Here is a 121896-nt window from a genome sequence, read left to right as displayed (position 1 = left end):
TAAACTCTCTCTTTCTTTTTATTTGAACACATTCTATTGCTCGTAAATGTTTCCATATCAAATTATATTCGTGTGATTAACTAATCTACTTCAAAAATGTAAATATATTCACTCTAATCTCATAGACAACAACTTTATGTACATATTTATCGCAAATATAGAGTAGATGGAAGTTCGAGATTAAAAGTTTATAAGTTATAACTTTTTCATTGATAGAACCGGTGGCGGCGCGTCGGTCGCGTCGAGGCGGCTATCAGTTGTTGTTGTTGTTGTTGTTGCTATAAAGCTAACGTTATCTTAAAGTCAACTTTGGTTTGTTCGATTTTGCTTGTTAAAAGTCAGTGTCACTTTTGCAAAATACAAACATGTTGTAGGAACATGCGAATAGCTACACTACCATACCGACACACCAAACGAACAACAACGCAACGGCAATGAAAACAACAACGACAAAACGAAAAAAGCTCAAACGATATCAGTTTAAAAGCTAAGGACTCGGCATTAACTTGGTCAGTGTGCTCGAGAAGTTTGCAAACTTCTCATCAACTTTATATTCTGGCTCGGATTGTTCTTGTATCGTAGAAAAGTGTCTTGATTTTATTCCGGTGAATTTGTGTTGTGCTGCAGTCTCACAATTCAGTTTACACTTTCAGTTGTATTTTAACTGTGTTCGGGTAAAGCAGTTTTCACCGCATAATTTCTTATTGGTTTCTTATATTTATTTTTGTTCTTGGCTTGTTTTTTTTTATCACAAATGTACCATAAACCATAACTTAAAGGTGTACAGAGGTACACAGCGCCAATAAACGTCTCTCAACCTTAACGTGATTTTGAATAAATCTCCTGGCGAAGGCGAGGCGATTGCCTGCCTGCCGGAGCCGGTTCGCGGTACGCAGTTGTTCGCACCGTGTGCCGAATATTATTACGATAATTTTATGAATATTTTATTGTTGCTTTAGGTAGTTTGCATTTGAGATTTTATTTTGGATACAACATTTTTATATATTTTTACTGTTTCTTTTTCACTGTTGATATGGCAGTTGAAAGACAGCAAATAATATGCGGTCTTTTTGGTGAAGTGTGAGCGATTTTTTAATGCTCGTTTAAGACTTTTAACTGACTTTTTAACACCTCCTTTGGTTTTAAATTTTGATGCTGCAATCTCTGTAAACGATATCAGTGCATTTTGGAGGAGGTCGAATCGAAAAAGTGATATATGTACATATGTGGAAAAGGGAACATAAACTTGTTAGCGATAAACACCCTTCAAAAGTCGTGCACATTTAATCTTATGTGGTGTGTTTTTTTTTCAATGTTTTTTCTTTTCAATTTTTCGCGGGGACTTGGACTAAGTGAATTTTAAAAAACGTGAGGTTCACGGTTTATGTGCATCTTATGCAAATTTAACTGCTTCGAGATATTAGTAGAAGTCACACATATTGGAAAAAGATGTTGTTTTTTAAGTTGTTTATTTTTGTTTAATTTTTGCAAATGTTTTATCAGATTTTATGTTCAAAACAAGAAAAGTTAAATTACTATAGAACTTATAACTGTGGTGTTCTTATTTAAATCTTGGCATATCTCAATCTCGATAAAAGTTGAAGGTATGCTTGGAATTTTTAAAAGTCAAACGAGTTTTTTTTTTGGGCCTTTTTTGATATTTTTGGTTAAACATATTTTTTTTTGCATTTATTTAATTCAATTCAGAAATAAAGTGTGTTCTTTATGAAGTGAAGTGAACTGAACTGTGAATAGAGAGAGTGAAGTTTCTTATATGTTTAATATGTTGATGACCATGATTGTTCGTTTTTTTTTTTAATAAATAATTAATAGAAATACATTAATAGAATTGTCTATATTCATAAATAAACATAAAAGATTAAAAAATATCGTTTTTCGAGTTAAACTTTCTTCTTCAAACACCAGCGAGAATATAATATCCAATTTATTAAGGTAATTTTATGTAGTTTTTTTTCTATTTTTGTTCTTTTCTTTTGTTTAAATATTCATTATCATTCATTTTGGATAAAAATCTACATGGATATAAAATTTAGTGTAAACTTTAGAATGATGCAATATCTTTTGCTAATTAAGTGCTATCCATAAATGTTTCTAATAAAAATCGTTTAAATTTGAATTTTTGTTGAGAATACAGGAAAGATGATCGGATTTAATTTTATGAACCAAAAGACGTGTGTTGTTTTTTTTTTTTAATCTGTTTAGGTAATAAATCTATTTTCATGTAGCTATAAACTTTTGATTCTTAAACAATGATTTTTCGGACGTGAAATTTATTTGAAATTAATTTTAAACATTTACAGTCTTATTTAAAAACGCTGTATAGAGCCTACATAAAGTTATGTTATCTCTATAATGCCTCTAAACGCAAAAATGCTATTTATAAAACTTATACAAGGTTGCATAGTCCCATAATAAGCTAAACGCGTTTTGAGGTTGAATAGAGCCTACATAAGGAAATTATTGTTATTATTATTTCGTAAATGTCATTTTGATTTCTCTCCTCTCTTTTTGAAATTAAAATAAAAACAATAATGCCTCTCGAGTTTAGCTCGTGAGCCGAAGAAACGAAGAATCTAAAAAAAATATAGATTTTCGAAAGAGAATATCATACAAATAATTGGAATTATTTTGTTATATTTTAGTTGCTATGACAACTAGCAGATTTTATAGTACTTTTGGCACTTTTTTTGATATAAGCATTGTATAACTAAAATTTATAGCAGATTTTTTTATAAATAGGAATTTTTGCAACGTTACATAGAGCCTACATAAATCCTTATTCACTGTATAACTATTCATCTGTTTAGCGAATTCTATTAAATAAGACTGTTAATTTGTTAATAAAAGAAAACACTCATACGCCACAGTTTACTTTTTTTTTTAGTAGGAGTAGTGATTTATTTGGTCCAATAATTTCAGTGTTTGGTACAAAATTGTTCAAGAGGACACAAGTCCACAGGTTTTTCTCAAAACCCACCCTTTGTCTATCAACTCCTACTCTCACCTCCCCGCGGTGAACATCGGGTGCCTAGTACCTCAACTGGAGATTGGGTTCCAAACCCCAGTGGAAAGTTGTTGGGGGCAGCAAACGAGAGAGGTGGGGAGAGGTGTTTCCACTAAATCACCTCTCCTTAGCCAGGCGGCAGCGGACGAATTCTTGAGATGGACTCAACGGTGGCGTCTACAGTTCCAGTAAGGTTGAACTACTTAGTGAACAATTATAGGGCTTCTTCGACATATTCGAAGCTCAGGCCTGTAAGGAGTGGTTTATCCTTCCCCTTCCTTGGAGTTATACTAAGGATCTGGCCCTCCAGGTTGGGGGTTGTGCCGTCGGAGTGACTTCCTGGCCACGTAAAAAATACCTTTAGTTGCGAAGCACCAACAAGCTTTGGATACGGACGGATTCACTGTTGACAACCCACGCAAACTAACTTCGGATATGCACGTGGAATGTTAGGTCCCTTAACAGACCACGTGCAGCCAAACAACTAGCAGAAGCCCTAAACTGCTGCAAGGCAGATATTACCGCCATCCAAGAAGTGCGATGGGATGGTCCGGGCAAACGCATACTAAAAGACTGCGATATCTGCTACGGCGACTGCTACCGAGAACAAAGACAGCGTCTATTTGGGTGTGGATTTGTTGTTGGAACTAGACTCAGGCAAAAAGTCTTGAGTTTCAACAGTGTGAGCGAGCGCATCACGACAATCCCCATCAAGGCTAAATTCGCCAACATAAGCGTAATATGCGCGCATGCCCCAACAGAGGAGAAAGATGAACACACCAAAGACATATTCTTCGAGCTCTTGGACAAGACACATTAGCAGTGCCCTGGCTATGACATTAAAATTGTCTTAGGAGATTTGAATGCCAAGCTAGGAAGAGAAGATATCTTTGGTGGCATAATTGGGGGATACAGCCTACACGACACCACGTCCAACAACGGATTCAGGCTAGTCAACTTCGCTGCGGGGCAAGACGTTCTGGTACTAAGTACGCAGTTCACGCATCTTAATATCCACAAGATGACATGGAAATCTCCTGATCAATCAGCCGTCAACCAGATTGACCACATTGCGATCGAAGCACGACAATTCTCCAGTATCCAGGATATCCGAACATTCCGAGAGGCCAACATTGACTCGGACCACTACCTCGTTGTAGCCAAGGTACGGCTACGGATATCCCGATCCAAGCCAAAACAAGGAAGTACTGTGAGAAGATTCGACGTTAGACGGCTACAATCGCAAGAGACTGCCATGTCCTTTCCCGATTGAGTCTCTAATAACCTCTTAAAGAGTCCTATGCTATCTGCATGTATTGAAAACCAGTTGCATCATTGCCTTGCAGCCATCAGAGATGCCGCCTCTGAAGTGCTAGGTTTCACACGGCCACCACAGTAAACCCCTGGTTTGACGACGAATGCCGGCAAGCGTAAGCAGTGAAACAAAAGGCATACAAAACGGCGCTGCACAAAAGGACTAGAGCTGCTCGCGAGCTCTTCGCGCAGAAGAGGAGAGAGGAACACCGGCTTCTTAGATGGAAAAAAGAGAGCATGAGAAGCACACGATCGAGAAGATAGAGGGATGTCACAACAGGATTTTACCAAAAGGTAAAAAAAACCTCCCAAGGGTACCAGCCACGAACCGAAGCCTGTAAAGACGATCAGGGGAACATCATAGTAGAACCGCAGTCGAAGCTGAGAATATGAAAACATCACTTCTCCAAATTATATAACACCGATGACGAACCGAATTCCGCTGTAAGGGAGATAGAACCACTCAACCTCGGCGACGCAGATCAACAATTCCGCCTACCCGACCTTCACGAAGTGAAGATAGCTATATCTAAACTTAAGTCAAACAAAGCTGCTGGAGCTGACGGCATTGCTGCCGAACTATTCAAAGCAGCAGGCGATGACTTGGTACGGAGCATGCACCAACTCATCTGGAAAATATTGTCGGAAGAAAGCATGCCCGATGAGTGGAATCTCAGCAAATTGTGTCCGATACATAAGAAAGGAGACCCTCTAAACTGCGCCAACTACAGAGGCATCAGTCTCCTTAACATTGTGTATAAGATCATCTCGGCCATATTATGTGAACGACTAAAGCCGTTCGTCAACAACCTGATTGGTCCTCATCAGTGTGGCTTCAGACCAAGAAAGTCCACTATCGACCAAATATTCACACTATCGATATACACCATCTCCTTATCGTTTTTAAAGGGGCGTATGACAGCATCTATAGGAAAGATCTCTGCCGAGCAATGTCTAGTTTTGGCATCCCTGTCAAACTTATCCGTTTGTGCAGAATGACGATGGAGAATGGACGCTACTCTATCAAGGTCGGAAAAGATCTTACCGATGCATTTGATGTCAAAAAAGGTTTTAGACAAGGCGATGAACTGTCATGCTACTTCTTCAACATCGTTCTGGAAAGAATTGTGCAAAACTCAACCGTCAACACTAGGGGCACAATCTTCCAAAGGTTCATCCAATTACTCGGATACGCAGATGACATAATTGACATAATTGGAAGATCAAAGCGTGATGTCAGTGGAGCGTTTTTGAGCTTTGCGACGGAAGCGAAGGAGATGGGTTTAGTGGTCAATGAGGGCAAGACCCAGTATATGCTGTCATCAAAAAAGGACATTGAACAACGACGAGTTCGACAAAACGTCTCCATGGACAGTTATAACTTTGATGTAGTTAAGGACTTTGTTTTGCTATTTACACAGACAACGACACCGGCGCTGAAATCAAACGAAGAATAACTCTTTCAAATCGCTGCTTCTTTGGACTTAGAAGGCAATTGAGAAATAAAGTCCTCTCTCGAGCATATATAAGACACTCATCATCCCGGTTCTCATTTATAGCGCTGAGGGCTGGACTCTGTCAAAGAAAGATGAGAGCGTCTTAGGATGCTTCGAGAGAAAAATTCTTCTTGAAGATTTGTAGGATTTCGTATAAAAACAGTGTGTTTTTTTCCCAGATTGCTCTTCTTATTGGGATAAGTATTGGACAGGAATCCACGAGTTGTTGTATACATCTTCCCTTACTCTTAAGTTGCACATAGTGCACTCCACATCTGTTTCATTGATGTTTCAGTTTCAGTTTCATGGCAGGTAATTTAAGTATAGTAGTTCTCCCCTGGTTTTAAAAATGGTAGATATCATATCTAGGTTAAATCTATCATCAAAATAATTCTTCGGACCAAGGTCATGCTGCAATAGTCTGTATGTTGTTCTTGACTGGCTTTGTTCGCTTTGGCTGGTTGGAAATTAAATTCATTTCGTGTAGACTCTTCTATTTTTGATATCAAATCTTGTATCTTCCTCCTTGGGGGCATCTCGTTATTGTATTCCAAAATGACGCCGTGAACGCTGCTTAGCATAGTTCATTCATTAAAAAATTGCAGTTTTCTCCTTTGGAGATACTTCAGTACTTTGAAAGGGAGACGGTTGCTCGGTAGTGCCATGACTTTCTGGATGTAGCTGAAATGAAGTTCGAGAGTGTGTATAACTTAAACTTATCTTTCGTCTCAAGCACGACGCATTTTGAAGACCGGGTTAATTCATCAGAGAATAATTTATCAAATGCTAGGCCTAACACACCCCTTTTCGACTTCTCTCCCATTACCCCGGAGGATGTAGTTGAGGCCCTTCTATCGATAAAATCTAACGGTATAGGACTCGATATGATGCACCCTAAGTTCTTAAAAATTGTGCTCCCTACCTTGCTACCATTCATCACACTCATTTTTAACTCCATCTTAAGAACACGTGAATTTTCATCACTATGGAAAAAAGCAAAGGTTATTCCTATACCAAAAAATTCCAATGGAGATGAGTTTAGACCTATACCTTTATTGCCTTTCTTGTGGAAAGTTTTTGAGAGAATACTTCAAAAGCAAATAAGGGAGTTTCTACCACGGTTTGACTTATTGACCTCAAGACAATCCGGGTTTCGAAAGAAAAATAGCTGCTTGACTGCCTTGTTAAGTGTTTCTGAGGATATCAGAAAAGCAGTTAATATGGACAACGTTACTTTTCTAATTCTTCTCGATTTCTCTAAGGCCTTCGATATGGTAAGTCACAACATTCTTTTCCTTAATCTATCAAATTATTTCAATTTTTCCTCCTCTGCAGTCGATCTATTGTTTTCTTATTTAACAGAACGTGAACAGGCGGTTGAACAAAAAGACCCTGACTTGGGAGGACCATATCAATAGAACTGTGGATAAGTGTTATAGTGTCCTTCGTATGCTTTGGCCATCTCAATATTTAATTCCAATAAAAATCAGAGTTCTTTCAATAAAAATTTTCTGCAAACTTCACTTCGAAAGCAAAAGAAAACTTAGTGTCGTCTTTAACTGTGCTGTTTGTTATGTTTATGGACTTAGACGTTTTAATCGAATATCCAATAACGTGATTCAATTTCTCGGAATGACATTTACAAATTTTCTTAAATATCGAACTATAACTTTTTTCTCTGATATTCTTCAAACCCGACAACCTGAATACCTTTATAATGAGATAAGATTTCTAAACTGAAATCGTTCCGCGTTTTTTTGTTTTGCGACATCTAAACGCCAGTTTTTTGTAAACTCTTCACGAATGTGGAATTCCTTACCACGTGAAATAAGAAGTTTAAATTGCGCAAAGAAATTAAAAAATGAATTAAAACTGTACCTTACCAAATAATTAAATTAAAACAATTAATAATATACTTACTAATATTTTTGGTATTATTATTCTCTTTCTTTTTTTTTGTAATTTGACGTTTTAACATTTTAACTTATATTTATTGTGATACAAAATGTCGTAGCTGATGTACACTTTAAAGCTATATTATAAATAAGAATTTATGTTCTTACAATATTAGCTAATCATGATTAATAAATACTAAAATGCTAAATATATAAAGTGGTGGTAAATCTGTTTCCAGATGTAGCATGTAGTTTTGAGTGTTGTATGGTAATCTGAAGTTTTTTTTGACAAAATATCTTAGAAGTTGTTCCACCTCTTCATATTGGTATATCCCTCAGACTTGTGCGGCACAGCACATTATGGATCTCATAACTGCATCAAAAATCTTATACTTCGAGCTCGGAGGGATATTACTCTTGCTCAACACTCCATTTCAGGTACTATTAATCGCGCGTTTAGATTCTTTTAGTTTTTCTTGCAAGTGTTTTTTGAAAGACAGTTGTGGTGTCATAAGTACACCTTGACTATTTCGAGATCTTCATTGTTCTAAGTCCATTTTTCGTTTCCAGCAATCGTCCTTGTCCTCAAGATTTTTGATTTGCTCGTATTGAGTTGAAGATTCCATAAGTAGCAATATTGCTGTAGTTTGTTGATCATCAATTGCATCACGTCGGGGCTCTCTGCTATTATGACAATGTCATCAGCATATAAAACCACCAGGTAGGGAATCTTTGAGATCATCAAGAAAAATTGAGAAGAGTATTGGGCTCAGAAGGCATCCCTGCTTGACTCCTGTTTTCGTCTGAAACCAACTAGACAAAGTGTTTCCATCCCATACCACCGTAAGATTATCCTTATATAAATTCTGCAATACCTTGAGCATTTTGGTTGACATCTTTAGGTTACTCAACTTAAAAAATAGAGCTTTCCTATCTATGAAGTCGAAGACAGCCTTAAAGTCAACGAAGAATGTGTAAAGTTTCTTTCCTCTATCCAGGAACGACTGCGCAATGCCAGTAAGGGAGAAAATATTGTCCACGGTGGAGTAGTCTTTTCGGAAACCCGCTTGGAACTTACTGATCAGATCGTTGTCTCGGATCCAGTTCGTCAGTCTCTCCAACATAATCCCAGTAAATATTTTTGTCACTGTGGAACGAGATTCCTCTGTAGTTGCTTGGATCTTTTGGGTCACCCTTCTTAAGTAAAGGAAATATTACATTTTTCTTGAAGCTTTCCGGTGCCTTTCCAAAATTAAAAAGAGGCTGGGATGCGACCCACACTGACAGCTTCCCATCCCGTCTGTTGAGTTGTCTTGCTTAAAACTTTGTCTATATGTACTCGTATCAATTTTTACCAAATTTGCGTATTATTTTTTGTAGATTTTATTTTTTATGAAGAAACGGACTGTTGGATTTTATATACAAATTATTGAATATCGAAAACAATATTTTCTGAGAAATAAAATAAGTTTGAAGCCAATATTTTTAATTTTTGAAAAGCTATTTGAGTCGAAAGAACATTTTTACCAAGTTTTAGTATTGTTTTTTTTTAGAGTTTTATTTTTTGTAAAAAAGCTGTCACTTCAATTTTTTTTCAAAATTTTATCGAATGTTAAAAACAATATTTCTTATAAGAAAAAATTAGTTTGAAGCCAATATCTCAAAGTTTTGAAAGATATTTGAGCCGCAAATCAATTTTTACCAACTTTTATTAATTTTTGTTTAGGTTTCTATTTTTTGTAAAAAAAAACTGTTAATTTGATTTTTCTCAAAATTTGTCCTAATATTGAAAACAATATTTTTTATAAGTAAAAATTAGTAAGGAGCTATTATCTCAAATTTTTGAAAAGATATTTGAGTCGAAAATCATTTTTTACCAACTTTTGTTAATTTTTTTTTCGGTCTTTAATATTTTGTAAAAAAAAACTGTCAATTTGATTTTTCAAAATTTTATCAAATGTTGAAAACAATATTTCTTATAAGATAAAATTAGTTTGAAGCCAATACTTCAAATTTTTGAAAAGATATTTGAGTTGAAAATCAATTTTTACCAACTTTTATACATTTTTTTTTAGGTTTTTATTTTTTTTTTGTAAAAAATTGTCAATTCGATTTTTCTCAAAATTTGTCCTAATGTGGAAAAAAATATTTATTATAAGTAAAATTAGTTTGAAGTCAATATTTCAAATTTTTGAAAAGATATTTGAGTCTAAAACCAATTTTTACCAACTTTTCTTAAATTTTTTGTATGTTTTTAATTTTTCGTACAAAAGCTGTCAGTTCGATTTTTCTCAAAATTTTATCAGCTGATGTCAAAAACATTATTTTTCGTTGCACAAAATTGTTTTGGAGATGGAATCATATTTTAGTCTTAAAATTTTGGAGGTGACAATATTTTTTTTTTGATTTATAAAAAAAACCGTTAAATGGAATTTTTTCAAAAAATATACTTGTTTGGTATCACATTACAGTTTATTATATAAAATTTAATTCAAGTCTCTAGCGTTTTTGGTTCGTCAGATATTTAGGGTTAACCAAAATGTTCACCTTTTTTTCAAATTGCTATGGTAAAAAAAAACACCCATGCAATTTTCTTGAGAGTCCTTTCTGCAGCTTTCTGTCTTATTATCTGTATAACAAAATTTATTTGAAGTCGATATCTCTTCTGGTTCTTGAGCTATGGACGACGAAAAAAATTTACGTATACAATACACGCAATAGGGACCTTGAAAAGTCGAGAAATGTCAAAATTTTCAATTTTACAAATCGGACCCATTACAATAACTTCCTATGGGAAGTTAAAAATAGAGTTGTAAGCCTTTGTAAGGTCTTCTAGAAAAGTTTCGGTTCAATTTATGAAGAATTCATATGGAATACGGTCTTCACCAGGAGCTTTGTTAGTGTTGCAGCGGGAAATGACTCTGCTCACATCTTGTGCAGTTATTGGGCGATCTAGCTCTTCTACTACTCCAGGAATTTCTCGAAATGGGTTGCTAACATAGAAGCATCAATTTTTATATTCTGCCCAAGAGTTGTGCCGTTTATTGTCTGCACGATCTTCCAGAAGGATCTGCTATCGTTAACATCCTTAAGTGTCAATGCTAGTGTCAGAGTGTATGCTTTTTGTTTTTGTTCGCACAGCGTTTTGTACTTTTTGTTTGCTTCTTGGTATAGGTATTTCGTATTTGTGTTTCCAGTATCCTTAAAAATGCGAACGACTTTTTTCTGGCTGCTTCGCAATCCCAATATCAAGGCTGTTTTCACTTTTCCCTTTGTCTCCATTGGAGTGGTATTGCGGCTATACAGGTTGTTAGCTCAGCTGTTCCGTTGATGGTTTTGATCAGTCTCTGATTTACTAGCATAAGTTCTTCATCCAGATTTGATCTTTATTTCTCTTTTATTTGTTCCCTCCATTGCAGCTTAAATAGATAACTGTGATCGATGGTGTTGCCATCATCAGAGCTATATATCATATTTAAAGATATTGGTTGGTGATCTGAATGAAATCATTCACCTTAAAATCATCGACACACTCAAGCCATTTCCCTTTAATGAAGCAGTAATCTATCGTTGAGCACGCAGCTACCTAATAAAAGTTAAACTTCCTTCTTTATCACTTTTTGAGCGACCGTTTAGCAGTTTTGGTCCGATGGTTTCACACATTTCTATTATTTTTTTGCCATTTCCGTCGATTTTTTTAAAGGTGTGCATTTTTCCTCTAATTTATTTTTTGAAGATTTAGTTTTCATGACAATGACTTCAATTAAATTAGCGTTTAGAAGAATTAGGTACATTTTCTTTTAAAAATTACTCGAAAACAAACGAAATTTATTCGTCTAAGAACAACATTTTTGAGGTAATAAAATTGTACATATTTTCTAACATCACATTGGCATATGGCCCTTAAAAAGTAAACTTAAAATATCGAAGTTTTTAATAAGAACTGGGTGTATGTCAAAATAAAATAAAATAAATTGCGTGTTTAATAACAACACACATTTTTTATTTTATCAATGACTTTGTATGTTTAACATAAATAATGGTTTTGCGTGTTTTCCATTTTGAACAATTGGAATAGGCATTTAAGAAAAACCCATGCAACCCTTAATTTTTGGTCGTGCAAAATGGCCATTGTGGACTGTAATAAATGAAATTAGAATTCTTACCGCCAATATTCAGTTTGACCTTAAAAACATGTTGAATGGGAATACAAAAATCTTTGCATGAGGTGTTTTGCTTGAAAATTATCCTTTTTTGGAAGGTTGCAAACGTATCAAAGAAGTCTAAAGTTTGGCTTAATTTGAGCTATGTGTATAATGAGGCTAAGTACGCGATTGGTTGATTTTACAATATTGTTACATCTGTCACTAAAAATTATGTTCAAAATGTTTTATAACCGTGTTGACTTAAAATCTGGTTTCCAAAATCTAATCCATTTTACGAAATCGGGGTACCCTTATATTATTTCAGGGCAGTTTTCCTTTTTCAAGTTTTCAGGACAGATATGGGAAAAGAGCCTTAAAAATGAAAGGTGATGCAAGTTATCGTTATTTTTAGAAGCAATATATATTTTCTTGAATTTCAACTTCAAAAAATTCCGCAGTAATACTAGAATCTTAGAAATGACAATCAGTTTGTAGTGAGTTCTATTTCAGACGCATTGTCTTATATAAAGATTCTTTTTTCAGCAGCACATCATTTCCATATTCAAAGCTTTTTAATCGTTTTGCACCAGCGCGGTGTGTAAACTTCAATTCTTCGCCCCATTTTCCTAACACTTAAAGGAAAGTGTTTAAGCATTTCAGGAAAGTATTAACCCCTTATTGCGTACAAATTATACGGACAGTAAATTGAGGGGTATTTGATGTTTTTGAACACGTCATTTTGCTGTCAGCTCATTTGGACATAATTTAACAGGACTAAGATATTACCCACAATATGAGGATGTTTTAAGGCGCCAGTTATAGCTGACGGTGTTTCCCCTTGATTTTTCTATTTCCTGAACAGCTCATACTTTTATGTTCAAAAGTAAAACAAATCGTTTCACTGATTTGTGTTCCAATTTCACATAATTCCAACGACAGATTACTGTCAGTAAAATTATTTCGGTGACTTTCAACCAGAAAATTTTTTTCAATGATAGAAATTTTTAATGATAGCAAAAAACGACCTGTCAAACTCCAATATTTGTTTTTAATGATGGAAATCAATGATAGCTATAACTGGCGCCTAAGGGGGCTGTCGTAGTTATTATTGGGTTTTCAGCATTGAAACTAATAATTGGATTTGTTTGACAGTTCTTTTACAGCTACCATTAAAAATGTTTAACATTCAAAAATATTTACAGTCATTGGAATTGAATGAAATTGAAACAGAAATCAGTGGAATAATTCGTAATAGAATTTGGCTGCATAAGTTAATGTCACTACTTTCTCCACATTTTTCGTTTTTGAAAACTTTGCCCCAGAACCTGCCTTTTGTACTAATTATAATTTATAACTTTACACTTACGTTTTTTCCATTTATTTCTTCTGGAAGTTTGTAATCAAAGCAATAGAGATCAATGCAATCCGAAACAATTTAGCGGCTATTTGAAATGTAAAAGTAAACTCTAATCGCTGATAATTCTTAGATTTTGAAAACCAGGTTATATGATTGGATGCGACTCGAAGCTTTTATTAACTTCCCATAGGAAGTTGTAGTGATGGGTCCGATTAGTAAAATTGAAAATTTTGACATTTCTCGACGTTTTAAGGTCCCTAGAATCGAAATAAAAGATTTTTAGAAAGATGTTTGTGCGTGCGTGTGTACGTACATATGTACTTCCGTATGTCCGTACGTCCGTACGTTCGCAACGTTTTTTCGTCGTCCATAGCTAAGGAATCAGAAGAGATATCGACTTCAAATTAATTTCGTTATACAAATAATAAGGCAAAAATATGAAGAAATTGCTCTTAAGAAAATTGCGTAGGTGGTTTTTTAACAATAGCAATTTAAAAAAAGGTAAAAATGTTGGTTAACCCTAAATATCTTACGAAACAAAAACGCTAGGGACTTAATTTAAATTTTACGAACACAAAATGATTATATCTCCCAAACAATTTTGTGCAACGAAAAATAACGTTTTTAAATCTGGTAAAATTTTGAGAAAAATCGAATTGATAGTTTTCTTAAAAAAAATTTAGGTTTAAAAGAAAATTTTACAAAAGTTTTCGACTTAAATATCTTTTCAAAAATTTGAGATTATTGCTTCCAACTAATTTTTGCTAACAAAAAATATTGTTTTAACATTCAGTACAATTTTGAGAAAAATCGAAATGATAGGCTTTTTTACAAAAAACAAAAACCTAAACAAACAAATTAATAAAAGATGATTTTCTACTCAAATATATTCTCAAAACTTTAAGATATTGTCTGTAAACTACTTTTATCTTTCAAAAAATATTGTTGTAAACATTTAGCAAAACAAAATCTAATTCACAGTGTTTTTACAAAAAATAAAATCCTTGCTTTAAAGTTTGTCTATATGTACTCGTATCAATTTTTAGCAAATTTGCGTACTATTTTTTGTAGATTCTATTTCTTATAAAAAAAACTGTCAATTCGATTTTTCTCAAAATTTGTCCTAATGTTGAAAACAATATTTCTTAAAGTAAAAATTAAATAAAAGCTATTATCTCAAATTTTTGAAAAGATATTTGAGTCGAAAATAATTTTGTACCAACTTTTGTTAATTTTTTTTCGGTTTTTAATTTTTTGTACAATAGCTGTCAATTCTTTTTTTTCAAAATTTGATTAAATGTTGAAAACAATATTTTTTGAAAGATAAAAGTAAATTAAAGCCAATATACCTCAAAGTTTTGAAAAGATATTTGTGTCGAAAATCAATTTTTACCAACTTTTATTAATTTTTGTATGTTTTTATTTTTTGTAAAAAAAACTGTCAATTCGATTCTTCTCAACATTTTTCAGAATGTTGAAAATAATATTTCTTGTAAAATAAAATAAGTTTGAAGCCTAAATTTCAAGTTTTTGAAAAGATATTTGAGTCGCTATTCAATTTTTACTAACTTTGAGTAATGTTTTTTTTACATTTTTATATTTTATAAAAAAAAACTGTCAATTCGATTTTTCTCAAAATTTTATGAGATGTCAAAAACATTATTTTTCGTTGCACAAAATTGTTTTGGAGATGAAATCATATTTTTGTCGTAAAATTTTCGAAGTGACAAATTTTTGTTTTCAGTTTTTTTGATTTATAAAAAAACCGTTAAATGGTTTTTTTTTTTAATTGTATTTGTTTGATAACTCGTTACAATATATTATTTAAAATTTAATTCAAGTCACTTTTGGTTCGTAAGATATTTAGGGTTAACCAAAATGTTCACCTTTTTTTTCAAACTGCTATGGTAAAAAAACCACAAACGTAATTTTCTTGAGAGCCCTTTTCTGGTTCTTGAGCTATGGACGACGAAAAAACGTAGCGAACGCACAGACATCTTTCTAAAAATCTTTTATTTCGACTCTAGGGACCTTGAAACGTCGAGAAATGTCAAAATTTTCAATTTGACAAATCGGACCCATTACAATAACTTCCTATGGAAAGTTAAAAAATCGAATTGACAGTAAAAATTGAATTTCGTATTGGCTTTAAGCTACTTTTATCTTTTCAAAAATATTGTTGTCAACATGCAGTAAAATTTTGAGACAAATCGAATTCAAAGTTTTCTTGGGTTTCCATCTAATTTTTTCTTTTAAAAAATATTGTTTTCAACATTCTGAAAAGTTTTGAGAAAAATCAAATTGACAGTTTTTAAAAAAATTAAAACCCTAAACAAAAAAATTAATCCAAGTTGGTCATAGTACTAGTCAAATATCTTTTCAAAACTTTGAGATATTGGCTTTACACTATATATTGTTTTTAACATTCAGTAAAATTTAAAAAAAAATCAAATCGACAGTTTTTTACAAAAAATAAAAAACCAAAAAAAAACAATACTAAAACTTGGTATAAATTTTCAAAAACTAAAAATATTGTCTTCAATTGTTTTTTATTTCCTAGAAAATATTGTTTTTGTTATTTAGCAGATTTTTTTTATAAAAACCCAAAAGTCCGTTTTTTCATAAAAAAATAAAATCTACAAGTAGTAGTACGCAAATTTGGTAAAAATTGATGTTCGGTTCTGATATCCCTCAAATTAATTTTATTCCTTCAATTTATAAAAATTTTGGAAATGCTACTCAAAATTGATAAAAATTTGTTTTCGACTAAAAATCTACTTAACAAAACTATATTTTCAAACTTAAGAATTTCTTTATATGACAAAAAAAATCAAATTAATAAAATATAAATTAAAATGGAAAGTTATCAGTGTGGGTCATCCCAGCCTCTTTTTTGGTTTTATAGCTATCATTGACATTTTTTTGTCATTCAAAAATATTTACTGTCATTAAAATTAAATGGAATTGAAACAAAAATCAGTGGAATTATTCGTTTAGTTTTTGGCAAAACAGATTCAGCTTGTTCAGAAAAATGAAGTTGTTTGAGGAAAAGTAATTATAAACAATTTTTGATTGATCTCCAATATCCAATATGCATTAAAACTTTTTTTCCTGCTGTTTTCAATAATAGATTAGACTAGTCAATTTTTGAACATTCTTAAAAAAAATTATTTGTTCCTGCGTAAGTCCTTGGGACTACTTTATAAACTTTTTTCTGTTTTGAAAACTTTACTCCAGAACCTACTTTTGTAATAATTTCAGTTTTACACTTAAGTCTTTTCTATTTTTTTCGATTGGAAAATCTTAATCAAAGCAAACGAAATCATTGTGATCCAAAACAATTTAAGAGCGGATTGGAAATGTCAAAAGTTACATAGGGAAAAAGGGGGCTGCGATTTAAGTACTATAAGAAAAAGTGGCATTTTATCACCGAAATGAACTTTTAAGTATTGCAACTGAGTCTGTCAATACGAAGATTATACGAATATAAATATTGTAATTGTCATAAGACTTCTTTCTAAAAAGTTAAGATCAAAAATTTAATAAAAATGGTTACAAAATAAAGGCAAGACAAGATGCAATGCATTTATGAACAGAAAAACTTCTGCAAGAATGCGGCAGATATACAATGTCAAAAACCATTTTATAAATGTCATCAAAGTAGATGCCTATAAAAAAAAGTATGAATGAAATAATTAAGTTTTTTCTTTGAGTTACGCTGATTTTGGTTTTTAGTGTCTTAACAAAATTCTTTCAAAATGTCCAATTATTTTATTAGGACTTATTTTTAATGTTTTGAATGCAACAAATTTTCATTCATTCATTTCTATTATATAACCTACACATTTTGTTCTGACATTTTCATGCAGAGCGGCTACGGAAATAAAATAACTACAGGTTTGAACGCATTTCAGCTGTCAGACTGTTTTTTGAACAGAGTTACCGGCTGCAGTAATGCAGTGTACTTACATTTATGAACGCAAATCTTGCATTACTGTTGTTTTAATTAAAACCTGGAGTAAAACAATGATGTAATGTGCTATGACATTTTTGTCTACTCGTCTACTAGAAGCTCAAAATTATTCTCGAATAGATTATGTAGATGAAAAGCCTTTTTTCCAATTGAAGTATATTCAAAGTGTTGCAAAATTATTCAAGATCTTATGCTACTCAAAACTTCAAACACGTTTTCTTTAATAGTGCTTTTTTTTAAATTCGCCAGACTCATAATTAAAGTTGTTTTTAACCAATGAACTTGACATTTTGTATAAATATTGTCCGTGGACCCTTAAAAACAGAAGACGTCAGCCCAAATATTCAAGAAATTACTTAAATCGCTTCAAAAAAATAACTGTACGCAGTCAATGATATTTCAGACTGCAGACAAGTTTCATAAGCAGACAAGTTATTTGTGTTGGAATAATATTCTGTCTGTTCTAGAAGTTGGCCCTAAAAGTACATAGGTGTTCTCCAAATAAAATCCAAGCTTCTTATAATATGTTTTATTTTATGGTATAAACTCTTGAGGTGGGTTGTTTAAAATCAGCTTCAAACCATAGTCTTTCATTCATTACTACTTGAATATGGGTCGTAAAGTCCACTGCTCGCCAGAGGAAGGAAATTAGTTCGTCGACTTAGAGATGCGGGCAAGACCTACACATTTATTGCGGAGGTTCTAGGCAGATCTCAAAATTTAATAACAAATGCTCTTAAGCTCAGAGGAATACGCGAAAATAGAGGCCGGCCGAAAAAATTTCTAGCTAAATCTAATCCTTTTATTTCGTCAGGGATTATAGGTGCTCAAATTAATAATGCGGTCAGTGCACGCTCGATCTGAAGAAAGCTTCAGAGCTCAAATATCCCAGGAAGAATCGCCGGGAAAGTTCCATTCCTTAGGGCAAGCAATATAAGGTCCCGACAATTATTTGCCTAATATTATTTGCTAATAGGAACGAACCAGAGGGCGTACAAAAATGGCGAAATATCTTGTGGAGTAATGAAACAAAAGTAGAAAGATATCGGATATCGACCAAAATGTATAGACTACCACCCCCGCTATACACCGAAAATTATTAAACACGCAGTAGGGAATAAAATGGTGTGGGGCTATTTTTCCTGGTCCTATATTCCGTTTCAATAACATCTTAACAAAATACGGATATAATGATATTTTGTATGATATCATGTAACCATTTTCTAAGGAAAACTTGCCCCTGCGCTGGCACTTTCACCAAGACAGCAATCCTAAACATACCGCAGGTCTTGTGAAAGATTGAGTTCGAGAGAAACAAGTATCCGTTGTCCTATGGCCAGGTCAATCACCTTATCTCAATCTTATTAAGAACTTGTGGAATGAGATTAACGTTAGTTGGGGATCAATATTTCACTAATGAAAACCAATTTTGGGAAGCAGTTCAAAGAGAATGGTATTTCATACCCCAGCAAACGTGCCAAAAATTAATAGAGTCAATGTCGTGAGGACTTTTAAAGGTTTAGAATAATAATGGAGGATACTTAATTATTAAAGTAAGTACAACAAAAATTGTGATAAGTTAAAAACGATAATATTACTAATTTAAGAAGACGCTCCTATTTTTTTGTCCAGGTGAAAAAACCTCCATCTGTATATCTATAATTGTAATGTATTTCAAGGCTTAAAAAGTTTTGTATTAAATTATTATAAGAGCTTTAAAAATATCTACGTAAAATTAATATATAACATAAAAAAGGAATACAAAATGAATTAATAAAAAAATTAATTATTACACTTATTTGTTTGACCAGCTGTGCATATAAATAAAACAAAGAAAGGTCAATTTTCTGCCATATCCTGTCGTGAAAATAAATCTATAGCTAAAATTTAGAAATTCTCATTCAAAACCTTTCGTTACTCAATTTAGTGTCCCACAGGGAAACAATCTTGGTCCTTTACTGTTCTCTCTGTCTATTATAAAAGTAACATCATGTTTTGCGCTCAAGCCATGGTAGGCATTTTTGTTTATAATAATAATAATAATAATAATAATAATAAAGTAAACAAATAATCACATTCTTTTCAAGGCTGACATTGATAGTTTTACATTTTGCTGCAGAAAAATAATAGCTATTCCCCCAACTTTTCAAAATGACACATAATAACTTGTGCTAAATAACGAATCGGAAGTATATTTGATTATTGTATTTCACAGCAAAAACTGTGTTGCGGCTTCACTTCAAAACATTTAGGTGTTTATTTCTTTTTTAATTTTCATACGTTGGGCAAAGGATTTTATTGATGACCCCTATGTTACTTGTTTCTTTCATTTAATCGTCTTTGTTTGTCCTCAAGTTTAGATTTAGGGCTAAATTTAGAGGTTCAGAGGCCTCGGGGCAATAAAGGAGCGGATGCCCCTTCGCCACAACTTATTTTCAAAATAAAGTAAACTATTTTTTTCCCTCGAGTTTTTCAATAAATAATATATTCATTTAGTATTAAACAAACACATATGTACATACATATAAATATAAACGGAAAAAAAGAATTATCTTAAATTTTAGGGTTAACGAACGGAACCTTTCGACCTTTTTTCGCCGAAAAATCGTTAACGCACTTTTGATTTTCGAGAATTTGGTAGTAAAATAGTTCCGGCGATTGATCTGTTCCATAGTCCTTTTCCTCTCTGTATGAGCCAATGAAAATCACAAATTGAACCAACTCATTACCAAGACTAGGCTCTAATTCATCCTGGCACACTTTCACCAATGCCTCTGATGCAGCGTGCAAATTTTCAGCATCCATCTTCTCGATGTGACTCAGGAATCCAAACTTCGAACGTACAGCTTCATAAGCATGCAATCTTTCAGTAAGAGAAACGGATAGCGGGTCAATCACTGGGATGAAGGCGGATACTTTGTATTTTTCCATAGGTGACAGACTTGTGTGTTGTGCTTTTCCGTAATCGTGGAAATTCAAGAAATTCACATTTCTCGTTCTGGTTCGCGTGCGTGATTGTACATATTCTTCAGTATGAGGCATTTTTTTGGTTGCTTCCTCTTATTTATGAAAATTATTTCGCTTTGATTCCACGAATGATTTCAATGATTCTAGTGCACGCATTGCCGATTCAAAAATAATTTTCGGGTCCTGCAACATCTTGTTTGTAGCGTTGAATCCATCCAAGATATTGTTCCAAAATGTTGCAAACAAAGCAGTTTCGAGACCACTCATCTTTTGTAGAAGGTGCGTGGCTTCATTCCTCACGATGTCTTTTTGCTCTTTATTAGATGAATGCTGGTTAGAGCTTCTTCGATTTACAAATAGCCGTTGACTAAGGCTTTCGTAGCTTTAGCTCTACAAGACCAACAAGTGTCGCTGAGCTATTTTCAAGACTAAAACCTGGCCGCTTTTTCTCTCCGATAATTTCTCAATCAGAATTAGGTGCCGCTAGTAGAGACTGGCTGTGAAAAACGTGTACGACTTCTGCACGACATCAAAGAATTGAACAGCCGATGGGCAAGAGTTAGCAGGATCGAACGCCGATAAATGATTTTTCTCCAAAATAAGAACCTGCATGCCCTTGTATTTGCCACTCATGTTTGCTGCATTGTCATATGATTTTGATATTTCACTGCCTGATTGGAGTGAACAAAAATATAGATCATGTATGTATGTACAAAGTACTGTAGGCTGTAGGTAAAGGTCAAAGACCAAAAAAAAATACGTATTAAAGGAAAAGGTGTTTACTAGTTGGAATTTGGAACAAAAATTGTCCGGTCTCTATTGTTGGGGCCCCCCGTTTGTGGAGGACCCGGGGCTCCCACCCCGTTTGCCCTCTCCTCAATTCAGCCCTGTATGGAATCGTCTAACGAAACTCATAAAAATCGTATTGAATCTTATGATCTGCCTTTTTGTGAAAAATTAAGCTCTAAGTCGAATAAACATTGTATATAACCTTAAGTAACCATCCATTGATTTAAATTAAAATAAATTCAGATTAAAATTATTGCCGCAAAATTTTAAATAACCTTTTGTTAAGGGTTTAAGAATTGTCTTGCAATTTGCCAAACCTTTCTTTTCGTTTTGCTGACTAGCAAATTTATATTTGCCTTTTATTGAAAAACGACCACCCAAACATGTCTAAAAAGTGACAGTTCGTGAAAATAAACAAAGCAAATACGCTTAAACAGACCTTTTAATTTGATTTTAATTAATTTCCAACTGTTGACTGGACCATTCCATCCACTGCTCTTATAAGAATAATTGCACAGATGTCATATGGATTTATCAAATTTCTAAGCAAATTGTTAAGAGATTTTAAAATCGTTTAAAATTAGGTAAATGATCTTTTAAGCTTAGTAAATAGGTAAGAGTGGCTTTAACATTTTACTAAAACGTTTGAAATTTTGTGCCATTGTTTAAAACTAGTGAACCACTATTTTAAACGTCTTGTTTTACTTTTTAGTCTTAAAAACTTCATGTAGATATTATGTTTTTTTTGGGTGTGTAAGGCTACTAACTAACTAACACATGCCTTTAAGACAATGGCGGATCCAGGGAGGGTCGTAGGGGTCATGACCCCCCCCCCTGGGAGATAATTTGTTTGCTTTTTCGTAAGAATTCCCTTCAATTCAAAACAAATCGTATTGCGTTAATGGATATGACCCCTATTATATTTTGAATTATATATTTTTTGTATATGAAAACAACATTTGTATTTTTATTCTTTAAACTTTGTTGCTAAAAGTACTACTTTTGACTGAAGATTGGACCAGGAACATAATATAAATCGAATATTCAGCCCTATTCCAAAAACACTGCACAAATTCATCATCTTTTGACCAATTGACGATCCAGGGGAGGTCATATGAGCAAAAAATCTTATACACTTAAGTTGTATAAGTAAAGATTTCATTTAAAGATTTATTAGTAATATAACGACACTCACAAAAAAGTGGTTTGAACTCTAATTTTGATTTTCCCTCAATTTAGAACTTGAAAAAACTTTAGTCATGCTTTAAATTATTTTCATAAAATTTTTTTCTAAGAAAAAGAGCAAATATTCAGGTTCTTAAGAAGAAACTTTGAATAAGAGATCATCAAATTTATATTAAGTTGCCTTTGAATTCCTTTAACTAGCATTCAATTTTAATATTACATTTTTTTGACACACATAAATAGTGATTATTGAAGTAAGTTTTTCACTAGTAAACAATTTGTCTGTCTTTCCTGGCCCCTACAGTCCAAACAATTGTTCTGATTGAAATTAAGATTTCCAGCTGATTAGTGTAGGGAGTTTTATAATTTTTTATAATACAAAAAATAACAGCAGTCCCCACTCAAATTTTTTGGTTCAAACATATTTTATTTTCTAAAACTTTCTTAAAATTTTGTGTTCTTAATTTCTACAAGAAAAACATATTTTCATATTGCCCCAGAAGGGCACACCTCAAAAAAATCTTTTTTTTGTTTTTAAGTTTTCTGAAGAACTAATGGAACGATTTCAAAATTCTTCTCTTTTGGTGCAAGCTCTTGCCAATGATCAAATTGATGATGATTTTTTATGATCAAAAATGTATTTTTTTACTTTTAATAAAATACTAATTTTATTTGCAAAACTCGATATTTCAGAAAGGGGACAACGTTTTTTACGAAATTTTAATGTAAAATATTCATATATTTATAAGCTCTTTATTTAGTGCTTATACCAAAAATAATTTTAAGACAACATTTAAAATGATTTTCGAAAAAAAAATAGATTTTTTGACAAATAAAATGGCATTTAAATTTTTGAGAAGAACTTATTTTGGAGGTACATTTTAAATCTTAAAATATAGGCAATATTTTTTTACAGACTTTTTGGAAGAAATTATCAAGTTCTTGCGACCCAGTCGTGCATTTCATTTCTTTCAAAATTGGTTTTCTGTTGAATGTTGTTCTAAAAAAAATTAAATAAATCTACTTTTGAAGTGAATTTGCTTTTTATGCTCTAGAACCGAGATTCAAACATGAATTTCAATAATAAAAATGACACTTTTGTTAAACTAATGGCTAAGTGAAAAGCATAAAAAACGTTTCATATCTATTGATATAAAAGCTTTGAAACGTGTAATTTGTGACGACTACAAAACTTTTCTTTCCAACTTATTTGTTTACTTACCTTACTTTGTTTTAATTTATTTTTTTAGATAAATTATGTTCTTAAATACAACTATTTCCTTAAATTCAAGAACCTTTTTGTCTCAACAATTTTTAAATTTTGTTGACACCTTTATAAGATCCAAATACGAGTAAGCAGATTGATAATGATAGTAATAAAAGACTCCCGGAAATTGAGTTCGAAAAAACTACGTCAAAAAAGGCCCACAATTTTACATATCAGATCCTCTCTCATTTTCTGGATTTTTAAAGTTTTGCAGCGTTCTTCGCATTAATAGAAATAAAAACAAGAAAAGTGTGTTTTGTTTTTGGAAAAAGCAACGTTTTAAAACAATTTCCTACATTTCTGCGCGAAATGCACCAAAAACCATCTAAGCTATTGTATTTTAGCTCCTTAATATGGCATATTTTATTTAGACAACTGTTCGAATCTTGGAATGCTTTCATATGAGTCATCCAAATTAAATAGTTAGACCAAATTTACTGGACAACAGTGTTCTAAATAATTTGATAACTAAAGCTGTCATTTTAGCAATTATTAAATTTTGTTAGCATCCTTTACAAAACATTATAGAACATTTTTAAGCGGTGAGTAAAAACTCATCTAAGTGTGTGACCCCCCCCCCCCCCTGATGGAAAGTCTGGATCCGCCCTTGCTTTAAGATGAGTTTCCTCTGAAATTGTGAAGTGTAAAAAAAATAAAAACTGCGAAATTAAAAAAAAATTCATAGTTACAAAATTTCCCAGATTAAATATCTTTAATGACAAGTGGGTCATTAAAGATAGGTCTTAAACACATTGCTAATTTCACTTATCAACTGTAGGAATACGTCTTCAGTTCATTTTAAAATATTGAACATCTTATTATTTGAATTCCTAACGTTCTCTACTTTTGTATCTTCTAAGTCAAAAGTTATAGGCATTTGAAATAAGTTGCTTTTCTTTTGTCAATTTGTTAAGGTTTAAATCATTTTTCAAAATGTCTTATACACGAAGAATTCACGAAAAACAATATACAATTATTCAAAAGTCTACAGAACGAAACAATTAATCTGTTTTGTGTAATAAGTAAACATGATGAACGTATCCTAGTAGGCGGCAAAATACACAAAATACCAATTTTCAATACTTAAAATTATTATCTCCTACAAACAATATCCCTTATGTTTAAAAATATTCGTTCAACGAAAAGGAAAGCTTTCCTTTCTTTTTTCAAATTTCATTATCCAATTCTCTGTGTTGTTTACTGTAAAAGCTCATCTCCGTGTGGCGTTATTTTAATTATAAAACCCGCCATAACAAAAAACACACTCGCATATTGTAAACTCGAAAATTTAGCGTCTGCATCACGCGCGCCAATATCTAAATGGATGCTCATGCTAGCCCAACTGTTGAAAAACCATGCTAATAAATTTGTTGTCGTCACTTCATCACCATCAAAACAGAGTCAATATACTTTACCTGCTTGCGCTTGACGGAGACGGTATACTCGTATACCTTCAAGCTTACATTATTTGCACATCACGATTTAAACGAAACGAATCACCATCGGCAGCGCATTGACAGCAACCAGCAACACCATTGAATTATATATTATCTCAATCAATTTTAAGCAACTAATCGGGCGGGCGGTGGCGGTGGTGGTATGGTGGCGCGGCGGGCGGTAGGGACAACGACATTATTTTTGAAGGCCACTTGCATGCCACACCGCAGCCGGCCGACCACGACCACGACCAAGATCGAAGTTGCCACTCAGTGATGGCTATATTTCAGTACGAGATATATATCTCGCTGTTGTCGTGCCTTTAACGCCTTTCCGTGTCCGGATGAAATTTTGGTAACTAGCTATCGCCTCGTAACTCGTAACGCGCGTTTTAAACTCCTTTTTTGACAACCGAACCTTCATTCTGGGAACGATGATGATAATGCGTTAAATGTCACGCAGACTTTTGGTCAGATTCACACGTTAAGGTACGTACATACGTGTACCTAATAAATTATCATCGCATGCATAATGCAATATTTCTCGTTGTCATCACAATCGAAATAGAATGTATGTATATTTATTTAATAAAAGGGCAGGCCCGATGTTCCGTTCCTGTTGGTAAGGACAGCAAACTGTCACTCGTGACAAAACAGAGGTGGTAATTTTTAGCAGTGAAAAATTGACACATTCTGAGTGGGTGAATTTTCATTTAGGTGGAAAATAATTTTGGGAAGTAGGAGAGTGTAAATTAAAATTCATAGCATGGGCTATTTATCTTGTATTGTTGTTTCTTAAAAACAAAATGTCCAACGACATCATCGTTTTGTTTTCGTCTTAAAGTGAATGACAGTCCTTGAAACAAAAAGAAAAGAGTCTCTTTTTATTCAATTATTGGTTTAAATAGAAAATTGTTTTAAAAAGTAGAACGATACATCATTCGTTGTTTTCGATACATCGTCGATTCGGCAACGTCGGCGGTAGTGGCGGGCGCCCCAGAGCGGTGCGGTAGAAAACGTTGCCGTGGGGCAGACAAGGGCATTTTATTTGAAACAGAACTATATAAACAAACACTTTTCTTAAGATAAATTTATCGATGAAGACGATGGCGATGGCGATTTCCCTTTCAAAGCAGTCTGCCAAAGTGGCTAATTTGGTTTTGTTTTCAGCATAGTTTTTCTATTCATCATTTAAACTTAAATAGTCACACACAAAATTAAGAGATTGATCTAAAAATTGAATATTGCGGAACTTCCTTTAGTTACACGATACAATTAAGTGTGAAAACAGTTCCAAAATCAGTGATAGGACATTGTGCAAAACTTATATTTCCTTGAATGTGGCTAATCACGTTTATAAATTGAAAAATATTTCGAATAAGTGGTAAATGGTAGTAAAACTTTAATTATGGTTTAATATTTAAAAAATGTGTTTGAACCCTAAATTTTACGTTTGACAATTGTGAAGTGAGTGATAAGGAAAATTCCAAGTAACAAAATCTCACTGAAGTCAATGTCACTTCGTCGGATGCAAAGTTATTGTGAGGAAGACAAATTTAAGTTTAAAAAAACTGTATTTTGCTGATGAAATCATTTCCGTAGTTTTAATGTTGAGTTGTAAATGTTTCTTAATATCTTTTTTAATTTTCCTCCACAAAAATATAAATGACAACCAAGTTATGTTATATGTGCATTAACAAGTTGGCTGACGGAAAAATCGGATCGAAGACTTTTTTATCTTAGAAATCTTCGAAAAAAATGAACGTTCCTTGATTGATATTTTGTTTCTTTTCAAAAAAAAATCTTGGGTTGATGGAACATACCTTTTTTGCCAAATAAAACACATCTTAATGATGTGGATAAATGACACTTTATGTCTGACTTCTGGCTGACTGTCCATCTGTAGGAGAAATCTCTTACTACACCAATCGACAGATTCCACAAACCAATAAGAAAAAAATATTAGTTCGAAATTAACCTGAATTTTAAAATATTGTGGATATGTGGATATGCATGTAAAATATTCAAACTTTGAACAATAAAATATTTTAAATAAAAATCTTCAGTGACACTATAGTAAAAATGTAAATAAAAAACAATAAATAAGATGAAACTGACATTTTACAAAGATCACTGAACAACATTGTCTGAATATGACAGCTGCCAAACTATTAAGCAAATGAGATTAATTTTACACCATTGAATTACAATTTTGCAAAGGAGTCTATATCAATAAAACTAATCCAGTTGCATCAGATTGTGAATATTTACAAAGGGTCATTCATTTTCCGTTTAAAAAAAGTATTTCACACACAAAAATATAAAGTTTGGGGTTTGTTATAAGTGTTAAAAAATATCATTAAAAAAGTCGCCTCGGGAAAATGTGCAGTTTTTGGCACCTTTGAGGAATACCTTGAAACTGAAAAAGAAACCAAACCATATTAAATTTTATTTGATCTATCCTTTACAGACCCTAAAATTCTTTAGTCTTTTGTGACCTATAGGGATCGTTTTCGGCTTAAAATGTATATCTTTCCAAACATAAAGCTCTTTTACACTTCCTTACTTACTTAAGGTGGCGCTACAGTCCGGGCCGGACTTGGGCCTCAACCAACATGCGTCCCCAACCAGCTCGGTCCCTAGCTAGCTGTCTCCAGTTTCGCACGCCAAGTTGGTTAAGGTCCTCTCCCACCTGGGTGACCAACCCGAGTCGTGGTCTTCCTCTACTGCGCCGTCCCTCGGGATTGGATTCGAAGACCTTCCGGGCTGGAGCGTTGATGTCCATTCGTTCTACATGACCTAGCCATCTAAGTCGTTGGACTTTAATTTTATTAACTAGGTCAGTGTCGCTACGGCCCGTACAGTTCGTCGTTATATCTTAGATACCAAAAATCAACCGAAGAATTTTTCTCTGGAATCCTAAGGCATCCTAAGACGCTCTCATCTTTCTTTGACAGGGTGCAGGCCTCAGCGCTATAAATGAGAACCGGGATGATGAGTGTGAGTGATTTTAGATGCTCGAGAGGGGACTTTACTTCTCAATTGCCTTCTAAGTCCAAAGAAGCAGGGATTTGCAAGAGTTATTCTTCGTTTGATTTCAGCGCTGGTGTCGTTGTCTGTAGTGGTGCCTAGGTAGACAAAGTCCTTAACTACCTCAAAGTTATAGCTGTCCATGGTGACGTTTTGTCCAAGACGTCGTCGTTCAGTGTCCTTTTTTTGGCATATACTTTGTCTTGCCCTCATTGACCACTAAACCCATCTTCTTCGCTTCCCTCGCACTGCTCAAAAATGCTCCACTGACATCACGTTTTAATCTTTCTATTATATAAATATCATCTGCGTATCCGAGTAATTGGATGGACTTTTGGAAGATTGTGCCTCTAATGTTGACTGCAAGGCAATGTTGCCACTGGTTTTCAACGCTTATTGCAGGCAGCTTATGGCTATTTAAGAGGTTATTAGAGACTCGATCGAAAAATTACATGGTAGCCTCTTGCGATTGTAACCGTCTAACGTCGAATCTTCTCACAGTACTTCCTTACTCTACCTTGGATCGAGATATCCGTAGCCGTACCTTGGCTACAACGAGGTAGTGGTCCGAGTCAATGTTGGCCTCTCGGAATGTTCGGATATCCTGGATACTGGAGAAGTTTCGTGCTTCGATCGCAATGTGAACAATCTGGTTGATGGTTGATTGATCAGGAGATTTCCATGTCCCCTTGTGGATATTAAGATGTGTGAACTTTGTACTAGCTACCAGAACGTCTCGCCCCGCTGCAAAATCATTCAGCCTGAATCCGTTGTCGGAGGTGGTGTCGTGCTGCCTGTATCTACCGATTGTGCCACCAAATATGTCTTCTCTTCCTAGCTTGGCATTCAAATCTCCTAAGACAATTTTAATGTTATAGCCAGGGCACTGCTCATATGTCTTGTCCAAAAGCTCGAAGAATATGTCTTGGGTGTCTTCATCTTTCTCCTCTGTTGGGGCATGAGCGCATATTAGGCTTGTGTTGGCTAATTTAGCCTTGATGCGGATTGTCGTGATGCGCTCGCTCACACTGTTGAAACACTAAGACTTTTTGCCTGAGCCCAAATAGACGCTGCCTTTGTTCTCGGTAGCAGTTGCCGTAGTATATATCGCAGTCTTTTAGTTTGCGTTTGCCCGGTCCATCCCATCGCACTTCTTGGATGGCGGCCTTGCAGCAGTGTAGGGCTTCCGCTAGTTGTTCGGCTGCACGTGGTCTGTTAAGGGACCAAACATTCCACGTACAGATCCGAAATTCGTTGTCCTTACTTCGTTTGCGTGCGTTTTCAACAGTGAATCCGTCCGTCTCCGAAGCTTGTTGGTGCTTCGTAACTAAAGCTCTTTAACACTAAAGATAAAAATATGACACGACCATTGGGATAACATTGTTAAGCTTGTTCAAATGCATAGACCAACAAACGAAAGAAAAATAACTTCACTTCCCTCCTTATCTATCCGCACTATCAATGTGCATAAATTTTTAAAATGATTTCTCTAAGAATTGTGCAGACTATGGTCTTTTTGAAAAGAAACCAAACTCTGTTTGAAGAAGACCTCGAACGTGTTTTACACACTCCACATCCAATCAACCCTTTATTATTCTTTTATAAATAATTTATATTCACAGTGTATGAGCACCAGGCTTGCCAGATTTGGCTATTTAATATAGATTGGGCTATAATTTTTTCAAAATTGCCGATGACAGTAGTATGACAGCCCAATCTTCGAACGTATACATGAACGATACAACCAGAACATAACAGCTATAGAAGATTCTTCTTCCATTAATTGTTAAAAAAAGTACAATAAATCGATAAATTACAGCATCGTTTCAATAAAGTATTTGGGCTAATTTGGGCTATCCTAATTTAGGACGTGGCAACCCTGGTTTGGGTAGCATGGATATCTGATAAAATCCAATCGTGCATTCTTCATGATTTTTTATTATTGAAATTAGCTTTTTCTTCAAACTTTATTCTATTTTTTTGTTTGTTTTGTTTCATTCCAGAGTGGGATCATCTAATCTCGATACTTGAGCAATTCCTCACCGCATCCCAATACCGGGACTATAAGAAATCAACAATTCATCGTTCAGTAAAACAAACAAACTATCGATGGAGAATAATATTGTCTTGCCATAGCTTAACTGGCTTGAGAGAAAACAGCGACGTCAAACGGGTGGTACTGGTATCAGTGGAGATGTGCTAAAACCAACTCTTTGCCTGTCCGTCGTCTATAAGCAGGATAAACAAGGATATAATATTGTGCTGGAGGACTTGTTGTTTTATTTTGTGCATTTATCTCTTTTGTTTGTACATAAAAATAAAAATGTCACTGATGGTTCCTTTTCCTGATGATAGAAGACGAGAAGAATGTAATTATTATTCTTTGAACGAAGGAATCACGTTGCGACTCATTAAAGTGGACACTCTTAATTAACATTGCAGTGTATACCTACCTTGTATCTCGTATAGTGTTTGCAGTCCAGTCCAGTCCAGTGTCCTGTTCCCCTGTCCAGTCCATGTCCATTTATTTTGCAAAGTGCATTAATTCCTGTACTGCCATCATCATCAACATAGAAAACAACACGCAGCAATGGACATCAAGAGTTTGTGATGATAACAAAATGAAGAACTAAAACTTGACAGCTAAGCAAAGAAAAACACAACAAACTTCAAGCTATAATAAAAACAAATCTGATAAAATAAAAATGCCGGAAAAGACACTAAATAACGGCTATCTAAGGACGCCACACTCTAATGAAAATGGCAATAGCAACGGCGGCGGTGGTGGTGGTGGTGTTGGTAGTGGGTTAGGGGGCTTAAATGGAGGTGGTGTTGAGTGTGGCCTAAATGAAGATGCGTCTACGAACGTAACAACGACATCACCACTCCTAGGTGGAGCCACCACCACCATTCCAACCGGTTCAACGCCGCAGGCAGGAGTTAACCTTGGCAGTGTGATGGTTGTGAATAATGGACCGTTAAATAATAAAACGCCGACAATTGTACACTTTGGGGCTGGTTCAAATGTTCCAAGGACATCACTTCACAACGCATCAGGGCTTACCCAGCCGGCCCATCATACAAGCGATTGCTTCTTCAAAGAGTCTACTTTACGTTGGAGGTTATTGGTGTTGGCTATTTCATTTATGGTCCTTGGGGCAGCGATTGGAGCATTGGCTATCTATTTTGCCGGAAGTTATCGATGTACAAGTACTACCAGTGTCAGTCATAGTCAGAGTCACAGTAGCAGTAATAATAGAAACAATATTGGAAATGGTGAGTGCCTAATAATAAAACTTGAAGCTTAATGTTTATAGTGTTTGATAAAAGTTATGCTTATCTAAACAATTCTATCGATTTTGTTATTAAATATCTTCTACGTTTATTGGGCTGTCTATACGTTAAGTTTTGCTCTTTTGGAGGTATGGAATATTTGAAACGCATTAATTTTATTCAAGATAAGATTTTTTTTGTATCTCTTTAATTGGAAAACAAAGATTAACGACCCCTTGTTTCTCCTATACTTATATCTTCTTATCTTTTGATGAGTTATTGTTTTCTAATAGAGATATTAATTAAATACACGACTGAGTCGTAGGTTGTTGTTCTTTTAGTTTAATTTATAAATTCAAACTCATCCAGAGTTCACTTTATGGTCATAACACACTTTTTACTGGAAAACAAATTTACAGGAATGCCACTTCTAAATGTCAGAAATTTACAAGAATTGCTTTTGCTTGAAAGGATTTATGATGAATTTTTCAAACTTAACTGAACAGAAACGTCAACACGGTTTGACATTCAAAATATAGACAATAACCATCGAAAATTCTCACGCAGCTTAGCAAACATACTACCTTTAGGCATTTAACCAAGGTTTGTACCTACAAGAGTTCACTGAGCCAATTCCTTACATATGGAAACAGAAAATATAAGAAGCCCAAATAATGAACGAAGATAAGATTTTGATCTTCAGATGCAATTTGTGCTTTCCAGTCTACTTGGAATTTTCCAATTACTCTCTTGACATTTGATGAAGATTAAACAATATTCCGATCATACTTTCATTTTTCGTTCGGTAGCTGTCAAAAGTTAATTCAATAATGAAAACACGCCCTTAACTATAATGTTGTATCAGCTGTCATATATCTTTAACCAGGTTTGGTAAAACTTTATTTAACTTATAAATAGTTTTACAATAAAGGCTGTTCGTTTTTTTATATATTTTTTAAGAACTGTCAATGATATTAGTATACCGTGACGAGTTAATAATTTCCGAAGAAGTACAGACTGAGGACGTCTTAAGCCCAAAATTCGCACTAAATAGTACCTTTGAATGCATTGGCATGTCATGAATCTCATGTGAATTGGTTTCCTCCCAAATCAGGTAATTTTGCTTGTTCACGTACCCATTCATCCCAAAATGGGCCTCATCGTTAGAACTGATTTGGGGATCAACTTCCAACTGCTTCAAAACCCAATTATCCCAGCTACTGGGTCATGTTGTGGTCTGCGACAACGGGCCAAGATCTTGTAGGCGACTGGCAATTGACTACCTTTGACTTTCACGAACAGCAGCGATGTTTTTGGCAAATCTGCTGATTGTTCTCTGAGCTGGTGGACTTGAATTTGGTAACCAAACCCGCCCCATAAAAAGGGCACAGCGCGTTTTTCCTTGTTGCTAGAGAAGACCCCTTTTCATAGTAAAGATTTTTCATTTGCACTCATTGCTTGACACTGTAACTGGCACCATGATGATTTGTCTTTAGTGTCTGATTAAAACAAGATATTTTGACAGAAAGTAAAAGAAACAAAATGGCCGATGCGAGCTGTCAAAATCAAACGGTAGTATTAGAAATTGCAGTTGTAATTAAACGTTAAAAGAAGATCCTTTCTTTAAATTAATGTTAATAAATCTTTAACATACTTGTAGTTTATGAATTTTTATTCAAGAATGGAAATTGTGGCCTTATTTTATAGTTTAGATACCTATCTACAAAAAATATATTGAAGCGTTTATGTAAATATGTACATTATATCGTATATGGAAGTAAATTTGATAAGGATTTATTTAATCGTCCGTACTTGATGGGGTTAAATTCTAATTGTTTACAATAAACAAATCAGTGACAAAAAAGATAATAATGTTTTGATAGGAAAATAAATTCTGATTTAAATTTGTATTAACTTTTTAATTTCCATACATACATACTCGTAAGTCCATAAATGTACTTCAGACAGATTCTTGTTTATCTAATAAATTAAAGCAGTCGTAATATATATTTAAAATATTTATAGTCTTATAAACAATAACATTATTGCCAACCATAATAACAATCTTGACATTTTCCTATAAAATAAAGAAAATATTTGTAGTTTATTTATACAATAACAAAAAGGAGATTTAAGGCAACAATGAATAATTAAAGAAATAAGTAATAGAACTCTAAGAAATGAAAGCGGGAAAAGGGTTAAAGTTCTAAAAATTAATTTATGAAATTGTGTGATTGGTATCACCGCAAAATTTAACCCTCTGTCACGTATTTAAAGCCCTTCCTCCAAATTCCTTTCATTGACTTCCTGTTCAAAATGGGGGAGATTTAATCAAATGATACGTGAAGATAAATAATTTGGTGGAATCTAAGCAAATGAATTTTTGAGTAATTTTTTGTGCTGTATCGAATATAAAATTTATAGTTGTTTGAATGAAATATTTTTATGGATGATATTACGGAGAATATTACCGGAATTGACTCAAATAATGTTATTTTAATGAAGCTTTAACATTTGTCATAAGAAACAGGAATCGAAGAGCTCATAAAAATGTCTTAGATAAAAGAGTGTTTTTTGAAAGTGTAGCGAAAATCGTAAGACTCATACTAAAAACTTAATTTCATTTGTAATAGACTGAGAAGTTAGATACATACAAATTCAGTAGACTTCATTAAATAATTAAAAACACAATTATTTAAAATTCAAATTGAAGAAAACTTCAGCGTAAACCACGTACAAACGAGTAATTATAACAAAGTGCAAACGATAAATCATGCAATTTTTGTACTGTTATGCACATTTTTCTATTTTATATTTCTGACGTTGACAGCTAAGTTCACAAATGTCACAATTAAATATGACAGTACAATCAATTTTAATGTTTGTACTATTATGGAATTTCTTCTATTTTATATATCTCACGATGACAGCTAAGTTCACAAATGTCACAATTAAATATGACAGTACGATCAATTTCAATTTTTTTACTATTGTGTAATTTCTTCTATTTTATATATCTGACGATGACAGCCAAGTTCACAAATGTCACAATTAAATATGACAGTACAGTCAATTTCAATTTTTGTACTGTTATGTAAATTCTTCTGTTTTATATTTCTGACAATGACAGCCAAGTTCACAAATGTCACAATTGAATATGACCATACGATCGATTTCAATTTTTGTACTACTGTTTAATTTCTTCTATTTTATATTTCTGACAGTGACAGCTAAGTTCACAAATGTCACAATTCAATTTGACAGTACAATCAATTTCAGATCACTTAGATGCGATCAAACAAACCCATAACTTCCCATTGGTGCATTATTATTTTGTTTGCAATACTCCAAATTGTCATTTAAAGAAATTTTGAAACATACGTAATCAATAAATTGAAGTTTAAGCTGTTTTTTTGGCGAGATTCTTGGCACGGAATTAAAGATAGAATTTTGTTTTTTTTTAAAGCCTGTCAATTGAATGTTTGCTAACATTTTACCGAAGATTAACAACTTTATTTTGTATGAGATAAAACAAGTTTAAGGGTAAAACTTATATGTAATTGCTCTCAAAATATTCGAATCGAAAATCACTTTTTATCGCCACATGTAGATCAATGTAAATCCTGTGATAGCCTGGAATATAAACTTCCAAAAACTTTGATATTAATGACTTGTCTTTCTCTAGCCTTTTAGAGGCTTTTATGAAGCCTAATAAGCTGCTTTCTGTATATCTTCAAGGTCCTCAAAATTATTGAAAAAGTGTCTGCCCTGTTTGCAGCTGCTTCTTTTGCACAGAGGTAAGAGATTCAGTATTGCTTCCAGTCCTGCTTTCTTACTGCTGTTGTACTGCCTATAAGTGCTATTGTTTTAAGGTTTTTGGTTTTTGCTAACCTATTTCACCATATTAAGTTACCAAAAATAATCGCAGGAAATGTCAGAAGATTCCAATTCCATCTTATCTCTTGTCTTCACCCCTTTACATAATGGTGCAGAGAGCTCAAAGCTTAGTTCGGAGGTAGAGTCCAAGTGTTCGATGTTTGATTCTTGCACTTTGTCAGTCTTGATTCGTGCTCTTTGGCAATTGATATTGATGGGTTAACCCAGCTATAGAAGAGGGCGGCTTATGAATGTCTTGCCAGAGACCTCCGTGATGAGAGTTTTTGATTCGTGTTCGGCGTGTAATCTCATAGTTTCCATTTTTTGTCAAGGAAGACCCTGCATTGTGAAGTCGTTTCGATTCAACTTTCCCAACCTCCTTACTGTTCATTTATTCTTAGAGTTTTTTTTTGATACACCCAAGGAATTGGAGCTAGCGACCGAGCAATTTTTACTGACTCTGTCAATCTTAATTGCTTCCATTGTAGACTCATCTCCCATGTCAAGATCAAAAAAAGGGTTGATTAGTAGATTCTCCTCTTACACTGTCAAGTTGACGTTGTTCTTCATGTTCACGTACCTTTCCATTTTCTTCATTCAATCTATGCAAAAGTTGTTATTGGAATGTCTGTCACATTCCCAATCCCGTTAATTTCTGACACATTTTTTGGGTTGAAGCTTAGTTCATGTAGTTCAATCCTCAAACTTGGTTTGACATGAAAGATAACCATCCACTTAAAACAAAAATGGAGTTACCACCTTCAAAGTATAGTCTCATATGTGTGGCAACCTCAAAATAATACAACATCTAGAAACAGTAACCTTTGATTTTGTTTAAGACTCCAGATTTTTTTAGTGGAAATTAAATAGAAAACCTAGTTGGAGATGTATTCTTTGATAAACAAAGACTTTGGAAAGTTTGCATTTATCCTAATTTCATGAAACTATGGGCAGGTTCAGACAACATAAGGGACTTCATTTGCAGTCAACTGCATACTTTCAACGAATATTTTGACCAAGGCAACTAGTGAGTTCTTGATGCGTTATTCACTTTAAACTCGGAACTTTACTTCACTACAATCAACATTCAGTTCTTACAACCAAAAACATTATTGTCTTCAAAACACTCTTCAGACAAGCCACGATTTATATTTTGTATTGTAAAGAAATATTACTTATTTTTTTTCTATTTCATAAGAAAGCTTTTTAAACAAACCATTAAATAGAATTGTGTAGAAAATAAATAAATCATAAAGTTATAAAGTTCAGCTTTCATTTGAACAAAAAAACATGATCAACTGTCATTTTGACTTAAGTTCGAGAGATTTTTCTTGACTAACTTTCCATTCAACTTTCCAATAAAGTTGCCTTAATTGGAAGGCAATTTTTTGACAGCTGGCCAATCAGATACCAGAAACTTGCCTTACTTTCAAATACCTTTCGTCGGTCGTCTGAACCTGCCCTATTATTCATTTCTAAATTTATACTCATGAAAACAATTTGCACTGCCACCATTTTATCATTCATTGAACAAAATTTTAAAGATTTTGAAGAGAAAGTGGACAAAATTCCACAATGAATACAAATTCTTGAGTTTAGTTCGACTTGGTCCTACTTTATTAAAAAGAATAAAATCATAAAAAAGCGTTTTCTAATATAGACTCTCTCTGTAAACGTTTTAAGATAAGAACTAATTCAAAAAAATTTAAATTCCCAACATACCAAAAACCAATATTGTAACAGTTTTAATCAAGCCCAGAGCTGTAAATTTACTCGCTTTACATATTTGCTAAATATTGAACACATCCAGAATATTTCAAAACAACAAATCATAGAATACCTATGGATGTATATTTTCCTGCCACCCTATAGATATTTATATACGTATAATATATTGCCTCAAGTTACACAAGATGACAGTAAAAATAATTTGCATATCGCAAATTTCATTTCATAAAGATACTCCCAATAGCTTTAAATTTATGTTGTCTTTTTTTCATCTGCTCCTTGAAACTCTTATACAGCTTGTATACAGCTTGTTGGCAAGGCTTGCATGCTAAAGATGAAGAGTATCACTCTTGGTCTTTTGAATATCAAGATGACGCTAACAAAATAACCTATATACATCATGTTCATATACCATATACCTCCTTTAGTTATAACATAACTTTTCATCGTGCCAAACTAGATAGAAGTTGGTAGAATGAAAGATATGAAATAATTAAGTTACACCACTCTAGCGGAGAATGACATGTGTTCCGATCTGTCAATATAATCAATTTATGATTATTTCTGAGATAGAATACCAACTAGTGTTATTGACTCAGTGTCGGATTGAGGGGAATAGACATACATAGGTGATTGTCAATACTTTCAGAGGAGCCATCTATTTTGAAGTTCTCATAACTAATTTCACCAAAATAAAAATGCCATTTGACACCATTTTCAAACAGTAATATACCGAGTTAGAATGGGAACTGTTTGATTTAAACACGCATCTGTTATCAAAACGTCATAAATTCTGCATACATAAATGGTCATCTGGATCTAGAGTCGTGACTTTCCTCAATTGTCAATCAGTGCGAAGGTGATTACAATTATTTTTCTCCTTGTCATTCTTTTAATTATATGTATTTAAAACATTCAAGACTTCAAAAACTTCGTACAATTGCTAAAAGTTGGTCACCTCGTTAAGCTCCGTCTTCAGTTTCGTTTGTAGTCATATTGCGGTGAGTTTAGTAATATTTATTCTATGGATTTTAATTATTTTGACAGCTATTCAGACGTCTGCAGCGCCACTTCTTTTGTGTCATATTCGTTCATATTCTTTAGTTACCTTTATTACCGCCTGAAGTAAAATACCTTTAAATTTCCTACTCAATCAATCCAACACTGAAATCAACAACTTACATATCTTCCTGCATGACTTTTATGGATATTCAATGCACACGTTATTTACTTTTACAGAAAAAAGCGTTAAAGCACACATTTTGCAGTGAATATGGAGCATTTTTGTGGGTTGGAAAATGTATATGGTATCACAAAGCGAACCTACACGTAGGTCGGCGCTATTTTCTATAAATGTCATTTGCATTTGACAGAGAAGTAATGTAGCAGTAACCTAAACATAAATCATGTAAAACACTGAAAAAGGTGTAGTTAAGTCAAAAAACAAACTTAAGCAAACTGTTTGCTTATCGCATCACGTCTCGTCTGTTGCTGCTTAAATAATTATTTTTGGTAGAATTTTATAATTTCAATTTTAAATGTATGTACATACCCTTAACATAAATGTGTACATAAGTAGTTGCGAATGTAAAGGGAGCTTTATCGTCTCACACGACTCATTAAGTCTTGACATGGGTAAATGTTACCTATTTGTACATTTTGCAAAGCTAACACTGCTTAAATAGGCAATTAAATTCAATAAACAAACAAGCTGGGGGAGAAATCGTTTTGGATTGGAAGTTGTTGGGTGTTTTGTTGAATCACGAAACCTTATAATCATCTGAAATAATTTGCGGTTAACACGCACCAACCGACCGACCGATAGACCATCGTTCAGCATACCAAGAGAGGAAATGCCTAGAAATGGTGATCCTTGCACTCTGTGAAATGACAGACATCATGTTGGGTAATTTGAAAATCACCTCAATAAGAAATGTTTTATGTGGTCAATTGGAAAATAATTTCAATTATTGTGTCAAATTGACTCATATATGTGTTTTTTAAAGGGTGTTTTAAAATATAAGCAGGATTTGTGTTTGCCGACAAAAAGAAGAATTTGACAGCTGACATAATAGGGTAGACAAAGCAATTTGACTTGAATGGCATTGTTTTTGGACGAACTTTGTGCTTCGTACATATTTGAACATTTTTTGCTTTAACTTCTTTTTAAAATTCGCGACACAATAAATATTACCTCAAACTGTCAACATTTTAAAATATTTCTCAACATTTAAAATAGTGTTTTTTGTCCTACTCTATTAAACTCTTTAAACTGTCAGCTGTCAAATACTTTTTTTGAAAAGATTTACAATTTAGTTTACTATGACAAATAAAAACTTGCTATAATCTTAAGACACCCTTTCCATTAGAAGTTATGTTAATGACGTTGATAAGCAACTTTGTAATTTCTTAATAGGGAAATCTATGTACGAACTTTTTACGTCGCAAATGATTCTATTTAGTTATAATAAGTTCATTGCATTACATGGATCTTTTAAAGAATTAATGTGTCGTGTTGAATAGCTGTATTTTTATATTCCTTATTGAACCAGTTGGATAAATAAATTGAGAACTCAACTGTCAAAAAATATAAAACAACAGCTGTTCGCAAAGAGCATTCAAACTTAAGATTTCGGCGTCAAACATTTTTGTTACATACATTTTTCAATGGATATGTCAAGATTCTGTTCAAAAACATATACAAAAACTGTATAGATGTCATTTAGCCAAAAAGTGTTTTTGACGTTTGTGGTTAAATTTTAAGGGCTGATGTTGAATTTGGATAAAAGACAAATTATTTCGGAAATTGTTGTCATTTATTTTTCTTATGATAACTAAATAATGTATGGAACAAAAGCGCGGCTAAATGCCTGCCTCGAACTTGGCGCCACAACTGTATTTAAGATGACCATTCACAGGTACTGCCTGACCGAAATTATTTTGGAAAATATACTGTCCCAAACCATAAACCGCACCAAACAGCCAGTCTTTGTGGGTGCATTATTTTTTCGACAATCACTCTTAGATTATTATTCGCCCAAATGCGGCAATTCTGCTTATTGATGATTCTTACTTACTTACTTATTCACTTAGGGTGGCGTTACAGTCCTGTGTGAACTAGGGCCTCACTCAACAAACTTCTCCATCTAGCTCGGTCCTAGCTAAATGTGTCCAGTTTCGGCACCAAGATGGGTGAAGTCACTTTCCACTTGTGCGCGCCACCTGATTCGCGGTCTTCCTCTACTGCGCTGTCCTGTGGGTGCGGATTCGAAGACTTTCCGGGCCGGAGCATTGGTTTCCATGCGCTCTACGTGACCCAGCCATCTTAGTTGTTGGACTTTTACCCTTCTGGCTAAGTCTACATCGCTGTACAGCTCGTCGTTCCATCTTCTCCTCCACTACCATTCGATGCATACGGGACCGTATATCACACGAAGAACTTTTCTCTCGAAGTGACCCAAGGTGCTTTCATCCGTTTTTGTCATGGTCCATGCTTCTGCACCGTATAGCAGGACGGGGATGATAAGGGTCTTATATAGCAACACTTTGGTCCGGACCGAGAGAGGACTTTAACATTCAATTGCTTTCTTAGTCCAAACAAACAGCGGTTAGCAAGAGTTATTCTTCGTTTGATCTCAGCGCTGGTGTTGTTTTCTGTGTTTACAGCGGAGCCTAGGTAGACGAAGTCCTTGACTATCTCAAAGTTACGTCCGTCGATGGTGACGTTTTGATCAAGACGTCGGTGTTGAATGTCCTTTCTAGACGACAGCATGTACTTTGTTTTGCCCTTATTAACCGCTAAGCCCATTTTTGACGCCTCTGCCTCAATACTCACAAAAGCCCCATTGACATTACGCTGAGTTCTTCTGATTATGTCAATGTCATCAGCATATGCTAGTAATTGGACAGACTTTTGAAAGATAGTGCCTCTAATGTTGACGTGTGAGCACTGAACTATTCTTTCAAGCACGATGTTAAAAAAATCGCATGACAGCGCATCACCTTGTCTAAAACCTTTCTTGACATCGAAAAGTTCTGTTAAGTTGTTCCAACCTTTATGGAGCAGCGTGAATTCTTCATGGTCATCCTGCACAAACGGATGAGTTTGACAGGGATGCCAAAACTAGACATGGCTCTATACAGCTCGTCCCTGTAGATGCTGTCATATGCGGCCTTGAAATCGATGAAAAGATGGTGGGTGTTGATTTGGTGTTCTTGGGTTTTTTCCAGGATCTGCCATAATGTGAATATTTGATCAACTGTGAACTTTCCTGGTCTAAAACCACATTGATGAGAAACTATAAGGTTGTTGACAATGGGCTTAAGACGTTCACATATTACGGCAGAGAAGATTTTATAGGCAATGTTAAGTAGACTCATTCCTCTACAGTTGGTTCAGTTTAGAGTGTCTCTCTTTTTCAGGATCTGGAAAACAATACTGAGGTTCCAATCATCGGGCATGCTTTCTTCCGACCATATCTTACAGATAAGCCTTCAGCGACTTCTGAGAAGTCGGTGTTCCTCTCGCCTCTTCTGCTCATAGAGCTCATGAGCAGCTCTCGTTCTTTTATGCAGCGCCGCTTTGCGTACCTGTTGTTTGACTGCATTTGCCTGCCGACATTCCTCATCAAACCAGGGGTTCCTTGTTGGAGGCTGTTTGAAACCCAGCACATCAGAGGCGGCATCTTGGCAATGTTGCCACTGGTTTTCGATACATTGTGTTGGCGGCAGAGAACTTCGAGAGAGGTTACTTGTAACTCGGTCGGAAAAGGATTTGGTGATCTCTGGCGATTGTACCCGTTCGACGTTGTACCTTCTCCCAGCACCTCCTTGTTTTGCCTTGGGTCTGGAAACCCGAAGTTGTACCTTGGATACAACGAGGTAGTGGTCCGAGTCGATGTTAGCTCCTCGGAAAGTTCGAACATCCATGATGCTGGAAGCGTGTCTGGCGTCGATCGCAATATGGTCAATCTGGATGACGGTAGATTAATCTGGAGAACTTTAAGTTCATGTGTGGATGTTGAGGTGTGGAAAACGCGTACTGGCTACCATGACGTTTCGCCCCCGGGGCAAAATGTTTGAACCTGAATCCGTTGTCGGAAGTGTTGTTGTGCAGGCTGTTTTTTTTTCCCGATTATTCCACCAAGGATGTCTTCCCTTCCTAGATTGGCATTAAAACGCCCAGGACAATTTTAATATCGTAGCTAGGACACTGCTCATATGTTTTGTCTAAGAGCTCGAAGAACATTTCTTCATATTAAATATCGCATATTTTCATCCTCTTTTTGCCCAGCCGAACCCATCGTATTTCTTGGATGGCGGTGATGTCTGCTTTATAGCAGTCTAGGGCCTCGGCTAATTATTCGGCCGCATGTGGTCTGTTAAGTGACCTAAAATTCCACGTACATATCTGAAGTTCGTTGTCCTTAATTCGTTTGCGTAGGTTATCAACAGTAAATCCGTCGTATCCGAGGCTTCGCAACTTTGAAAGCTTTTACGTGGCCAGGAAGTCACCCCGACGCACAACCCCCAACCTAGAGGGCCAGATCGTTAGTATAACTCCAAGGAAGGGGAGCCGGATAAACCGCTCCTTACAAGCCTGGGCTTCGAATATGTCGAAGAAGCCCTATAAGGTGTTCACTATGTAGTTCAACCTTATTGGAACTGTAGACGCCATCGTCGATTCCATCTCGAGACTTCGTCCGCTGCCGCCTGTATAAGGAGAGGTGCCTTAAGCACAATTCACATGAGCACGACCAACGAATAAACGAATATTCGTCGATTTTGACATTTCTTTCACATGAGAGTTTTTAATTCGTCGCGAATGAAGTTTGATAAGGAGCCACAGCCAAACACCATTCACCACTGAAACAAAACCAAGAATGATCTTTTTAGGTTAAGTACGCGGGATTATTTTATTCGTTGCAAGTGTGGATAATGTGGAACGCGAATAAAGTTTGACAGTTCGTATCAACTATAATTTTTTTCGCGACGAATAAATTTGTTTTCTTAAATTTATTAATATACGATATTGAAAAGTAAAAGTATGTATCATAAATCAAATAGACACAAATTGCAATCGTTTTGTTAAGAATTTGTGTGGAAATAATATGTCTTCAAACGTATATAAACTCACATTTTGTAATTCATTCGTCGTTCGTTGGTCGCGCTCATGTGAATACTACCTTAGTGGAAACACCTCTCCCCCCCTCTCTCTTTTGCTGCCCCCAACAACTTTCCACTGGGGTTGGAATCTCCAGTTGAGGTACTAGGCACCCTATGTTCACCACGGGGAGGTGAAAGTTGAGAAAAACCTGTGAAATGAACATGTCTATAATTTGAATATCTATTTATGAATCTACGAGGTGAAAATGTGCCTCATCACTAATGATGATTTTCTTTGAAAATTGAACATCAACTGGTGCCATTTCGTGCCACCATTCTGACCATTGACTACGCTTAAAATGGTTAAGAATCTTTAGTTCTTGAGTCAATTGCGTGTAAGTCTTTATGAATAATATTCACCAACGAATACCGTGAGTTTAGGTGGACACGTCTTTTCAGCCACACTGTCGCAAACAGCAGCAATATTGCTGCAGTACGAGCTGTAAAAGCATGTACTGGTGTTTTCACCCTTTCGTTTCACAGACCCGTTTTACTCAAATTTTTATGATAGTAGATTCAATTTGACGCTTAAATTGGCCGAAAAAATCACGAAGTGTTCGATATGTATTTTGATTTGAATAGAACGACCATTTTCATAACAAACCTCAATTTTCAATTTAAGTTACTATGAAATTGAGAAATGTCAAATGAAATGCAGAAAAACCTTGACGTTTAGGTGTGGTTTACATTTAATATTTGCCCCTAAAACCTAACCACTCGTTTTAAAAACAAACACCAATAGTTTTCAAATTCTTCAGTTTTACCTTACACAAATTTTGTTTTTTAGTCTTTAGTGTATCAATTGTTGAAGTTACAAAGATTCCCTCAAAGCTAAAACACGAAACTTCAGATTTTTTAAAAATAATCCGATTTAAAAAAACGAAATCTGACCAACTCCAACGCATACATATAGATTAAATTATTGATTTTTTTAAATGGCCGATTAAAGAAACCCATTTTAAGCGGGGAGGGGGAGGTTTAGATCCATCAATATTCACCATAGTCACCTTACTCTACTCAGGTATAAAATAATATCACGTTGATGATAAATTACATAAGAAAAGCAACAACAAAAAGGGTCAATATTCCTAAAATTACGGCTCTACATATGTTTTCTTATTCAAAGCTTATATATGGTAAACCGCCACCCGCTTCAGATAGCCTATAGATAGAAAGATATTTTATTGAATACTTAAAAATTCATTGATAAATTCTAAAATAGATGGAAATATAAAAAACATACATAAGGTACTATCCTGCGCTGTCTCATTGGAGCGCTACATAGCGATAGCGATAGCAAATTCCTTTGGCGCGATATATGGTCCTCAGATATTTATAACTTATAATGTAACATATTCGCAAGCATGTAAATTGGAATCGCTCCTGCTACATTGTTCCTGTTGCCTCAACTCGATTCGATTTGACTCGACCGACCGACACCGACGACGACGATGGAAACAACGACGCCGACTTGACTCGTTCCATTGGTGGTTTTCTCTTGAGGCACCCTATAAATAAGTAATATGGCACGCAGATCCCTAAGGAGGGTGTATATATCACTTCAGCGCGCCGCGCCGCCGTTCGTCCGCGTTCGCGTCCATCCGTTTAACGGTGATATACCATATTGTCCTTTAGTGGCAAGGAAAAGTTGTTGTTGTTTTTTTGCGAATTTATTTTTCAGCTCAATGAATGAGAGTGTAAAACCTTTGACTTTATAACTCTTATATAAGTACAAATGAGGTATGTTGGGTTTCCAGCTAAAGTGGCACCGTTTATTGACTACTTATATAACGAATATACCATAGCTATTCAAATTTCTGTGCCTCATCAATGATTCAACATTGCTGTTGAAGAGAGTACTTTCGACTTTCGAGTATCTATTAACAATCGGACTGCAGTTACAGCTAATGGGCAAAAGGTAAACATTTGAATTTTCAAGAAAAACCCTTTAGGTTAAGGTAGGTTGCTTTAGTACCTGTACAACAAGAAAACAAAATAAAATAAAATAAAGATTGTTTTCTCTGCTGCTTTGGCGTCTGGAATTTAGGGTGGAAGTGAACATTAGAATTATTGCCAGCTGAGTCAAAATTGTATTTGAGCTGTCAAAAGAATGATGTTGACTATTAAACGGCAAATGTCACATTTGCATGTCATGTGGACTTAACTTTATGCAAATTAACTTGTATATTTAAACTTGGGAATTTTTGTTGACAGTTCCTTATAAAAAGTCTTCTGTTGATAACTCGTCAATATCTGCAACATACCTTAGTTCTTTAAACAAAATTGCCAGAATATTCTCAAAATAAATAACACTCACAGCGCAAACTTTGACAAGGAAACTGTCAAATCAGTTGAAAGATGTGTCAGGATTTTTTAGTTATTTTTGACTTCGGTTTTAAATTCAAAAGCTGCGTTTTATATTTAAACCTTGTCATTACTGTGAGCTGAATGGATTCATCGTAGTACTAAAGGCCTGGTCGAACAGAAGACTTCATGAAAAACTGATTTTTTTTACAAAAATTCCTATCTTTTGCTGTTTAAAATGAACACTCAAATTTTTTGGATTGGCTTGCTGAATAATTTTTTGTCGCAGTTAATTACAAAAGCAACGAAAAGAAGAGTTGCTTTGTTTCTAGAACTGGGTAAGAGAACGTCAAAACTGACCGCGTTCTATTTGACGTATCAGAACCATCCCGCCGGGCCTCGTTCTGTTTAGCCAGGCCTATAATTGGAACGCACCCCAAAACTGGAAATCAAATGTTCCTTCCAACAAGAGAGAATTTGATATCCTCAGATATGTTTCACTAACATGGTTTAATGAATATTTGACGTACTGAAAACCATTAGTGTTAATAGTTGACGAAAGTGCTGTCAAACAACCCTTCATTTGAATTCTTATACCGACGAGGAACTACTCAGAATATAATTGACATTTTAAAAAGTCAACTTTTTTGCAAAAGTAGTACAAAAATTCCAAAAATGAAATAAAGGTTTGTCTACAAAAATAGTCCTTAAATCACCCTTTAAAATTAAACTTCGTTAGGCTTGACAAGTAGTACCCGTAGGGTGATGATTATAGCTGAAACACATACACGCTTCAGCTTCGGCTTCGTCTGCGTTACGTTAGGCCTGCTTCGAGGTTGCTTTGAATGACATTTCTATTATTTCATCCCTCCAAAGAGCAAATATTTTGTTTGTTGACATTTTTTTACAGCTGATGAGCTGTCAGACAAAGCAAATGTTCAGATTATTGAACTAGAGCTTCCGTTTGGAGTCACATTACGTTACATTACGTTCTTTTCCTTACGATTGTCAAACGAAACGTGAGGTCGAAGCTCCATTGTGATAGCATGCATTGAATTCCTATGGCTGAACTCGTAAACGTCAGGCGAAGCCGAAGCTGAAGAGTGTTTGTGTTTCAGCCATTAGTGCCTTGGACTGTCATGCAAAGGGTCTTGGGTTCAATCCTTGCCTGTTCCACCTAACTTTTTCACGAGTACTGCCTCTTGTGAGGAAATGACAAATTGTCCAAGAGTAATTCTTGTCATGAAAAAGTGCTTTCTTAAATTATCCGTTCGGATTCGGCATATAAACTGTAGGTCCCTTCCATCACACACAAAAATAGTTGAAAGTTGTAAGTCACTAGACCCTGGTTCTTCATGGACTTTTGTGCCACCTAATTTGTTTAGGCTTCACAATCTTGCGTTTATATTTTCTTAAATCTGATTGTCATTCTAGGGAAATGTCATAATATTTGATATCCGTTCAGCATATTTGCAAATCCGTTTGATGATGCGTTCAGATTTTTGAGAATGTGAATCCTCACTGTTGAGACTTAAAAATACATTTATTTTATATACTTATGTCAGATGCTTACTTTAATTTAAATTTTTTCTTTATTAAACTTAATTTTTAACATCGCTAAAGACTTCCTATAAAATTGAATTGAATTAAAGCACCCTGTAAATTAGTCTATGTTTTTTGAGTTGTTTACAAAGTAAATTTTATGAAGTATCAGAGCTTTTAAGAAAAACCCTTCCGGTTGTCAAAACGTAACAATATATAATTCCTTCTTCTTAATAAAACTGTGAACAAGTAAAGACCGTGTCTTTATTTAAATCTCTAATTAATAAGGCAATCCATCAAGATCGTATCTTGCATTGGAGTTTAAAGACAGAGAAACAAAAACGCTTGCTTTCTCTCAACATTATTTGGTGACCCCGACGTGATCTTATCACAAATTTCAACAACGTTTGTTAAACAATATTTGTTGCACCTTTCGCAATGACTGATGACTGCACTGCAAAGAAATCCACCGATTCAGAGAAGGGTACCACAGTCGAACCTATGGATGCCGCTACTCTAAAGGCCCAACAGAAGAAAATCAAAGGCTTAGAGGCTCTAAAAACTCGAAGATTTGTGGCCATGGACCAGATTGAAAGAGTGAGGTTATTTTCTGTTCAAGCCAAAGAAAAATCTGCTACGACGTCTGTGCCCGATCTGCAAGTTCGTATTGAAGCTCTAGAGTCTGCCTTTAGCAATTTTAAGGTGGCACAAATGAAAATTGAAGAAGTTGACAACGAGGAAATTACTAATCCGGAGCGCTCTCATAACGAAGAAGTCTATTATTCAACCATCGCCACCCTTAAAGTTCTTCTGAACACCAAACAAGCGAACAAGGATGAAACATTGGACGTATCCCAATCAATTTCTAATAAACATGATTCAATCAAATTGCCAGTAATTGAACTTCCTTCATTCTCAGGTGACATGACTAAGTGGACGGTTTGGTATAATCGCTTCGTATCATTGGTGCATAACAATCCCAAACTTTCCAAGCAAGCTAAATTTCATTACCTTCTTTCGAAATTAAGCGAAACGGCAATTGCTCCAGTTGAAGGGCTCAAAATAGAAGACGACAACTACGATGTGGCATTAGCAAGATTAAAAGAACGTTTCGAAAACAAGAAAATAATTGCGCAGGAGCATCTTCAACGCATATTCAATCATCCTAAGATTCATAAGGCTTCCGCACCAGATTTAAGAAACTTGGTGGATAAAATCAGCAACCATTTAACCGGTTTGAGTAATCTGAAGAGACCTGTCGAACATTGGGACGATGTTGTTGTTTTCATAATGACATCCAAGCTGGATCCTGCAACTCTAAGTAAGTGGAATGATGACGCACCAACAGATAGACTACCAAGTCTGAAGGAACTTTCAGATTTTCTTAAAAAGAGGGCTCAACATCTTGAAGGTAATGTTACAAATCAATTATTTGCTCTTGACTCTTCAATTAAATCTGATAATCAAAAAGGTCAGAAGTCTAGTTCAAAACACTGTGTAAAAGCATTTATTACCACAAAAAACACTTGCATATTCTGCTCAGTTCCCGGTCACTTTATTTATCGATGTTACAAATTTCAAAATCTTTCTATTCCGGAACGTATACACAAAATTAAAAATATGAATCTATGCTACAATTGCTTAAAGTCTTCAGATCACAGTAGCGCCAATTGTCCATCTAGTGGTTGTCGTCATTGTGGAAAGAAACACCACACACTTTTGCATCTTGTTGAAAATGCTACAAGTTTTGTACCACAAGCTCCACTTAGTTCAAGTAGTCACCCAGTGGCTTCTGAAAATCTCACTGGTTCTAAAGAAATGCCTGCTTCAACTTCTCATTTAATGTACTCCAGCTCTACTGAAAATAGTATTTTAGGAACAGCTGTCATAAATATAATAAATAAATTGCAGCACATTGTACCCTGTCGGGTACTTTTAGACTCAGGGTCCCAAACTCATTTAATATCTGAAAGGCTCATGCAGTGCCTTGGAACGCAACGTCTTCCATCCCATACCACTTTATCTTGTGCCAATAACGTTGTTACAATAGCTAAACATAAGACAATTCTTAACATTGGCTCTCGCATCAATGGATTTACAGCTACAATTGAGGCGCTTGTGATACCACAAATAACGGGACTGCTACCTGATAAGAAAATTGATATCAAAGGATGGAACATTCCAAACAATATTAATTTATCTGATCCACATTTTAATGTTCCTCAGCGTATAGATCTGCTTCTTGGCGTAGATTTATTTTACACTCTACTATGCGTTGGACAAATCAAGTTGGGATCGAATTCACCTGCGTTACAAAATACTTTATTTGGGTGGGTAGTGGCAGGTCAACTTCCAAAATCCAATAATCCGAGCACGTCCAACCGACGTAGTTTTGCTATTAGAAACACTCCGCATGAATCCGAATCAGATGGAACACTGAACAATACGTTAAAGGCATTCTGGGAAATTGAAAGCTTCAGCAGTCAAACAGATGTTATGTCAGCAGAAGAAAAGGAATGTGAAAATCATTTTGTGAAACACTATTCGCGCTTAGAGTCTGGTCGCTTTAGTGTCAAACTTCCCTTTAAACAGAATCCACGCTTACTAGGCAATTCCTATGACATAGCCAAAAGGAGGCTTCTGTCGCTAGAAAGAAGATTTCTTAAAAACCCAGACCTGTTCCAACAATACTCTGCCTTTATGAACGAAATGCTGCTGAATTCTCACATGGAATTGGTAAATAAAGTAGACCTTAACTCTCCACATTATTTTCTCCCTCATCACTGCGTAATGAAGCCAACAAGTTCATCAACAAAATTACGTGTAGTGTGTGATGCTGCAGCCAAGACAAGTTCTGGAAAATCACTGAATGATATTCTGATGGTAGGTCCTGTCATTCAGCCAGATTTGTTCTCAATTGCTCTGAGATTTCGGAGACACAAATTTGTAATGACAGCTGATATAACAAAAATGTACCATCAAGTGCGGTTAGATGAGTCTGATCGACGATTTCATTATATTTTATGGAGAAATTGTGAGAACGAAATTGCCATTTATCGTTTGTGCACGGTAACCTTTGGCACTGCCTGTGCCTCATTTTTGTCGACGCGTGCGTTAAAGCAGTTGTCCATCGACGAAGGGGAAAAATTTCCTGCAGCGGCTAAGGCTATTATCTCTGAATTTTATGTTGACGATCTCATCACTGGCTGTGACTCTCTCGATCAATTAAAAGAGTTGAAATCAGAATTAATATCATTGCTAGGTAGCGGTGGTTTCATTCTAAAGAAATGGTGTGCAAACTCTCTTGAAATTATGGAAGAAGTTCCAGAGAATGATCGTGAGCAATGTTTCAAAATAAAGGGTAGTGAGGTGATCAAAACATTAGGTACCTTTTGGAGCCCAGTCGAAGATATGTTTCACTATGAGATAACTCCCCTGCTTTCAACGTGCATAACAAAGAGAACGGTTCTCTCTGATATTGCTCATCTTTTTGACCCGTTAGGTCTGATAAACCCTGTGATTGTGCTTGCTAAAATTTTTATGCAACAGCTGTGGCGTCTGAAACTTACATGGGATGAAGCTTTGCCCCAAGAATTTTATCACTCATGGTTGAAGTTTCGAAAAAATCTGGGTGAACTCAACAACATGCACATTGGTCGCCGTGTATTTTTTGGTCATCCAGCTAACTATCAGCTTCATGCTTTTTCCGACAGCTCAGAAGATGCTTTTGGTACATGTGTATATATACGTTCTGTGGATGATAGTGGTACGGTGAGAACTAACCTTCTATGTGGCAAATCTAAAGTAGCACCTGTGCGTAAGGTAACCCTACCACGTTTGGAGTTATGTGCTGCAGTGATGATGGTTCAGCTTGTGCAACGATTAAAGGAGATTTTTGGTTCCATCCTACATCATATAACTTATTGGACGGATTCGTCAATTGTACTGAATTGGATCTCTGAGGAATCATGCAACTTTCAGACCTTCGTAGCCAATCGTGTTTCAATTATTCATCAACACTCTTCAGTTTCTCAATGGCGGCACATTTCTTCGGAATTGAATCCTGCGGACGTAATATCGAGAGGATCATATCCGTCAGCATTAATTAAAAATGAAATGTGGTTCAGTGGACCTTCTTTCCTGAAGCTGGAAGAAAGCACTTGGAATTCTTCAAATGTAATATTGAATGTTGATGATCCCCAGCTTGAGCGAAAAAGAACCAAAACTATTTTTAAAATTTGTGTAGAACCTGATCTTATTGAAAACATAAAATACCACAACAACTTTGAATCTCTGGTCAGAATAGTTGCTTACATTTTTAGATACAGACATAATGGGATTAAGAAGAATATAAACACATTTGGACCACTTACTGTTGAAGAACTAAACAAATCTCTGAAGGGGTTGGTAAAATACGTGCAGCTCGTAAGTTTTCAAACAGAAATCGAAACATTGTCCAAAGGCTATCAACTGTCCTCAAGATGTCACATCAAATCGCTTGCACCATTCCTGGACAGTGATGGTATACTTCGTGTAGGAGGTAGAATATCTAACTCTGCTCTGAATTTCGATGCAAAGTATCCTATGTTATTGCCAAAAGACCATGCATTCACCACAATTTTGGTTCGCCATCTGCACGAAAAGAATTTTCATTCAGGGCCCCAAGCGCTGCTCAGCATTGTTCGTGACAAGTTTTGGCCCATACATGGTAAGATCGTGGCTCGCAAGGTGGTTCACAAATGTGTACGATGCACAAGGGCAAGGCCATCACGCAATCTTCAAGTAATGGGTGATTTGCCACATCAACGAGTACATCAGTCGAGGCCATTTAACATTGTTGGGGTTGATTTTTGCGGCCCATTTAGTATACATTTTCGTCGTCGAGGTACATCTCCTATGAAAGCTTATGTCGCAGTGTTTGTTTGCTTCGTCACCAGAGCAGTCCATCTTGAGTTAGTGGAAGATCTAACCACCCACAGCTTTCTAGCTGCTCTTAAGCGGTTCATCGGCAGACGGGGACTGTGCTCAGTTATCTACAGTGACAATGCTACAAATTTCATCGGGGCACGTAACCAATTACATGAGCTCTATAAGATGTTCATGCAGAACGAGAACAGGGAGGAGATTATAAAAACGTGTGCGGCAGATGGGATAGAATGGAAAACCATTCCTCCTAGATCACCTCATTTCGGGGGTTTGTGGGAGGCAGCCGTTAAGAGCTGCAAGTTTCACATGAAGCGAACTTTACAAAATTCTTCTTTAACATATCCCGAACTTAACACTATTTTAATTCAAATTGAATCTATTCTTAATTCTAGGCCGATAACACCTTTATCTGAGAATCCTAACGACATTCAGGCGCTTACTCCAGGTCACTTCCTGATTGGAACACCTCTCACAGCAGCAGTCGAGCCGCAGTTACACAATTGTAACGTCAACACCTTAACGCGTTATCAGCAATTACAATGGTATTTCCAACAATTTTGGTTAAGATGGTCTCGAGAATACCTGCAAGGCTTGCAAATTCGCGCTAAATGGAGTAAGTGTGGGTATCCAATTTCTATCAACGATTTGGTTACCATCGAAGATGAAAACCTTCCGCCACTAAAATGGAGACTTGGAAGAGTTGTCCAAGTTCATCCTGGAAAGGATAATGTCGTGAGAGTCGTGACACTCAAAACATCCACCGGCGAAGTCCAACGAGCTGTTGCGAGAATTCGACGACTTCCTATTGAAGAACCTGAGTCCATTCAAGGGGGGGAGAATGTTGAGACTTAAAAATACATTTATTTTATATACTTATGTCAGATGCTTACTTTAATTTAAATTTTTTCTTTATTAAACTTAATTTTTAACATCGCTAAAGACTTCCTATAAAATTGAATTGAATTAAAGCACCCTGTAAATTAGTCTATGTTTTTTGAGTTGTTTACAAAGTAAATTTTATGAAGTATCAGAGCTTTTAAGAAAAACCCTTCCGGTTGTCAAAACGTAACAATATATAATTCCTTCTTCTTAATAAAACTGTGAACAAGTAAAGACCGTGTCTTTATTTAAATCTCTAATTAATAAGGCAATCCATCAAGATCGTATCTTGCATTGGAGTTTAAAGACAGAGAAACAAAAACGCTTGCTTTCTCTCAACACTCACAATCTCCTAGATAAGAATTTTGTATATAAAACCTGTAGCATCAAAGTTGAATAAGTAGAATTGAAAAAATAGTAGAAACACTGGACGAGCTAATGTCGCCGTAGCCAATCGGTGCATGCCGCCCCAGAGAGTATTCTGATAAGAGTACTATAAGTGTTATATGTACAAAGTTATCGACCGGAAATTGCTAATTGTGGCTTCCCATGTGAAAAATTAAAAATTTATAATTGATTTCAATATGTCAAAAACCCGGTTTTTCTCATTCACATTTCCACTGGAAAAAACATATTCAGATTTGATTTTAATTCAAAATTAAGTTTGTAGATATAAATTCTTTATTGCAACAAAACCAAAACGTTTAGCGGTGTTTACATTGGACTCTTTGGTAAAATCATTCTGACATTTGATCATTTTATCTCGCTCACACACGTATTTTGTTTTTATAAATAAAATTAAAAATGCCTGCCACACTTCCTTACCTCATTCAAACCATCAAGTGGGAAAGAGATGGAATGGTGATAAGATGTCAAAATGAATCGGTTTAGCACATTTCAAAGTGAACTATGTCTTTTGAAGTTTCCAAATTTGATGTTATTTTAAAACTTTAACCACATACTACATTACCTACATATTGATCTGTAAGCCAACTCATAATATCCTACCTGGTAACATTGTGTCCAAATGGAACTTACTTATTCCACTAGAATTCACTGAGGCGCGCAGGAATCCTCTTGAAAAGAGGACACTCATATAATACATCAACCTACCCAATATTCCACCTCCATCACCTGTTGCTTTAAAGCACGGTTGGATAGTTAAGCAAAAGCATTGGCAGGAGGCAGCAAAGCAGGGTCGCAGCAGAAAGGCAAAGAGGAAGAAAGGCAGAAGCAAAGGCAAGATGATGTTGATGATGACGACGATGTAGAGCTATATAGCATAGCATCATAGAACATATTATAGAGAGTTACTCTATTTAAAGTGCTTTGGCCTCAAAGAGCTATTAAAGTCTATTATATATTTTTATTCTTTAGCATACATATATATACATACCATGTACATATGTAGGTCCATAATACATATGTGCCATATCGCCTTTATTCTAAAAGGTTTAATTTGCTTTTCTCTTCTTTCGTTTCAGACTTTTCAATAGACCAGCAAAATGTGGTATGCTTGACGGAGGAGTGCGTCCGAACAGGTAAGGAAGACTATGATTTCCGGTTGCCTATATTAGATTGCATAAACTTAATTTTCATTATGAATATAACCATAATATACATTATATGTTCATATGAACATCGTAACTTCCGTACCTATATACATTATAAATTTCTGTTTGAAGGGTGAGTGGAGTATTTGTTTTTTTTTTCTTTATTTTTTAATAAATAAAAAGGGCGGTGGGTTTAAAATTGAAATTCAATTAACTATCATTTTTGTTTCTTGTTGCTCTTTAATTAAATGTTTATTGTTCTTTAAACAATAAAGGAAAAGTTAGAGGCTGAGGCAAAAGTTGAGTTTTTCTGTTTGGTTTTGTCATGTAGGACTTTAAAGTGAAGTAAGTTTTCCCCTTAAATCTCATGGTTTGGGAGACCTAATTATTGAATTTATGGTTACCGCCATCTGCTTGTCATCATTGTTTTACATGTAAATATTATTTAGATCCTTTCTATATTTTGTTTGAATTAAGAGACGTGTTTTATTACTACTTTGTATTTAATAGCCTTTTCACACTAAACCTAAAACCGGGGTTTCGCTAAAATGTTTTCGAAAACCCGAAAATCGTTCACACCGAATATATACATACACGTTTTCATTTGACATTTAAATTTATTCAACACCTGTCAAATTTTGCATTGATGACAAATTTGTGAGTAAAAAGTTGTATTCTTCTCAAATTATCTGTGAAAATAAAATGAATTCAACCAATTCAAATTGATTTTCACAACGAATTCAATCCAAAATATTGAGTTTATGACTATTGTTTCTGCTGGCTAAATGTGCTTTTAGAATCGCCATATATTGGGGCCGTCCGAGCAACTTATGGCTGAAACACAAACACGCTTCAGCTTCGGCTTCGCCTGACGTTTACGAGTTCAGCCATAGGAATTCAATGCATGCTATCACAATGGAGCTACGACCTCACGTTTAGTTTGACAATCGTAAGGAAAAGAACGTAATGTGACTCCAAACGGAAGCTCTAGTTCAATTATCTGAACATTTGCTTTGTCTGACAGCTCATCAGCTGCAAAAAAATGTCAACAAATAAAATATTTGCTCTTTGGAGGGATGAAATAATAGAAATGTCATTCAAAGCGACCTCGAAGCAGGCCTAACGTAACGCAGACGAAGCAGAAGCTGAAGCGTGTATGTGTTCCAGCCATTATGGCGGGGTTGAGAAGATTTTGAACGATTTCGTGTAGGTCCTTATGGCTGGAGCAGAATGCACTGAGGATCTTTTTGATGTTGGTAGGCTGTTCATCAAGTTGCGATATCCCACCGTTGTGGTTTTATTCACTGAAACAACGGTTCCCCCATTGTTGAATATTTTGGCGCAAATTTTCCTAGCCCGCTGCGACTTAGCGTCCACCAGAAATTTTCTTTCATACTTAAGGCCAAACTATAATAGGCATAATCTAGCATATGCGCGCATAAGTAAACGTGCGAATACAAAGAATCTCAATACGAGTGAACATAATGGAATCTAGCTCCGTTTCGTTCAATTTGACATGTAGATACGTGAGCAAAATTGCATTATGGCTATGCAGTAATTTCGCAAACTTAAGTGAATTTTCGTTGGGTTTTTGACATAAGCTTATGTTTGCTTATGCCTATTATAGTTGGGCCTTTATTCTCCTCCACAAATTAACTTATCGCATTTCTTATATCTCCCAAATCCTTGTGATTGAACGGAGTTACCAGAAAGTCTTTTTCCAGGTAGTTAGTGAAAGCATTGAACATATTTGTGGCGACGAGTTCGAAGACGCATCCCTTGGAAACGTCATTACACACTACGAGCAAGTCTTTCCCGTCATTGGGTTCGTCACGCCAGTAGCCTAGTGAATTCCGGTTCCTCGGTTAACAAAGAGCGTTTGAAATTTTGGAGGATCATAAAAGATCCGCCAGTGATGCAAATAGTCACCGGGGCTTTTATTCTCGACGTTGGCAAATTTTCCCGCAATTTTTTCTGTTGCCACGCAGCTTTCTTCCTTTTTTTGTTTTTTTTTTTTCTCTTTCATATTCTGTAAATAAAAAACAAAAAGAAACAATTCTTATTTTGTAAGGAAATTGAATAAATAAAATATTTGTTTTGAAGAAGCTATCAGCTGTTTTGTTTACATTATTTGAGCGCTGAATGTTTCGAAAGGTTTGTTTGTTTAGTTCAACTTTGAATTGCTACTAGTTTTCGAGAGGTTTTATATAAAACTTGTGGTTTGGGAAAACTTTTGGTTTACCAAAAACGTATGGGAAAACTTGATTTTTCGATGTAGGTTTTCGGGAAAAACCGATAATTTCGCGAAAACCGGTTTTGGACTTGGTGTGAAAAGCGTAAACGTGGAGTAAAACAATAATTCAAAATCCTGGTTTCAGAGATTGACATAAGTCAAATCAGTTGTTTTGTCAGATAGCGTCAACAATGCGTAAAACAAATCAGTTTATTTTTCAAATAGATCTGTCAAAACACAAATTTCCCCTATTTTTGCATTTGCATTGAATTAAGATCAAATTTCGAGATCTAAATTTGTCGGCAGATTAATCCCTGTTTACACTAATATTAAAAAATTGTTTAGCTGTAAATTTGATAACTTTATCGCATTCGTCAACACGCACACAAAAATACACTAATATATGCAATAACAAAAAAAGCTATCTAAATCGTGTTCCATACACCACAAAAAAATGTATTTTTGAAGAAAATCAGAATTTACCCATGGAAAACCCCGGTAGTAATACAATTTAAAAAAAATTGTTAAGCTGTAAATTTGACAGCTCTTTCGCGCTCGTTAACAAGTACACGAAGTTAGAATAATACAATTACAAACAAAAAATCAATTTCAATCATGTTCCATGTCCCACAAACAAAAATCAATTTTTGAACGAAATCTGAATTGACCCATTGAAACCCCTATAAGTGATAAAACGTCAAAATTAGTCTCTTCAAAACAATTCAATTTGAATATCGTTATAAGAGTAAAGAGATGAAATGCAACTTTGTTTATTTCTTTAAACATTTTCACATATTACCTTTGAAAAATCAAACCCAGATAAAAATCAAGATCCCAAGTATTGTTATGTTAGATGTTTAAAATTATACGTAATACGTATAACGCGTCTATTATTTATTATTTCCATTATATCCCTTCAAAACTGCAAGTGGATAATGTTATAATAATCATTACACTCACAGTTTTCAAACACGCGAACTGTAAATAGAATTAATATCGGCATATTTACTGCGAGGGTTTGCAACATTTAAAATGTCAAAAACAAATCATAAAAGGACTGTTCGATTTACCTGAAAAATAGTAATGCCGATTGATTTTCCCCCACAAAAAAATAAGGTTTTGCATTCTGATCAAACTGGTGGCTGTCAATTATTCTCTTGCAAGTTTGACTGAATACAAAGTTTATAATAAATTCTTTGTGCTGCTTGTCTAATACCTGTATTTTCAAAATCGGAGTTTTGAGAGATATATATTTTCTGTATAACCGGATAACCCCATAATAACAAATAGTTGTAATGTAATAATTATGTAATGTAATTAATACAACTAAGCACATCAGAATGCTTATGACAATTACAATAAATGTCAAAGTATGATGTGTTCTTTGACAGTAAGTTCAGTTGTAAGATTTACCTGGTATGATTATCTCCAAGTCCAGGAATTGCACAAAATGTTCTTTTATACATATTTTCAAAATAGGTATATAATTTAAATAGTTTCCTGGTAATTTCCCGTTATGTTTTGGCTAGCCAAACATGAAAAATTCGATTCAACTGACATTTACATTTACGTAGACAAAAGCATTCATATGAATGTTTACAATTTTATAACTACCAAACTGACAGTTTTCAAAATTAGATCTTATTTAATTCTATTTTCATCGCAAATACCAACATATTTATTTGTATGTATTTACATAAACCAAGACAAAACAACAACGATAGACGATGATGATGATGATGCATTTTCATCATGTCATAATAGTGAATAACTTAATGCAAAAGTGGCAACAATGGCTGTCAACTGCCGGTAAACTTTCATTTACTATACATTTCAAAACAAGAGCGAACGAGTATGTCCAGAGAATTGTATACTCGTATACCTTGCCATATTCCCTATGGGATTCCATTTATTTTCCTCCTTTGCTTGATCGGCCACATCACTTCCGGAATAATTTACCTAATGTCACTTGACAGAACATTATGTATAAGTGTCACCATATAACTACATAGGGTGCATAAAATATGAGTGATGGAAGAGGGATATATTTTGCCCTCTGAACAAGATAAACTATACAACTGATGTTCTTATCTGTCCTCCTGACAAAAATGAGGGTTTTTGATAATCTGCAAATTAAACGCCTTTGGCAAAGGGAGAAGTGATTTAGTAACTTTATTTTTACACAATGAATGAAAACACACACAAAAAATGAATGAAGAAAACGAGAATCATACTTCCGTTTCTCAATTGTCGTTTCGTCTTCATTGTTCTTGGTGTCCTTCGTAAAATTGAAAAACCCATTAACATGGCATTGTTCAATGTCCATGTCCATTGAGGCCTCTGGTGGTCAATGTCAGATGATGAATTTCAACAATCTGTGGCTTACCTCACTGTACACGCCATTGGTATTAAAAAAGGAAAAGCCTTTTTAAAGTGCAACTAGCGGTTTTTAAATTTAAAATTTTTGAAATTCAGTAATTCGAAGTCTAATAATTGAATTTAGTTTTTCAACTTTAAAATATTTGAATTTATTTTTGATTTAGATATGTCAAAATTAAGTTTTTTTCATTTTTGCGTTCTATTCGGCGGAATAAATTGATTTATTTTTGATTTTTAAATAAATTTGCAGATCTGCTCTAGAAATATTTTGCCTTAAACACGGAATCAGTAGTTGGTAAATCGAACCCATTATTTTCTTTTGAAATGAAGTACATGAAGAAAAAAATTGAAATTAGATTTGACAGCTATACCAACACTTATTCCATCTACAGGACAAAATACAAACCATTGAATCCAAATTTTCCAATGGAAAAGAACATTAGGTATTAACTGTCAAGTTTAATCTAGCCTTTGCTTTTGTGAAATACCTAAGCTTTAAGCTGTCATTCTTGACACTGCCATAACTTTAAATTTCTGGCCATTATGTTCTTCTGTAGTTTATTTATAGGGTTTAACTTGGATTTGGATAATGTATTCTTCTTCAAAATACCAAAAGTTAATTGAAACACATATAAGAATGGACATGTCAGAAACTTTAATCTCATCATAAAAGAAAAACTTTTAAGTTATCTCTGAGACCATTAAAGTACAATCCCTACAATGTTGTGTTCCATGAGCTAAAAGGCAATAAAATATCCTTTTTCTAACACCTCCAATCGTTCTTTGAAAGGCACAGACAAATTAAGTATAATATTTTCCATTATATTATTAACTCATCCAACTAAGTGTAAGAAAAATAACTTCCTTTAATGGTCAACAAAGGATAAATTGATAGTGGAGCACACACAAAAAGGGTTGTCAGTACTTTTCTTTTTATTTTTCTGTGGGAAGTAGGAAAAAAAAAAGTTTAAATCATTTCCTCATAATCAGTAAAAGCAACCAACAAACTTTCCCTTCTAGTTTACCTCCGCCTATATGCCATATGTATAGGTTCCTCTTCCTAACATCGTCTTTACGTACAGGGTGTGTCAAAAGTGACTTTCTAATTAATTAATTTTATAGATTTAACTTTTTTTGTAGTACCCGTGGCGTGATGGTTAGTGCGTTGGACTGTCATGCTGGAGGTCTTGGGTTCAAACCCTGCACGTGCCATCTTGAGTTTTTTTCACGGTTACTGCCTCTTGAGAGGAATGGAAAAGCCTTTCAAGAGTAATTCTTGTCATGAAAAGTACTTTCTCAAATTAATCATTCGGAATCGGCTTGAAACTGCAGGTCCCCTCCATTCCTCACAAGAATACTCGCACACAAGAATGGTTCAGAGTTGTAAGTCACTAGGCCCTAGTTCTCAAAGTACTGTTTAATTTTTATTTATAGATTTATCTTTGTATGTAGTTGAAAGTTGACAGAAAATGTTTGTAAATGGAACAAAAAAAAGAGGATGGGATGCGACCCACACTGATAACTTCCCATCCCGTCTGTCGATTTGTCTTGCTTAAAAGTTTGTCTATATGTACTCGTATCAATTTTTACCAAATTTGCGTACTATTTTTTGTAGATATTATTTTTTATGAAAAAACGGACTGTTAGACTTTTATATAAAAATTACTCAATATCGAAAACAATATTTTCTGTGAAATAAAATAAGTTTGAAGCCAGTTGTTTTTAATTTTTGAAATGCTATTTGAATCGAAAGTAAATTTTTACCAAGTTTTAGTATTTATTTTTTTTTAGAGATTTTATCTCAGATTTTTGAAAAGATATTTTAGGTTTTTATTTGTTGTAAAAAAACTGTCAATTCGATTTTTCTCAACATTTTTCAGAATGTTCAAAACAATATTTCTTATAAGATAAAATAAGTTTGAAGCCAAATTTCAAGTTTTTGAAAAGATATTTGTATCGGTATCCATTTTTTACCAACTTTGAGTAATTTTTTTTTTAGATTTTTATTTTTTATAAAAAAAACTTATATTTATTTTATCAGATGTCAAAAACATTATTCTTCGTTGAACAAAATGAACATGAAATCATATAAAATTATTTAGGTGACAAATTTTTTTTCAGTTTTTGTGATTTATAAAAAAAACCGTTAAATGGATTTTATTCAAAAAATATACTTTTTTTGTATCAAGTTACAATATATTATATAAAATTTAATTTAATTCTCGTTTTTGGTTCGTAAGATATTTCTGCATCTTTCTGCTTTATTATCGGTATAAAAAAATGTATTTGAAATCGATATCTCTTCTGGTTCTTGAGCTATGGACGACGAAAAAAGCGTAGCGAACGGACGGACGCACGGACGTATGAAAGTAAATACACACACACGCACAGACATCTTTCTAAAAATCTTTTATTTCTACTCTAGGGACCTTGAAACGTCGAGAAATGTCCAAATTTTCAATTTGACAAATCGGACCCATTGCAATAACTTCCTATGGGAAGTTAATAAAGATAAAATTGATAGCTGCACACAACCTCCATGACTTGAATCTAGCACATGACTCGAATCTAGACTGCTTTGAGCTAAGTATGGAAATTGGCTTTTTCTAGAGCGTTCTACTTGAACTGCGGGATAGTTTTTGTCATTCTAACGTACAACAGGTACGCCGAGTTGACAGAGCGCCTTCCACATTCAATATTCTCTTCAGTTTGGGCCCGTACAAATTGCCGTTTTATCTTCTCCTTCACTCACCTATGCATACGGGGCCATAGATCACGGGAAAAAGTTTTCACCTGAAACTATCCAAGTACTGTTATCCGCTTTTGTCATAGTCAATATTTCTTCACCGTATAGCAGGGCGGAGATAATGAGGGTCTTATACAGCAATACTTTGTTTGCTCGAGATAGGGTTTTACTACTTAATTGCTTTCTTAGCCCAATGAAACAGCGGTTAGCAAGAGTTATTCTTCGATTGCTCTTAGCGCTGGTGTTTTTCCGCATTCATAGTAAACCCCTGATGGACAAAGTCCTTAACTACTTAAAAGTTTAATGAAAATATGATTTAAAATCATGAAAATGAATATAAAAATAAATCAGCATGGTGTTTATATATGCTTTCGCCCCGATGTACATGTAATGGTTGGGCTCATCAGAAAATGACCATTACACCTTGTCTTGACGCAAAGTCTTTAAAGTTTCGTCTGATGTTTTGACAGAGACGTCGGTGTTGTAGGTCCTTTCTTGATGACTGCATTTTGTTTTGCTTTTAAAACCATTAACAAAAGTCCAATTGACATCACGCCGAGTTCTTTTGATTATGTCAATGTAATCAGCATATGCAAATAATTGGACAGACTTTTGAAAGATAGTGATAGCTTTCCACTGTTCTTTTAAGAATATTAAAGAAATCGCAACCTTTATGGAATAGCACGAATTCTTCATGGTCATCGTGCAAAAACCGACGAGTTTGGTAGGGATGCCAAAACTAGACATGGTTATATACAGTTCGACCCTGTATAGATGCTGTCATATGCGGACTTGAAAACGATGATAACGTGGGTAGTTTTTTATGTTTTTGGGATTTTTCCAAAGTTCTGTCGTAACCATAATATTTGATGGACTGTGGACTTCTCTGGTCTAAGGCACAACTGATAAGAACCCATCAAGTTGTTGACGTTTTCATTACCAGGATAACAATAGTGAATTTTCATTCATCGGGCATTGTGTCTTCCGATCATATTTTTATGATAAGTAAATTTTTTCAGCTTCTCTGAAAACCTCAGCATTTAAGCCCAGCGGTTTTTCTAGACTTGAGCTTACAAGTGGTAATCATATACATCGTCTAATTAGTGAGAAGACAGGATTGTTGATTTTAACATCTTTATTGAATGCATCATTTCTCCTGACAGTGGAATTCGGTTGATCTTCGCGGTTATATAATCGTCCCTTCATATCCTCAGCATTGACTGCGGTTCTACTATGATGTTTCCACTTTCGTCTTTGCAGCCTTCGGTTCGAGGTTTATGAACTTGTAAATTGCGTTTCACCTGCTCATAGAACTTTCAACCTTTACTGCTGCTTCTGATCCTCTCAACATCTTCGACCACACGTTTTTCATGCTCTCTCTTTTCACTTCTGAGAAGAAAGTGTTCCTATTTCCTTTCTGCTCATACTGCCCTACGCTTTTCTTGCCAATTGTTTGGTTTGTAAAAACCCTAAAAACGATGAAAAATTAGAAACAGAAGAGTTATGATTTTTGTCAAATTAAGAAGAAACTTTTGACCCACCCTGTATGCATTAAATGTGGAGGGAAATTGAAAAGTTAATATCTATCAGCAGAATGAATGGCTTTACAAAGTGCATGGGAAAACTTTCTCACTTTTACTCAATTCAGCACCCCTTTTGTGCCCTTGCTCAGATTTCTAGAGAAGTCAGCGAGACTTTCAAGCTAAACTATAGAAAAGATATATGTCCATTTTTTACTACCACAATCCATTATATATCAGTCAATGGGCTCAAGGCGACATCGGGCATCGGCGTTCGGTCGGTGGTGGGATAGGCAGGCAGGGCATAGGACAACTACGACAACGAGGACGACACAGGACACAGAAGACATCAGGGTAAGAGGGTTGATGATGAGGAACCAAAGTTGAAAGACATTTATTTCCTTTTGAAAAGATTTTGTGAAGAAGAGAAGAGTGAGAGTTCCTACAATGCTCGAAGTTTCTTACTTTTATTTGTCGTGCTCGGGTTATCTTAGGGGCAAAAGTGGATGAATACGTAACGTATATATCTAAATTGCAATATGCAGCGAGAAAGATAACTCCGTCTGAAGGTGACTATGGCTGACTTTAGCTTCCTGTAATCTATGTTATCGGAAATAAATCAACTTCCCTTTGTTCAATTGTCAGTAAATGGAATTTATTTAAATTTTGTTTTCTTCTTTTCTATGTTACTTTGCTCTGCAGCGTCCTCATTGCTAAATGCCATGGACCGGACAGCAGATCCATGTGAGAATTTCTTTCAATACGCCTGTGGGACATGGAATAAAAAGCATGTGATACCAGAGGACCGAAGTTCAATAAGTACTTTTGAGGTATGATATTCGATTTTGATTTGATTTTTATATTTTTTTTTTTTAGTTTGAGGAAAACTTTTAAATGGTATTGAATGGTGGAAGAAGATTCAATTTCTTTGAATTTTTTCTTTTTTGTAAAATAATAATTGGTTTTCCTTTCAGGTATTAGCAGATCAGCAACAAGTTATACTAAAAGGTGTCCTGGAGGAGGCGATAAATGAACAAGATAATAATGCAACAATAAAAGCTAAATTGTTTTATAAGACCTGCATGGATATACGTAAGTTTAAAATGTCAAAGTTACATTTAGACTTTACATTTGTTGACAATTTGTATGGTTTTTGTGTGAAAATCATTTTCTATAACAAATTTAAGGAACTGGGCAGGTTCATACGGCAATAGGGACTTACAATAAGTATAAAACAAGTTTCGAGTATCGGATTGTCAAGCTGTCAGCTGTCAAAAATTTCACTTTTCGATTATGACAATTTAATTGGAAAGTTGACTGGAAAGTTATTCAAGTCGATTCAATTAATGTCAAAATGTCAAAACAGCTAATCATGATTTTTCCATTAACTAAAAGCTAAACTTTTGTGTTATAGGGTTCTTTGTCAAATTGAAAAAGGAATAATGGCAGAAACACAAACACGCTTCAGCTTCGGCTTTGCCTGACGTTTACGAGTTCAGCCATAGGAATTCAATGCAAGCTATCAAAATGAAGTTTCGACCTCACGTTTCATTTGACAATCGTTAGGAAATAATGTAATGTTACGTAATGTTACTCCAAACGGAAGCTCTAGTTCAAATTTGCTGAACAATTGCATTGTCTGACAGCTCAACAGCTGTAAAAAAGTCAACAATTAAAAAACATTTGCTTTTGGGGGGATTCCCATTGGAGCACGACCAACGAATGAACGAATATTGGTCGTTTTTGACATTTCTTTTACATGAGAGTTTTTAATTCGTCGCGAATAAAGTTTGACTTTGACCACCGAAACCAAAACAAGAATGATTGTTTTAGGTTAAGTACGCGCGATTATTTTATTCGTTAGGAGTATGGAACGCGAATAAAGTTTGACATTTCGTATCAACTTCAATTTATTTCGTGACGAATATATTTGTTTTCTTAAATTTATTAATATATGATATTGAAAAGTAAAAGTCGTTTTGTTTGTTCGTCGTTTGTTGGTCGCGCTCATGTGAATGCTGCTTTATAGGCTGTGTAAGCTACTTCCGCGATAAGTTCAATTTTGTCCATTTCAGAACTCATATTTTTTATTTTGAGAAAAAATAACAGCCATTTTAGAAATGTCATATTGGAAGTCATTCAAAGCAACCTCGAAGAAGGCCCAATGTAACGCAGTTGAAGCCGAAGTTGAAGAGTGTTTGTGTTTCAGCCATAAGTGTCTAATATTTTTTTAAATTATAAAATACAAGCCGAGATGAACTCGCAGCTTGCATGAAAGGTTTTGTGTATTCAATTGTGTTTTTGTTAGTTTTTACATGATCAACTTATAGTAGAGGTTATTAAAGTAAAGTTGAGAGATTGAATTTTATGACACTTGACAGTTGCCTTGGTCAAAACTTACGTTTATTTTCATTGGTTTTCATTTTGAAAGGTAGAAGTTTGTAGTTTTTAATTTCATTTACAAATGTCAAAATTGTTACATAAGAGAATTGACATTAATGCCTTTCGTTATTGTTTTTACTTTTGATAAGAAATCATTTAAAAACTTAATTTCATGCAAGTTTAGCTGCAACGATTCAAAAATATAGTATGTAGCGAGTGAATACAAAATTTGTAACATCTGTCAAATCTTAAAAAAGCTATTTGTCTCTTTTAATGTTAACAGATTTTTGTTGGCACAATACAGCTATGCTATGCGTGAAGAGTGGTAAAATTCTGCTTGATCTTTTACTAACCAGCTTATGTGTATATATTAAATGCTTTTGACGTTTTATCATCTGTCAAATTAGTTTTTTTAGTTGGCAACATTGTTTTAACTGGCGACCATTTCATCAGCTGTCAAGTGGTGTGGTTTTGACAAGACTGCGCAACATGTTACATAGCTCGTGTCACAATTGATTCATTTAAGAAAACGTTTGGTAACTGCATAGTTTCTCTTTACGGACCCGTGAGTTGATCTTCAAGATCGTGCTATTTTATGCCGCTTGATTATTTTCTGTGGAGTCATGTGAAGTCGTTAGTCTATGCCAATAAGTTCGACATGTTAGACCACTTGGAGGACAACATTTGCCACGTTATTGTCTATTTACGGTCACAAATTTTATAAAAAGTCATCAAAAATTGGTCCTTCAGATTACAGTACGTCCGAGGCAGCCATGACAGCCATATGCCAAAGATCCTATTTAAATTTGAATGACTGTAAATTTTCTTTCGAACAAATAAATTTCACATCAATTAAAAAAAATCATCCATTTCAAAGTTCTATATCTCTATAAAATCACCTTTATTCTCAACCATTAAGTTAGAGCCAAATACAATGACAAGACGTCAAAATAAACCGCTGAAAAAGTATGTAATTTTATCGTCAAAATTAACTATGTTCACAAATATTTGTTTAACAGTTTTAGATTTCTAACATCCAGTCTTAAATTGAATACCCCAAAACGTTTTTTTAATATAATTCTTAATTCCTCTGAGTTCATTTAAAATAAAAATCTAAGTTTCAAAAGTCGATAAGACAGTTCAATTTTAGATAGCTTTTTGAGAGTTGCCAATTTTTTTTATTAAGTCGGTTACTAGATTGTATTTTGACACAAAAGATTTTCTTGTATTCCTCTTGATTTATCGTAATGCATTTATTAAAGGAAACAATTGGTTTACCATTTCAGCTCAAATACGAAAAGTTGGTGAGGGAAAACTTAAAGAAGTCCTTAAGTCTCTAGGTGGATGGCCAGTTATTGAGAAAAATTGGAGTCCACCAAATATCACAATGGAATATCTAATTGGTACACTTAGAGGTGAATACAATGAACCTGTACTGATAGAACTTTATGTTGGAGCGGACGACAAAAATTCATCAGTACATATCCTACAAATTGACCAATTAACATTAGCCCTTCCTTCGCGAGACTACTATCTTAAATCGAGTAGCGAGCATGATTTGAAAGCCTACCACAAATACATGACCAAAACAGCGATATTACTTGGTGCTAATCCAGAAACTGCAAGTAAAGAATTGGAAGATGTCCTAGACTTTGAAGTTCTTCTAGCTAATGCTACTTTACCAGAAGCCGATCGTCATGACACTAGCGCCATCTATAAGAAAATCACTCTGAAAGAACTCCAAAGGCAAATACCGCAATTAAATTGGACAGATTATTTGCAAACAACAGTTGGAAAAGATTTGAAACTTAGGGAAAATGAAGAAATCGTAAGCTACGCAATGCCATATTTAGTTGATATGGGTAAAATTCTAGCGAAAGCTGACAGGCGAGTTGTGCATAATTATGTAATATGGCGGCTGGTAATGTCAATAATGACACACATGATTGATGAATATCAACGAGAAAGAGTAGAGTTTCGTAAAATATTGCTGGGTATTCAATCGGAGCGAGTTCGCTGGTCGCAGTGTGTAGAATGGACGAACAAGAAAATGGGTATGGCTGTGGGAGCATTGTTTATAAGGGATAACTTTAATCAGGATAGCAAAGAGACTGCTCTGGAAATGATTCGTACCATTCGGGAGGCTTTTAACGAACTTCTAGCTGAAAATATTTGGATGGACGATGAAACGAGAGCAGTGGCTAAGGAAAAAGCTGACACTATGAATGAACGAATAGGCTATCCGGAAATTTTGACAGATGGCAATGAATTGGAAAAGGAATATGAAAATGTAAGTTGAAATTTGATTTTGTTTAGAAATAAAAAAAACAGCAAAATGGACATGTGCAGATAATTCAACACTTAAGTTTCGTTAACTTTGGCAATTTTCTTTGCACTTTTTTTCGTTAAGACTTAAAACTGTGATTACATTGTACTGTTTTTAGGTGATTCATTTTGACTTTCCATCAATTTCTATCGCTTTCACTTCATAGTCGAAAGAGATATGATAGTGAGGCAGAAATGTTGCGTTTTGTATTAAATGAGTGCGATGGAGAAAAAGTTATGAAACGTCAAAATTAGTCCTATGTTAAAAATGTCACGAGAATGTTTGCAACTTTTAGGTTCTCCCGTTATAATTCTAATATTTCACTTTAAGAAACAATGACCCAAAGCTATCGTAACTCATTTCATAACTGAACTAAAAATGGCTTCCATTAAGGAGTATTCACATGAGCGCGACCAACGAACGACGAATGAATTACAAAATGTGAGTTTATATACGTTTGAAGACATATTTCCACACATATTCTTAACAAAACGATAGCAATATAGTTTCCATTTGATTTATGATACATACTTTTACTTTTCATTATAATATATTAATAAATTTAAGAAAACAAATTTATTCGTCACGAAAAAAATTATAGTTGATACGAACTGTCAAACTTTATTCGCGTTCCACATTATCCACACTCGCAACGAATAAAATAATCTAAAAAATCATTCTTGTTTTGGTTTCGGTGGTGAATGATGTTCGGCTGTGGCTTCATTCGCGACGAATTAAAAACTCCCATGTGAAAGAAACGTCAAAATCGACGAATATTCGTTCATTCGTTGGTCGTGCTCATGTGAATAGTACTTAAATGTTAAATGCAGAGGTCACTTATAGTGCAGTTTGATAATGAATGTAATTAATTTATTAATGCCGGTTACAGAGTCCAACGTATGAGTTGCGAATGTACATGGATCGAGCTTTTGACATTTGGATGTGATAGAAATGTCAAAATTTACACTTGACTCCCTCCGCGTTCGGATTCTGTAATTCATACTATCAATTTGTTATATTATTGGCTTCATTTGTTGAGCTTAATGGATTGTAATATTTTGGTTTTAAGAAGTGATATTGAGCTTGCTTCATTTGGGTCCATGTACCACTTTCGTTGGGTCTTAATCTTAGTACAATATTCACCTTTTTGACACTTTTATATATTCCACAGCTTACAATAATTCCGGATAACTTCATGGACAACGTGTTGCACATTCTCAAATGGGATTCTGATCGAAATTTACAACTTCTCCGTAAGCCAGTCGACAAAGACAAGTGGGCAACAGAACCTGCTGTGGTAAACGCCTTTTACAATCCCAATAAAAATGACATCGGTAAAGACATTGTTACTTAATTAAAAGACAACTAAACTCTTATATGCATTACATCTTTGCTTTTATTTTAAAATATAGTTTTCCCAGCCGGAATTCTGCAGCCACTTTTTTACAGTCAGAACTTTCCAAAGTCACTAAACTATGGTGGCATTGGAGTTGTTATTGGTCATGAGATCACACATGGATTCGATGACAAAGGTATAAGAAAAGTTCAACAACCATTGAAAATACCTTCATTATGCACCTTAACATTATTTCCTCTTTTTTAAATCTACCCTCACTTCCTCCCAACAGGTCGACAGTTTGACAAAGACGGTAACATGATGCAGTGGTGGAATAATGCCACCATCGAGGCATTCCGTGAGAGAGCACAATGCATCATTGACCAATATTCCAAGTATAAAATCGATGAAGTCGATATGTACATGAATGGTCGGATGACACAAGGCGAGAACATTGCCGACAATGGTGGACTTAAACAGGCATTTAGGGTAAGATTTAAGTTCCTTCCATCGTGCGTCGTCTGAGTGGGTTTTGTAATAAAGTTTTTGTGTGATGTTTCTTTTCTTCTTTTAGGCATACCGGAAGTGGGTAAAACGCCATGGAGCAGAGTCTGATCTGCCGGGTCTTAATCTATCCCATGATCAATTGTTTTTCCTGAATTACGCACAAATCTGGTGTGGATCAATGCGTCCAGAAGACGCCCTAACTAAAATTCGTTCATCGGTCCATTCGCCTGGTTTCATAAGAGTTCTCGGACCCCTCTCGAATTCGGTGGACTTTGCTAGTGCGTACAGATGTCCGCTTGGATCGCCCATGAACCCAATTGAAAAATGTAGTGTGTGGTAGATAATGCCGACTTGACGGGCGCTTATTTTTCTTAGAGAATTCTATGGATAAATTGTTTAATTTATATATAAACTTCATTAAAATTAAAATTAAGTTTGTATAAAAGTATTTATTATTATTATATCTATACCATTTCATTTTTGTTTAAATTAATAAGAGCATAAAATGTTCATTGTTTTAGAATTTAATTATTTTAACAGTAATTTAAAAAAAAGAAATTTTATTATTAAATAAATAAATTAAATAAAAATAAAAATTATACAACATTATTAAGGCTAGGTACTATTTTTAATTACATATGTCACATAATATCACGAAATGTACAAATAAATAATCCATTCGTAAACTGAACATTATACCATTAAAACCAAGAGTACTTATATAATAAAAACAAAAAGAAATGCATAATTTGTATATAATAAATAAAATTTTAAATATGCTGGAATAAATAAAATTTAAACAAAAACTAGCATCAATTTAACATATAATTGGTAGCCTTTTATTTTATTCACTTTTTTACTCAGACCACAAACATTTATCACACGAATTCAGTTCAGAAATATCATTTTTATTCTCTCTGGACATATTCCCTATATCTGTCAAAGTTTGACACGTAGCACATAAATTCTTGAGCTAATATTTGACAGTTTTTCTTTGGTTTTTTGGTGCTTCGCAACTATTAGTTTCATGAACATTTGAAACGAAATTCACAGGTACCTAGAACCGAAGGCTTCAAAGACGAAATTGGAAACATCGTAGCATGCGGTTCCACAGTCGATTCTGAAGATATGGAAAGACCACTTCTGCAGACTGTATAACTGCGACGACGAACCGAATTTCGCTGTCATTCAACATATACGACGAAAGCCAACAATCACGTCCTCCCGACTAAGACGAAGTAAAGATTTTCATATCTAAGCTGAAGTCAAATAAAGCCGCTGGAGCGGATGGCTTGAAAGCCGAGCTCTGTAAAGTAGCTGGAGATAAGTTGGTTAGGAGCATGCACCAACTTATCTGTATGGAACCTCAGTATTGTTTGCCCGATCCTGAAAAAAGGAGACCCTCTAAACTGCACCATTTATAGATAAATCAGTCTATAAAATCGTCAACAACCTAATGGGCCCTTATTAGTGTGGTTTAAGACCAGAAAAGTCTGCAGTCGATCAAATATTCACATTACGGCAGATCCTGAAAAAAAAACCCAAGAACACCAAATGGACACCCACCATCTTTTCATAGATTTCAAGGCCGCATATGACAGCATCTACTGGGACGAGCTGTATAGAGCCATGTCTAGTTTTGGCATCCTTGCCAAACTCGTCCGTTTGCGCAGGATGACCATGGAGAATTCACGCTACTCCATAAAGGTTGTAAACAACACCTTTCGATGTCAAAAAAGGTTTTAGGCAAGGTGATGCGCTGTCATGTGATTTTTTTAACATCGTACTTGAAAGAATAGTGCAGAGCTCACACGTCAACACTAGTGGCACTATCTTTCAAAAGTCTCTCCAATTATTGGGATATGCTGATGAGATTGACATAATCGGAAGAACTCAGCGTGATGTCAATGGGGCTTTCGTGAGTATTGAGGCAGAGGTGGCAAAAATGGGTTTATCGGGTAATGAGGGCAAAACAAAGTACATGCTGTCGTCAAGAAAGGACATACAACACCAACGTCTTGGGCAAAACGTCACCATCGACAGACGTAACTTTGAGGTAGTAAAGGACTTCGTCTACCTAGGCTCCGCTGTAAACGCAGATAACAACACCAGCGCTGAGATCAAACGCAGAATAACTCTTGCTAACCGCTGTTTCTTTGGACTAAGAAAGCAATTGAGTGGTAAAGTCCTCTCTCTCGAGGGACCAAAGTGTTGCTATATAAGACCCTTATCATCCCCGTCCTGCTATGCAGAAAAAAAACGGGTGAAAGCACCTTGAGTCGCTTCGAGAGAAAAGTTCTTCGTGTTATCTATGGTCCCGTATGCATCGAAGGAGAGTGGAGGAGAAGATGGAACGACGAGCTGTACGGGGTGTACATCGACGTAGACTTAGCTAGAAGGGTCGAAGTCCAACGACTTAGATGGCTGGGTCACGTAGACCAATGCTCCGGCCCGGAAAGTCTTCGAATCCACACCCAGAGGACAGCGCAGTAGAGGAAGACCGCAGTTCAAGTTGCGCGCACAAGTGGAAAGTGACCTCATCCAATTTAGAGCGTGAAACTGGAGACATCTAGCTAGGGACCGAGGGAACAACCCGAACACCAGGAAAGGGAGAATGAGGGTTTAAGGGATGTGTGCATTTCGCTAAAGTAACTTTTATTCGAAACACACAAAAAAGTAAATTTCTAAAAATCTCTCGAAATCAAAAATATCACGTAACAAAAAAACGTGAAATAGTAAATGTCAAAAAAATTACTCTGGTGGACAAGATTTAGCTTCTGGCAATCGTACTTTTAAAATCGGTTTAAATGGGCTTGGTTCCAATCCAACACTAAAATTAGTCTTTGACGTCAGGTTTAGGGATACATATAACTTTTTAAAATTCGAAAAACACATTTGTTTGTTTTGAGGCTATGTTTTGAGTTATTGCATGAAAAGACTGAGATAGTTATAGGCTTTTCACACTAAGTCCAAAACACGGTTTTCGCCTAAAACTGATGTAAATCAAGTTTTTCCATACATTTTTGGTAAACCACAAGTTTTCGTAAACCACAAGTTTTATATAAAACCTCTCGAAAACTAGTAGCAATTCAAAGTTGAATTAAACAAACAAACCTTTCGAAACGTTCAGCGCTTAAATTGATATAAACAAAACAGCTGATGGCTGGGGTCAAAACAACTATTTCATTGTGAAATAAATTACAATTACAAAATAAGAATTATTTCTTTTTGTTTTTTATTAACAGAATATGAAAAAGGAAACTTTGGGGGAGCTGCGTGGCCACAAAAAAAAACGTCGAGAATAAAAGCGCCGGTGACTATTTGCGTCACTGGCTGTTCTTTTTATGATCCTTCAGAGTTTTAAACGCTCTTTGTTTAGCGAGGAACCAGAAAAGAAAGAAAATCTCTGGTGGGGGCTATGTCGCAGCCGGATAGGAAAATTTGAGCCAAAAAATTCCACAATGTGGGAATCGTTGTTCCAGTAAATTTAACCACAACAGTGTGCTATCGCCTCTTGATGGAGAGCGATGCCAACATCAAAAAGATCTTCAGTCCTTTGGACAAGCCAGACGAGTCCTCAAAGGAAGAAACCAAAGAGATTGTCATAGAGAAATTGAAGCCCATCATAACAGCTTCAGTAATCGCTTTGGATGAGTGTGATTTTGGTACGAATCTGGAAACTAGGAATTGACCTTTTCTGCTGCAGCCATAAGGACCAACACGAAATCGTTCAAAATCTTCTCAACCCCGCCATAATTTGCTCGGACGGCCACAATATATTTCGATTCTGAAAGGACATTTGGCCAGCAGAAGCAATAGTCAAGCTTAGTATTTTGGATTGAATTTGTTTGGAAAGAAGAAGAAAGTTTTTTTTTTAAATAAAATGAATTTTTATTGTAACAGTTTTGTTTGTTGTTGATTCTATTATATATTTTCTAGACAATTAGCTTCATCTTAGTGAATTCTTCGGACCGGTTGAGTAAACAAAGAGAATAGCTACAGCCTAGCGAACTTGTAGTTCTTGTTGGTTCATGTCGTTCGTGAGCCTATTCCACCCGTCCTCAGAACTTCAGTTGAAACTTTTCTTCGAGACGAGCTAGTGTTACGTTAAAATCAATTTAAATTGGTTAGATTAGAATTCATTTTATTTTCACAAATAATTTGAGAAGAACAATACTTTTTACTCACAAATTTTTTTCACAAATAAAAAAATAAACTTTTTGCCTAACACCCGGTTTTGGGCTTAGTTTTAAAAGCCTATTAGGCTATATCCAAACCAAGCCATCTCAGTTTTCCCACACATAAGCGATTTAGGACCGGCTGTGGTCCATTTGTCTCTATCGGCAGAATATAGTTGGCATTTCTAGACAAAAGGAAAAATATCCATTCAAACATTTACGAGATTTATTTAAAATTAACCCCTATCTCAAACCCTCTCTAATAACGAAATTTTGTTTCCATGAAAGAAATGTTTAATAATCGATATAAACGATCTGTCAAAAAATTGGTATCAGTGATGAATAGCAATGACAGCCGTAAGTGACAATTTGGAAAGTAAAGACAAAGACAAATTCGCATTTCACAATTGGTATGAACGACGCTGGAGACAACGCTTAGAGAAGATGCCGATTTTGCCAAAAAAAATCATCTCTTTAGATGAAGCTCATTTTAATCCTACCGGGTATGTAAACAAGCAAAATTGTCGCATTTGGGACACAGAAAACCTGCTCGCATACATTGATTAGCCGATACACCTAAAACGAGTCACTTTTTGGTGCGGATTTTGGTCCAGAGTCATATTTTTCTTCGACAATGGGGAAGCAGAGGCTGTTACAGTCAATGGCTATTATCTTCGGGCCATGTTGAACTAATTTATGTTCACAAAAATTGAAGAGGAGGAAGGATATTGCCAACATTTGGTTTTGACAGCCGAAGCTACACTCGATGTTTTCATAGCATTTTCAAAAAAAAAGTTATTTGTCGGACTCTTTAAGCACTATTCACATGAGCACGACCAACGAATATTTGTCGATTTTGACATTTCTTTCACATGATAGTTTTTAATTCGTCGCGAATGAAGTTTGACTTTGACAATTGTTTTTTTCTTTGTGTTTATCATTATTGTGTTATGTTTTGAAAACAAAAGATTGAGAAAATGCCGACGAAGCTATATTTTAAAAAAAAAAAAAGTTATTGGTGTCCTTGTTAATAAACAAAACAAGAAAAAGATTTCATGTGTATCCATTTAATGGAAATCGGAAAATTGAAGGAGAATATTTTTCCTTAATAATACTGCTGGAAAAATATCTATTTACCACCAAAACCAAAACAAGAATGTTTTTTAGGTTAATTACGCTCGAATAAAGTTTGACAGTTTGTATCAACTACAATTTTTGGTATTGAAAAGTAAAAGTATGCATCAAAAATGAATTAGAAACTATATTGCTATCGTTTTGTTAAGAATTTGCGTCATTCGATGGTCGCGCTCATGTGAATACTGCTTTAGTGTTTATTTCAATCAATAAATGTTCGTCTTAAAATTAGAAGTTTTATACAACTACGCCTAAACAAAAATGTTTTATGTTTTTTGCTGTTTATTTCATTAAAAAAAATTAAATTAATGATACAGGAATAATACAAAATTGGATCATTAAAATACAATTGAGTTCGTTTATCAGTCATCTGTTAAGTAAAAACGTTCTTTAAAATTAACCTTCAAATATGTTTTTTCTTCTTAAAATAAGAATTTATGTTGCTGCATCAAGTTTCTGCTCAAAATCAAAGTCTCATAAATAAAAAAATAAAAAAACAATATTGATGGAATTTGAATAACTATAATAACCCTCATGTGCAAAGAACCTTAAAGAACAAATCGAAATTATAACGCACCTCATGTGGAATAAACTTAAAATACAAATATTTTATCTATGAACGCAACCATACCAAGTGGATCGTATCTTGGAACTGTCATCGTGAAATGTTTGTTATGTTGCCAAAATCAAATTTTACATTCAATCAACTGTCAACATTCATGGCATCTCCCGGTAACCAAATCCAGTGCAGGTGTTAAGTTTATTTTAAAAAATTACAAACTTTGAGAGAAGAGTTTCAGTTTTTTGAAAATTCTAATCGTTCAAACGAAATGGCTTCAAAAAGTACATGACATTTTATAATGAAATTATCGAACATTTGATATTATTTTTATTTACTTTTTGTTAAAGGGCCTACTAAAGTTTGTCAATATGGTGAAAACTGCTATCGCAAAAACCCGATTCATTTTGGAGAATTTGCACATCCTCACCGTAAGCATAAACAAGCAAACAAAATCAATTTTACACGAAGAATTCTTTATCATTTCTTTTTATAGTCGATGATATCTACGATAAAGGTTTCGATGCATCAACAAAAGAATACAACATTCCCGATAAATTCAACTTGTCTGAGGATGTGATTCGAATTCAATTGAAATTGCTAGAGAAACTATTTCCCAGACCAAATGCCACATCAAAAGTATTAAATGAAACAGCGTCAACAAGTAAACCACCCAAACCAAGTCCTAAAGCATCAACAAGCAAACCAAAAGCATCTACAACCCCTGCTCCAAGGGTCGTCGAAGGAGGAGGCTATGTTTTAGGTTCTTCTAAGACAGAACCTTCAAAGGTATCGTGAAAGCTTGAAATTCCCTTCCTCCTAACATTTAAACCTATATTTGTTCTCTTTGCGTAGAAAATTGATGAAACATTTTCGAGCACTCGCAGTCCACAACCTGTTGCTGGTACTTCCAGAGCATTTACAAGCTCAACTGATGGATCGAATTTATCCAAAAAACCCAAAATAAATCGTGATATCAAGGACTACATTCCAGTGGTATTGCCAAAAGGACAAGCTGCCGCGAAGCTAGAGAAAGCTGCTCCCTACTATATGTTCCTCACGGCTATAACCAATTCGAAACCTACTCACAATGAACCATTAACAATTACACTTCAAGGTAAGTTTTAAAGGAGAATTCATGATCAAGCTTTTTCATAAACATCTAATTGTATAGAAATTCTCGATGAGAGTCTGGGAGAAATTGAGATGTCCTTGCAAATCAATTTCATGGTGGACATTGGTTGGCTTTTGGGTCATTACTACTTCGCTGGAATATTGTAAGTGTAATTTGCGGATATATACGTAATTATGTTTGTTTACAGTTCCAAATAATGTATTGTTTTGAAAGCTCTGGCACTCTCGATGAGTGGTATTTGCATGAAAGGTTCAATTAATCTCAAACTCTTTTTACGGTTACTTTAATGCAGTGTTTTTCACCGTGTGGATCGCGAGGTGAATAAGCGATTTCTTTCCTAACTTTTAATTTGTGCCATTGATGCAAATGTCAACTGGCACAGCTACGAGATGGAAAATGGAATCAAACACTTCAAATCCTCTAATGTCAATCCAGAATATTCTAATTTCCTTTTTAACCAAAATGTATCCAAATCGAAAGACTTAAATTCCAATTGCAGCATTCCATCGGCAGATAGATCCAGCAGACTTTCCTTGAGCTTGATTGCAAATTTTGATTCATTTACAGCTGCATTTAAAAACGGATTAAAGATCCACCTTGTCGATATCTCTTCCATTAAGAAGTAATGACACATTTCTTCTTTCAACTTTTCTTACACCATTTTCATACCAGGTATAAATTCCTTTATAAATATCTCACATCCGACTTCTTCAATAAAAGATTGTGTCGAGAAAAATAAATCTAAGGAAATAAAATAAAGGTTAAGAGACGATGACCAACATTTAATTTTGTTTGTAAAGTCATAGATTTTGTCTATAGCAGTGATGACATTTTCATCCCGCCCCCTTCAAGACTTTTATTCAAGATTTGTAGTTCCTGATCTAGATTCTAGAAAAGAGTACAAATAGCGTCAGAAGAAAAGACTAAATCGAGAATTCGTTTTTTTCAGTTTTTAATACAGCTTCTTTGCTGTAAGTCAGTAAAAAGGACTTCAAAGCAGGATCCGTCTTCAGATGGAATCCAGTCAATGTATGCTGGACAAATTTATAAGATATTCTAATGCCAAGGTGAGATCTTTATAAACAGACTCCAAACTTTTAGGAGTAATGAAGACGTTTAAAATGAAAAAAATCTTAGTCTGTATCATTATCTTTACACATACCAGTTCAATTGATAATTCAAATTTAAAAGATACAGAAGAAGAGAAATATGTATTTTTTACCGCTATGAGAACACCTCCACCTAAATCCTTTGCATTACCAACGATCGTTTCTGTAAACTTATAACTCTTGACTGAAAAGTTCTGTGTCGGGAAAGCTTAAATTAAGCCACGTTTCTGTCAAAACGAATACGATTGGGAGTTAAGAAAAATGTCAGCCTTTGAAAACTAACATTCTTAAATAAAATGATGAACCATGGTTTACGCAAAACATAAGTCTATTAATGCAACAATGGGTTAACGCATATAACAACTGGAAGCGATATCGGTGGACTTAATTGCGAGACTAACAGCTGAAACCCGTTTAACCAAATTCCAGATTTTGTCTAATCAACTAAGTTCTTCATTAAATTGACGTAGTAAACTGTGGAGGAATCTGCGTAACGTTGGTATTGATAAGGCAAGAAATATTTTATTATTTTTTTATTATTTTTTATTTGTTGTTTTACTTGATAAATCATTTACATATCTCAGTTGTATACGAAACATTTAGATCATTCTACTTCAGTTTTCGTTCTGTGCATGCTGCTGAGGTTGTTGAAAGTCAGGATTCTGTGGAATCAAGTGCTGTCGGTCTGGACAAAATAAACCCTAAATTTTTCAAAATGCTTTTGCTGACATACATTACATATGTTAAGTATAATACTATTTTGATGTCTGGAGTTTTTCCGAACCTTTGAAGGCAGCAAAAAGGCCGCGTCGGCCTCATAAGCAAACCTCGTAACTTACAAATTTCAAATTTTTCAGGAGAGACGAAAATGTCTCACAGAGCTTATTTGTAGCATAATATTAATTTTTCGTTGAATAATATATTTAAAAAAATAGTGTGTTTAATCTAAGACCATTGTTAAAGCGAAAATAGCAAAACTTTTGATTTTACTGGAGTTAAGAGGTTTTTTCATTGGTTTCGTCTCATGTTACGAGGTTTTCTGAAAAATTTAATATTTAGTCTTCGTAACTAAATTAACAATAAATTATCTTTTTAATGCGTTTTTATTGTTCTTAACATAAACAAAAAAGAAAACAGAGATTTAATCCACAAACAAATAAAGTTTTGTTTATTATGATAAGGAATATTATTATACAAATCAAGAAAATCCCTTGGTAACGAGGTTTCCAAGTCTTGCAAATCGTTATATTTTCTTTTAGTGATTTTTAATCTTGCTTGGTAAAGTTGAGGAAGAGTCCTCACAGGAACGCATTTTATTAGAATTTCAGGTCTTAAAGGTAAGATACACTGAATTTTAGTTTATATAAAATAGCGGAATCTGAATATTTTTTGCGCTACTATTTTAGTAACACATGCATCCTCCTCCTTTTTACCTGAAACTGAGAAATTAGGGGTGATCCAAATATTGTACCTCGTATGGGTTATTCTTTCTTGCTTTTTTGCATATATCATATATCTATAGATCCGTTCAATACATGAATGCATCGAGTCAGCTTCCATTTGGGTATGGCCTTTGCATAAGAATTTTTGTTCAATGGTTATGCTATGGGAGATTAAAATGTTAAGCATCGCATTAGCCAAAGAAGAGTTTCTATTTTGAGCAGTGCATCACTCGCTGTATAAAATGATTCGCCTTACAGAAGTATTTTCTATCTGCGCCGATAAAAACTTAATTAAAATGGTAGCAAACTCCTGGGCTGTTACGTTTCCTTCCACAAGAAGGAATAACCCTTTTTAGACTAAATGTCGAAGATCGTTAAATTGTGAATGACTAACTTCGCTTTGTCGTACATGGTAGAGTTATTAGATTTAGGGCTTAAGAGAACCGATCGCAATTCCATCGTCAAAACCATAACACATTCGTCAAAGTAACCTTTATCTGCCTCTTTTTCGTGCCTCATCCACCTTTTGTCGGTGAGGTTGTACACATTTTCCGAAAGGTTTTTGGCTTCAAAGACTCCACAAGTCTCATACCTATCTTTTTTTGGTAAAAACACGCAAGTGTTTTGGTTTTCAAACTCTAACCGAAAGGTAATAAGGGATAGAGGTTCCATGTTTCGGTTTTTGCACCATTATTCGGTATAAAAGTTAAATAAATCAGCCTTGGAGAGCCAATTTGATTCCAGGAAAGATTGTCTTCTTTCCGCAGAAAAACTTTTTTCCTTCTGACATTTGTTCGACAACATTTTCTTTTAAGGCATTATTGTGTTCTGTGACTTCTAAAGTTGCATCATGTTTAACATCGTCTTTTCCACACTTCAATGATGCTGACCATTCTCTTTCTTATTGATAATGTGTTCAAAAACATTTGCTTGCATACTCTCATTGTTGAGCCATAAATGATAACAAGCTGTCGATTTTCTTCTGCTTACTTCTTCTTGTTTTCTGTCACGGTGTCTTTTTGTGGGTTTTATATTAATAAGAAATTTAATTAGAAACTCTTTTTCATGGCATGTTCTTTCCCAAAAGTCTTTAAAAATTTCAAGTCTCTGGATCTCCGTGAACAAAAAACAATTTGTTTCCTTCTTATAAACAGGTATTTGCACCGGGGTTTAATAACGTGACTTTGCTTGTCATTCCTATATACCCACTTTCCTTCTTGTCTCTTCTTGCCGCTGTTTTTAAACCTAACTCCCTTTTTCGTTTTTGTTTATTGTTACTGCCAATTATCCTCCATTACATGCTGCCTTTTTGACTTGACCTTTTCTTTTTTGGTGCTGGTAAATATTCTTCTGCTTCTGCATCATCAGAAACGAACTCAGGGTCAGTTGTCAGTGTCTGCATCTGCATCATCAGGAATGAAATCAGGGTCATCAGGATTGTTATTACACGTAGGATCAGGGTTATCACTGTTTTCGTTTACAGCCCTCAAAGGTAAAATTTGTTTTGCCGTTTTGCTATCTGCCTCAGTATTTAAACTAACCTCTATAACATGTGTTAAGTCTTCTTTTTGAATTTGTTGGATATCCATAAATACTTTTTCACCATCATCGATATTGAAGGTTTGTTTAACGGTGGGTGTTGAACTTAATGAATTTTCTTCCAATCTGGTAGTTAAATTGTCTATTCAAATCTGAAAAAAGCATTATGCCATATATCATAATAATAATACTTACAATATATTAATATCTCTTAAAGATTTAGATGACTTATTTTGAGCCAGCTGCTTTCCCCTTGAATTCATTATTCTGTACGATTTTTAATTTTATGAAACTCACTTCGATACAACTTTTTTCCCCAAAACTAATGTGATGTAATTTAGATAATAAGAAAAAACATCAGGAATAAGTAGAAATTGAAAAAGCTTGGGATTCCCCGACGAGTTTGTACCAGTATTTACCTATTTTTCTAATTGTTTTTTAGCGGTTTTCTAGGTGGTGCAAATTCAACTGAATTTAATGGAGTTACGAGTTCTGCTATCCACAAATAAAACATACGAGAGTTTCTTAGCAATTTTTTTTTGTTGAAGTTACGAAGTCTGCCAGACAATTTAAGTTTAAAAGTATTGAGATTCGAAATTTTCTAGGTTGCTGCGCTGACGAATTTTCTATACAAAATCTAATTTTTTTAAAAATCATATCACTTCCTAAAAATGGTAAAAGAACTGAATATAATACCTATCTCAATTCTACCCCATTTTTTCTTTGCGAGAATTTCGCAGGTACAAACAATGTGGCTTCCGGAAAAAGTACAGCTGAAATAAGACGAGGCCTGAATAAGGCCGAAGTAACTTTCTTAATCCTGCTTGCTTTTTCATAAGCTTGTGACACTATCAACCATATCATTCTGTGTAATGAACTTATGAGCAGTATAATTTTTCTACAAATTCTGCTGAGCATTTATATTGATATTTAAATAATAGAAAACAAGCAATTTAAATTGGTGACTTTTTATCCAGTTTTTTACCTACTCCGCCCAGTGTTCCTCAAGGGTCCATATTGGGTCCTCTACTCTTTTGTATCTATGTTAACTAACTTCAAAGTCTTATCAAAAAATGTTCCTGTCATCTGTATGCCTTATGTAATGGGCATTGATCCCGGGTACAATAATTCTATAGCGTAATAGCCGGTGATTACGGCAACCATGTCATGACTTGTATGTTTATAGTCATTGTACTGTTGAAATACGAATCCTTGCTAGGTGGTCAATCTTCTTCTATTATCTTCTTGGATGCCTGCTTGTTTTTTTTTTCAGTAACTGGAGCCAAATAGTTGACGGGCACTCAAGGGGTTAAAAATACCCTTAACATGTATAAAGTTTAAACACAGTGCGAGCTTTATCAAAATAAGGAAGGATGAAAAAGGAGTTACCGAATAGGCAAAAACAGAGTTGGGTTGTTTATGTCCTTAACAAAAAATAGAACATTTTATTTTTAATAAATAACTTAAATAAATTAAAAGTAAAGTAAAAACTATATTAAAATAGGAAGAGTACAAATGACACTATTGAAATTAGGTGTTCCTGACATGACTTGACCCAAAGTCTTCCATTCGTTAGTACAGGGATTATACTCTGCAATTAAATCAGCAAAGCCTCCTCTTCCAGCAGAAACTACAATTTTATTCTTAATTTTCGTGGAATTCACAAGGAACATATTCTCCTCTGGCAATGGAGCCATTTCACACCAAGTATCATTGGTTAGTGTATATCGTTTCACTGTGCTCACACACTTAAAAAGATCCATATTGTAACCTCCAATAACGTACAAGAATCGACCAACTGCTGCCAGACCAAAATTCAGAAGTTGCGCCTTTGGTATATTAGTACAGGTCCATCTATCCGATGACAAATGATAAGACTGCAGGAACCCATACTCTAAATCAACAATATATAAGACTCCGTTGTGAGCAACGATCTTGCTAGATTTGCTTGGTATTACGCGAGGCTCAATTTGAGCCCATTCGCGCAATTTGAAATTATAAATATCTATTAGGTCCATTTGAAAGTGATTGTTCACTCTTCCGCCGAACACACACAAATTGCCATCTAAATTTGCCAATTGACTTTCTATACGCTCGTTCTCCATTTGGGGTATGCGATTCCACTTCATGGTGCTCAGAAACAGGCAATCTACGCTCCCTGTATGGTCACAATCGGTGAGGCCACCAACTATAATCAATTTGCCATTTATGACAATTCTCGAACAACCGGGTTTGTTTTTGAAGCGAGTACGATGTACATCGACCGACCAGGTACCCAGGTGGGGGCGATAGGATTGAATCATCAGATTTTCACAATCCAAGTCTGTGACGAGTGCAAGGTTGGAATTGTCCTGTTCGATTAGACGAGTCTCGGGAGAGAGATGCCATTGAAGCCAGCTGCAAATAAGTTCGTAACTCTCGACACTTTTACAAATTGAGTTTCGGTTTTCTACGATCATTTTGGGCGTGAGATATTCATAGTGAATATTCGAGAAAAGCTTGAATGCTGAATCTTGCCGATTAGCCTTATCGTAGTCAATCCAGGCCACCAGGGACAGAAAGACATACTCCTGGTAGTCTCCATAGGGATTTTGGCCGAACAGAAGATCCGATAATTCGTCTTGGGTGAGCTGCAACAGCTCTTTACTCTTTGATAGTTCCTCAAAATTATCGTAAGCCACGTTCAATGATCGTTTCTTGAGGTCCCGTAGGCATATTTCGTTGGAAAATCGAAACCACTTCAAGCAGTTGCAAGAAGTGATATGCTGAGATACGAATTCCAAGCATCCATTGATGAGATCGTGCATTATTAGAACCGTGCCCATTCGCAAGAAGCACTCCACATTTTCGAGACTTAGGTCAATGCAGCCGGTGTACATGAAGTCGATTATGGATTGTAGTGGTGCGGCTTCCATGTGTTTCAATTCGATTACGTTTGCCTTCGATAAATTATGACGAAATATATCGAGAAAGTAGAAACTTGAAGCGGCAAGAATAGTGGAATGAGCCCGAATGTTGATAGAATTGATGCCAGCAATGATGACGGTGTCAAGGAATTCATGATTCTCATAAAAATTTAGAAGTTTTTGGGAGATATTTGCAGCACGGTGTTCGCATTTGTAGGTCATTTTTTCCTCTTCAAATTTATTGTAAACCGGCATATTGAATTATTTTGTTTTGAGTCTGTAAACAAAAAATAAACAGACATTTTATTATTGTTATTTATTAAAAGGATAAAATAACATGGTAATAATTAATTTAATGACCCTAGCTGCGAAAACTATTAGCTCTTTATTTTATATTTTTTTTTTTAAATATTTGTGTAAATTGGGCTTTCGAGAATTTTATTTTTATAGATACATTTATTTTTAAATACATTTCGAAATTGTTCAAAATTAGAGATTTTGCGTTTGTGGAATTTTTTGAGGTTCATGTAATGATGGTGGCATAGGTTTCAGTCGTTGGTTATGATAGAGTTTGACACATAATTTTCCATCCATCAGCTTTTAGTTCGAGTTAGATGGCTGTGGCCTGATTATGGGATTCGCGGCGAATCGTTTTGCCGTTTTTCAATTATTCGCTTTCCTTTTGGAAGATTGTCTCTAGTGTTGACGGTTGAGTTTTGCACAATTCTTTCCAGAACGATGTTGAAGTAGTCGCATGACAGTGCATCGCCTTGTCTAAAACCTTTTTTGACATCAAATGCATCGGTAAGATCTTTTCCGACCTTGATAGAGCAGCGTGCTCGGTAGAGCTCTTCCCTATAGATGCTGTCATACGCGGCTTTAATCGATAAAGAGATGGTGGATATCGATTTGAAGCTCCTGGGTTATTTCCAAGATCTGCCGTAGTGTAAATATTTGGTCGATAGTGGTCTTTCCTGGTCTGAAGCCACACTGATAAGGAGCAATCAGGTTGTTGACGAGTGGCTTCAGACTTTCACATAATACGGCAGAGAGGATCTTATACGCAATGTTAAGGAGACTGATGCCTCTGTAGTTGGCGCAGTTTAGAGGGTCTCCTTTCTTATGTATCGGGCACACTATGCTGAGATTCCACTCATCGGGCATGCTTTCTTCCGACCATATTTTGCAGATGAGTTGGTGCATCCTCCGTACCAAGTCATCGCCTTCTGCTTTGAATAGTTCTTTAGCGATGCCGTCAGCTCCAGCTGCTTTCTGTAGATATAGCTATCTTCACTTCGTCAAGGTCGGGTAGGCGGAATTGTTGATCTGCGTCGCCGAGGTTAAGTGGTTCTATCTCCCATACAGCGGAATTCGGTTCCTCATCGCCGTTATATAATGTGGAGAAGTGATCTTTCCATATTCTCAGCATCAACTGCGGTTCAACTACGTTGTTCCCCTGATCGTCTTTACAGGCTTCGGTTCGTGGCTGGTACCCTTGGGAGGTTTTTTTTTACCTTTTGGTAAAATTTACGAACCTCATTCCTGTTGTGAAATCCCTCTATCTCCTTGATCGCTGGCTTTTCATGCTCTCTTTTTTTCCTTTCTCCACTTCTGCTCGTAGAACTCGCGAGCAGGTGTGGTCCGTCTGTGCAGGGGTTTCGCTGTGGTGGCCGTGTGAAACCTAGCACTTCATAGGCGGCATCTCTGATGGCTGCAAGGCAATGTTGCCACTGGTTTTCAATGCTTAATGCAGGCAGCATAGGACTTAACCTTAAGAGGTTATAAGAGACTCAATCGGAAAAGGACATGCCAGTCTCTTGCGATTATAGCCGTCTAACGTCGAATCTTCTCACAGTACTTCCTTGTTTTGGCATGGATCGGGATATCCGTAGCCGTACCTTGGCTACAACGAGGTAGTGGTCCGAGTCAATGTTGGCCTCTCGGAATGTTCGGATATCCTGTATACTGGAGAAGTATCTTGCGTCGATCGCAATGTGGTCAATCTGGTTGACGGTTGATTGATTAGGAGATTTCCATGTCCCCTTGAGTGAACTGCGTACTAGCTACCAGAACGTCTCGCCCCACAGCAAAATCGACCAGCCTGAATCCGTTGTCGGAGGTAGTGTCGTGCAGGCTGCATCTCCCGATTATGCCACCAAATATGCCATAGCAGGGCACTGTTCATATGTCTTGTCCAAGAGCTCGAAGAATATGTCTTTGGTGTCTTCATCTTTTTCCTCTGTTGGGGCATGAGCGCATATTGGGCTTATGTTGGCGAATTTAGCCTTGATGCGGATTGTCGTAATGCGCTCGCTCAAACTGTTGAAACTCAAGACTTTTTGCCTGAGCCTAGTTCCATCAACAAATCCACACCCAAATAGACGCTGTCGTTGTTCTCGGTAGCAGTCGCCGTAGTAGATATCGCAGTCTTTTAGTTTGCGTTTACCCGGTCCATCCCATCTCACTTCTTGGATGGCGGTAATATCTGCCTTGCAGCAGTTTAGGGCTTCCGCTAATTGTTCGGCTGCACGTGGTCTGTTAAGGGACCTAACATTCCACCTACATATCCGAAGTTCGTTTACGTGGCTTGTCAACAGTGAATCCATCCTAATCCGAGGCTTGTTGGTGCTTCGAAACTAAAGGTATTTTTTACGTGGCCAGGAAGTCACCCCGACGGCACAACCCCTAACCTGGAGGGCCAGATCCTTAGTATAACTCCAAGGAAGGGGAGCCGGATAAACAGCTCCTTACAGGCCTGGGCTCCGAATATGTCGAAGAAGCCCTATAAGGTGTTCACTAAGTAGTTCAACCTTACTGGAACTGTAGACGCCACCGTTGATTCCATCTCGATAATTCGTCTGCTGCCGCCTGGATAAGGAGAGGTGCCTTAGTGGAAACACTCCCCCCCCCTCTCTCGTTTGCTGCCTCCAACACCTTTCCACTGGGGTTGGAACCCAATCTCGAGTTGAGGTACAGCCCTGTGGAACACCTACAATTGTTCAAACCATTCTGAGAAGTCCGTTCCATCCCATACAGGTGCATTAGATGAAGCAAGAAATTTAGAGTACATGGTCAAACGGGAGATTCCTATCGTTGAAAGATTATACAGCAAAGCCTGCCTGTTAACTTTGTCAAATGCTGCCTTGAAATCTACGAAGCAAGCGTATAGTTTTTTCTTTTTATCAATGGATTTTCTAGTAATGCTTGTCAAAGCAAATACTTGATCCATGGTTGAGAAGCCCGACCGAAAACCAGCTTGGAACATACTTAAAAGGTTATTTTCTTCGATCCATTTGGTAAGCCATTCGTATAGAATCGAAGTAAGAATCTTCCTCAAAGTGCTTCAAATACAAAATCCTCTTTAGTTTTCCGGTAGGGTGTCATTCCGGCTCTTGTGATATGCAAAAATAACTGCTTTGTATAGATTGTGTGACACATAAGAATCGCTGTATAATCTGTTAAGGTATGATAAAAGGTAATTCTTGAATTGAATTTGGCTATTTTTGTAGAATTCTACTGAAATTTCATCTACGCCAGGAACTTTATTGTTTTTTATCTTATGAAGTGAAGAAAAAGATATTTTACAATCCAGTTCATCAACTACAACGTTTGGTAAAGCATAAGAAAAAGTATGTTGATTAATCTCAGCCGACAAGAGTCTTAAAATGTGCTGATAGCGTTTCAGCTCCAAGAGTGTTCACCATATTTAGATTACGACCACCCAGTTGACGAACGTTATTCCAGAATGTTTTTTAATTTTTGGATTCCGATAGCTTTTTAGCTAGATGTTTCAGGTACTCTTTTCTTTTAGATGCACACAGGGCTTTGTATTTCTTGTTGACTCGAAAGTAGATATTTTTGAAAAACAAGGCATCTGTAGCTTCAAATACACAAAAGATAATTTGCGTAGGCTCTTACCATATATTACGCAAACGGTTTTGCAATTATAGTGTCTCTTCGTACTACTGGTAATATATTTGTGTAAGTGTCCACATACACATCTGCGAGCAGAGATCATTTTATTATTTTTCGATACCCAGACTCCTTTTATCAAGTCTGCCCAATGAAATTTCAGTCGTTCAGAGTACACACCTCTGCCAACCCCTTCTTTGGTTTTTGACCCATCTGTGTAAAAATGGATTGACTCATCCTCCAAGAAAGTCCTATCCTCCCAAAAAGATCTGCTAGGTATAGAAATCTAGAAGTTTCTGTCGAATTGTAGGTGGGGGATGATGTAGTCTGTGTGCTTTGGAATTGATTCTAAGTACCTTAGAATTACGGAGTGGCCAATGTTGTTGTTAGTTTACTGCGACGAAGAATTGAGGCGAACAGCAGAGCTTGCAGCTATTTGTTTGCTAAATATGTCAAGAGGTGTAAGGTAAAGCAAGGTGTCCAGTGCCGCAGACGGGATCGTGCGAAGTGATCCGCTTATGCATAGGCAGGCTGAACATTGGACTTTATTTAACTTATCCCTGTTTATATCTTTCTCTAAAGCAGTCCATCATACTGCCACACCGGACGTTAAAATTGGTCTGATTACCGACGTGATTCTGGGTTGTAAACCCCATTTATTACCAATAGCTTTTTTGCAAGAAAAGAGAGCTACAGCAGCTTTTTTGACTCTTTCCTGCGTTTCCAATTTAGTTTTTTGTCTAAGACAAGACCTAGGTATTTAGCCTCGTCTGAGAATTTTAATTGGATTTCTTTAATGTAAGGAGGGTTGACAAATGGAATTTTGTATCTCCTCGAAAATAAGACCAGATCGGTTTTGTGTTGGTTAACACCCAGTCCACACCGATCAGCCCAAAGTTTGAGTCTGTTCAAGGCATTTTGTAAGAGTTCTTTTAGGACATTAAGATGCTTTCCTGAAACTGCTATAGCAACGTCGTCCGCATAGGCTACCACTCTGAAACCCTCCGCATCCATCGGTATTAATAAACGATAATTCCCAATTAAATTCTTTATAACTTGACCTTAAAATTAATAGTATGTTTTCTTACTTTTCAAGAATATTCCAGTGATGTTCAATTGGGTTAAGGTCCGAGGACTCAGTTAGCATTTCGATGACCATAAAGCAATTGTATTGTAGCGACGATCGAACAGCAAACGATTTTTGTAACTAAATGTTTAACGAAGTCCCATTTTTTCAGCGCTTCGGTGCAAATGGTTTGTTATTATGTCATTGGGTCATATGGTAAAAGATGAGAAAGTTATCAGAGTCAGAGCTGACGAACTTGATCTCGCATGTGAGATCGATCGAGCAGATTCGGACTAAGACTCAGTTTCATATGCAAAAAGCCAGTTCACTCTCTACTGTTTTGGGACAGTGATATGAGAACGACCTCAAAGCTCTTTGTATGCACTTGCACTAGTTTCTGTGGGCTCAGTCGAGTCAAGAAGGAATAATGTCTTCTGAAAGCGAAAACGAAAGTGTAATTATAAACAATAATGCTGACCATCTTAGTGAATTTCTAGTAAAAGAACTGAAACTAAATAAATTTTTACTGGAGAAGTCGCAGTTACCAGTTTTAAAGGCAAGAAAAAGAGATGCTATGCTTAAACCCATAAATGCATTAAAAACAAATTTGGGGAGGTCATAAGTAAAAAAAAAATTATGAAGCTTAAAAAGCAAAATGAATTTAAAAAAAAATTGGCAATAAGAAAATAATTCTTAAGGACTGGGAAAACGAATTGCTTATTTTGAAAGAGTCTGAAACTAATCCAACGCTGTACAATCCAGAGCGCCAATGGCGTCAGGAAACTCATATTTTCCAGGATATCCTACATAACGCAGAAAAGTCCTCATTTTTTCTTGATAGTCAAAGCACCACCACGTGTTTCCAGGGTTGGGCCCAAAACCTAATCAATATATCAATAATTGCACACCTATTCACTAAATTTATACAATTTTCGAGAAAATCTTTACCAATTGAACATCTCCTATTTTTATAAACACGACTTGTAACAAAGTTCGAAGTCACAGCTTGGGATCGATCTCGGTCTCTGTTTTTTGTGTGCGTACCACTATAAGAATGTTTTCAGAAAAGTGAGTTAAGAGCTTTAACTCATATTTTTGCATATGACCCATTGTCTCTTCAATAAAAAAACGAATTGCCAACACCACCAGTCAACACCCCATACCATACCTCCCAACCCAACCTCCTCCATGTTTAACTATCTTAACTAGGTTCTTTTTTTTAAATTCTTTATTTAAAACCTGAAAATATAAATTCTACGTACGTCTGCGTATATGAAGTTCCACCAATTAGTTAAAATCGACATTTGTATGCGTTTGAGGGAATTTTAATCTTTTCTTCCATTCTAAATGGTGTCCCAAAATTAACTCAAGATTTACGATGGTAGAGAAGTCGAAAAAAGTGGGTCCCGCGATTCCGTCCGGTCTGTTTTGTCTATCTGTCCACGCTCCTACAGCTTAAACCTGTGGGTCGATTAAGTTCTAACTTGGAAGTTTTCAGCAGATTCGCGTTAGGCGTTTTTTTCATTTTTTGTTTTAAGATCAAAGCTAACAGTGGCCCCGTACAATTTTCTTGGTCAAAAAACGATAATTCGAATTTTCTGAAAAACAAACCGATAGATTTTTTTCTTTAATTTTCTCTAACATTTTCTTTAAATAAGAAAAAAATATTTATGTGTTGCTCAAGAAAAAGAACCCTTATTTATTTTTTTTTTATTTTTTCAGCAACTTATAAACTGATTTTAATTTTTTTTTGAATAAGCTCTTTTATTGGTTTAACAATATTTTATTATCAAAAGTGCAATTTTTCATTGTTTGGACTTTTAAAAAAATAATTTTTTTTTTCAAAATTCTATATCTCAAAAACGGGTCAAAATGTTTTTTTATCTTTAAACAACTGCACACCAAAAATATTTTTAGAACAAAATTGAAAAATTGTATATACACAAAATTAATTTAAAAAAACCGTTTTAACGATTTTCAAAAAAAAAATAATTGAAAAATCAAGGGTTTTTTGATTTATAAAATGGCATTTAAATTTTTGAAGACAAACTTATTTTTCAGGTAAAATTTTGAATATTAAAATAGTTTTTTTTTTTTAAAAACTGTGCATGATCCCGAAAAAGCGCATTATTTTGACAAAATCGTAATTACGGGTGTATTCATAAACGTCAGCCTAACTATGAACTGCGTTATCTGCATTCATAAAGTCAGATTTTCGATCGAACTAACCTAGTCCAACTGCAGTACCTACCGTTCATAAACGTCAGACTGTCGTCAGCGTCAGGCAGATTGTGCAGCTGAATTTGTTTGGCTGCAGGTTGAACAAAATTTGTTTGGCAGCCATTTTTCTCTGACGTTTATGAACTCTGTTTACATACAAATCAGACTAAGTCAGACCATTTCGTTTATTTGCATACAGGAGCAAGTTAGTGCGACCCAGTCGTGCATTTTTTTTAATCTATGTGGTAAAGTGTATCTATTTATAATCTCGTCCGGCTAATAATAAAACCCTCATTGTGAGCAAAAGTCATTAGTTATTCAATAAAACATTTGATTCCATTGAGATGTCAATCAAAGCTTTTTTATAGTGAGAATAAATATCGATTATAATAACTCACGTGTTATACACTAAAATTATCGAATTGGTGAGAGTATTTTGCACCTTGAGAGCTACGTATGCATAAATGTACATAATGTTGTATAATGTATAGGGAGGAATTTAAGATGGTTTAATTATTATTGTCCATATCTGATATCATTGGTTCTCTATGGAGGATTAATTTTGTTTAAACTTAAATCTGAAAGCAGTTATGTACATAGTCTGTTAATTTTTTCTTATATTGAAAAGAATTATTTATATTTGGGTGTATTTATTAATTATTTTCAGAACCATGTGCTTCCTACTTTTATAAAAAAACGGGTCAATGTTTGAGTCATTTTTTGAATTAGTATTGAAATACAATTGAAGATTCATTTCAAATTGTTCAAATCCCATTGTTTTTGTAGGAGGATGTTGATAAGCTTTAAAGAACATCTCTTTTGTAAATTAGGAGCTTATTATTGGTTTTGAATGTAAGAGAGAGGTTTTGATGTTTGTAGAATTTGTTTGGATTTGAAGAACTGCAGGGGTTATCGGTAATAAAATTTTCCTCGGAATGTTTCCCATCAACGAAATTTAAAAAATCTCTTAAACGTCTAGTTTTTTGTAAGCTCAATTCCAAAAAATTGTAATAAGAGCCCAGATCCAAATTTACTCAAAAAAATAGTTTTGATGTTATTTCACGTTTCCATTTTTTTGGGAAATGGGAAAAATTTCAAGGGAAATTTTATCCCTGATAGCCTTCAATACTTTTTCAATAATGTTATCAGCTTCTAATATCAGCCCATGACATTTGCAGGACTGTAGATGTTTAAAATAATATTTCTTATCTCACACTTTTTACCGTTGGGAATAATTGCCAAGCTCCCAAAAAAGTGCGAAAGCTGTAGGGGACTTTGTTTTTACGTGAATTCGCCAAAGTAGTAACGAACAGTTTTTAAGAACGAATAAAAGAACATCTGGTAGAAAAACTTGACGCCAAACAAGTAGAATTCCGCACAGGATCCTCCTACATTGACTACATCAATATCTTGAGGATAATAACCCAACGGTGCATCAAATATCGATCGCCACTTCACCTCCTGTTCATTGATTTTGAGAAGGCTTTTGACAACGTCAACAGGCAGTTTATCTGGCTTGAAAGGATATCCCGGATAAACTCATGGCTAATTCACGTCTTATACTAAGCTAGGTTGTCAAAAGAGTTTGAAGTTCCAAAGTGTATTCAGACAGAACTACATATCGTTTGTCGTTTATATATGTCTCCATCAAATGGAGAGAGTAGCAGCAATCGTTAACTAGAAATCAATAGGGATATATAAAGGGTGTCCCAAAATTAACGCAAGATTTTTGAATTAAATAGAAAACGCCGTTTTTAGTCTTTTGATAGTTATATTTTTATTGACTCGTAAAGTACATAGGATAGGGTTATGTATGGAATAACACATCGGACAAATGGCCTCCACGGCTTTGCATGTACTGTACATGCGCACTCTTTTGTTGAAATTTTCCATGACCATTCTGCATAAATGTGGCTGAATTTCGTTGATGCAGTGCTGAATCTCCTCCTTTAATGCACGGGTGGTTGTGGGCTTGTTGACATAGACTTGTGATTTCAAATAACCCCATAAAAAGAAGTCTAATGGTGATAAATCACACGATCTAGGAGGCCAATTTTGATCACCGAAACGAGAGAGTAGACGACCTGGAAATGTCGCATGCAGTAATTGAATTGTTTCACGGGCTGTATGACATGTGGCACCGTCTTGTTGAAACCACATATTGGACACATCAATATCATCCAATTTTGGCAGAAAGAACTGTGTAATCATGTCGCGATGTCGAGCACCAGTAACAGTCACTGCTTGACCAGCATCATTTTCAAAAAAATATGGCCCAATTATGCCTCCAGCCCAAAATCCACACCATACAGTTACGCGTTGTGGATGCATTTGTTTTTCGACAATCACATGTGGGTTCTCCGAACCCCAAATGCGGCAATTTTGGCGATTGACAAAGCCATCAAGATGAAAATGTGCTTCATCGCTTAGGATGATTTTGCTCGAAAAATCAGGGTCCATTTGTTGATGTTCAATAATCCATTCAACGAACTCTCTTCTCTGTCTATGGTCATTAGACTTCAATTGTTGTGTTAATTGAATTTTGTAAGCATGAAGACACAGATCTTTGGTGAGTATAGAGTGTAGAGAGGTTCTTGAAATTTTCAATTCTTGTCCACGACGTCGAATTGAGGTTCCTGGATTGTCAGCAACACTCTCACGCACTGCTTCGACATTCACATTTGAACGGCTTGTTTTTGGACGACCAGTGTGTTTGGCGTCTCCAACGGATCCAGTCTCCATGAATTTTTCAATTAATCTCTTCACAGTTGACGAAGTTAAAACACTATTCCGACCATATTTTGTATGAAATTTTCGAACTGCAGCCGCCAAGCTTTCACTATTGTTGAAATATTCTTTAATAATGAAGACATGTTGTTCTATCATTTTTAATAACCCTATACTGTTAGCTGTCAAATTGCTTTTTTTTCAGGGTTGCCAACACTTCACTGCACAAATGGCGGCAAATTCAAATCTTGCGTTAATTTTGGGACACCCTTTATTATAAAGTATGACGAAAGGCAACTAAAGAATTTAATTTCCTTTAACTCAATTCATACATTTCGATTTGCGAAACTGGCGACCCACAAGGTTGCACCCTGAGTTCTTTGATATTTACCCTACTACTTAACGTTGTATGAAATCCCAGTTACGTTACAGCTTTAGATAAATAAAATAAAACATTTTTGTAATACATGAAGTCTTACTAAACAAATCTAAGGCATATACCTACGAAAAGTTGGATGCAAGATGTAGCTTATATCGAGGTTTTTAGTGAATTTAAGTTTTTAGGCTTAATTATTTCCCATAACTTAAGTATTGCAAAATCGCCTATAAATACACAATTTTTCGCAACTAATCTTATATTTACTTACTTACTTGGCGCTACAGTCCTGTGTGAACACCCAAAAAACTTCTCCATCTAGCTCGGTCCCCAGCTAGATGTCTCCAGTTTCGCGCTTTAAGGTGGGTGAGGTCACTTTCCACTTGTGCGCGCCACCTGATTCGCGGTCTTCCTCTACTGGGCTGTCTTGTGGGTGTGGATTCGAAGACTTTACGGGCCGGAGCATTGGTTTCCATGCGCTCTACGTGACCCAGCCATTTTAGTAGTTGGACTTTTACCCTTCTGGTTAAGTCTACCTCGTTGTACAGCCCGTACAGATCGTCGTTCCATATTCTCCTCCACTCCTCTTCGATGCATACCGGACCGTAGATCATTCGAAACGACCCAAGGTAGTTTCATCCGCTTTTGTCATAGTCCATGCTTCTGAACCGTAAAGCAGGACGGAAATGATAAGGGTCTTATAGAGCGGCACTTTGGACTTTGCCACTCAGTTGCTTCCTTTACCCAAAGAAACAGCAGTTAGCAAGAGTTATTCTTCGTTTGATCTCAGCGCTGGTGTTGTTTTCTGCGTTTTGACCAAGACGTCGGTGTTGTAGGTCCTTTCTTGACGACAGCATGTACTTTGTTTTGCCTTCATTAACAGTAAAACCCATTTTTGCCGCCTCTGCCTCAATACTCACAAAAGCCCCATTGACATCACGCTGAGTTCTTCCGATTATGTCAGTGTCATCAGCATATGCTAGTAATTGGACAGACCTTTAAAAAATAGTGCATCTAGTATTGACGTGTGAGCTCTGCACTATTCTTTCAAGTACGATGTTAAAAAAAATCGCATGACAGCACATCACCTTATCTAAGAAAAATCTATGCATCCAAGATTAAAGCCAAAAGTTTTTGATTCTTTAATCAACATCTGCTTGTGTTAGTGGAACAAATTAAAACTTCTGAAAGAAATGAAAGTTATTCATCGGTGCTTTTTCAAACGAATTCTTCGTTTAATGAAGAACGCTATCAACTACTCTGTAAACGTCAAATCCAATTAAATATTCAAGAAATCTGAAAGCACACGTAGACTTTCTCAGCAATATAGATTAATGAATAGATTTCACAGGAATACTGCTTACTTCACTCCCACTTTAGTAACTGTCATTTTCTTAACGCAACGTTTTACTAAAAATAAACGCCAACAACAGAAAAGAGTTGACAAATTTTTTAATCGTTATTGTCCTAAGGAATAACGACACGCTTGTTATAGTTTATGTAAAATGTAATATTTAATTTATTTAAAATTGTTATTGAAGATGAATTGAACTGAATTTTAGAGATAAACCCTTGATTGTACTCTATGGCGACGAAACACCTGAATTGAAGACCATCTCACAGCACAAACCTCAAGTGACAGCTATCAAAGTCAACATGCCCACACCCTTTGCTACCTCTCACACTAAAATGATGTTATTCGGCTACAAAGATGGCTCAATGCGAGTTGTGATATCGACAGCAAATTTGTATGAAGACGATTGGCATAATCGTACACAAGGACTTTGGATAAGTCCCAAGCTTCCCGCACTTCCAGAAGGTTGCGACACATCGATTGGAGAAAGTAAGACAAATTTCCGATCGGACTTGATGTTCTATTTGGTGGAATATAAATTGCCAAAGCTTCAGCCATGGATGGCGAGGATAAGGAAAACAGATTTCAGTGAAATTAAGTAATTGTTTTTTATTCAAATGGATTTTTATTCACCAACAACAGACTTTTGTTTTGTTTATTTCAGTGTTTTTCTGATAGCATCGGTGCCGGGAGGTCATCGTGAATGTAATCGCGGGCATCCATGGGGTCATGCTCGTTTGGGTCAGTTGCTGGGTAATATGTGTCTTCCGATAGACGAGAATTGTCCCATAGTTTGTCAGAGCTCTTCCATTGGTAGTTTGGGGCCCAATGTTCAGTCATGGGTGCAAAATGATTTTCTCAACAGTCTGCGTAAGGACTTGAAGCCTCTTGGTTTGCGAAGGATTCCCCAATTCAAAATGATCTATCCTAGTTATGGAAATGTTAAGAACAGCCACGATGATTTGCTGGGTGGTGGATGTTTGCCTTATGGCAAAAACGTCGATGACAAACAACCTTGGCTGAGGGAGTACTTGCATCAATGGAAGTCCAAACTACGACACAGATCTCAAGCAATGCCTCACATCAAGACCTATACTCGGTGGTCGGACGAGGGTGTCCATTGGTTTGTTTTGACATCGGCCAATCTATCAAAAGCAGCATGGGGAGCTTTTAATAAAAACACAAATATGGGACAATGCCTGCGAATTGCTAATTTTGAAGCTGGAGTTGTATTCTTACCAAAAGTTATGGTAAGTTAAAAATATATGCATTGTAAAACGGTCGTGATGATAAAGTTTTGTGTTTCAGATTGGTGAGAATACATTTCCAATGAATACTAGCAAAAATGGAGTACCACCGTTTCCAATGCCATATGATGTTCCTCTGACCAAATATGGTCCCGATGATAAACCATTTCTTATGGATTATTTAAGATCATAATTCAGTGTTTATTTTAATAAAAATGTTTTGTTACTTTCTACCTATTCAATATTATCTTCTACAGTTATACTAAGTTACCACAAAGAGCTGTTATATACCTCTGTTATATTTTTACATTAAAAAATAATAAACAAAAATTTTCAATGCTAATACATATTTACCTGACTTCCATTTCCTAAAGATTCTAAGGGGCTATTTTAATAAGGAGAGTATATTGTGCGTGCCCCTGCACGACCTAACAAAAGAGGTTGCGAAACAATAATGTGTGGTGTGACTTGAAGCTTAGAATAAGATGATTTAAACAAGTTAATAGTTTTGGCCATGAAGAACCAGGGTGTAGTGACTTACCACTATGTCAAGTAATTCTTAGAGCGAGTAACTTCAGGGATGGAGGGACCTACAATTTGTATGTCAATTTGAGAAAGTACTTTTGATGGCAAGAATAACTTTTCGAGGATTTATTAATCCCTTCAAGAGGCAGTGCTAATGGACAGAACCTTTTAAGGGGCACACAAAAAGATTGAACCCAGACCTCTGGCATAACAATCCTACATATTAAATATCAGGTGTTTAATTCATTTAACCGTTAAAATAAGCAGAAAAATAGTGAACAAATTTAAAGAGAGTATCATGTAGTATTTAGCTATTCGGCCAAATAATGAAACACGCTTAGACTTATATATATATCGGAATGGTTTATTTAATCTATAATTTTATCACACAGCCAGGCAGTTCTTAGACGGTCTTCTTCTCCTCGTTATCCCATCATGACTCGTGTGTGCTATGTGTATATACATCTAGAGTAGTACAGTACAATATCAGTATATGCTATTAGAGTGGCACGTTTTTGTATAGTCAACTTATGGAAACCCTGCATGGCTTAAAAGGGTAGCATCTTGTTCCTTCAGTCTTATTGACAGAGAAGTTGGATGATGATGAGCCTACGTCATCAATATTTTGTTTACTTTATTACTCCCTATCGAAAGAGTAGACATTTTCTTATCCCCTTTTTCGTTGCCGAAATCCGCCGGGAGTTTGTAATCTTTATAATTTAAAAGTGGTGCATCGTAGACCTTAGGGAGTTTTGAGAAAATAACATTGTCATTTGCATGAATTTTATGTTTTTATTTAATTTTTGCGAAAATGGACTTATGCAGTTTTTAAAGAACGACCACGCTTTCTTCGCTTTGGAAGATCGGATATTTAAAAATGTTAAACATGAATTAACTTTTTTGTTTGCGAAATTATCACTTACCTTATTTTGTGATTTGTCAAAAATGTTTGCACATAAAACGATGTTATAAAATAAGATTTATTTGTTTTTAAATTTAAATTCAAATTGAAGCAATTATCAATCACAATTATGAGTTTAGTTCGATTAATTTGATCTGCATCTGTCATGTTTTGTTTACCGGCCGGGTAAGTGAAGAAAGTAGCTCTCAAACTGTACGCAAAAGAACAACGGTATTCTATACGGAACTGCCAGGTTCGAATTTTTATTTTAGATTAGGAGAGTTCACATAGTTAAGTATGTTTGACAAATGTGGTTTAAGGGCCTGATCAAACAGAACACAATCCGGCAAGAAGGGAAACGATTGTGTCCGACGCGGGTCGAAACTTTGTTGTTTAGGCGCTGGAATTTTTTGGATTCTCTTGCTGAATAAATTTTTGTCGCAGTAACATATGGTTTTAATTGAACATTTCTGATGACAGGACTATCGGCTTGTCATCAAATAATCCAATAGAGACTAACAATCCAACATCCAGTCCATGATCCGGTCATCGCAGTTTGGATTTTTCGAGTGGATCAAAATCCTGTCATCAAATTTGACGGTTCTGTTTTATGTAGTGGTGAGCGTTCATTTTCCCGTCTTTTTAAAATTGAAATTTCATTTCGTTTAAATTGCCGACGAGTGCCTGAATTCATTAATTTAAAGCTATCTTTACTAGGCACGGAACAGCTTCAAAGCTGTTGACCGACATCCTACTCTGCACCGTCCTACCAAAGTAAATCCTTGAGTAAATGTGCCTCCAAATCGTGAAGTTCCCTTACTTCGAGAAAAGGATTCACCCAAAACCTGTGTTTTCTTTTGTCCTCTCGAATAGTTAGCTTTTGTAGCTCCTCCAGCTTCTTAACCATCATTTTTTTTTAAGAGCTAATTTCTGGTTAATGAAAAGCATTTTTTTTTAAATATAATTTGTTTGAAATTTAATTTTGTAAAAAACAATAACTACCGACATTGAAGGTAAAGCAACAAGAAAGTAAACAACAGATTGATCGTTTCTAATGTCAAATGCTTGCTCATCGCAAGACATAGGATGAGATTGCGGAAGAGAAGCGGGATTGTATTTTACTCTTGTGGAGTCTCAGGGCAAATAACAAAAGTAAAGAAAAAAAGAATCGTCTTGACTTTTAGAAATGGGTCAATAGAACGCCGAAAGCTGACTGCGTTCTGTTCGACCTATCGAAACGCGGAGGTCAGCGGTGCGTTCTGATTCACCCGCCAGACCAGGCTTTATTTGATTTATATAATGGGGCTTTTCGTGGGTAAAATAAATCAATCTATTTATAATCAAGATCTATTGAAATGCCAATTTCCCCCTTTTTTGCATTTCATAAAATAAATTGATTTATTTTTGGATTTATCTGAAATTCAAAACGAATTGGTAGACTCATTAACTTCATCTTGTTCTTCTGAAAATGACACAAGTGTTGGAGAGTTGTTTGATTTGATGATAGAATTCTATTTCATAAAGAAATCAAAAATCAGGCTCCAAACTGGAATCTGGTTAAAAAATTTTCCGAGAAGGATTGAGTTTGTAAACAATAATAATAATTGATTATTAATAAATTATTTTTTATAATTTCGAGAAAATTGTGATCGGTCGTGACCTTAAAATCAAATTAACTTAAACCTGATTTTCAAATAAAAAGATGCACTCATTTGCCTTTTTATATACCTTAACGCTATTAGCCTTTGTGTAGGTTCAGCAGAAATATGGAGAAACTTTAGAACAAAAGCCTTTGCAGAATATACATTTATATTCAGGTGAACAGTTTGAAAGATCTTTTTATCTTTCAAAAGTGACAAAACAAAATTGACAGCTAATTGTTTCAACTCGTGTAAACAACCCAAAAATGAATTTAAAAACTAGAAAATAGAAAGAAAAAACAAAACAAGTAACATACGAAATTTTTAAAGCATTAATTTACAATTTATCAATTAGATCAAAAACAGGCGATCATGGTGGGATGCAAGTTGTGCGGAGTATAAGCTAAGAAAACTGTTTGCCAAGACGTTCACGACGCCATTGCGATGGCCATCAACGAATGTAAGGCCAATGGTCAAACCTCCACCCAACCTTTAATTTTTACCTTGACCAATATTTTTGTACGAGCTGTTGTCTATAATTGTACTTCAAAAATAAATGTTTATATTCTCTGTCATCTTTCGAGAAAAATGTCTTTCAATAATTCTAACATTTTTTTGGTTGTTATCTAAAGACTTTCAACCGTCAATTTTTGTATGAAAACAGAGCATTGTCAGCTGTTTTTTTTCCCCAAAAATGATCTAATACTAAAAGTTTCCGTTTAATATAAAATTGTAAAATTGGATGCTTTTCGAAGACGTTGACAGTTCGACCCAGATTGGAGATCTTGCAATCGTGTAAACTTAACATTAGGTTAACCATATCACTTTTTGCTGAAATAAATTTATTTAACGGGGGGGGTAGTGATATATGTAAATCTTGAATTTTTACCGTTATTTGAGTTTTTTTTAACCGAGTTGGAATAAATGATTTTTTTTGAAATACTTGTAGTATTATTAATTATATATTAAAAAATGTACATAAAAATGTAAATTTGAAATTTAAGTAGCGCGAATAAAGCGCTGTTACAGACTTCAATAGACCTCAAGCACCACCGGTTTTATATAGGTAAATGAGGATAATTTCATTCTGAAAATTTACAAGCATGTTTTCGATATGCTATTAAAATAGTTTTTGAAACTTTATTAAATCTTTTTTACATGAATTCTGACAGTTCATTTCTGCATAATGTAGCTTTATACTAAATTGTTTTTTTTTTTTTTTGGGCAGAGTCATGTGTTTTTCCGATTTAAAATCAAAATTGTACACCTAAAGAAATAGAAAAAACGTAATTCTTTATCATACATAGAAGCAGTTTAAAATAAATGGGCCATAATCATTGTTTTTTTATTAGTTTTAATTTTGTCTTTGCTTAACTAAACTTTAGTTTATGTTATTCATGGAATATTTAAACCCATTTTAAAACCATAGCCTGGAGTCCAAAAATAAACATGACAGAACCTTTGGTTAAGCTGTTTTTAACTCTTTAAAACGTCATAAATTAACAAATTAATTGAGAAAGTTACATTGAGAGGCATTTTATTTGGAAATATTAAAACAAAAATTAAAATGTCAATAGACTTAAGCATCGATAAAGTTTTTAATATTTTGCTTGATGTTGGAATGCTACCACCCAACAGACACAGAAAGCTCTACTTACGCAAATCCCTTTGAAATAGATGACAACGATTTTTATGAAAGGTATCGATTCGATAAAAACGACCAAGTTTATAATTGACCTTCTAAATATTAATGCTAGAAATAAAGTAAAAGGTTTGCAAATACCTATGTATTTCCAAGTTTTAACAGCACCAGTTCTAAGAATTTCGCTAAGTTTATTTACCAAATCGGTCGATCTAAGAGAGCTGTGCTTGAGGCCTCCACAGCGATTGAAGAATAGGCGAAACTAGTTGGTCTTGAAGTGAATGAGGACAAAACAAAGTACATTTTATCAACAAATAAAGCAACATCTGTCCACCGTCTAGGACAAAACGTCACTGTTGGTAGCAGCAATTTCGAGGTTGTTAAGGAGTTCACCTACCTTGGAACAAACATCAATCTCACGAACGACACCTTAGTGGAGATCCGAAGAAGAATTTCCCTAGTGAACCACTGCTGCTTCGGTTTGGCCAAACAACTAGGTTCAAAACTCCTCACTCGAAAGACAAAGTGTCTGCTAAACAAAACTGTAATTTTACCAGTCCTACTCTACGGCCTTGAGTGATGGACAATAAGTAAAAAAGGGGAATTGATACTGGGCACTTTCGAAAGAAAAATTCTTCGACGGATTTGTTTTGGTCCCGTATGCGACGATGGCGAATGGAGAAGAAGATACAACCGAGAACTGTATGAGCTGTACCAAGATATAGATGTAGTCCAGAAGGCCAAGAAAAGACGACTACTTTGGCTCGACCACATCAATCGAATGGACGAAAACGCTCCAACCAAGAAAGTCTTCTCAGCTCAGCCCCCAGGTTCAAGACGACAAGGAAGACCGAACCTACGGTATAAGGACCAAGTGACTGCGGATGCCAGAGCGATTGGTCTCGGTGACTGGAGAATGGATGCGTGGGATAGTTCGATCGATCGATCGATGGAAGACTGCAGTATCTCAGGCGGAGACCCTTCATGGATTGTGACCGGATAAGTAAGTAAGTAAGTATGTTCACCAAAGTGACATAAACAATGGAATGTTTCCTAAGTGGACGAATCACAATAAGTAAATAGTTTTCTGCAACAGTTCACTGACTACATATAATTACTCAACTATCAGTAAGTAGAATAAATTTTAATGATTTCAAGCCATACTTATAAAAATAAGTTTAAGTGAAATTGTACTAGAATTGTAGTAGAATATACCTTAAACCTGTTTCTAACTGAACAGAGCTGCCCAATTCTTTACGAACAGCCTAACTAACCTATGTATAAAATTTACGAGTAGACTCCAGTTCAAATATACTCGGATATAAAATATGAATGTGAATATGCCCTTATTAATTTAAACACTAACCTCATTTTCTTCTTCTTAAGTATTCATCAGGTAAAGACAACAAGAAAGAAAACGAGAGAAATGACGTTATCTTCTAAAATCTTTTTTAAAATAAAATATGAAACGCATAATAACTCGAATGTGACATTTAACGACTTTATGCAATTTGACATTTAACGAAATATTCCAATTTTGCCGTTCTTTAAACTTCCAATTACAGTTTTTCTGTTATCTCGCCTATGCAGACATTTTTAAATAACGGTTAGAAAATATGTTATTTTCGTCACAGTTTGGACTTGGTTCATGTAACAATTTAGAACAAGAAAGATCAAATACATTTAATAAAAATTACATTTTCTTAAAGAACATGCATAACTGTAAGAAAATAACACAAACAGAACCACTCAAGAATCTTTGCCTGGCTGCTGCCATTCTTTAACAATCTAAATAAGCCATTTTTATTTTATGTTGGCGCAACATGCCGGAACCAAGAAACAGCCATATTGTTTTTCTATATTTTTCGGGATTTTCGGACGAGAAGACAGCACCGGCACATACATAATACGGATAAAGAAATTGATTTAATATTTGTAAAATTAAACAAAAACTTAAGCCAACTAAAATACAATAAAGTTTGGTTGAGCTAAAATTGCGTTAGTATTTAATTTCTTGACAATATCATTAAACATGAATTTTCATTTTAAAAACTACTATTACTAACGACAAGAATTAATTATGAGAAATTAATTAGGAACGCATAAAACTAATGCAAAATTTCACTTTAAGCAACTATTCTTATTGAAAAATAAATTTTTGACTGTAAACAGTCGAAATGTTCTTCTTGAACACCGTTTAATTTTAATAAATATGAATTAAAATAAAACACCAGCATAAGTGTTCATATATGGGTTTCGCCCCGGTGTAATGGTTGGGCTCATCAGAACACTTATGCTGGTTTTATTTTAATCATATTTATTTAAACTATTCTTATGATGTACTTTCTCACGTCTCGCGAATCGACCAGGGACATTATTATGGAGCTTGGTGCTTAGGCTTGTATACCTAAACAAACTTTAAAATATTCAGTAAACAAGTTGTGCTGTTTTACTCTTTTATTTATTTTTATTTTTAGTTTAAATAATTAACTTAAATGTATTTTAAAATAAGGTACACCTTATTGGGTTACATTAACCGATTTATTGATTTGTTTTTATGAGAAAAGAAAACGTAAAATGCTAAATTTAGTGTTTAATTTATATACAACATCATTAAAAGTACGCTTAAGGTTATGTCTTTAAAATAATTATGGTAGCTTAAAATAATTTTTGCTTTCATCTATTCTTTGAATTAATTGACCAACTTTGTTCTTCGGTACTTACAAATCTTATATAAAACAAATTTCCGACAAAATTTAGGGCCGCTGCCAAATAAAACACATATCTCCACTGTGCCAAAGTATTATTGCCACTTATAATCAAGCCCGTAACGTAGGGACTCAAAAATCCCGTCATGCAACCGATGGTGTTGGTCAAGCCATACATTGTGCCAGCATATTTCGGACTAAGATTAATATGATTCAATTGAATACTGGCGTAAATTGCTCCACTAAACGCCCCTAAACCAGCCAACATAACCATAACCCATGTCCCATTGCAACCGACCTGAGCAGCCCCGATCAAACCAAATGCAGGAATAACCATCGCAATCGAATTCCACAATCTATACGAATTCACCAATGATATGTTGGTGTTTTCAAGAAACCATTCGGCGACTCTAGAACACAGAACCCCCATTAAATAGGTTGTCAGAAATGGAAGACCACTCAGAGCGGAATTAGACTGAACATCGAAGTGAAGAATTTGATCCATGTAAGTGGGCAGTTCTGTCATCAGGGTAAACAAACTCCACGACCATGCGAATTGAGTGATTACAATAGCCCACAATGGCAGACTAGTCAGAATCGACAACCAAGGTGTTTTTTCCATCTCGGCTGCGGCGCTGGCGGCGTGACTTTCACTTTGGGTTAGCTTCACACTTCGTTCGATGAATGCCAGTTCACTTGGTGATATCCGGGGATGTGTGCTTGGCCATTCGTGAACAAGATACATCCAAAATCCAAACCACACAATACCGAAAATTCCGAATATATAAAAAGCCAGTGGCCAACCATCCATAAAATCCAAGGTGCACAGCCATCCAGCGAATGGAAGAGAAACGAAAGTTCCTATGTAGGAACCGCAATAGACCATGGCTGAGAACGTGCTCCTCTCTAGAGGAGGAATCCAATGCGACAGCATTACGTGTATCGATGGATATGTAACTCCTTCGCACAATCCCGCAATAAAACGTACTGCCAACATTGCCGTGAGATTCCAACGGGCAGCTAATGGTGTCAGTAGAGTGAAGACTGCACAAGTCAAGACTCCAATTCCATAGATCATTTTCCCTCCATAAATTTCAGCCATCCGACCTCCGGGGATCTGAGTTAACGTGTATCCATAGTAAAACGAACCCAAAACAAGCCCCTGTGTTGTTTCATCCCAATCGAACTCACCTTCTGCTTCGAAGCTTTGATGTTTTGAAATGTTTGAAAATGGGGACAGTAACGACGTCGTAGTCGACGCCGACGACGTAGAACTTGTAGAGCAAGTTTCATCGGCAGTGGAATTGTTGATATTATGGTGAGGAATGGTTGTTTGATTGACCATTGTTACGATGGCTATGGACAGATTGACACGCATTGAATAAACGACAGCGAATCCCAGAAATCCCATGAGACCGAATATGTGGCGGGCTTTTGGGAAGACACCATCTTCTATATTAAGAATAGAAAGTAAGAAAGATATTTTGTATGTTTTTTCTTATGATATCAAACCTTGACTTTTATCTTCGAAATCTTCCGTGAAGACTGCCATGTGATCGAATACAAATTATAAACTGAATTGCACTATCGACATCGAGACATTCAAGTGACTAAGTTTTGTCTTTTATTTTGTTTTCAATGTTTGGGCTGCATAAATTCTAAGAGGTGGTTATTGTTGTTTTGAAAAAACAACTAATTATTTTATTCAGTTAAACATTTTTAAAAATCATTTCACGTAGTCCATTTTGTCTCTGGAAGGAACCCTATTACGCAAGAGGAAGTGATGAGAATAGTCGATAAGGTAGACAGGAAGGATAAGGTAGGATCTACAAAATGGATGAGTTTAACTCTCAGCTCGATTTCCGAAGTACCAGAAAGTAAAGATATTCTTTTTTAACCGCACATCAAGAACGTGGAATACTTCACCCAACTTTGTTCTAACCCTTTCAATTTAGTTATTCAAGACCTTTAAATCAAACTACCGGTACATTTATTTAGATCCTTCCCTAAATTACATAAGCTCACTCTATTTTTTAACTTTGAAGATGTTTGGGATAGTTCTAACTCCTTTAGTGTGGAAATTATAAAAGAATCCCTTTCATCCTACCTTACCGACGCCACTCGTTATTTTCTCTTATCCAAGCTTAACCAGTTACCATTTCTAAAGTAAAATGCTCACATCAAGATTCATTAATTTCTGGAGATTTTACAAACATTCAATGTGCTAAAACATAACCAAAAACAATTTTAAATAAAATGAGGTTCCTTATAAGTGAAGAAAATCAAGTGAGAACTGACCCTTAAGGCTATGAATAATTCATAATCTGAACTGGTTACTTTTCGATACAATTTTGTGTTGCTTCTTTATTTAAAAATCAAATGTCATCAACAAAAACGCGCGACTTTATGCACCACCCTTTTTATTTTTTTATAAACACTAAAAAATCAAATTAAGATCATGATAAGATTATAATTAGATGAACTTCCAAGATTATTTTTAGAAAAAAAAAATAAAAACGCCGGCAAATAGAAACTAGATGTTTTGTATGTAAATTAAGGTAAATTTTCAATCTTTATGAGATTTAGTGGAGTCAATGTGTCAATAAATATTGTAAAGATAATAAAGAACAAACTACAGTGGTACAGTAAACGATAAAAACTTGGTTGAAAATGCAAGATACAAAAGAGGCTGGGATGCGACCCACACTGATAACTTCCCATCCCGTCTGTCGATTTGTCTTGCTTAAAAGTTCAATTTTTACCAAATTTGCGTACTATTTTTTGTAGATTTTATTTTTTATGAACAAACGGACTGTTGGATTTTTATATAAAAATTACTAAATATTAAAAACAATATTTTCTGTGTAATAAAATAAGTTTGAAGCCAATATTTTTAATTTTTGAAAAGCTATTTGAGTCGAAAGTAAATTTTTACCAAGTTTAAGTATTGTTTTTTTTTTTTAAATTGTTAATTCGATTTTTTTCAAAATTGTATCGAATGCTGATAACGATATTTCTTATAAGATAAAATTAAATTGAAGCCAATATTTCTAATTTTTGAAAAGATATTTGAGTCGAAAATTAATTTTTACCAACTTTTATTAATTTTCGTCAATTCGAATTTTTTAAAAATTTTACCAAATGTTGAAAACAATATTTCTTATAGGATAAAATTAGTTTTAAGCCAATATTTAAAATCTTTGAAGAACTATTTGAGTCGAAAATCATTTTTTACCATCTTTTGTTAGTTTTTTTTTCGGTTTTTAATTTTTTGTAAGAAAACTGTCAATTCGATTTTTTTCAAACTTTAACTAAATATTTTTAACTAAAGATTTTTTGAAAGATAAAAGTAAATTAAAGCCAATATCTCAAAGTTTTGAAAAGATATTTGATTCGATATTCAATTTTTACGAACTTTGTGTATTGTTTTTTTTAGATTTTTATTTTTTATAAAAAAAACTGTAAATTCGATTTTTCTCAAAATTTTACCAGATGTCAAAAACATTATGTTTCGTTGCACAAAATTGTTGTAGAGATGAAATTATATTTCAGTCGTAAAATTTTGGAGGTGAAAAATTTTTTTATCAGTTTTATTGATTTATAAAAAAAACTGTTATATTGATTTTTTTTCAAAAAATATACTTGTTTGGTATTACGTTTCAATATATTATATAAAATTTAAATCAAGTCTCTAGCGTTTTTGGTTCGTAAGATATTCAGGGTTAACCAAAATCTTCACCTTTTTTTCATACTGCTATGGTAAAAAAACCACCCACGCAATTTTCTTGAGAGCCCTTTCTGCATCTTTGTGCCTTAATATCTGTATAACAAAATTTATTTGAAGTTGATATCTCTTCTGGTTTTTGAGCTATGAAGGACGAAAGAACGTCGTGTACGAACGTACGTAAAAATCTTTCATTTCGACTCTAGGGACCTTGAAACGTCGAGAAATGTCAAAATTCTTAATTTGACAAATCGTACAAATTACAATAACTTCCTATGGGAAGTTTATAATTAGGTTTTTGATTTGTTGTGTCATGAAAATTTTTCTTATTTTATTAGTGTATTAAAATTAAGATCTTCGAATTGTATCTTCTATTTCTTTTTCCACCGTATCTTGCCTTAACAATGTCCAAGCCCCAGCCAAACATATGAGAACCGGGATGATGAGTGTCTTACAAAGGGTGACATAAGTTGTTCGAGAAACGGCTTTATTAAATTGACTTTAGAGGCCAAAGATTTCAGCGCTTGTAAACGAAGTTCTTAACAACCTTATAGTTATAGCTTTATTTTTGTCTAAGAAGTCGTCGTTCAATGTCATTTCTGGATGACAGCTTGTACTTGATCGTGCTCGCACTGACCACTAAACCTATCTTCTCCGTTTCCGTTGCAATGCTCAAAAACGCCCACTGACATCATAATGTTTGATCGTGTTGAAATTTCAGACAAAGTATTATTTATATTTTATTTTTAAATACGACAAAAGGAATTTTATAAAAATCGAATCATAAAAATTCCATTCTCTGTGTTGACAGCAAAAACGGAAAATAAAGGAAGTTTGTTTATATTTCTGAGAATCGGGAAATCTCTGCGATCTTAAAAATGTAAGCTGGCCAATTAATATTTATTATGCTGTTTAAGTACTTCCATTTATTTTAAACAATAGATTTTTCTTACATAATTTTAAATTTTCGTGTGATTTGAAAATATTTGTATTATTTTCAATTTAAAGTATTGGTTTTATATTAACAAAGAATCTATTAAAAAATAGTGTTTAAGGTTCACCTTAATAAATATATAAATTCATTGTAAAATGAATTTTTCGTGTCAAAGTTATAAACTTTTTAAAAAAGAAGGAAGTTATTTAAATTAAATTGACTTTTGGTAGTTGTCTATTCCATTTTTTTTTTCATAGTGTCGTAGGATTTAACATAAATAACAAAAACAATATCCGCAGTATGAATACTAACGATAAAAGTTAAAGTAGAATCTTACTACGGATGAGTTTTTGACATTTATACCAGTCCCGAATGGATCTTATGTGATTTCGTTCTCAAATGTTGGTACGATTGAAATTGCATTTGTATTTCGATGGCTGTGTTCGTTGAGAAATTGTGCATTTGGAATTATCTAAATTTTTTTAATTGGGGAAAAAAACAATCTGTAACTGTTGATATCGCCCCCACAGAAGAGAAGGACGACAACACCAAAGATATGTTTTTCGAGCTCCTAGACAAAACATATGAGCAGTGCCCTACGATATTAAAATAGTCCTGGGCGATTTTAATGCCAAGCTAGGTGTTTTGGATTAATAGTTTTTTTTTGTTTGTTTGTTTGTGGACTGTATTGTAATGTTTAATATTGTAGAAACAAGTCTTTGCCAAAAAAAGAAGTTTAGTAAATTTAGGTATATGTAAATGTTTTTAATATTCAATATTATAAGTAATTAAATGTAATGTATTGTACAATTTATGTTTTGTTACCAATGTCCAAGTTAGGTGTGTACTCTGTGGTGTCCAAAATGTAAGAGAAAGAATTTTCTGTTTAAAAGTTAGACTTAGCATGTAAGAATATGAATAACAAAAGGAATGCAAAAATAATGATAAAAAAGTTACGTTATTTTACAATGTTTGTTGGGAGCGAGAGTAAATTTAGAATTTTAATTGCTGAATGTAAAGTTAGGGTGAAATGGGACATTGTTGGGCATAGTGTAGACTTATGTTTTTCATTACAAAACATTCAGCCCCCCCTGGAAGACTCCGGTCTTTCAGAAAACGGCAAAGGCGCTAGCTTAACGATGGGTCGAACATAATCACCATTCTTGGTACGAACGGTAACCACACGAATCCTTTCATCTGCACCAGGGTGAACTTCTATGACTCGTCCAAGTATCCATTTCGAAGGTGGCAAATTCGGTTCCTTGAGCAACACCATGTCGTTTTTCTGTAGATCTCGTTGAACCTTTTGCCATTTGGGTCTGTTTTGTAATGATGTCAAATATTCCTTATGCCACTGCTTCGAGAAACCTTGCATGAGAGTCTGTAAAAGATGCCAATTAGAACTTATCGAAAATTTTGAAAAATCTAAATCAGGTTGAGGAATTGCACAATATGGTTCTCCAATCATGAAATGTGACGGAGTAAGTGCAATTGGTTCAAAATCGGAGGTTTGCCACATTGGGCGTGAGTTGAGTAAACATTCGATTTTGGAGAGAAGAGTATACATCTCCTCGTAGGTAAGTATATGTTCACCAATGACACGTGTGATGTGCTTCTTCACGGATTTCACCCCTGCCTCCCACAGCCCACCAAAGTGGGGTGCAGAAGGTGGTATGAATTTCCAATCAATGGCGTCTTTAGATAGATGATCTGCAATGATATTGTTTCGCTGCTGGTCCATTAACAATTCATGCATCTCCCCGAGAAACCGTTTAGCACCATGGAAATTTGTGGCGTTGTCGCTCCATATTTCTGTTGGTTTTCCTCGGCGCGATACAAAGCGGTCTAGGGCCAAAATAAATGCACTGGATGACAAATCACCAACTAGCTCGATGTGAACTCCCTTTGTCACAAAGCAAACAAAAAGAGCTATGTAACCCTTGACAAATTTAGGGTTCCTTCCACGAGCCAAACGAAGAGTGATAGGTCCAGCATAATCGCAGCCAACTTTGCTAAATGGCCTTGAAAAACGAACCCTTTCGATTGGTAGATTCCCCATCATTTGTTCGGAAGTAGATTTTCTTTGCTTGAAGCATTCAATGCAGTCATTTACTACCTTTCTGACAATATTTCGGCTGCCTAGAATGAAATAATTTTGTTTTAGCAAAGACACCATTAATGATACACCTGCATGTAAATAATGTTTATGGGTATATTCCACTATAAGTTTTGTTATTGGGTGCGATTTGCAGAGAATTATTGGGTGTTTTTCATTAAACGACAGTTCAGAGTTTTGTATACGACCGCCTACGCGAAGAACATTTTCACTATCAAGGAAAGGGGCAATTGATGAGAGTTTAGATCGCGAAGGCAAGTATTTATTTTTGTTGAGACTTTCGATTTCAGCGGCGAATAAAATATATTGAGAGGCTTTTATCAGGCAAGTTTTAGCGATGTTTAGTTCTGAAGTTGAAAGAGCATGTAGATCACGTAGCTCCGGAGCAAGGCGACGATTTTTAAGATAACGAAAAATGTATGCAACCACACGTACCGATTTTATCCAATCTGACGATTTATTAATTATTTGTCTCAGAATGTTGTTTTCATTTATTTGGGATACGAATACCTGGACTTTATTAGAATTCCTTTCCTCCAGCTGATCACTTGATACGTTCTGCAAATCATGTTGAGTTTTAGGCCATTCACTGCGGTTCATTTTAAGCCAAACTGGACCATTCCACCAGATAACAGTCGACTCGAGTTGAGATGGCGGAATTCCTCTTGATGGAACATCAGCAGGATTGTCGGCGGATCTAACATAATTCCAGGATTTCACCGGAATAGATGAAACTATCTCTGATGTTCTATTTCCAACAAAAACTGACCATTTTTTGGGCGGTGCGGCTAGCCAATGTAGGACAATGGACGAGTCTGTCCAAGCAAATAATTGCATATGTTTGATCTGTAACGAAATCTTGATTTTTTGAACTAAGCGGGTTAATAAAAGAGCTCCACAAAGCTCAAGTCTAGGAAGTGAAAGCACTTTTATTGGAGCAACTTTCGTTTTAGCAGCGATTAATGAAATTGAGACAGTCCCATCTAGATTTTCACTTCTGCAGTAGATTACAGCTGCATATGCATCCAAGGAAGCATCACAAAATGCATGGAACTCGTAGTTCACCTTATTTGTCCACATTAGTCTCGGAATACGGATTGATTCCAATAAATGAAGTTCTTCTCGTATAGTGATCCAGCGATGCGAAAGTTCCTGTAGGATTTGGTCATCCCATCCTACACCCGCTCTCCACAAATCCTGAAAGAATATCTTTACAGCTACCACGACCGGAGCTAAAAAGCCAAGGGGATCAAAGATGCGCGAAGCTTCGGATAGGATAGAACGTTTTGTACATGATGTTGACTGGTCCAAATTTACCTTGTACGAGAAACAATCCCCAGATGGACACCAGCGCAGCCCGAGGACCTTTACAGTCAGAGAATTTTCAAAATCGATAGGAGATAGTTCCCGTTGATCTTCAGGGAAGGATATGAGAAGTGGCCAGCAATTAGTTGTCCACTTACGAAGGTTAAAACCGGCAAGTGACAAAACCTCAACAAGCTCTTTTTGAAGAGCGATTAAATCTTCAATTGTATCAGCGCCTGTTACCAAATCATCGACATAAAAGTCATTAAGGATAACTGAAGAAGCTCGAGGGTGTGTTTCAGCAGAATCCAAAGCTAGTTGTTTAAGCGCGCGTTTCGCTAAGAATGAAGCAGCCGAGGTCCCGTAGGTTACAGTTAAAAGCCTATAGTGTTTAATCGGAGATTCAGGATTTTCTCGCCATAGAATCCTTTGATAATTTGTATGTTTTGGTGAAATCCAGATTTGTCTGTACATCTTTTCAATGTCCCCAGACATTGTATATACGTGACGACGAGAACGAAGACATATTGTAAATATGTCGCATTGGACTTCAGGGCCAACGAAAAGGGATTCATTTAAGGACCTCGAATCAGGTGATGACTTTGCGGAGCCATCAAAAACAACTCTCACTTTTGTTGTACTGCTATCAGCCTTGAACACGGCGTGGTGAGGTAGATAGTAAGAATCTGAATCGTTTATCTCTTTAACAGGTATTTCTTCCATGTGACCCAATGAAATGTATTCGTTTAAGAAGGAAGAGTATTGTTTTTGAAGTTCAGGATCACGAACGAATCTCTTTTCCATTGAATATAGTCGGTTGAGTGCGATTCGAGATGAGCTTTCAGATGTGGGTTTGCAATTGGGTTTGAATGGTAAATTAACCATGTATCTACCATCTGTATGGCGACTATGAGTTTGAATAAAATCATCCTCAGCTCTTTGTTCTTCAATAGACAAAGGTTGTTCATAAAAAATCTCTTCTAGACGCCAAAAGCGTTCCAAATCAAAGTACTTGGCATAATCAAGCTGTGTGCAAAATGATTTTATAACGAAAGCTTCACTGGATGGTGTGCGATCATAGCTTCCAGCAATTACCCATCCAAAAATTGTCAACAAAGAGTTAGGAGCACCCGGTTCTGCCCTTGGTGTTTCGAGAATAATGTTGAAAATATTATCTGCTCCGATGAGCATATCAATCGTTCCTGGTTCATAAAATTTCGGATCTGCAAGATCCAACGAAAGAAATTGTGTTGTGTTTAAATTCAACGAAAGTGGCGGAAGCATAGACGTTAGTTTTTTTATTACATGACAATCTATGTCTATGTGATTTGAATTGAAACGAGAGTGTAGTTTTAACGAAATGAGACCATTGGTTGTGCCCGCAGAAGTTGATGCGACTCCAACAATAGGGATACGAGATGGTTTTCTAGGAAGACCCAAACGTTGGAGAGCTTTCTCCGTAATAAACGAGATTTGGGATCCTGAATCGAGTAGAATTCGAATGTTTTGAAACGAGCCAAATTTATCCTGAACCTTAACGACGGCAGTAGGGAGAATTGTAGATTTAATAGCGTTGGATTCGAGAGATGAATGAGTATTATGAGTAGATTCGAGAGAATGATAAGTAACAGCGGAGTTCGAAGGGTTTTGTGTCGATGGTTGTTCAGTTGTTTTATTAGTCGATGTAGTTCTAGGTTCATGTACTAGGGTGTGATGTCTAGCATTGCACGACCTGCACCGAAATTTAGAATTGCATTTGTTAGATGCGTGTCCAACTCTAAGACAGTTGAAACAAATCGAGTTTTGTTTAACGAATTCGCGACGTGCGGTAGTATCAAGAGCGAGAAATGTCTTACAAAATGGAAGTATATGATCTTCCTTACACTTTGGGCAAGTAGGTTTTGCTTCAACGAAATGTGTTCGAATATTGTTAGAAACTTTGTTCAATGTTTTAATAGGACCAGAAAATGAGCTACACGATTCGAGACAAACGCACTGATTTTGTAGAAACAGAAGAAATTCTTGGATGGTACAGTCATCCCGAGATTCTACCTTTTTTGCCCACGCTTGTTTTGTTTCACTGTCTAATTTTTGAACAAGAATATAGATCAACCAAGGATCTCTAGAGTTCATTTGTAACGCGTTCAAACCACGAACTATTTCATCAGCTCCATTTGTAAGCTTGCGAAGAGTTTCTAAATTCAAATTATTAGACGACGGCAAGGCCATGAAACTTTTAATGAATGATTGTACGATTAAATGTTTTTTGTCGTAACGCGCTTCAAGCTTATCCCAAGCTTCGAGATAATTTTCTTCGGTACACGAAATGTGCTTCAAAAGAGTAGCCGCTTCACCACCCAGAAATGATTTCAGATATTGAAATTTTTGCGTACCGGTTAGGGAGACATTGCAATCAATTGTTCCCGTGAACAAATCTTTAAAAACCGGCCAATCCTTATAGTCTCCAGTAAAAACTGGAATTACAAGTTTTGGCAACACGACCGACTGACGAGAGTTTGATTTTTGCAAAACCGAAGCATTTATTGTTGATGCTTCATCACGATCCTTATCTGGATGTTTTCTTATAGACCCAGAAAGTTTAGAAAACGCTTCGAAATATTTCGTTTCATATTCCCCGTATTCGGGTTCAGGGTCGACGAAACCTTCCTGGTCGTAGAACTCGTATAAATTATTTTGCTGCAAAACGAATTCAGACCAAGCTTCCTGAAGTTTCTTTAATTGAATTTCTAGCATGTCAATAGGGGTGGAATCGACGACTGATTCCGAAAATGTTGAAACCCTAGTGATTGTACCCTTTGCACGACCGCGTTTTTGCTTGACAATATTCATTTTGCAGACAAATTTTATTTAAATTAAAAAAAAAAGATTTTGTTTCTATACCGACGACTAAATTGTTTATTTGTGCAATTATTGCAAGATATAGATGTGTACCATTCAATGCTTTCTAATATACAACACGTTCTAATTGTAGTTTTATAGTTTTCAATTAATTTTTTATGATAAGTTTAACACCAAAATGCCAAAGAGTTTATGGAAAAAATGCCATATAAATTCTTAAAATTCTCGAAGAAATCAATGTCTTTGACAGTTCTATATTCTGACTAAGAATTTTATTTGCGATATCAAATAGAATTTAGCCAATAAATTTTACAAAGCATATATAACCGTATAAATTAAATAATTGTTCATGCAATTAAAGTTTTCATGCAAAAAAAAATCATGTGTTCATCATATTGCATCGACCCGTTACGAGGAGCACTTTTTTATAAAAAACCATACATATATATTGGAAAAATTGTATGCACAAGGTTTTAATTAATTAAACTTTCACGCACTGATCAATTTTAATCCGGCGAGCTTAAGGACCATTATATTTTGGATTAATAGTTTTTTTTTGTTTGTTTGTTTGTGGACTGTATTGTAATGTTTAATATTGTAGAAACAAGTCTTTGCCAAAAAAAGAAGTTTAGTAAATTTAGGTATATGTAAATGTTTTTAATATTCAATATTATAAGTAATTAAATGTAATGTATTGTACAATTTATGTTTTGTTACCAATGTCCAAGTTAGGTGTGTACTCTGTGGTGTCCAAAATGTAAGAGAAAGAATTTTCTGTTTAAAAGTTAGACTTAGCATGTAAGAATATGAATAACAAAAGGAATGCAAAAATAATGATAAAAAAGTTACGTTATTTTACAATGTTTGTTGGGAGCGAGAGTAAATTTAGAATTTTAATTGCTGAATGTAAAGTTAGGGTGAAATGGGACATTGTTGGGCATAGTGTAGACTTATGTTTTTCATTACAAAACACTAGGAAGGGAAGACATCTTTGGTGGAATAATCGGGAAGATCAGCCTGTACGACAACACTTCCGACAATGGATTCAGGCTCATAGATTTTGCTGCGGGGCGAAACGTCATGGTATCCAGTACGCGTTTTCCACACCTCAACATCCACAAAGGAACTTGGACTTCTCCAGGTCAATCTACGGCTACAATCGCCAGAGATCGCCAAATCCTTTTCCGACCGAGTTACAAGTAACCTCTCTCGAAGTTCTCTGCCGCCAACACAATGTATCGAAAACCAGTGGCAACATTGCCAAGATGCAATCAGAGAAGCCGCCTCTGATGTGCTGGGTTTTAAACAGCCACCAACAAGGAACCCCTGGTTTGATGAGGAATGTCGGCAGCCAAACAACAGGCACGCAAAGCGGCGCTGCATAAAAGGACGACAGCTGCTCGTGAGCTCTATGAGCAGAAGAGGCGAGAGGAACGCCGACTTCTCAGAAGGAAAAAGAGAGGGCATGAGAAGCGTGCGTTCGAAGATGTTGAGAGGTATAAAAGAAAGAATGAGGTTCGAAAGTTTTATGAACAGGTGAAAAGAAATTCCCAGGTACATAAACCTAGACCCGAAGGCTGCAAAGACGAAAATGGAAACATCATAGTGGAACCGCAGTCAATGCTGAGGATATGGAAAGATCACTTATGCAGACTGTATAACGGCGACGAAGAACTGAATTCCGCTGTCAAGCAGGATGATCCATTCAATATATAGACGACGAAAGCCAACAATCCCGTCCTCCCGACTAAGACGAAGTAAAGACTGCCATATCTAAGTTGAAGTCTAATAAAGCCGCTGGAGCGGATGGCTTGAATGATGAGCTCTTTAAAGCAGCTGGAGATAAGTTGGTTAGGAGCATGCACCAACTTATCTGTTAGATATGGTCGAAAGAAAGCATGCCCGATGAATGGAACCTCAGTATTGTTTGCACGATCCTGAAAAAAGGAGACCCTCTAAACTGCACCAACTATAGAGGATTTAGTCTACTTAACATCGCCTATAAAATCTTCTCTGCCGTAATATGTGAACGTCTAAAGCCCATCGTCGACAACCTGATAGGTCCTTATCAGTGTGGTTTTAGACCAGGAAAGTCCACAGTTGATCAAATATTCACATTACGGCAGATCCTGGAAAAAAGTCAAGAACACCAAATCGATACCCACCATCTTTTCATCGATTTCAAGGCCGCATATGACAGCATCTACAGGAACGAGCTGTATAGAGCCATGTCTAGTTTTGGCATCCACGCCAAACTCGTCCGTTTGTGCAGGATGACCATGGAGAATTCAAGCTGTTCCATGAAGGTCGGAAACAACTTAACAGAACCTTTTGATGTCAAAAAAGGTTTCAGACAAGGTGATGCACTGTCATGCGATTTTTTTAACATCGTGCTTGAAAGAATAGTGCAGAGCTCACACGTCAACACTATCTTTCAAAAGTCTGTCCAGTGTGATGTCTTGTGAGTATTGAGGCAGAGGAGGCAAAAATGGGTTTAACGGTTAATGAGGCAAAACAAAATACATGCTGTCGTCTAGAAAGGACATACAACACCGACGTTTTGGTCAAAACGTCACAATCGACAGACATAACTTTGAGGTAGTCAAGGACTACGTCTACCTAGGCTCCGCTGTAAACGCGGAAAACAACACCAGCGCTGAGATCAAACGCAGAATAACTCTTGCTAACCGCTGTTTCTTTGGACTAAGAAAGCAATTGAGTGGTAAAGTCCTCTCTCAAGTTACCAAAGAGTTGCTATATAAGACCCTTACCATCCCCGTCCTGCTTTACGGTGCAGAAGCATGGACCATGACAAAAGAGGATGAAAGCACCTTGGGTCGCTTCGAGAGAAAAGTTCTTCGTGTGATCTACGGTCCCGTATGCATCGAAGGGGAGTGGAGGAGAAGATGGAATGACGAACTGTACGGGCTGTACAGCGACGTAGACAGAGCCAGAAGAGTAAAAGTTCAACGACTAAGATGGCTGGGTCACGTAGAGCGCATGGAAACCAATGCTCCGGCCAGGAAAGTCTTCGAATCCGCACCCACAGGACAGCGCGGTAGAGGAAGACCGCGGATCAGGTGGCGCGCACAAGTGGAAGGTGACCTTACCCAACTTGGAGCGTGAAACTGGAGACATCTAGCTAGGGACCGAGCTAGATGGAGAAGTTTGTTGGATGAGGCCCTAGTTCACACATGATTGTAGCGCCACCTTAAGTAAGTAAGTAAGTAAGTAACTGTTGATATCATTTAGTTTTTAATGAAAATGAACTAACTGGGCTTATTTTGCAAGAGAAAACAATAGAACAATAGAATAGGTTTATCTCAGTTTGGATTAAATAAATCTTTTTAGTGTTTCCACCGCACAAGAAGATTTAAACATTTTTTCGATTTGTGAAGCGCAAGTGAGATAGTTTGATTCGTGTTAAACAATGAAGAACTGATTAGTGCAGTACCATATAAAAATATGCTACCTAATCCATGGCCATTTCTTTTGTAATTTGATTAAAACAAAACTATATTTTTTGTACACAAACGTGCAAATAAACAGACCATAATGCATTATTTGTTAAACCAAACACTCCACACAGGTTTTTCTTCTCAAATTTTGACTCGACTCCAAGGGAATCTAGTCAAATCAAGCTCATTTCAACTTGAATCAGGTATAAAAAGAATTAAGGCGACCTTCAAGCTCGCTTCAACACCAGATGTTAATGTAGTTATCTACGAACAAACCCACTCCTTGGTGCAATTGTTAAATTAACTTTTTTTTATGGAATCTTAGTTTCCAGATGTTTTCTTACCATTTCTTTTTGAAATTAGTTTTTTTTCTAATTAATTTTAACATTTGATTTTCACAAAACTCTTCTATTTGTGTGTGTTTTTTGTAATTATTATTCTGACAGATCTTCTTTCACTTGTACCAATTTTTAAATACAAAAATCTGGCTACTTCGGATCGTTTTGTTGGCAATTTCTCACTGTACTATATGTCGAATACCAAAAAAACGCACTTATTATATATTTATTATTTATTATGCAAAATATAATTGGGTCACTGAGGCGTATGTGTAATATTGTAACTTTTTAATGCAGCGAGAGTTCGTTATTTGACGTGATTTTTCATTAGTTTAAAAATTTTATTATTTTATTAAAATATTGAAAAACAATTTGTTTAATATTTCGTTTGGTTACCGAAGGCAAATATCATGAAATGTTAGTTTATTGCCGTTTTCGCCCTCACCCTTAATTTTTAAATCATCATAAAATTTGATTCATCTTACTTTGTATCTTAAAAGCAAAATATGTTTGAGTTTTGCAACTTAAAATACCGAAAAATATTAAACTACGAATTTAACGAGTTATGAAATTTAAGTTAATTTTCTAAGAAGCAGAAATCATTTTTCTAGGAGTTTGAATGTTTGATAATAGATTTCCATATTATCTTCTCATATAAAATATGATAATTTTTCTCGTTTTCTAATTACAACTTAAAGCCACTGTCATATCACAACCAACACAAAAGACTTCGTTTGCAGTCAACTGCATTCTTTGAACGCAAAACTAGACCAAGATAGCTAATTTATTTTTCAAGTGTCAATAATTTCAAACTTGAAACTTTACTTGACTGTCTTTTACTTGCAAAAAGTAACACAACGTTAAACATATTGGAATGAAAAAGTCTTTTTCCTTTTTCAATATAACAAAGAATTATTTAACATAAAACTATAAATAAAATTGTGCAGTTAACTAAAAAATTACAGATTTATAAAGTTTAGTTTTTATGTAAATACAAAAAATATTATTATCAGACATTTTGACACTTTTAAGTACACTTGACTTAATAGTAAGGGACATTTTTCTTGATTAGCTTTCCAATCAGCTTTCCAATAAAGTTGTCTCAATTGGAAGTCAGTTTATTAGTAGTTGGCCAATCATCTAAATCAAATCTAAGTTAACAATAGCAAGACCTTGACAATTTGCGCCTTGCAGTAAAATATTTTTCACGAAATTCAAAGTATTTCCATCACTTTACCGTCACGTAATCGCAAATTTAAGGTCTGACTGCAAGAGTTTTTATATTAAATCTACTTTCTACAAATGTTAAAACTTGAGAAACTTATAAAGTTGGGAATGGGAAACAAAGAAACATTTCAGAAATATTTTTTTTTGTTTCTGAACCGTTTTTTACTTTGAAAATGTTTCTTTGGTCTGGTCTAGACCCACCTTAAGAAAATACTTTGTTTTGATTTATACCTTATCGAGCACTAAGTTTTAAAAAAAGGCATGTTGGATAGAAAAAACACTATTTTTTCATTTTGATGAAATGATTATAAATTATATAACTCCATTCGTAAAAGCAAAAGCTCTAAAATTGAATGAATAACTCCCTTAAAGTATACAAAAAAAAAGTATTACAAATTACCAAAACTATGCTCTTATAGCTCAACGATAAAAGGAGATAGAACCACTCAACCTCGGCGACGCAGATCAACAATTCCGCCTACCCGACGTTGACGAAGTGAAGATAGCAGGCGATGACTTGGTAGGGAGCATGAACCAACACATCTGCAAAATATTGTCGGAAGAAAGCATGCCCGATGAGGGGAACCTCAGCATAGTGTGCCCAATACATAAAGAAGGAGACCATCTAAACTGCGCAAACTACAAAGGCATCAGTCTCCTTAACATTGCATATAAGATCCTTACTGCCGTATTATGTGAACGTATGAAGCCGTTCGTCAACAACCTGATACGTCCTTATCAGTCTGGCTTCAGACCAGAAAAGTCCACTATCGACCCAGGAGCTTCAAATCGATACCCACCATCTCTTTATCGATTTTAAAGCCGCGTATGACAGCATCTATAGGGAAGAGCTCTGCAGAGCAATGTCTAGTTTTGGCATCCCTGTCAAACTTATCCGTTTGTGCATAATGCTCTATGAAGGTCGGAAAAGATCTTACCGATGCATTTGATATCAAAAAAGGTTTTAGATAATGCGATGCACTGTCATGCGACTTCTTCAACATCGTTCTGGAAAGAATTGTGCAAAACTCAACCGTCAACACTTGAGGCACAATCTTCCAAAGGTCCATCCAATTACTCGGATATGCAGATGATATTGACATAATTGGAAACATCAAAGCGTGATGTCAGTGGAGCGTTTTTGAGCATTGAAACGGAAGCGAAGAACATGGGTTTAGTGGTCAATTAGGGCAAGACCAAGTATATGCTGTCATCAAAAAAGGACACTGAACGACAACGTCTTGGACAAAACGCCACCATGGACAGCTATAACTTTAAAGTAGTTAAGGACTTTGTCTACCTAGGCACCGCTATTAATACAGACAACGACATCAAACGAAGAATAACTCTTGCAAATCGCTGCTTCTTTGGACTTAGAAGGCAATTGAGAAGTACAGTCCTCTCTCGAACATGTAAAATCACCACCTATAAGACACTCATCATCCCGGTTCTCATATATGGCACTGAGGCCTGGACCCTGTAAAAGAAACATGAGAGCGTCTTAGGATGCTTCGAGAGAAAAATTCTTCGGGTGATTTTTGGTCCCGTACGCATAGATGGAGAATGGAGGCTGTACAGCGACACTGACCAGGTTAGCAGAATTAAAGTCCAACGGCTTAGATGGCTAGGTCATGTAGAGCGGATGGACATCAACGCTCCAGCCCGGAAGGTCTTCGAATCCAATCCCGAGGGACGACGCAGTAGAGGAAGACCGCGACTCAGGTGGCGCACTCAGGTGGGAGAGGACCTCAACCAATTTGGCGTGCGAAACTGGAGACAGCTAGCTAGGGACCGAGCTGGCTGGAGATGCATGTTGGTTGAGGCCCAGGTCCGCCCGGACTGTAGCGCCACCTTAAGTAAGTAAGTAAGAATTCAAGGATTGCCGAAAATGTTCTATCTTCCAATAAATAATTGTCTGTTTACACGTTTGGAAAACTTTAGAAAGCATTTTAATTGGTAGACTCATTGGAAGATCATTTTTTCTACAGATGAAAGAAAATATGAGAATTAATTTAAAAATGAAAAAAACATAAAATATGAACAAAGTAAAAGAATAATGAA

General features: G+C 35.3%; 4 protein-coding genes across 7 annotated transcripts; 2 read left to right on the top strand and 2 right to left on the bottom strand.

Moving 5' to 3' along the window:
• The first annotated feature begins 523 nt into the window (after window positions 1-523).
• Window positions 524-70382, top strand: LOC129945358 (neprilysin-1). Of its 4 annotated transcripts, none has more exons than XM_056055047.1 (11): window positions 524-674; window positions 1708-1953; window positions 29883-31155; window positions 54057-54113; window positions 63706-63833; window positions 63978-64095; window positions 66672-67675; window positions 68883-69045; window positions 69124-69243; window positions 69340-69536; window positions 69622-70382. In XM_056055047.1, exons 3-11 carry the CDS (start codon window positions 30585-30587, stop codon window positions 69892-69894), a joined length of 2631 nt encoding a protein of 876 aa, XP_055911022.1. In that variant the 5' UTR covers window positions 524-674; window positions 1708-1953; window positions 29883-30584; the 3' UTR covers window positions 69895-70382. The 4 variants fall into 4 exon arrangements, with proteins under 4 accessions (XP_055911022.1, XP_055911021.1, XP_055911020.1 ...); XM_056055046.1 differs by having other exon boundaries at window positions 524-959; XM_056055045.1 differs by having other exon boundaries at window positions 524-1604.
• A 5190-nt stretch (window positions 70383-75572) lies between these two features.
• On the top strand, window positions 75573-96801 carry LOC129947525 (probable tyrosyl-DNA phosphodiesterase). The gene is made up of 8 exons (XM_056058114.1): window positions 75573-75709; window positions 75776-75856; window positions 75922-76214; window positions 76281-76542; window positions 76600-76702; window positions 95420-95809; window positions 95876-96461; window positions 96520-96801. Exons 1-8 carry the CDS (start codon window positions 75697-75699, stop codon window positions 96649-96651), a joined length of 1860 nt encoding a protein of 619 aa, XP_055914089.1. The 5' UTR covers window positions 75573-75696; the 3' UTR covers window positions 96652-96801.
• Window positions 96802-103700: 6899 nt separating this feature from the next.
• On the bottom strand, window positions 103701-105473 carry LOC129945841 (sialin-like). The gene is made up of 2 exons (XM_056055774.1): window positions 105387-105473; window positions 103701-105326 (listed from the first exon to the last, which is right to left on the bottom strand). Exons 1-2 carry the CDS (start codon window positions 105424-105426, stop codon window positions 103843-103845), a joined length of 1524 nt encoding a protein of 507 aa, XP_055911749.1. The 5' UTR covers window positions 105427-105473; the 3' UTR covers window positions 103701-103842.
• Window positions 105474-109613: 4140 nt separating this feature from the next.
• LOC129944153 (uncharacterized) lies at window positions 109614-114803 on the bottom strand. The gene has a single exon (XM_056053364.1). The coding sequence runs from the start codon at window positions 114801-114803 to the stop codon at window positions 109614-109616; it is 5190 nt and encodes a 1729-aa protein (XP_055909339.1).
• Window positions 114804-121896: the final 7093 nt, after the last annotated feature.

Source organism: Eupeodes corollae, chromosome 2 (genome assembly GCF_945859685.1).
Source record: "Eupeodes corollae chromosome 2, idEupCoro1.1, whole genome shotgun sequence".
NCBI lineage: Eukaryota > Metazoa > Arthropoda > Insecta > Diptera > Syrphidae > Eupeodes > Eupeodes corollae.
This window is presented reverse-complemented; position numbering and strand designations above follow the sequence as displayed.

Bases quoted from the DNA above. Each gene is read 5' to 3' on its own strand.
- LOC129945358 (XM_056055048.1), top strand. From the start codon at position 30,585: ATGCCGGAAAAGACACTAAATAACGGCTATCTAAGGACGCCACACTCT. The intron at 67,676-68,882 runs GTAAGTTGAAAT...TATATTCCACAG, and splicing joins TGGAAAAGGAATATGAAAAT to CTTACAATAATTCCGGATAA. The intron at 69,537-69,621 runs GTAAGATTTAAG...TTCTTCTTTTAG, and splicing joins GACTTAAACAGGCATTTAGG to GCATACCGGAAGTGGGTAAA.
- LOC129947525 (XM_056058114.1), top strand. The intron at 75,857-75,921 runs GTAAGCATAAAC...TTCTTTTTATAG, and splicing joins AGAATTTGCACATCCTCACC to TCGATGATATCTACGATAAA. The intron at 76,215-76,280 runs GTATCGTGAAAG...CTCTTTGCGTAG, and splicing joins CTAAGACAGAACCTTCAAAG to AAAATTGATGAAACATTTTC.
- LOC129945841 (XM_056055774.1), bottom strand. From the start codon at position 105,426: ATGGCAGTCTTCACGGAAGATTTCGAAGATAAAAGTCAAG. The intron at 105,327-105,386 runs GTTTGATATCAT...TTCTTAATATAG, and splicing joins TTTCGAAGATAAAAGTCAAG to AAGATGGTGTCTTCCCAAAA.
- LOC129944153 (XM_056053364.1), bottom strand. From the start codon at position 114,803: ATGAATATTGTCAAGCAAAAACGCGGTCGTGCAAAGGGTACAATCACT.